At 45.4% G+C, this 142,415-nt stretch overlaps 10 protein-coding genes across 14 annotated transcripts; 6 read left to right on the top strand and 4 right to left on the bottom strand.

The window, feature by feature from the left end:
- Window positions 1–7,116: 7,116 nt before the first annotated feature.
- On the top strand, window positions 7,117–8,720 carry LOC119655405. Its single transcript, XM_038061288.1, has 3 exons — window positions 7,117–7,687; window positions 7,772–7,937; window positions 7,996–8,720. Exons 1-3 carry the CDS (start codon window positions 7,131–7,133, stop codon window positions 8,434–8,436), a joined length of 1,164 nt encoding a protein of 387 aa, XP_037917216.1. The 5' UTR covers window positions 7,117–7,130; the 3' UTR covers window positions 8,437–8,720.
- Window positions 8,721–21,330: 12,610 nt separating this feature from the next.
- LOC119654882 (thioredoxin-related transmembrane protein 1) lies at window positions 21,331–23,633 on the bottom strand. Its single transcript, XM_038060491.1, has 4 exons — window positions 23,213–23,633; window positions 22,398–22,553; window positions 22,170–22,344; window positions 21,331–22,111 (listed from the first exon to the last, which is right to left on the bottom strand). The coding sequence occupies exons 1-4, from the start codon at window positions 23,344–23,346 to the stop codon at window positions 21,686–21,688; spliced, it is 891 nt and encodes a 296-aa protein (XP_037916419.1). The 5' UTR covers window positions 23,347–23,633; the 3' UTR covers window positions 21,331–21,685.
- Window positions 23,634–30,939: 7,306 nt separating this feature from the next.
- LOC119654736 (PRADC1-like protein) lies at window positions 30,940–32,595 on the bottom strand. The gene is made up of 3 exons (XM_038060267.1): window positions 32,378–32,595; window positions 32,014–32,263; window positions 30,940–31,949 (listed from the first exon to the last, which is right to left on the bottom strand). The coding sequence occupies exons 1-3, from the start codon at window positions 32,463–32,465 to the stop codon at window positions 31,655–31,657; spliced, it is 633 nt and encodes a 210-aa protein (XP_037916195.1). The 5' UTR covers window positions 32,466–32,595; the 3' UTR covers window positions 30,940–31,654.
- Window positions 32,596–32,707: 112 nt separating this feature from the next.
- Window positions 32,708–51,176, top strand: LOC119654735 (alpha-L-iduronidase). The gene is made up of 6 exons (XM_038060266.1): window positions 32,708–32,878; window positions 48,921–49,415; window positions 49,502–49,597; window positions 49,660–49,960; window positions 50,049–50,983; window positions 51,043–51,176. Exons 1-6 carry the CDS (start codon window positions 32,860–32,862, stop codon window positions 51,114–51,116), a joined length of 1,920 nt encoding a protein of 639 aa, XP_037916194.1. The 5' UTR covers window positions 32,708–32,859; the 3' UTR covers window positions 51,117–51,176.
- Window positions 51,177–62,305: 11,129 nt separating this feature from the next.
- LOC119655775 lies at window positions 62,306–70,635 on the top strand. Of its 4 annotated transcripts, none has more exons than XM_038061836.1 (8): window positions 62,314–62,399; window positions 62,530–62,657; window positions 63,020–63,219; window positions 63,286–63,342; window positions 63,402–63,559; window positions 68,432–68,816; window positions 69,882–70,034; window positions 70,090–70,635. In XM_038061836.1, the coding sequence occupies exons 2-8, from the start codon at window positions 62,621–62,623 to the stop codon at window positions 70,555–70,557; spliced, it is 1,458 nt and encodes a 485-aa protein (XP_037917764.1). In that variant the 5' UTR covers window positions 62,314–62,399; window positions 62,530–62,620; the 3' UTR covers window positions 70,558–70,635. The 4 variants fall into 4 exon arrangements, with proteins under 4 accessions (XP_037917763.1, XP_037917764.1, XP_037917761.1 ...); XM_038061833.1 differs by having other exon boundaries at window positions 62,840–63,219; XM_038061835.1 differs by lacking the exon at window positions 63,286–63,342 and having other exon boundaries at window positions 62,306–62,399; window positions 62,840–63,219.
- A 9,444-nt stretch (window positions 70,636–80,079) lies between these two features.
- On the bottom strand, window positions 80,080–97,983 carry LOC119654329 (coiled-coil and C2 domain-containing protein 1-like). 2 transcript variants are annotated; one of them, XM_038059659.1, is made up of 8 exons: window positions 97,796–97,983; window positions 96,117–97,706; window positions 95,889–96,046; window positions 91,089–91,190; window positions 90,853–91,030; window positions 90,623–90,774; window positions 82,050–82,188; window positions 80,080–80,567 (listed from the first exon to the last, which is right to left on the bottom strand). In XM_038059659.1, the coding sequence occupies exons 1-8, from the start codon at window positions 97,853–97,855 to the stop codon at window positions 80,448–80,450; spliced, it is 2,499 nt and encodes an 832-aa protein (XP_037915587.1). In that variant the 5' UTR covers window positions 97,856–97,983; the 3' UTR covers window positions 80,080–80,447. The 2 variants fall into 2 exon arrangements, with proteins under 2 accessions (XP_037915587.1, XP_037915588.1); XM_038059660.1 differs by having other exon boundaries at window positions 82,050–82,140.
- Window positions 97,984–98,079: 96 nt separating this feature from the next.
- On the top strand, window positions 98,080–98,911 carry LOC119654330 (M-phase phosphoprotein 6). Its single transcript, XM_038059661.1, has one exon. It carries the CDS (start codon window positions 98,223–98,225, stop codon window positions 98,787–98,789), a length of 567 nt encoding a protein of 188 aa, XP_037915589.1. The 5' UTR covers window positions 98,080–98,222; the 3' UTR covers window positions 98,790–98,911.
- A 10,026-nt stretch (window positions 98,912–108,937) lies between these two features.
- On the top strand, window positions 108,938–109,824 carry LOC119654378 (coiled-coil and C2 domain-containing protein 1-like). Its single transcript, XM_038059735.1, has 2 exons — window positions 108,938–109,079; window positions 109,174–109,824. Exon 2 carries the CDS (start codon window positions 109,198–109,200, stop codon window positions 109,675–109,677), a length of 480 nt encoding a protein of 159 aa, XP_037915663.1. The 5' UTR covers window positions 108,938–109,079; window positions 109,174–109,197; the 3' UTR covers window positions 109,678–109,824.
- A 4,947-nt stretch (window positions 109,825–114,771) lies between these two features.
- Window positions 114,772–117,407, bottom strand: LOC119654557 (nucleolar complex protein 2 homolog). Its single transcript, XM_038060005.1, has 2 exons — window positions 117,269–117,407; window positions 114,772–117,123 (listed from the first exon to the last, which is right to left on the bottom strand). The coding sequence occupies exon 2, from the start codon at window positions 117,115–117,117 to the stop codon at window positions 114,790–114,792; it is 2,328 nt and encodes a 775-aa protein (XP_037915933.1). The 5' UTR covers window positions 117,118–117,123; window positions 117,269–117,407; the 3' UTR covers window positions 114,772–114,789.
- Window positions 117,408–117,424: 17 nt separating this feature from the next.
- Window positions 117,425–137,110, top strand: LOC119654558 (ubiquinone biosynthesis O-methyltransferase, mitochondrial). The gene is made up of 5 exons (XM_038060006.1): window positions 117,425–117,583; window positions 117,640–117,804; window positions 117,860–118,232; window positions 118,287–118,446; window positions 136,676–137,110. The coding sequence occupies exons 1-5, from the start codon at window positions 117,534–117,536 to the stop codon at window positions 136,810–136,812; spliced, it is 885 nt and encodes a 294-aa protein (XP_037915934.1). The 5' UTR covers window positions 117,425–117,533; the 3' UTR covers window positions 136,813–137,110.
- The last annotated feature ends 5,305 nt before the right edge of the window (window positions 137,111–142,415 follow it).

Below are 142,415 nucleotides of genomic sequence, written 5' to 3'. Positions count from 1 at the left end.
TCGCTGTTCGCCACACTACCCAATTTTCTGTATAGTACAAACAGATACGCATTTTCCCAAGTGTTCTTGCATTTTCCTTTGTCGTACCTGTGAGGGTACCCATATTTAGTGTGCCGACAGGTATTTGTGAGGTTTAAAGAAGACCAAGAACTTTTATTTGACTCTCTGTGGTAAACGCCCTATTGTTCTGCTGAGGTTTGATTTTGTTAATCATCACCCAATACGGAGTCTAGTTGGATACCCACGGAGACAATGTACGCAACTCCGAGCACTCAGGCCATTGTTGGGCCCATTGTACTATCCTTGTAAATCGCCTATTCAATGGCTTCCCGCCTAAGGCGTTCGCAGGCTTTAGCGAATCAGAGAACATTCTCTTCATTGAAGAAAACCATGCCAAGGTGTCTTCGTCTGAGATCTGAGGGGGCCGGGCAGCTGCATAAAAAATGCAGGACCGTCTCCTCCTCCTCCTCACATTGGCTGTACATAGCCGAAACTACCACGCCAATCTTTTCCATATGGTAGTTTAAGGAGCAGTGTCCCATTAAAAGCCCCACTAGGGTTTTCATGTCCCATTTCTTAAGGAACAACAAAAATGCCGCTCTAGTGACCCTAGGCTCTTTTACAAGGATTTTCGTCTGCCGGCAAGAGTTCAAATTTCTCCACTTGGGTGCGTGAACTCTTGCAATTTCACCCTTCAGAATAGACTTGACATAGATGGCCGGATTCCAAAAGCCCACCATTGTGGATCTAGACCCTCGGCGAGCCAGTCTGTCAGCCTCCTCGTTACTAGCGATGTTAGAGTGCCCCAGCACCCACATCAGGAATGTTTCGTTCAGTCGGCCAAGTTTGAGCAGCATTTGATGACAAGTCTACACTAACTGGGTTGGTATGTCGTTGTCGTTTAGTGCTGATAATGTCGCCCGACTGTCGGAACAGATTCGAATGATGCGACCCCTCCAGTTTTGTAGCAGACATTCTTCATCATTCACTTCATCATAGTAGTTGTTATCGGTTGTGATTTTCGACCCTAGATAGGAGAAATTGTCAACGGTCTCAAAGTTGTATTCTCCTATTCTTATTCTTGTTCGTGTTTGACCAGTACGGTTTGATGTTGTTGGTTGATTCGTCTTCGGTGCTGACGTTGCCACCATATATTTTGTCTTGCCTTCATTGATTTGCATCCCAAGATCTCGCCTGCTCGATCTGGATGAAGGCAGTTTGTACGTCTTGGCCAGTAGTTGCGTGGACTTGAAGAGGATCGTACCTCTTGCATTTACCTCAGCATCACGGATCACTCTCTCGAGGGCCAAGTTAAAGAGGACGCATGATAGCGGATCCCCTTGTCGTAGACCGTTGTTGATGTCGAATGGTCTTGAGAGTGATGCTTCTGCTTTTATCTGGTCTCGCACATTGGTCAGGGTCAGCCTAGTCAGTCTTATTAATTTCGTCGGGATACCGAATTCCCCCATGGCCGTGTACAGTTTTACCCTAGCTATGCTATCATACGCGGCTTTAAAGTCGATGAACAGATGATGCAACTGTTGTCCATATTCCAACAGTTTTTCAATCGCTTGCCGCAGAGAGAAAATCTGATCTGTTGCTGATTTGCCTGGAGTGAAGCATCTTTGATATGGGCCAATGATGTTCTGGGCGTAAGGGGCTGTCCGGCCTAGCAAGATAGAGGAGAATATCTTATAGATGGTACTCAGCAACGTGATACCTCTATAATTGCTACACTGTGTGATATCTCCCTTCTTATGTATGAGACAGATAATGCTTCGTTGCCAATCGTCAGGCATTGATTCGCTGTCCCATACCTTGAGCACAAGTTGATGAACCACTTGGTGTAACTGGTCGCCTCCATATTTAACCAATTCAGCTGTAATTTCATCGGCTCCTGGCGACTTATGATTTTTTAGCCGATCTGTTTCTCCTAAACTTGGTGGTGGCAGTATTTGTCCGTCGTCTTCAATTGGCGGGACCTCCAACTCGCCGATGTTCTGGTTGTTCAGTAGTTCATCAAAGTACTCAACCCATCACTATAATATGCCCATTCTGTCGGAAATCAGATTTCCCTCTTTGTCTCGGCAGGATGAGCATCGAGGTGTATAAGGCTTCATCCTGCTGACTTGTTGGTAAAACTTGCGCACCTGGTGCGGTTGCTCCCTGTACTTTTCTAGTTCACAGACTTGTTGGTTCTCCCAGGCTTCCTTTTTCCGTCTGTCAAGTCGCTTCTCCGCTCGACGGAGTTCGTGATAAGTCTCTGCGAGTGCCCGCGTTCTTTGAGAATGCAACATTACTCGGTATGCAGCATTCTTCCGTTCCGTTGCTAGCTTACATTCATCGTCAAACCAGCCGTTCCGACTCCTTTTGCGGCTGGGGCCAAGTATGTTTGTGGCCGTATCCATGATAACGTTCTTCAGGTGATTGTGAAGATCATTTGTTGATGCTTCATCTCCAGGTCCTCTGTTGACTGCGGGTATTGCGGCATTCATATCCCTCTTATAGGCGTCGCGGAAAGTTGTTTTGTGGATGGCTTCCATGTGGTACACCAATCTAACAACAGAGAAAGGACATTAGCGTGGAACAGTCTTAACTTGATTTTGATTTTGGTGTTGATATAATTGCATTTCCAGATTTAAGTTAAGGTAGGGAAATGGATCTTGCACTGCTAATGCGTCGAGTAATATCCGGTACATTGCCAATGTCGACAGAAACCACGCTTCCTAAATATACAAATTAATCAATATCTTCGGTGCTCTGCTAAATGATGCAGATAGCGTATCGGAGTTCGACTGCCTCACGCCCACCATCACTCGCAGCGTTCAACAAAGCCCTCATTCCCTTCCGATCATCGATCCGTACCAACGATTCTGCAGTTAGATCTTGTAACCCCGAGAAAAATGTAAAAAAGTATTTTTGATTGTGGTCCAATGCTCATCGATCTTCTCAAGCGAGTTGCTGAGTGTATCTGCGGTCGGATCAGCAAGATATCTCTCTCATTGTCGAGCGATAGCTGAATTATATAAGCGGTCGATGTTGAACGCAAGCTTGCGATGATTATCCCTCTCAAGGCCGATGTCAGCGTCCCTCTTGTTACTCTCTCTGCACACCCAGAAGTCAACTCCTCAATCTACTACTGATCGCAAAATGGTCAATCCGGTTGCTGATACAGTGTCGGCCAATTAAAATGCAACTGACCTTATGGCAATCTCTGTGCTCGAATAATGTGCCACCCATGCCGAAACGATGGAAACTGCAAAAATCCACGGGAGAAAGAAACAATAGAAAGTTGGCGAAATTGACCTTGAAGTTCCGCTCGCAAATATTGAAGCTCCATCGAAGTATTTCGTAGACACGCGCTTGTTTGCTCCTTTGCTAGCCAGGCTCGGGAATGTGGGGTGGGGATGCTTTAAGCACCTCGATCCCTCACGTGCCATTATACAAAACTTATCGTCAACATCCGCGTATATCACCACATATAATAAGTGGTGCTTACCATTCAAATAGTACCGATTTCTTCAGGAACTTTTCTTGAGATTTCAGAGATAAACCACGCACCTTAGCCTTTGACATTATGATTAATTTCCCTTGACGGCATCCTTGCACTTCAGGGAGTCGTGTTTCAGATCCATGTTGAACTCGGCCATCGCCGTTGCTCCGACTTCACACTCCCCTTGCACCCACCAATTAGTAATTTTCATCAGCTGAGCTATTCCCGGAATCACTGCGATCGACCGAGCGAATCAATAACTAAGGAACTCCTTCACAAACACCTTCCTTCTTCAACGGTCAAGAAGAGTGTCCTCCAATCAACCCTTCCACATTCTATTGGTCCAGCTGATCACCAGTTCACCTTCATCAGCCTGTCCAGGCCCGACAATTTTCACTCACCCAACCGCAACCTTGAACTTCCCTTTCCGTCTTCCGTCTTCCAAGTCCAATTATATAAAATTTTTCGTATTGCTAAACGCATTTACATTCTCTCCATCCAGAGGCACAACGTTAGACATTCAATCATAGTAAAAAAGTTTGCCTTAACTTTGTCCGGTCAAAGTTCAGCTTGTTAGGTATCATGGAATTATTATGTAGGGTAGGGTAGGTATCAGTGGCCGCTCCGAGGAGCCCAATTAGCGCTTTGGTGCGTCGTTTTGATGCCATAAACTCCTAAGATCGTGACTGTTGTTATGGAAGCAGGAAGGCAGAGTCCAGAGCCAGCCCGTAGCATTTACGAAAGAAAGCAGCTCTCGCACCATGCAGCTAGAAATCTCTCTGAGGTCCCCAAAGAATGGTTTACCGAGGGTCCGTAGCCTGACTCTAGCTAGAGCTGGGCACTCGCAGACAAAGTGCATGAGGGTTTCCCTTCCTTCTCCGCAGCTTCGGCAATGCGAATTGTAGGGTATGCCGAGCCTAGCGGTATGGTCCTCCATGGGCCAGTGCCCCGTACAGACCGCCATAATCTTGAATGCATTTGCACACGTCTGGCACAGGAGCTCTCGTAATCGGGCTATGTTATAAGCGGGCGAAATTCTCCTTGACTTGGCACAGCTCGTAAGCTTTCGCTATCTTAGGCCTGCGGCTGCTAGGTAGTGCGAGTAGATGCGACCCCCGACAGCCGCCAGCGGAACACCGACTGTATTCGCTGAGGGGTTGCCAAGAGCAGAGCCTTGCCTGGCCAATCGGTCAGCCCGCTCATTCCCCAATATGTTCCTATGCCAGGGAACGCAGAGGAGAGTGACCATGAGCGTGCCGTCCAGACGGTTCAGCGCGTCTCTGCACTGCCCCACCAGCCTGGAAGATGTCGTCGCTGAGTACAAGGCCTTGATGGCCGCTTGGTTGTCGGTAAGAATGGCTATGTTACGCTTGGGGCTCGAATCTCGCTCCAGCCATCGGCAGACTTCCAATATCGCCAATGCTTCCACCTGGAGTACACTGGCGAAACCTGGGAGACCATACGATTTGGATACACTGTGTGTATTCAAGAAAAACCCCGCGCGGACTTCACAGACCATCTTGATCCGTCCGTAAAAAATACTGTGCCATAATCTTGCAACACACCGCCGGTCAGCAAAGTTTCTCGTGAAGTTCAGCTTGCGTGTGGCATAGTTCGTGGGGGATGCCCAGATTTCTCGAGGCATTTCAGGCCATTGGACTTCGCTGCCCAGCATCCGGACTCACGTAGTCTGACGGCACTGCACGCTGCAACATATTTAATGTGGAGGTCTAAGGGGAGGAGATGCAGGAGTACATGCAGAGCATCTGCCGGGCAGGACTGCAGAGCCCCAGTAGCACCCGCACACGCGGTTCTCTGAATCCTATTAAGATTCGTTCTATTGTATTTTTTCTTCAAAGCCTGCCACCATACAATAGAGCCGTACGTTAAGATAGGACGCACTACAGCGGTGTACATCCAGACAACCATCCTCGGCCGGATACCCCATTTCTTTGCAAAGGTTCTCTTACAGGCATAGAAGGCTATACAGACCTTCTTAACCCTCAGTTGTATGTTCAACCTCCAATTTAGCTTAGGATCCAGGATTACACCCAGATACTTTACATTAGAGGAAAGAATCAATCTTTTTCATTCAGCCGTGGTAGATGGAATTCATGTATCCTTGTCTTGGTGGTGAATAGCATCAGTTGCGTTTTGGTTGGGTTTATGCTGAGTCCGCATCTTGCGGCCCACAGGCACACCTTTCGCAACGCTCCATCCATGATGTCGCTCATAATGGACAGAAACATCTCTGATACTAATATCACCAAGTCGTCGGCATACGCCACCACCTTCACCCCGCTGCTGTCCAATGTACGTAAAATTTTGTCCATTACTATTAACCAGAGCACCGGTGAGATGGCGCCACCCTGGTCAAGTGGTTGCCTCCCAGATCGGACTGGATTATCCTGGTACTCAGTATGGATATAATCCAATGCGTGGGTTGCCCCTCCAATCCCATACCGGTCAAGGCTTCCTTGATGGCGTTGGTACTGACGTTGTTAAAAGCTCCCTCTATATTCAAGAAGGCAGCAAGGGTATACTGCTTGTACTGCAGCGACCGCTCAACCGTACCAATTACCTCGTGGAGGGCGGTTTCTGTGGATTTTCCTTGGAGGTAGGCATGCTGGGACTTAGAGGAGGGCGTTCTCCATAATCGTCCTTAAGTGAATGTCCAGGACGCATTCTAGGGTCTTCTGCACGAAAGAGGTCAGGTTGATTGGTCGAAAGTCCTTGCAAACTCATGACCGCGCCTGCCCGCTTTCGGTATGAAAACCACTCGTGCGTGCCTCAAGGACTGCGGTACGTATCCTAAAGAGATGCAGCTCCGGTAAATCTCAACAAGCTACGGCACAACCCTTTCCTGCTGCTTCTGTAGCATGACTGGCATTATGCCATCTGGGGCTGGAGACTTGTATGCGGAGAAGCTATTTATAGCCCAGCCGATCCTATCCTCGGTAATTACCGATTTGATAGTCTCGCACAGCTGGGGTTGCCGTAAACCCTCCAAGCAAGGTTCTGACTCGCCGTCCTCCTCGCTGAAGGGAAAGTGCGTTTGAACCAGCAGCTCCAAGGTTTCGCTAGAAGATTCCGTCCAGGAGCCTTCCGACTTCATAGTACTAATGATGAAACGTAAAGATCCGTAGGTAAAAGAAGTGCGGAAATAAGTCAGGTGGTGGGTGAAAGTATTGTAAAACGACTCCGCGAGAAAAAAAGAAAAGTCCGAGCCAGCGAGAATTGAACTCCGGATCTCTCGGCCGCTGACTACACACGATATCACACGATATCTTGTAGCATTAGATGCCACGGTGGCCAAGTTGTCCACCACCAGTTTCTGACTTGTTCAAACTATTTGGGATAAACCTCAAGGAAATAGAGCTGAATCTCATTATTAACATTATCTCAACCTAACCCATATCAAGAGCTTTGCAGGAATCATATCACAGGCCTTATCGCAATCGGTAGAACTGATAGTATCCATGCATATATGAATTGCAATTATCTACAAATCAGAAGCCAACCGGACTCCTAGTTCTGTAATTGCGTTCACAGACATTAGTAGGAAGTAATCGGCAGAACGTCGAATATCAGTAAATTATCCTAAACCTTTGGCTGTAGTCTTGATATCTGTAATAGCATGAGTGGAAACAATTCCGACATTTACCAAACACACTTGGTAACTTTCTACAATAGGACAAACAACCACGTCCCAGTCAACATCATAGTGGTGTATGGATGCATAGTCCCGCTTATAGCTTCCTTCGGTTTTTTCGCGAACTGCATCAACGGAATTGTGTTAATGCGTCCTAAAATGACTCCCTCTGCGTTCACATACTTGGCGGCTTTATCCTGGCTGGACTGTGCTTCGTGTGGAATCATCTGCGTGACGAGCCTTACGCAAACCTTGTTTTATGATAATAATTTCTGGATTCAGTGTGATATCGAACTGCAGAATCCGATATTTGGACTCACCACAGGTGCTGCGAATTTGTGCTTAGTTTTTGTGACTTTGGACCGTTTAGTCTACCTGAAAAATGGACTTCCGCAAACTGTTCCGAAATTCTGCACTAAAGGGGTAGCAAGGGTGATTGTAGCTTGTGTGTTAATGGTGGCAATCTTTCTAAATGTGCCGTACTTTTTCATTTTCGAGCATAAGGATGGAAATTTCTACACGACTACGTTTTACCACTCAGAGTAAGTTTAGGCTTCATTGACTGGTGCCTACTCCACATTCCCAGAAGATCCCGAATACTACTTTCCTTTTATCCTTTTCCTCAGCTTGTATGTGATCTACAACTGGGTGAACTTTTTCGTTGTCTCTATATTCCCCGTGGTCTTCCTCATGATTGGAAACACTATAATGATTCTGGTGGTTCGGAAATGGGCGAACTCTCCTTGTATCCAAAAATCGGGGATAAGGTGCGCAGACAAAAGGAGATATAAAGTAAGTGAATCCACTCAATTCCTGTGAAATTTCCAGTAATATCCTTATCCTTTTTCAGTACCAAATGAAATTAGTCGCGACGTTGATTGCCATCATTTGCCTATTTTACATCGGAGACATCCCTGCCCACTTAGTTTCAAGGAAGAGTGCCATTGTCTTGTTATTCGCTGGAGACCTTACGAAAAACGACTCCTCTTTGATGGCAACGGTTCGAATGGTGGTGGCTGTACTCAACGCATTTCAGCTGAGTGTTAATATCATTGTTTATGCCCTAATTAATCCCATTTTTCTCCTGGAACTGGTCAATTGCATGCGGGCTACGATTCTAGCTGTACAACGAATAGTGGCTACTCGACAATGTTTGAAGTGTTTTAAGACCTCAGACCATCAAGTCGAACTTAACTTAAACGCATTGAAATTGAAAACAACGAAATGCCAGGAAAAGGAAAAGGACGCATCTGCTAATTCCACTTCGACTATATCAGACAACTTTGTGTGACAATAAAACATTATGATTGATACTACCCCTAGTACAAAGCCTACCACTATATGTACAATAAAATTACAAAAATCCAGCATAGGACAAGGACATAGAGCTAGTAGCCCACAATAAAGCTCTGTTACCGAAGATGAATAAATCCCTTAGCCATGTAATCCCTAGTTTAAGATCGTCTGCGGACAATTAGAGTAATTGAGCAATTTCAACAAAATCTTCCACGGTATCAACAGACCACTAAAAGCTTTTCCATGCAATAAACACTGGAGTGCTGATAATAGCAATTACATGATCTCTTGTTTATCTTTGATGCGATTATTGGAATTGGGCAATTCAGGTGATGTGCCGCACAAAAGGTAGGTCATACATAGATAATGAGCGGAATTGAAAACAATCCGCATAGAATTTTAATGAATCCAACGAGACAGATAAGTTTGCACTTTATTTAAACAACAATCACATATCGAATGTTTGCCTTGAATTAAATTTTGCTAATGACTATAGTTTTCTATCAGTTGAGTGCCAGAATGGCGTGGGAGTGTTATCATCATTCTTTTTTTTTGAAGGCGAAAAGCTGCAAAAGCTATCGTAGGCTCTTGCCAGACGGTTATTTGCGACTCCTTCTTCTCCTCCCACTCTCCCCGCGGGACTCACGTATGATATTGCGTCGTGGGGCTGGATCGGACTATATCTTGCACCCTGTTCACGCTCCTCGCTCGTTCCTTCTTCCGGCTGACTTCCTCCTATCTAAGCTTCCTTGGCGGTCAAAGAGAAGTATAGCTTCCAGGGCAAAACTTGGATTGGTACCCACGATGGAGCATAAAACCTGGGAAACACCTGCTGAACCAAAACCAACAGCTCTACTACCAAACCCTATCTCCAGCCCCACGTGGTGATCGCTGGGATTTCTTTCTTAATGAAAAACTGCAGACGAAGAAGGATGAAAATGAGTTTCTCGCCGTGGATGTCCAGGATGCGCTCTAGGGTCTTCAACATGAAAGCGGTAAGGCTGATTGATCAAAAGTCCTTCGCGGACTCATGGCTTGCTTTCGGTATGAAAACCAGTCGTGCTCGTCTGCAAGACTTTGGTACGATTTGATAGTCTCGCACGGCTGGGGTGGCTGCAAATCCTCCAAAAAAGGCTCTGACTTACAGTCCTCCTGGGGGTCAAGCAGTGTACTGCAGGATAGACTGATGCGGAACATAGCTCCTCGAGGCCAACCTATCTTTCTCTAAGGATGAGTTGTCTCTCCTCTGGGACGGTGTGTGCCTTTTCAGGGGCCAAGCCTCTCGTCTACCAAGACCGTTAGTGAGTGGTGATAGCCACACCCTGTACGAAGTGACCCTACTATTAACAAAACGCTACGGATCTAGACTGGGGAGTCGAAAAACACCTCCCCCAGTCCAGGGTGTCATGCGAACCGTGCCCATTGGATAGTTTGCAGTCGGGGGTAACTGACTGTATTCGAACGGAGCCTCACTGATACCTGGTCGCCTCAGTTAGTAAGTTAGATCTTACCGTGCTACGGGGGGCTATGGCACGGCGGACCTCTTAACCCCCATACTCGTGGGAATCAAATGAGTACAAAACTAGAAAAGAAAACAAAAACCAAAAAAGCGGGGCCCCGTACCGCACCAAAACTGGTTAATCAAGCGGAGGCAGGTCTCCGAATTACTGAAAGCCAGGTGACTACACCCAAGAAGGGAGAAGTTGGGACGTCAAGTCAGTGGATCCAAGGTGAGCTTTGGTATACTGCCTGGACTACAGCCAACGAACACCACTGCTCAAAGAGCAGGGACCAGCAAAAGCACGTCTGAGATAAATATAACAGACATCAGGAAGGAGACAGGTCTCAGTGGCGCCGGGGTTAAATGGTACCTGCACTATCTGAAGGAAGGCCTGAAACCAGAAGAGGCCCTTAAGAAGACTCAGGACAGACCTAAGCAATCTCTACCGGAGCCGAGAAAGCGGGGAGCAGCAGAGATCAGCCCGCATGAAGGGAATGCTCCCAAAAAACCCAGACCTGAACCCACGGGAGGAGAAAACCCGGGCAGGTCAGGAGTGAAGGCAGGACCCAGGAAGCCCGGCATTAGCTATGCTAGTGCGGTCAAGGGCATTCGACTGGCCATACTGCCAAAAAGGTTTCCCGAGCAAATACTCACTCGGGAGGAACAGGAAATCATTGAAGAACTTGTCGTCAAGCAGATGATCAAGGGTTGGACGTCGAAACTGGTGTTCACCGGGATACGCTTTCGACCAGGCCTTATACTGGTGGACTGCGCGACGGAAGGTACCGCAGAATGGGTTAGAACCATAATTCCTAGATTGCCAGGCTGGGAAGGGGTGGAACTGTCAACATGTGCTGGAGATGATATACCAGGAGCCCACATGGTGACAGTTTTTCTCCCAAAGGCCGCGGCAATAGTAACAGAAGACCTTATGAGACTCCTAATTGCTCAGAACGAAGATCTCCATACTCGACTATGGAGAGTCTTCAGAAGCAAGGTGGAGGGAAAGGGTAAACTCCTCACGATCGGGGTAGATGACCGATCCCTAGAGGCAATTAAACGTCGGAGTTGTCATATCAACTACCGATTTGGCAACATACCCGTGCATGTGCACAAGGAAAAGCCAAAGCAAGAGACCTCGGAGGAGGCATCGGGTGGAAAACTTACCGAGGTCCCTGAAGAAGTCGCGGAAGCCATAGAGGCGGAAAGAACGGGATCAACCAGGGAAATAGACTTGCTGCCCAGTGAAGAGCAGAAGCTGGACGACCTAGACCTAGGACTTCTAGGGCTCGGGATGGACAGCGACGCGCAGGAAAGCGCCATGTCGGAGGAGGAGGGTGACACTCCGACAGTGGAGAAGAGCTCCAAACAATAACGGAGCCAATGGCCAGCACAAGGATAGTCCAGATAAACCTCCACCATGCGAGAGCTGCATCTGCAGTGATTGCAAGGGCAAATTCCAAGGAGAACATTGGAATAGTGCTGGCTCAGGAGCCCTGGGTGTACCGGGCGCAGATTCGCGGTCTGCAAGGAGGAGACATGCAGGTAATTTGGGACTCCTCTTGTGAAAAACCAAGAGCTTGCATAATTCTCAAACGTAATTTAAAATACATATGTCTTTCAGAGTTCTTAACCGGGGACCTTGTGGCTATCCAAGTCTCATTGGAAGCCGGGAGGAGCACTCGAGAGGCAGTTGTAGCATCGGGATACTTCCCAGGAGACGAGAGCCGGGCTCCACCGGAACAAGTCGCAAAGCTGACGGAGTATTGCGAGGAGAGGGCGTTACCACTTCTTCTCGGCTGCGATGCCAACGCCCACCACGAAGTGTGGGGAAGCAGTGACACTAATCGTAGAGGTGAGTACCTTCTCGAATTTATTCTTAGTAATAAGCTAGAAATATACAACGTAGGGAACACTCCAACATTTGTGACCAGCACCAGACAAGAGGTACTAGATAGCTCTAGGAAATACTCTAATGAACAGGATGGTCAGGAATTGGAGGGTGTCGGATGAACCCTCAATGTCTGATCACAGGATAATCAGATTCGACATTGAGGGTAACTCCGAAATAAAAAGAATAATAAGGAATCCCAAGAGAACGGATTGGGAATCCTACACAATGCACCTGAGCTACAACATTGCCCACCTTCAAGGGGGCGGTGACATCAGGAGCGAATTAGAAACGGTGGTGGAAGACCTCAACACAATCGTCATTGACGCATATGAGGCCAGCTGTCCGGCCAAGACAGTCAAGTCATCAAGGGATGTACCATGGTGGAACAGGAACTTAACCAGAATGAGAACAGAGGTACGAAAACTCTTTAACCGGACAAAACGAACCGGGGACTGGCGGAGGTATAAAAATGCACTGACTGCGTATAGCAACGCCATCAGGGAAGCGAAACGGAACAGCTTTAGGGAATTCTGTGAAGGGATCACAGATCACAGAAGCAACCAGGCTGTACAAGGCTGTAGCCAAAGACGGGGGAATATCCTCTGTCTGCTTGAAAAAGGAAGATGGGACATTCACCGAGAATGAGGAGGACAGGGTACACCTGTTTCTCAGAACTCATTTCCCGAGGTCCTACCCCTCGGCGGCAGGCGACAATAATCTGCCTGACACCCCAACAACGAATAAAAGGGGAAGGAAAGAGAGCTGGAAACTAGCAAAAGAGGTATGCTCAGAAGTAAGGCTAAGATGGGCAGTGGGAACCTTTCAACCAATGAAATCTCCCGGAGCAGATGGCATTTTCCCAGCACTTATCCAGAGAGGCCTAGGAATTATCTTAGAGTCTCTTCTGAGGGTGGTAAGGGGGAGCATAGCACTGGGTTACATACCAAGGGCATGGAGACGGGGAAAAGTGGTCTTTATTCCGAAGGCGGGTAAAAAGGATCCTTTTCACCCTAAATCTTTCAGACCAATCTGCCTAACATCGTTCGTACTCAAAACGGTGGAGAAGGTCATAGACAACTATATTAGAACTAACGTTCTAAAGCGTAATCCCTTACATCACTGTCAACACGCTTACCGGGCAGGACGGTCAACTGAAACTGCTCTGTATCAGTTGACAGAGGTACTACGGGACGCCATAGAAACAAAAGAAATTGCAGTGTGCGCGTTTTTGGATATCGAAGGAGCATTCGACAACACATCGCACACAAAGATACAGGATGCCCTGAGCCGCAAAGGAGTGGGAAACACCCTGGCACTCTGGATGGGCAAAATGCTAGAAAGCAGACAAATAGAGGTACAAACAGGTACAAATTCTATTATCATGAACACCACTCAAGGCTGTCCACAGGGCGGGGTACTATCGCCGCTGTTGTGGAGTGTGGTAGTGGACGAACTCCTGGACGTGTTAACTAATACTGGAATACAAGTTCAGGGTTACGCGGCCGACATTGTTTTAATCTGTAGGGGCAAATATGAAGATACCGTATGTGATAGAATCCAAACTAGACTAAGGATTACGAGTGCCTGGTGCAGGAAGGTGGGACTGCGGATCAATCCAACCAAAACCACCATAGTACCATTCACTAGGAGGCGTAAGCTGGATCACCTGAGAGCCATAAGATTACATGATATGGAGGTGAAACGAGAAACAGAGGTCAAATACTTGGGAATCACGCTAGACCAAAAATTACTCTGGAAGACACATGTCGGAAACACTTGTCGGAAAGCCACGAGGGCTCTGATGACTTGCAGATCCATAACAGGAAAAAAATGGGGTTGCAGCCCGAAGATACTACTTTGGATATATACTGCAATAGTAAGACCAATGATTACATATGGAGCGGTAATCTGGGCAGGGAATTACATAAGCTCCAAAGGCTGGCTTGCGTGTGTATCAGTGGGGCAATGAGGACATGCCCAACGGCATCACTGGAGGTCCTTCTGGGATTAACCCCTCTCCATTTGCACATACAGATGCAGGCAAGGAGATCAATATTCAGGATGGCCGGTAGCATGAGTGAGGCGGAGAGCTGCCTAAATCGAAGGAAGATTGATATCCTTTCTAGGCGGTATCCCGAATTACTGATACCGAGGGACAACATAACAACGAGGTTTCACTTCGATAAGAAGTTTGAAACACGTTGGAGTAACAAGGCAAACTGGGAGAGCGTGGCTGCGACATACGGCTTAAACCAGCAACTGATTACTTGGTACACTGACGGATCCCTCACAGCAGAGGGAGCGGATGCCGGTGTCATTGGTCCAAGGAAAATGTACTTTGAGCCAATGGGCAGGTACACTAGCATATTCCAGGCGGAAATTTACGCCATAGACAAATGTGCCTCCTTTAATCTGCAAAGGAACTACAGGGGGCAGAACATAGCTATTCTCACCGATAGCCAAGCAGCGATCAAGGCACTTAGGTCCAACCAGGTGAACTCTAAACTGGTATGGGAATGCCTTGAGACACTGAATACACTCGGCTCGTCCAACAAGGTCTGGATACTTTGGGTTCCAGGCCATGCTGGGCTGGAAGGCAATGAGGCAGCGGATGAACTAGCCAAGAAGGGAGCAGGGATGCCTTTACACGGGCCAGAACCCTTCTGTGGAATCGGAAACGGTTTCATGGCTATGAATCTAAGAAACGAAGAGAAACGGTTGAGGGAACTATATTGAGGGGGCCTACCAGGGATGGAGCAGTCCAGGGTGCTTATTGGGGGATACGAACCCATGCGCACAAAGGATTGCTTAAACCTCACCAAAAAGAACCTCCGAATCATAGTGGGAATTCTCACTGGTCATTGTCGGCTGAACTACCACCTAGGGAAGCTAGGGATATCTACGGACACTGCCTGCAGGTTCTGTGAGGAGGAGGACGAAACCTCTATGCACGTCCTGGGACAGTGTCCGGTACTTGTGCAAAGTAGGTCGATACATCTGGGAGAACACTTAATACCAGATGCAAAGCTGAAACTTCTGGAAGTGGGGAACATACTAAAGTTCCTAACGGTTACAGGCCTGTTTGAGATACTATGATCAACAGGTACACTATAACCAGTAAAAGGGGCACAATAGTTCTTCAAGGACGCGGTGCGACTTTCCCTTAACAGAATAATAATACAGTCCTCCTCGTCTGAACTAGCAGCTCCAAAGTTTCACTAGAAGATCTTCAATTTTTAACAAAGGGGGGGCTCCAATGTTCCTTGGACAAAATCTTACTAAGCTTCTTCAAGCTGTTTTTGTATTGCTGTCAAAATATTGATGCATATAGCAGGTGTTGAAAATTTTCTTGGTCAGCTTCCTAAGGCTGGAGAGATCTTCGTTCCACCACGGTGGCAACGTCTTCTTGCTGTATTTAGCAGAGCACGAGACTTTGAAGGCGGTAGCAAAAGAATTTTCCAGAGCCCCGACTTTTGATTCCAGTTCGTCTGTTGTGCCAACCTTGCCAATTTGCTCACCAGAGAGTTTGTTCTTAATTACTTGACCAAACTTCCTCCAGTCGATCCTCCTGGGGTTTCTGAAGGGTTTGGAGAGTGGCGAGATCTAGACTAAAAAGTATCCAACTATGGTCTGGGAAGGATCTCTGGCCAGCCACTCTCTAGTTCTCCACCCTAAGAATCCTGTTGTCAGTTAGTAAGGTGATATCAAGCACCTCCTCCCCTCCTCTCGTCATAGTTCTATGAGCTGAGAAAATGTAAGGTTGGTGTACTGTTCCTGTTGCACACCGATAGATCTGTATTAATAATAAAATGAAAGAATGGCTCACCTCTTTCGTTGATTTTTGAGCTGCCACAAATCGTATAACTTGCATTAGCGTCGCAGCCTATCAACAGGTTGGGATTCTTTGCTGCTATGGTACTCGTCAAATGTTGTAGTTCTTCTGGCGGAGCTGATCGGTCTTGAGCTATGTAAGCCGAGGAAACATACATATTCTCTGCGCCTGTCTGCCCCAGTTTGACCACGACTAAGTCGCTGGAATTCAGGTTCGGACACAGGAAACCGTGGAGACTCTTCTTCGCGAGGATACATGCTCTATGTCTGTCCTGATCAGCGCCCCCTGTGCTATGGAGTAAATTAAGATATTTGATTTGGAGGCCTTTGATGGTTCGGTCGCCTCCGACCCAAGGCTTCTGTAAAAGTGCGATGTCGATGTCTTCCTTTAGAAGGAAGACAAGCAAAAGAACCGGACTTTTTAGGCTACCTTTTCCAGTGCCTCCAGGCACTCTCCGTTTATACGGAAAAGGTTGGCCATGGGAATCCTGGAGTTTTGAAGGCGCAGGGACTGGACGAGCTTGCCCATATCCATGCGAAGCTTTGGTAACCAGATGCGAGTCACCAGTCTTCTGGGAATCTCGTCGTAGGAGATGACTTTGAGCTTTACGCCCTCCGAGGCGTCGTTGATCTTATCGACGTACGAACCGATAAAATCCCTGGAGAATTGGTCCTCGCAAGCTATAATGTGGAACCCACGGACCACCTGAGAGGAATCAAACCAGGGGATGGGTCCTGTGTGTTCCACACCTCCGGCACTAGTTTGCCGCTAGCGGAATTGCCACCCGCCACGTCGGAGAAGAGTTTTGCAGTTTGTGGTTCGTCGGCTGGCTGTTGGTGCTTACTTTTCTCCAGTGGCTGCTTAGCGTCCTACCTGTTGCTCATTCTGCTCCGCTTGTGCTTTCGTTCGACCTCGTCTGGAGAACGATTGCACTTGAGAGCGGTGGGCTTTGTCTTCTGCCCGTCTGCTAGGCGTTTGCTGTTATTTATATTCCTTAACAATTGCCTTGTATTTCGCGAGGTCCTTCCCATCCCGCTCGTCGACAGTAACAGCCTCCTTATTCTCGGCAATATTGCGTTTGGTTTGAACACAGTGGTGCTACGGCTGGCACCATTTGTACTGCTCTCGACGGCTACTGTTTTCTAGCTGGAGGCCAGCAGCTTCGATGATGCGCCTGGCATCACCACCTCTTTTAATATTTGAGTCCGTGTTTTGCTTCCACGAGTAGTCCGGGAAGAAAATCCACCCTGACTAGCCTGGCCACCAGGGTAAGGGTATTCAAAGTTCGCATATTAAAGACCAAGCTTCCCAATGGCCACGCAGACCTCGACGTATGCTGTTCTACCTTCGTTTGGGATCTCATTAGCACCTTCTTCAGTGCAAGGAGGACGACCCCCAGGCTGTTGCTTTGGCTCATCTTCCCACCAGATCCGCTGGCCTTAACACATGAGCAGCAGGCAAGCAGATCCTCATCAGTTGGATGGGCCCACTCCCATTCCGGCCCTACACACTCATGGCCCGTCCGAAGACGGTTTCACAGTTTTACGGCTCCAAGTGCGCGGTTGACCTGTACAATGAAGCTGTGTAATGGTTGTCAAATGACCATCCTGAGTGCCTGAGACGACCTACAGTGAAAAACTAACCCAAAAACCTAAAAAAAAAAAAAAAAATTGGCGAAATTAACCGTGAAAGACCGGAAAAAATACTGAAGCTTCATCAAAACACTCGATTGACACGTTCTTGTACGTCCCTGTTCTAGCCAGGCTTGGGAATCTGCAGGGGGTTCTTGGAGGGCTTCGATCCCTCACGTGTCATTTTTACAAAATCAACGTGTTTTTTCCGATGCGTAGGTCCGCACCGGTTCTGAAAATAACCAAACGGGGGGATTTGCGTTCACCTACTCAGATCAACAGAAACGCGGGAATTCAATAAAAGTGAAAAACATATAGTCCTTAGAACAAAAAAAAACCGACATTAATTCTTTTGCTTCTTATAATTTCGCATTTCAGGAGTTCGGTTTTCAATTATCCACAGTTCGGGAACTCTGATGTTTCACTTCTGCCGATACATTTTACTTGCATCCATTTCCCCACAAGGACAGAAAATCATTCCTCGCCAGACGTTCGCAATAACTCCCCGTCTGGGCACACAAAAATTACCAGGCTAACCACTACCCCAATCTTTTCCATATGGTAGTTTAAGGGGCAGTGTCCCGTCAAAAGCCCTAATAGGGTTTTCATGTCCCACTTCTTAAGGGACAACAAAAATGACGCTCTAGTGGCCCTAGGCTCCTTCACAAGGATTTTTGCTTGCTCCACTCGGTTGCGTGAATCCTTGCAATTTCACCCTTCAGAGTCGACTTAACAATAGATGGTCGGATTCCAAGAGCTGGTTCTGGCCCCACCATTGTGGATCCAGACCCTCGGCGAGCCAGTCTGTCAGCCTCCTCATTACCGGCGATGTTAGAGTGCCCCAGCACCCTCATCAGGAATGTTTCGTTCAGTCGGCCAAGTTTCAGCAGCACCTGATGGCAACTCCATACCAACTGGCTTGATATGTTGTTGCCATTTAGCGCTGATAATGCCGCCCGACTGCCGGAACAGATTCGAATGGTGCGACCCCTCCATTTCTGTCGCAGACATTCTTCTGCTGCCAATGAAACGGCATATATATCCGCCTGGAATATGGTCGTCATTTTTCCGAGGGGTCGGGCCAGTTCTACAGGGTGCGGCAGAATAACTTCCTTTTTTAAAATGCGCGCCACTCAGTTAGTTGATGTCATAGCGGAGCGCTAGTGGTCTCGTTCAAGAGGGGATACTGTAAAGTTTTGTCCCGACAAGGTTCGGTCCACAGTTAGATACTAGACAGCTACCACACTCCCCCTCGCCCCTCAAGGGGGGAAATCAGTGCGAGTACACACGATTTCAAATTGTTTTGCCCTTGAGCATGAGCGAGATGTAACGAAAATCCGATCAGCTGTGTTTGACATACCGCCCGGACTTGCAAATGTATTGGTGAGATCGGCAAGTTTTTGCTTATGTATAAGTGAATATGTGAAACAAATTTTTGCTATATGGGTGAGCACGTCGTAGTACCAGAATAGCAAAAGCTCACCGATCTCTCTCTTACCAATACGATTTGACGAAGATTATGCCTTTTCCTTGTTTAGCGTCTCTGATGTGTCCAGATAAGCTTCTGCAAGCACATAGGCAAGTGGGGTCATTTTAGTAAGGGTACTGCCTATAGTATATCTACTGTGGTTCGGTCACCTTCATGCGTTGGAATAGTGGGGAGCGTGCCTTTGCCGTTGAGGTTTACTTTTCAAGCGGATGTTCGGTTATTGCAACACAGCGTGCATTTCGGAATCGCTTTAATTTAGCCCCGTTGGCTCCCGTCCCAGACCGCAAATCAATTGTTACATGGGTCACTACATTCAGACAAACTGCAAGTGCGACAAAAGGAAGAACTGGAGTCCCTCGGCCCATTAGATCACCTGAGAACATTGAAGCAGTGAGAGCGTCAATGTTGTGATCGCCACGGCGTTCTGCGCGCAAACACGCATCTGCCCTTGGACTATCCGATCGTTCTGTGAGAAGAATTCTTCGCGGCGATGGCGATAGTGCAAGAACTTTCAGAACGTGACTTCAATTCTCGGATGAACGCGTGTGAGCTTCTTCTTGATGTCGTTCCCGAGGGTGCTATTGTTTTTTTTAGCGATGCAGCCCATTTTCATTTGCGTGGGTCGGTTAACAAACAAAACATGCGCTACTGGGCTGACACCAACCCTGGAGATTTGCATCAAAAGCCTTTGCATTCACCCAAAGTCACAGTGTGGTGTGCAATTTCCTCAGCTGGAATTATTGGTCCCTGGTTTTTTGAGGAAAATGAGGTTACAGTTACAGTGAATTCGGACCGGTATGTAAACATGCTACAGAATTTTTTTTTCCCACGGCTAGAAAATTTGGATTTGGGGGACACTTGGTTCCAACAAGACGGTGCAACAGCACACACTTCAAGAGCATCGATGGCTGTTTTGAGGGAACACTTTCCAGAGCGCCTTATCTCAATTAGAGGCGATTTGGAATGGCCGGCACGCTCTCCCGATCTGTCCCCTTGTGATTTTTTTCCATGGGGTTTTTTGAAATCCCGTGTTTATGTGAACCGTCTAAGAACCCTACAAGATTTGAAAACCAACATCCAAGAAGAAATTGCCAACATAACACCTGCTATGCTAACAAGAGTCATGACAAACGCCAGAAATCGGTTTACGCAATGTATGGAGAATGGGGGACGCCACCTAACAGATTTGATCTTCAAAACAATGTAAATAAAAACTTTAGACATGTACCTACATTATAAAAAATAAATAAATATTTTCCGATGCATACAAAAGTTTTTGTTGAAGGAAAAGGAAGTTATGCTGCCGCACCAGTCAAACCGTCAGCGGTACCCAGGTAATCGTACGTCGGAAATCAAAAATAAAGGAATTAAAAATCCCCGTTCGCTGCACTGTCGTTTTCTGCTCTGTCCTTCGCCGAACACCAATCCTCCGTATACCCTTAATCACGACTCTATTTTCGCAGTTCTCCTTTCAAGTCCTTGATTCCTATCCACTTCACAATCTTCGAAAACTCTATTTCAGTCTCTATTCTTCCGCTTTCATCGGACCGGTTGATTCTTTTTTTGTTCTCGGAAGATTCCCACCATCCACCGCCTCGCTCGCAAAGTTGACAACTCCCTGGCCGTTAATCAGCTGGCCCCCCACGAACAGGTCCCGATGCCGCTACGATCGCCTTGAACTTCGAGAGTTCATGTTGCAAGGGACATACGCATCCGGGAGATTATTCCCCTCTGTCACGATCAATTCGCACAAATGCTTTTAATAATGTGCAATATGTGGCGAAATTTAAGGTAATTGCACACTTTAGAATGCATTATTTGATCAACTTAATCCCGAAAAAGGCAAATGAAATCTCGCTCCCGTCGCGAAACCGCGGCAAATGCAGCTGTTATTAGTTTTTACTTTGATCTTTCAGTTTTAGCTCGCGATAGGCCTGCGCGAATCCGTTTATGGATTTTGAGGATCTGGTGTGAACCCACATCATCAACGGGTATCCGGTCAAGGTCTGCCTTAGCGAGGAACTCCAGACATCCCGGTTTGGCGCCGAGGTACATCGATTTGATATCCCTAAAAGCTGTCTGGTGTCCTGACCTACGCCATCGCTGCATCTGAGGCAGGGTCTACCACGTCTTCGTGCCCATCGGTTGAAAGGACACGTGAATTTCTGTACGTGAGGAATTGAACTGCGCAGTCGAGCATCAGACAAGTTATTAAAGCCTGCACAACAGCGAAATGGATTTAGTTCCTTCCAGGAAACAAACTCAAGAAGAGCATAGTGTGTATTCTCCTGGAATGGAACCCAAATCAGGTACATTTTCGGCAAAAGCAGTTTGAATTTGTGGAAAGCAGGTGGCTAAGAACAAACCCCGCCCTCTACGAAACATGAAATCCGCTCATTTGTTAATAATACATTTATTTCATTTATGGTAAAAGCAAAATTAAAATTAATTTTTATATCCTAACATTGTTTTTAATATCCTCATGCGTTTCTGTCTGTTTGAAACTCTACACGATTCTTCTAGGCACAATTCAATCATTTTGTGTCAAACATTAAAGCTTCAAGCTGAGCTGGTATGTTTGCAGACAAAACCAAGTCATCTGCACACTTTAGCGTTAGAAGTTGTTCACGAGGAGGACGAAATCTTCAACGTGTCCTTGGGTAGGCGCAATTTGACACGTTCCACGTTCACTCGAAGGCGTGTATATTTGGTAAAGAGTTATTTTTATGCATACAGTCTCAGTGGATGTTAGATTATATTAAACTTCAGACGATTTACGTATATTACAATTTGCAACTATAACTAATTCTCGTAAAAACGTTGTGCGGCGCATCATCACTTCCAACTTGAGTTTTACACCCCGCCAATATCTTAAATCACTTCGGTTACAAGAGGTCCTAGTCAGCTTTTCGGGTTTTTCGCTTGCGCACTTGAGGACTTGACTCTTTGTCGTTGTTGTCTTCGTTGTCGCCGCTCTTTTCTGACTCCTCTTTCTCGTTGTTCTCGTCGTCGTTGTCGCTGCCAGAGTTACGTTCGCCTTCGGAAGTTGAATCGCCTTCTTCTTCCTCCTTCGCAGCATTTCCAGCTTCATCCTCCAGTTCATCGTCGGCAATGTCTTCAATGGCACCACTTCCTTCGGTTAGTTCCTTTTGTTTCACTTCCGCGAAGCTCTGACGGTGCGTTTTTGGTGGATAGAGGAAGTCAACGACGCAAACAAGCATTAGACCCAGGATAGCACCCAAGAAGATGGTAGCAATGGCGAACAGGGCGTACGAGCCCCAGGTAGGCAACCCATAATCGTCATGTAGTCGAGTGTTGATATCCTGAAATCAGAATTTTTATTTTTCTTTGCAATTGCGGGTAGGGTTTGTGCAGACGTACCTTCAGCAGATGCGACAGTTTGAAGAATTGAGAAAGCAGCGACATTTGCAGTGATGCAGGGTTCTTCCACGACGATACCGGCTCAATCGACTTCCATTTTCCGTCGACTACGAAGCGGATTAATGACTCCAAATCCCTTGGTCCACGGTACTGACGGAACTCGCCGTTCGAGACACTGAAAAACAAAAATCAGCTCCCGACAGAGGAAATGTTCGAGTAAATAATTACTGGAATATCGTTGGCAGCGCTGTCACGAAGAACCTGCCACTCAACGCCGGTGATTTGGTCACATCCACTCTGCCCACTCCCACCTTTTGCAGTTGTTGCGCATAAGACTCCCATGTCGGAGCTAACGTCTTGCAAGCCGGACACCATGGCGCAAAGCTGCGGGAAAAATATCATTTTATTGATTGTCTCTTTTACCTAAAGTGAAGGAATGTAATGTTTGGTCCTCAGGAAGGAAGAGGAAGCCCCCGAAAACCTCTTGGAGGGGGAAGTAGAAAGCTGAAGCGCTCAGGGGGAACAAAAGTTATTCACACAAATGGCCAGACAAGTCAGTGAGCTGGTTTCGACCTTGCAAGAAAAGCCACAAAAGCGATGCAGTTTCATATGATCTACTCAACCCGACATAGCGGTTGCCGGGAACCACCCCGACGCAGATCTTATCCGTGAAAAAGCACTGAACGGGGCTGAACTGTGCCTTCTAATCTGCTGCGAATCGAGTACGGTAAAAGCAATTCAATCGATTCTGCCTCATCCAATTTCCCTCGCCATCTGCCGTGGTCGTTGCCGTTAACATTTCCAATCGGGGGGAATGTTCGCGTTGGTCTACCGTCGCACCTCGCATTGCCGCCCAGGTCAGATGGCTCCGGCTCACCGGGGGAAGAGAGATTGATGTGATTGCAGATAGCATGCATTCCGGCGACTTGCAACCAGCAAGAAACCCGTGCCCCGAACGAAATGCGAAACTCCGACTCAAAGGTGACTTCCATCCAAGCGACCAACGCAAGCAAAACCCGTGCCTGAGCCAAACCCATACTCACAATTCCACCATCCACTCGCCCTCGAGCATGAGCCGCCAGTTATCCTCGTCCAGCTCCACCAGGCCATTTATCCTCTGCGACAACACACAGCTCGCGAATAATAAACACGTCGCGACTATCACAATTTTCGTCATGTTGACGGCGCCACGAACAGCAATTTCCCCAAAACACCAGGAAAGGCAACGCAATGCCGGAAAATTGATTCCGTGAACGTTTTTTGGAATTTACGAGTGATTCATTAGCACAAAATTAATTCAAATAATAATCCGAGTGCATACAAAAAACGTCACCAAAAGCTACAGCCAACGGAGAATGCGGCAGCGGCTCGGGGATAGGCAGAACAGACGACAGAACACAGAACACAGCACAGTGGGATGACTTAAGCAAGCGTAGTAAAACAATGTACAGTAATGTTCAGTAATTTTCAGTTGAAGGGGATGAGCAGCATGACTCTATCCAATTGGAAAGTGAAGTTTGACGTAATTCCAGAGCGAGGTAAATGTACGTAGAAACCGCTACTCTGTGGAGAGAATTGATTTGAATCCATAAAATGCGCTTTTCTGGAATAGACGATGACAATATTAAACTTTTCGTTTTTATTAAAATAAGAAAAAAAAAATACTGTGTTTCATGGGAGAGAAGAAATTTTTCCATTTCAGCTAGTATCATGGGCATTTTTAAAGTATCAAAGCAGAGAAGAGAAGTATTTACGAAGGCCGACTGAAAAGTTTGCGCCCTAAGATATTCAACGAAAAAAAGGGTGATGTTATGTTTTTTTCAATGTAATCATCCTCCTCAAGTAAAATGCACTTTTCGCATCGTAAATATGTCTTAATGCCACTGAAAAAATACTCCCTCCCTCTTCAAAATGATATTTTACGGCCGCCTTCATTTCGCTGTCGTTGGAAAATATTTGTCCTCGTAACTCTGTCTTTAGATTCGAAAAAAAGGAAAAAGTCCCTGAAAGCCAAGCTGATGGGTGGTCAAGTTCTGTCAATCCCGTAGCGTTTAAGGCAGCTTTTGCACCCTGACAGTGTGAACGTGAACGGGCGCGTTGTCTTGCAGAAACAACACTTCCCGCGCCAATTTGTGTATCTTCTTTGACTCACGTGCCTGACCCAGAAAATTAGCGTGGTACTGTCGTTCATTGTAGTCCCTGCAGCTGGAGTCGCGGCCTTGAGCCGGCTAATGGCGAATGTCGGGGGGCCCTATATCAACCAGGAGACGTCTCCTCATGGGAGCAACGCAGTCCATTCTTCTCTATGGTGCGGAGGTATGGGCTGATGCCCTTGACAAGGAGGTGCATCGTAAACCCTTCGCTCAAGTGCAGAGGCGGGGAGCTTTGGGAGTGGCATCTGCTTATCGCACCGTCTCCGAATTGGCCGTGATGGTGATCGCGGGAGTGATCCCCGTTGCCCTCCTTGCCAAGGAGCGCAAAGCTATCTACCGCCGTAAGGGCGAAAACTTAAAAGAAGTCGTTGTCCGTGAAGAGCGTCAACGCACCCTTAGCGAGTGGCAACTTTCTTGGCAAAATGAGCCAAGAGGCAAGTGGACTGCGCGGCTCATCGACAAATTAGACCCATGGTTGAACAGAAAGCACGGTGAGATTGATTACTTTCTTACCCAACTTCTAAGTAGACATGGAGGTGGATGGAGGTGGAAATCTTAGAAAGACACTGCCGCGCCAGGCTGCAGCAGCGTGTGGGATTCTCACCCACTAAAACCACCCCCACTTTCTCCTTTTTCCTTCCCCGCGGGACCGCCGCAAAGCATTACTTCGCGGGGTGGACTGCGCTTTACGCGACCACGCCTTCCGTTCTTCGCGTCCTCCTTGCGCGCTCCGCTCTTGCCAGTTCCTCTTGTATTCGTTTGATGGCGGTGTTCACCGCACACCAGTTTCCCTCCGATTTCAACATTTCCCCAACGATGTTCTGCGGGCTTAGAGTGGTTTTCAGGGAGTCTTCCAGACTCCTCCTTTCTGAGAGAAATCGTGGACAGTGGAACATAACATGCTCCGGGTCTTCAGGTGTGCAACCACATTCAGGACACAAGCGAGAATCATCCAGCCTGAATTGGTGCAGGTATTTCCTGTAACAGCCATGTCCTGACAGGAATTGCGTCAGATGGTAGTTAATCTCACCGTGTCGTCGCTGGATCCACTCTTCAATACGGGGAATCAAAGTGTGGGTCCAGCGACCCCTCTGCGAGTCATCCCACCGTTTCTGCCACTTCTCCAGCGACTCCCGCCTTGCCGCCTTTCGGCATTCTGCATCCTTTTCAAGAGGATTCATTTTCTTTGTCTCGTACAGGCAGCGTGTCTCACTTGCCAGAATGTCTATCGGGATCATTCCCGCAATAACACACGCTGCCTCGCCTGATATTGTTCTGAAGGCGCTGCACACCCTTAGCGCCACTAAGCGGTAAGTCATATTCACTCTCCTACGATTAATCTCACACGCTAATGCTTCCTCCCAAACTGGCGCCGCGTATAATAGTGTGGAGCGAACCACTCCGGCTACAAGTAATCTGCGACTGTACCTTGGACCTCCAATGTTAGGCATCATCCGCGCTAATGATACGCTGGTATTTGCCGCTTTCTCACAGGCATAGTCCAGATGTCCCTTGAAATTGATTTTAGCGTCAATCATCACCCCTAGGTATTTGATAACCGGCTTCGAAGTGATGACGTGACCACCAACGCGAATATTAATCGTATTCATCTTCCTACGATTGGTAATCAAGACCGCCTCCGTCTTTTTGTTCCGCAAGGTCAAGCTGAACCATCTCCAGCCACACTTTTATGGCGCTAATGGTTTCGTTAGCGTACATTTCGACGTCTTCAGGTTCTTTCGCGGCGATAACCACAGCTAGATCATCTGCGAAACCGATTATCGTGGCCTCCTTTGGCACGGGAAGGACAAGGACCCCATTGTACATGACGTTCCACAGGAGAGGACCCAACACTGAGCCCTGTGATACTCCTGCGGTAACGGTGTACTGCTTGGATCCCTCATCCGTGTCGTACCACAGTGTCCTCTCCGAAAGGTAACTGTTGAGGAGCTTAGTCAAGTAACTAGGGACAACCGTTTTAGCCAGTGAACTTTTTATCCACTCCCAGCTTGCGGAATTGAACGCATTTTTGATGTCCAACGTCACTACGGCACAGCATTTTTTAGACGACATCGCGTCTCGAGCCAGCTTCAAAACAACGTCTACGGCGTCGATCGTTGAGTGGGCTTGACGAAATCCAAATTGTCGCTCCGATAGTCCATCCTTGTATTCGATGATAGGGAGCAGTCTGTTGTAGATGACCCTTTCGAGCATCTTTCCTGCCGTGTCGATAAGGCAAATCGGTCGGTATAATGATGGGTGTCCTGGGTGTTTATTCGGCTTCGGGAGCAAAACTAGTTTTTGCCTCTTCCACCGGTCGGGGAATACTCCTTCTATCATGCATGTTTCAAACACGCTGATAAACCAGTCGGGTCTGGTCTTAACAGCGAGTTTAAGGGCTCTATTGGGAACAGCATCCAGACCGGGTGCTTTGTTATCACCAATTTGCGTAAGTTCCTCCTCAGTTAGCGCAGGTATGGTGTAGACGTCGAGTGCTCGCTTGTGTTGTTTGCGCTCCCCTTTATCCGTAGGGAAGAGCGCCGTCACAATATCGAGCAGAAGATGCGGGCAGGTCAATTGTGGTGTTCGCCCTCTCATCTTCTTCATAACTATCCTGTACGCTGTTCCCCAGGGGCTTTGGTCTGCCTCTGTGCAAAGCTCCTTGAAGCATTCTCGCTTGCTTGTCCGTATAGCCTGCTTAAGCTTACCTCGAAGGTTCACATATACTAGCCGTTTCTCGTCGAAGTCTGGTCTTGCTCTAGATCGTTGGCAGATCCTTCTAGCACGAAAACATGCATCCCGTAACACCGCGATCTCTTCGTTCCACCAATAGTTTGAGCGCCTTATTGCGAGAACTCGTCGCCTCGGCATAGCAGCGTCGCATGCTCTTGTTATGCGTCCCATCATTTGCTCTACCTTTTCCGTAGCCACACCACCGGGACTTTGACCTCCCAATAGCATCTCTATGAATGCATCCTCCTCAAGCCCTTTCACGGACCAGCCCCGGTTTCCAGCCTCACGGGAACACGTATCGACGCCTGGCCCATATTCGATCTGGAGGAAAATCGCCTGGTGGTCGCTGTGAGTATAATGCTCACTGACAAACCATGTCATTCTCCTCGCCAATGTGGTACTCACATATGTCAGATCGACTATTGAGCCCGACCCTGTCCCACGAAAAGTGGAAACGTTTCCCGTGTTGGCAAGCACCAAATCTAGCTCCGCGAAAGCCTCGAGCAGGATACGGCCCCTGGCGTTCGTAGTGCGACTGCCCCAATCAACGGCCCACGCGTTGAAATCACCAGCTATGATCTTGGGGTTTCGACTTCTTGCATCCGAGACTAGCATACCTAGCATTCCTTCGAATTCTGTTATCGTCGCGCTTGGTGGAGCATAGCAACTATATATATAGATACCAGCTATTTTTGCCCTGACGAATCCAACTTCTGGAAACTCCATCACTTCTTGAATGGCCTGATTTCCACACGCCCATATTGCCGCCTTGCCAGTTTCATCTGCAGTCCAGGCACCGCTCTTATTGTTGCGATATGGCTCGCTGATTATGGCAGCTTCGATTCCCTTCTCATAGATGGTCTGCGAGAGATGGTCTTGCGCTGCCTCGCAGTGGTTGAGGTTGATTTGTATCAACCTCATTTTTTTACTGCATTCAAGGCTCGCCTGAACACTGGGCATCTGCTGCTGCCTGCAACGTGCCGACAGTCGACGCCCTTTTTTTCCTTGCAGAGCATGCATTCAGGCTCAGCCTTGCATTCCCTGAACATATGGCCTTCTCTCCCACATTTTCTGCAACATTTTGACCTGTCACAGTCACCGGTGCATTTCGCCGCTATGTGGCCGAATTCCAGGCATCTAAAGCAGCGCTTAAGGGATACCTGCTCCCTGAGTCGGCAAACGACCCAACCTATTTTTACTTTCCCAGCTGCCAGCAGTTTGAACGCTGCTTCAGTTGGTAAGCTTATGGTTGCCGTTTGCGTGCCTCCGTATGCCTTCCTCAGGCCCCTGATTGTGGAATCTTGCAAGCCAAGTGGTCCGAACTGCTTTTCTAAGGCGTCACGGATATCCTCCTTGGTCGTGACTTCGTCAATGTCCTTACATTCTATGACAAGCTCCTGCTTTCTGACCCGTACTTGAGCTTCTTCTCCTAAGGACTTCTCCACCTTGCCGAGGAAATTTTCCACCGTTTTGCCCGGAGACTTCTTCAGCTCGAGCATCAAGTCTCCTTTCTGGGAGCGTCTGATTCGGCTGACGTTTTCTCCAAGGTCCATCAGCTCAGGATCGGATTTGACCTTCCTAAGGATATCGGCGTAAGTCATATCCCCTTTTTGGAGATGATGATTAATTCGGGCCGTAATCTTCTTTTCTGCGTCGTATTTTTCCTTCCGCCAACCTTGGTCCATGCTTCCTTGGTCCCTTTTGAAGGCTTTGTCTCCCTTGGGTCAATTGGAGCCGGCGCCGCAGTTTCCCCGGTGTTGGTAACTTTGTTTCCCTTGCCTTTTGCCGGTGAGAGGCCTTTTTGCCTTTTCGCGTCCTGTGAGGATCCGAAAGAATCGTTCGCGCACTCTTTACTTCTCTTCTCAAGTTTACCGCCTTTTGGATTTTGAGGGGGTGTCACTTGTGTTGCCTGGGTGACGCTTGATTTCTTCGAGGCGTTTTTTTTCTTCCTTGGCACCATTGTATAGTACCCGTATGGTACGGACCATGTTTTTGATGGCCTGGTGCACGTTGTGTTTGTCCTTAATAAATTCAGACAACTACTATTTTATCTCCGAGTAGGGCGAACGATGATTCTTCCGGACTCTGACATAGCTCCTCCGCTTGGTTTTCACATTGGGCGCTTACGTACTTATTAGCCTTCCGAGAGCTTCCCTGATTTCCTTCTTTCATCAAGGTTGATTTCGGAGGAGATCGCACTATCGTCGAGCTTCTCTTAAATGGATCAACCACTAAGTCCTGCGACATGTTTCGACCAGGTGTAGTTACCCCGCTATGGGCTAATAACTGACCAGTTTGTGCCCCATCTTTTCTTGGGTTTTGAACAGGCGTTCTCGGGAGTGATGTACTCCTTTTAAATGCCTCTTTCTCCAGGCTACTTGTAGTATTTGATGCAACGGTGGCCAAGTAATCCACCACCGAGGCACTGCAGTCGAGGGATATCGACGGCCGGGAGCCTGCTTGCCCACTCCCAAAAGCCGCCGGTACTGGGTTTCCGAAGCCCTGCACCGTAACTTTATTCTCCTTCTGTTCCTCCATGTTTGATTTTATTTCTGGGTATCCGTCCTATAATAATAATAATAATAATCGTTGGCGCAACAATCCATGTTGGATCAGGGCCGAAGTGTGTTAGAGCACTTCATTCAAGACCGTAACGGTACACTAGGAGGCAATGTGGTCAGCATTGCGCTCGCCCGAGATTATTACCCTGATTTGACTCAGGTACTCATTCACAGCTGAGTCGACTGGTGTCCGACGTCAAATCACGATACAAATCCCACTGCCACCAGCGAGATTTGAACCGCGATCTTCCGTACGACAGCCTTGCGCTCTAACCACTGAGCTATCCTTCCTATAGCCAATTTTTATCCACGGGCGGGCGTTTACTTCCCACCTACCCGGCCTGCGCATAAGCATGCTCATACACGCACACCTCCAAATGCGTATATGTACATATTCCTACGCATCCGCCGAGCATTCCCTTATCCGCACGAAGGGACGCGCCTGATGGGAGATTTGACAACTCCGCACAGGTCTGTCTGTCCGTCACACGCCTCCTTTGCAACGGGAAGCAAGAGCACCCCGTTATACATCACGTTTCAGAGCAGAGGGCCCAATACCGAACATTGTGATACCTCGCTTTGATGATGTTACATTAGGCCCGTTGTCCGTCCTGTACCAGAGAGCTCTGTCCGACAGGTAACTCTCGATAAATTTAGCCAAGTAACCAGGTGCATTTATTCTGGCCAATGACTCGTATGTCCGAGCAAAGTGTCGTCAGAGATTGCCTTGGCATTCACATCGCCCATCACGATCACAATGTCATCTTTAGCAAGCCTGCCCTGCCCAGTGTGTAATTGCTCGTAGAAAACATTCTTCTCCACTATATCGGAAGTCTCCGTTGGTGCAGAAACAACTCGACATCGGATTCGCGACAGCTACCACTTGGGTTTCCAGAGTGCAAAATTACATTGCCGCAATAGAGAGAGGAATATTCTCCAGAGTCCCACCATCTTACTTCGCTTAGGACCAGATTGTGCAGCTTATATCGTTGGAATTCCTGTTCACGTTGCAGAAAGTGATCATTCTGAAAACCCTTGTTACGGTTGTCGAGGAGCGTGTGCACATTTCAGAAACCAAGCATAGTCCGTTTTCGGTAGCCAGAGGTCGTAGCCGTGAGGTGAGTCTATATTCAAGGCGTTGTTGACGTTTCAGTAGCAATAAAGTTTCAAAATCTGCTGGTTGCTGGTGCATAAATTTCTACCCTTTTAGTCGCCTCTTACGACAAACAGGGAAGTGCATTTTTAAGCCCCAACTCACAGGACTAGGAGCGTTTTGTTTCACACAAAACCTTGAAAGAAAGGAAATGAATTAGAGGCAAATGCAGTGATTTACAAAAATGTTTATTGCTTTCCATAATATCCCATGAATATTTATCTTTTTAAAATAATTTATTTCTATCACAATTTTTTCATTTTGTTAAATTTAACATTAGCATCTGTAAATGGTCAATACTAATCTACAAAGTTTAGTTTTTAATGCGAATTTCAGTATCGGTTCGAGTAATTCATACAACGATGCAATTGGGTTAAATATCATGTGAACAACGAGTGCCGAATCGCATTTCAATGACTAGCGGTTTCCAATGGGAAAAATGGCTTCGAACAGTTAACAGAAGACGAGTTCTTGTTTAATATCTTATTCAAGGCATTTTGAATCATCCGAGTTTCCTGCGATAATCGCGTTCTTAGATGGAAATCGTATGATTGGTGTGGAGAGGTCTGAATAATTTTCACGCTTAAGATAAACAGGTTCATTGGAAAAATTAGAAAAGTTAGAAAACTAAATATCTACAAATGTTAGACAATTTAAAACTGTAAACTTCAAGGTAAACGCGTCGATACATGATAAGGACAGAAAAGATAAGGTGGCAATTGATTAGCTCTAATTTTGGGGCAAATTTACAAGGCTTTCTACGCGACTGCTTTTAGGAACTAAAAAAATTAACTGGAATTTCGTCTTTTACAAACTAAACACCTTTCGCTCGCTCGAGTTAATCAAGGATTTTTAAATTCATTTAAATTCGCTTGGAAGTGTCGTCTACCATCCCAACCAGGGCGGGTGGTTGATCAGGTGAGGCGGCGTGAACGTTAGGTTCACTGGCAGATTGATCACTGCATACTTCCTGTTGAGTTTCTGGAGCGTGCTGCGAATCACGCGACTGTTTTTACCCAGGAGGAAGCCGGCCGGGATGTTGGCGTCCCGGTCGCTGTTGTCATGGACCATTTCGATGTAATAGTCGTACTCAGTGGACTCGACGTTCGATTCGGTGATGATTGCCGCTCGCGCACCCGCCATTTCCGCATTGATCGTCTTGGTCAGGAACGAGCATTCGCTGGAAGCAGATTTCAAGGGAAATTAGCGAATTCTCGGAGTCATTAGTGTCCTTGTCAACTTACCCTCGTTCGATTAGAACCACATTCCCCCTTGTGTCGTAAGCGTTTTTCAATGCAGTACAGGCATCGGCCGGCTCGGCGGGCACAAGTGCCACATTCTCCACCCTAAATGAGGCATTGAAGGGCGTCCCGAAGTCTTTTGCCGGTCGCAGGCGGTACGTGTACTCGAGCTCGACGGGGTCGATAATCTCGAAGAAGACATCGCCTCCGATAATGTCTTGCGTGTAGACTTCGTAAGCAAAGATATCGTTCACTGCAGAGGAAGGATTAGAGGTAATTCGCATTGAACAAAACCGCTACGTGTTCTTTGATAAGACAATCAATTGGACGTGAATTCCTGATTGATTACGTTCCCGTTTTGACTCACCTTCACCGTTGATGCAACTCCACCGGCCAAAACAAAATGTGAGGATTATGAAGAGAATTCCGGCTGTCATGCACTGGCTTCGAAACATAACTCGAGAAAACAATTTCTTTGACTATTTGTGGAAAAGCGCAGAAAATTTACAATCATGCCGAAGTTTGTTTTGACATCTGATTTGTTTCCGACGGGGTTGACGGTAGTGAATCTATTTAGATGTCGGGAGGGTGGGCGGGGAGCGATACGGTTATCTAGAGGCGGGGAAAGGGCCGGGTCGGCCGGTGGTGCCACTAGAGATCACTCGACTTTGAAGTTTTGCTATAATTTTTTGCTCGCTCCTGCCAGTGACAGGTGGAAGATAAATTTCAGAGAAGTGCCCACAGTGCGATGGGTATCCGGTCGTGTGACGGTTAGTGGTTGATAGTTCGTTTTTGCTGCGTTGTTATCGTGGGTGCTATTGACTGTGTCATGCAGTTGGAAAAAACACAATGACCTTAGCAGCGCTTTGTATGAAATATTTTCGTTCTATTATGGTTCTTTTTGCCGATAGTGTTCTATGAATTGCAAATATTGGGTTGGGGAAAAAGTAATGTCGTATTTGTGATCGAATTTTAAATTGTTGCCATTTAGAAGGCAAGGGAAGAAATGGTAATCACTTGGTGTCAGGTCCGGACTATACGGTGGGGGCGATAAGACATCCCATCCGAGCTCCCGTAGCTTCTGGCGGGTCATCAAAGATGTGTGAGGTCGAGCGTTATTTTGGTGAAACAGAACACCATTCCTATTGACCAATCCGGGGCGATTCTGGTCAATCGCTTGCTTCAAACGGTCGAGTTGTTCACAGTAGAGCACCAAATTGAGGGTCTGGCCATAGTTGAGCAGCTCATAGTGGATGACTCCCTTCCAATCCCACCAAACGCACAGCAAAACCTTCCTGGCCCTCAATCCGGGCTTGGCGATGGTTTGGGTCGGCTCGCTGCGCTTCGACCACGATCTTTTTCGCTTGAGATTCTCGTCCGTGATTCACTTTTCATCACCAGTCACCATCCGCTTCAAAAATGGGTCGAATTCGTTCCGTTTCAGCAGTGCATCGCAGGCGTTGATTCGGTCCAAGAGATTTTATTCCGTCAACTCGTGTGGCACCCAAACATCCAGCTTTTTTTGGAATCCAGTCTTCTGCAAATGGTTCCAAATGGTTTCATGGTCCTTACCCAGTTCCTGGCCAATCGAGTGAATCCTCACATGCCGGTCTACTTGGATGATTTCGACGATTTTATCGGTTTCTACGACGATTGGCCTACCAGTACGGGGTGTATCTTCGACATCCACTACACCAGAACGAAATCGATCGAACCAACGCTGTGCTGTGCGAATCGTTACAGTATCGGACCCATGGGTAGGTAGGTAGGTATCAGTGGTCGCTCCGAGGAGCCCAATTAGCGCTTTGGTGCGCCGTTTTGATGCCACAAACTCCTAAGACCGTGACTGTTGTTATGGGAGCAGGAAGGCAGAGTCCAGCCGGCTCGGATCTTCAGAGCCAGCCCGTAGCATTCACGAAGGAAAGTAGCTCTCCAACCCTGCAGCTAGAAATCTCTCTGAGGTCCCCAAAGAATGGTTTACCCGGTGTCCGCAGCCTGACTCTAGCCAGAGCTGGGCAATCGCAGAGAAAGTGCATGAGGGTTTCCCTTCCTTCTCCGCAGCTTCGGCAATGCGAGTTGTAGGATATGCCGAGCCTAGCGGCATGGTCCCCTATGGGCCAGTGCCCCGTGCAGACCGCCGTAATCTTGGACCCATAAACTTCACAAATGTTTTTGGCCGCCTTCGTTGCATTTTTACCTCTCAGGTAGTAAAAATGTATATGACGAATTCCTTCCTTGGTGGACTCCACCTTTGACGCGCTATAACTTGAGACTGAAACGTACGACCATAAAACTGTCAAAAAGACACCTGTAGCCTAGATCGTCGTCTTCAAATCGCCGTATAGTATGAACTGAAGCGATAAGTACAACACAAAATATGTTTAAGTGTCGCCATCTATTGACAAAATACGACATTACTCTTTCCCCAACCTAATATTTGTATATAAGTTCTTATCATTTTCGGCTCTATCAGTAGATCTAAACCTTTTTCAGCCGCCATTTGAAATATCTACTACCAACTATTTACTTTTTCCTTTTGGTTCCGTCCAGTATTAGGAATAACAAGTCGGAATACCGGAACCTCGCACTTCGGGTATAAAGGTTTTGTGTTCATCTTATGTAAGAAATTTCAAGGCACATTTTTCTATCCGTATATAGATACAAACCCAACATATTCCTTCATATTTTTCCAAACTACGAGACATACGTACATATTACAGCTGTAGATATTACGCTCACCCTAAACAAACAAACTGCCTATTTCCGAATACCGTACACATATATGCACGTATATATAATAAATTGATCGTACCCATATTTCCGATTTACTTCTTATGTCTATAGGCACTACCCGCAAAGTTCATTAGCACGCATATACTATATAACTACATACACAATTGATAAAAAACTAAAACAAAATAATTCTTTGGGATCCCATTCATAAGAACTCATTTCGTTGTGGTATTGACGAATTGATATGTGATGAATAGTGCTTGAAATTCACAAAAAATGGTAAAGTTTTACCCCCTATAACTTTGTTAATAATAGTTGGATTTTCTTCAAACTTGACTAGCTTGTGCATTATATTATTCGCTATACGCATGCCATTCTACGCATGTACTTCTGAGATGAACATAAGGGGGGTTGCCGGGTAAATTTCTAAAATGTAGAAATATACTATTATTAACTTTATTTGTGCAGATATCGGAACCGGATATATTTTGAGGCCTAGATTTTGTAGGGATGCACCACTGTGATTTTTTTCAGATTTTTCGGTTGGATAGGTTCTGAGAACGAGACCTGTTACACTTTTTGGGGGTCATATTTTGAGCCCTCACTCCCCTATGTTTCACCCAATATCAAATATGGAACCAGTTTCGAAAAGTACTAATTGAGACCTTTCATTTGATACCCTAGATGGCAACATTCTATGAAAAAAAATTTGCACCCTCCATTCACATGTATGGGGAGCCCCCCCTTAAACGTAACACAAGATGGTGCCACTTACTGCATGTAAAGGGAACACTAGATTACATACTCTCACCAATTTTCGTGACAATCGGTCTAGCCGTTTCCGAATAAATCGGGTGTGACAGACAGACAGACAGACAGAAGCGGCGACTTTAACGCATGGGCAGAATAATGGGGTAGCAGAGAAACCGACGCAAGAGGACGAATATTGCTGGAGACATTCTCGCGCTTGAACGTGGTACTTGCCAACTCTGGGGGATCCAACACATTCCGGAGGTGACAATTGCAATCGGTGGTAGACCTCACCTTGTCAGTGATACTCTAATCAGAGACTTGGAGTGGCGTGTCAGCGAGAAGTACACACATAGCGATCATCAGGCTATCATCTTTCAAACCTCGCAAAGGAGTAATTTGAAGCCATTAAAACGAATAACGATGAGCTGGGTAACTAAGAAATTCGACGCAGAAATGTTCAAGGAGATACTTCTGGAAGATACATTGCTATCGGGAAGCGCACAAAACAAAGTTTCACAGGTCGTGGAAAAATTGCAGCGGGCATGCGATGCCGCTTTGCCTCGACGTAGCACTTTCCGAAGACGAAATCCTAATTTTTGGTGCAATTCCGAAATTGAGGAATGCCGGAAAAAGTGCCTCAAAGCTAGGAGACGCTCCCAGCGCAGAAGAAACCGACCTGAGTTCGAGGAGCTACACGTGCAATATAAAAATGCGAAGAAAAAATTGCAAGTAGCTATCCCAAAGAGCAAATCCGAACATTTCAAGCGGATGTGTACTGAAGCTGACTCTGACCCAGGGGGTGGCGCATATAGGTCGATGATGTCATCACTAAAAGGCGAGCGCTCCCCACCGATTACTTGCCCAGAGTTGTTGCAGAATATAGTGAACACTCTATTCCCAGTGGATCTGAATGGTACAAGTCTGCCTGCAGTACATTTAGATCCCGACGAAGTTCTGATAGTGGTAACTGAGGAGGTTCTAGACGCAGCAAAAAGATTGATTGAAAAAAAGACTCCAGGACAGGATGGAATCCCTAACATTGCCCTGAAAGTAGCCGCCAGGACAGCACCAGATATGTTTGCCCAAGTTTTCACGGCATGCCTTAGGGAAGGAGAATTCCCCGAGCAATGGAAGGTACAAAAGCTAATACTCATTCCGAAGGCAGGTAAACCATTGGGTGACCCCTCCTCATATAGGCCGATATGTCTGGTCAATACCATTGGCAAACTATTTGAACGAGTAATATAATAGACTGCTCGCTGTGGCGGAAAAGGAAGGAGGCCTTTCCCACAAACAATTCGGATTTCGTAAGGCAAAATCAACTGTCGACGCAATCAGCATGCTGACTGGCTTGGCTCAGGCTGCCATAGAAGAAGGACAATGCTGTGCAGTAATAACCCTCGACGTAAAAAATGTGTTCAATAGTGCAAAATGGAAAAAAATCATCGGGGCACTCGTCAAGATACAGGCCCCGAAGTACATTGTACGCATTGTGGTCGAGTTTCTCCTTGGGAGAAGACTTTACTGCGACTCGGACGATGGGCTAAAAATATTCCCGACAACTTGCGGAGTGCCACAGGGTTCTGTCCTGGGTCCCTTGCTGTGGTTAGTTATGTACGATGGAGTGTTGACGCTACGCCTACCGGACAACGTGACAACTATTGGCTTCGCCGATGATATCGGAATAACGGTGGTTGCAAAGCACCAAGGCGAGGTCGAGATCTATGCAAATGAGGCGATATGGGAGATCAATTCCTGGTTGAGAAATTCTGGCCTTTCACTCGCCGAGCATAAAACAGAAGTAGTTCTCATTAGCAAGAGAAGAAAGAACACAACTGTGAAAAACAATTTACTCCCAACCATCGCTTAAATACTTGGGAGTAATTATTGATAGAAGACTCAACTTCAAAAGAAGCATTGAGTACGCCGCAACTAAAGCGTCTTCCATCGCTACAACGATCTCGAGGATACTACCGAACATTGGTGGGCCAAGACAAAGTCGACGTCTTCTGCTCTCCAGGGTAGTCAGCTCCGTGCCACTCTACGCAGCTGCAGTTTGGGCAACTGCTCTGAATAACAAAGTGAACTGCCGAAAATTGGGAATTGCGTATCGGTTAAGTGCACTCCGGGTGCAGTGCATATCGGGCAACATCAGGAGAAGCAGCATGTATACTAGCAGGCATGCTCCCCATAGACATTTTGGCGAAAGAAAGTCGGCGACTCTACGACAAAATGTATGCAGCTGGAGAGTCTAGCGCATTTCGACGGCAGCTGGCACGGTGGGAATCTATCGAACGGTGGCAACAGCGATGGGACGAGTCCCAAACTGGTCGTTGGATATACCGCATCATTCCGGATATTCGGAGATGGTTTGAACGAAACCATGGGGAATTAAGCTACGAGTTAACACAATTCCTGAGTGGACATGGAGGTTATCGTGCTTATTCACATCGATTTGATCACCATGCTGCCCAAGATGTGGTAACGTGGCTGAGAATGCGGAGTATGTCATATTTGATTGCCTCAGGTTCACCGCGCACCGAACAAGAATTGAAGCGGTCGCACACAGGCGTTTAAAACCCGAAAATATTGTAGAGTTTATGCTGGAGTCAACGGATGCCTGGAACCAGGTTGTAAGGGAACTGCAAGCTATTCACCAACAGCTTAGGCAGGAAGAGCTACGACGAAAACAGGGAAGGGAGGGAACCATAATGAGCCGCAGTTAAAAGCTGATCCAGCCCCGCAACGCAATACTTGATAGGAGTTCCGTGGGGAGAGTGGAATGAGAAGGAGGTGGTTTTAGTGAGTAGAAGTCTCACATAACTGCGTGGCAGGAGCCAGCAGTAGGTTTTGAACCTTTCCACCTTCCAACGCCGAAAAAAAAATACAGACAGACAGACAGAGAGACAGACAGACGGACAGACAGACACCGTCTCGATTCTAATAAGATTTTGTTTCACACAAAACCTTAAAAATGGGGCAAAATGTGGAGATTAAGGAAATTTAAAGAAACAATAAAAACAGCCTAATCAGAACATTATTCTGTTTTAAAATCATTTTTGACTGCTCACAAATCCTTAACATATAATGCTTACAGCGTACAATTTCTTACAACGGGAACGTTAGAGGAAGGGAGGAAAGTTATTGATTTTGCCTGGTCATGACCGTTTGCTAAAAAACAGGGCGAAACCTAGATTGGTACCCACGATGGAGCATAAAACCTGGGAAACGGCTGCTGGTCCAACATCAGCAGTTTTACTACCAAACCCCTTTCTCCACCTCAACATCTTGCCCGCTGCAAGCTCTTTCTTAACGAAAAGCTGCAGGCTGAGAAGGATAAAGTCGAGTCTCCCGTGTCTAAAAACGGGACAAATTGTACCAACTGGTCCTCCAGGTTGGGGGTAGGGTAGGGCTAGAAACCCTACACCGAAAACAACTTGTTTACAAACCACAAAAGGAGCCTCGGACTGGATTGACTACACAACGGCGAACCCGGCAACGAAAACGGAATAACGATGTGCGCATTTTCTCATGGAACGTGCGCTCTCTGTACAGATCGAATGCTGCTGAGCTGATACCCTGTCTCAATATAGGGTTGACGTAAGAGCATTGCAAAAGATTCGATGGACAGGGACCGGTTTTCTGGAGAAGAGCCGCCACACTATATATTATAGAGGCCATCCAGTAAACCATTTGCTCGGAGTAGGTTTCTTAGTCAACCAAAAAATGAAACCTGTTGTTATCGGCTTTGAAAATATAAACGAAAGGCTATGTACCCTGCGTTTGCGGGACATGTTTAAAAAGATAAGCCTCATAAACGTTCAGCCTTATAGAGGCGACTACAGAGTCGGAGACCTCCTCCTCCTGCCTCCTACGAGGCGGTTGAGCGGACCCTCGAAGCCTGTCCCAAATATGATATCAAAATCATACTTGGAGATTTCAACAGCCAAGTAGAGACGGAGCTCGTATTCAGGCGATACGTCGGCTCGAATAGCTTACATAGGGATACCAATGAGAACGAACTGTAGATTATCCAGTTAGCAGTATCACACGAAATGGTTGTTGGAAGTGCCTGGTTTACGTGGAAAACGGTCCACAAACAAACGTGGGTCTCCCCAGACGGGACCACTTTCAACCAAATTGACCACGTGTTGAGTGAACGCCGCCACCTCTCAGTCTTGATGAATGTCAGAAAATATAAGGGGGCCAATATAGGCAATATAGACTCGGACCACTAGCTCGTTGGCATGGTGCTCCGAACTCGAATTACGACACCGCCTGCAATCCCCTCTGACAATCAGGTGAGAGTGAATACTGAAGCCATTCACAACAGAGCCCTCTGCAACACCTATAAGGGCGAAACGGGTACCGCAATAACCGCAGTCAACAGAAATCCTGGAGATGAAACGTCAACAAATGATCTTCACAATCACCTGAAGAACGTTATCATTGATACAGCCACAAAGATACTTGGCTTCAGTCGCAAGAGAAGTCGGAACGCCTGGTTTGACGATGATTGTAAGCTAGCTAAGGAACGGAAGAATGCCGCATACCGAGTAATGTTGCATTCTCAAAGAACGCGGGCACGCGCAGAGACTTATCACGAACTCCGGCGAGCGTAGAAGCGACTTCTCAGACGGAAAAAGAAAGCCTTGGAGAACCAAGAGGTCTGTGAACTCGAAAAGTTCAGGGAGCAACCGCACCAGGCGCGAAAATTTTACCAACAAGTCAGCAAGATGAAGTCTTACACACCTCGATGCTCATCCTGCCGAGACAAATAGTGATTTCCGACAGAATGGGCATTTTGGAGCGATGGGTTGAGTATTTGGATGAACTGCTCAACAACCAAAATACCAGCGAGTTGGGGGTCCCGCCAACTGAAGACGACGGAGAAATGCTACCACCAAGTATAGAAGAAACAGTCCGTGCAATTCATCGGCTTAAAAACCATAAGTCGCCAGGAGCCGATGAAATTACAGCCGAATTGGTTAAATATGGACCAATTACACCAAGTGGTTTATCAGCTGATGCTCAAAGTATGGGACAACGAATCTATGCCTGACGGCTGGCAACGAGGCATTATCTGTCTCATACATAAAAAGGGAGATATCACGCAGTGTAGGAATTATAGAGGTATCACGTTGCTGAGTACCATCTATAATATATTCTCCTCTGTCTTGCTTGGCGGATAGCCCCATAACATCATTGTCCTATACCAAAGAAGCTTCACTCCGGGCAAATCAGCAACAGATCAGATTGTCTCTCTGCAGCAAGCGATGGAAATACTGTTGGAATATGGCCATCAGTTGCACTATTTTTTCAACGACTTTAAAGCCGCCTATGACATCATAGCCAGAGTAAAAATGTACACGGCCATGAGAGAATTCGGTATCCCGACGAAATTAATAAGACTGACTCGGCTGACCATGACCAATGCGCGAGACCAGATAAAAGCAGCAGGATCACGCTCAAGATTATTCAACATCAACAACGGTCTACGACAAGGGGATGCCCTATCATGCGTCCTCTTTAACCTGGTCCTGGGGAAAGCGATCCGCGATGCCGATGTAAATGCGAGAGGCACCAACCTCTTCAAGTCTACCCAACCACTGGCCTACGCTGACGATATCGACATCATGGGAAGAAAAACCCGAGATGTACAGTCTACCTCCATCCAAATCGAGCAGGCGGCGTGACATCTTGAACAGCACATTGATGAAGGCAAGACGAAGTACATGGTGGCAATATTAGTGGCAAAACCAAAACCAAGAGAACGAACAACATCGAATCGCGCTGGCCAAATGGGAAGAATAAAGCTAGGAGACTACAGCTTTGAGACCGTTGATAATTTCTCCAATCTAGGGTGGAAAATCACAACCGATAACAGCTATGACAATGAAATCCGCGCACCGTTGTTGTTAGCCAACAGAGACTATTTTAGCTTACAAAAACTTTTTCATTTGAAACGTCTCACCATAGGGTCAAAGCTCTTATTGTACCAGGCAGTGATCATGCCAGTATGCCAGTATATGTATAACTCGGAGACTTGGGTTCTTAGCAAGAAAAATTGCGAATTCTTGGCCGCGTTTGAGAGAAGAATCCTCTGAAGAATTTTTGGCACACTACATGAGGATGGACGATTCCGTAGCCTACATAACGACGAAATCTATGAGCGATACCATGACCGTCCGGTTGTGGATAAAAGGCTCAATAAGTTACGGTGGGCGGGTCACTTAATCCGTATGGATGAGGATGATCCAGCCCGGAAAGTCTATAAGGGCAATATCTATGGTAGAAAAAGAAGACGAGGCAGACCCTGCCTAAGATGGAGCGATGGCGTAGGGCAGGACGCCCGTCAGCTTTTAGTGATATCGAATTGGTGGACCTCGGCGCAAAACCGGGATGTCTGGAGTTCTTTATTAAGGCAGGCCTAGACCGGATACCGGTTGTCAATATATATATATTTAAAAAAAGCCCACGGACCATCTTCCCGCCCAATCAGACCGAGGGGCGACCAACCTAAGGATGGGCTGAAGGTAACATCCAAAAGCCCGCATCACAGGGATGATGCGTTTTAACGCAAAGTGTGTGCGACCATTCGAAAATGTATTGCTACGTCTCGATTGTCGTAAACACTTCAAACAATGACGCGGTGGTTCTACACTACAGAGACATTGATCTTAAGTGGAAGACAGTACGGATCAAGACTGACACCCACTAGGTCAGAATGTTACCGGGCAGGACTCTTCGGACTATAGCACAGGTTGCAAGGATAACCGCTTTTTGCAACTCCATGTATAGTCTAGCCCTAAGATCGAGCGTATTCAGCGCTTTATTTAAGTTCTGTGGTACTAATCCCGTCGCTGAAATTACCACTGGGACTACTTCGATCTTTTGTAGTCTCCAAGTCTGCTTCACATCGTCCGCCAAGGGGCCGTAGTTCTGGATTTTTTCTTGCTCTTTTTCAACAGGGTTCTGGTCCAACGGTACGGCTACATCGATTATAAAGCACACTCCTTCTTCCTTGAAAAGAAGATCGGGTCTATTATGATTAACTCTGTGGTCGGTGACAATAGTGTGATCCCACAGTAGTTTGACCCGATAATTTTCCAAGATTCTCTGCGGGGTATACTTATAATAAGGATGGTAAGTTGCCACTAAGTTATACTTCAACGCAAGGTTTTGATGAAGAATCTTGCAGACGGAGTTATGACGATTGGTGTACTCGGTACTGCTCAACATCCTGCACGCAGATGTTATGTGCGGATTCAAAGCCAAACAGAACCACAGTGGGCTTAGAGAGTCGCTTTGGAAAACGCCATGCCTGATTGATATCTCTCCTGATGCTTGTGAGTATATCGATAGCCTCGTGCTCCAATTCTTCATTACTGTTCTGCGGAGAAGAACGACATTCGAGTTGACTTTGTACAAGCGTAACACTTGTAGTAACCACGAATGTGATATGAAGTCAAAGGCTGATTTATAATCGATGTAGGCTGTTGAGATATTTCGTTTTTGATGGATAGCCTGCTTTACAGCGACCGTATCGATTACAAGCTGTTCTTTACAACCTCAGCTATCAATTTATGAACATCAAGATGTTTTGAGATGTTCGCGTACACAAATGAAGTGAAGACCTTGTAGATGGTAGAAAGAAAAGTAATTGTTCGAAATTTTGAGGGGCAAGAGATACCCTGTTCCTTGTTGTGAAGTTGTGAATCTTATCAAATCCTGGCGCCTTCCAATTACCTGCCTTTTCAATGGCTGCTTCTGCGTGAGCTTCAGTAATATCAGGCATGGCAATTTCGGGGAGGGCCTCGCATGAACGCATAAGATGTGGGAGCCACGCCGCTTCTAAATTGCAACGGCTAGGTTTGCTCCGAACACTTATCCAGAAGCCTTTTGCCTGATCCTGATGGAGGTTATTTTCCCAACTTGAGTTGATGAGATTTTTATAAAATCCCCGTTGGTTATGAAAGAACAAGGTGTTGTCTGTCCTTCGCTGAAAGCTCTTTTGATACCTACGGTTGCGATTGGAGCATATCGCAAATTTCTGCTTCAGCACCTCGAGGATTTCTTCGATTGGCACATCATTGGAGAGATGGTAGTTTCCAATGATGTTCGCAACGCTTGCGTGACACGACCAATCTCCTTTCTCAACTTTTCGACTCTTATTGAGCCGAAATATCCAGAACCGTGAAGTCCTCCTGCGCATACTATTCTTATTCGCTCCAAGATGTTCATTATGGAGGCGAATAACCGTGCCAGCTGCGACGTAGATCAGGCCGTGAACCTCTGTAGCAGTAATTTCGTTAGCTAAACGATCCGCCAAAATTCTATCAACGGCAGCAATGATTTTAGTAGTTGCCGAAGTAAACTTTAGTTTTGGTATCTTTAGCCTAGCGTCTGTGAGAATCTCAGCATATTCTGTAAATGCGACCTGGAATGCGGTCAAAGCCTCATTATAAATTGGGTCGGCATCCCCAGTTACTAAGCTTCTCCTGACCACTGGGTTCATGGAATGCCTTACTTGTGTTGCTCCTTTGACTAGTCCGGTAATTTGATGACACAAGACTAAGCTCAAGTGAAACCTCTTGGAATATTTGTTGCCTAGTTGGTAGAACAACTCGGTTGTTATTCACTATCACCCGATACTAGTTGACGACGTTCTGTTCGGGAACATGGCTTAGTTGCGAAAATCGGGTTATGAACGCGTCATATAGTCCGTGCCAAACAGAACCACAGTGGGCTTAGAGAGTCGCTTTGGAAAACGCCATGCCTGATTGATATCTCTCCTGATGCTTGTGAGTATATCGATAGCCTCGTGCTCCAATTCTTCATTACTGTTCTGCGGAGAAGAACGACATTCGAGTTGACTTTGTACAAGCGTAACACTTGTAGTAACCACGAATGTGATATGAAGTCAAAGGCTGATTTATAATCGATGTAGGCTGTTGAGATATTTCGTTTTTGATGGATAGCCTGCTTTACAGCGACCGTATCGATTACAAGCTGTTCTTTACAACCTCAGCTATCAATTTATGAACATCAAGATGTTTTGAGATGTTCGCGCACACAAATGAAGTGAAGACCTTGTAGATGGTAGAAAGACAAGTAATTGGTCGATATTTTGAGGGGCAAGAGATACCCTGTTCCTTGTTGTGAAGTTGTGAATCTTATCAAATCCTGGCGCCTTCCAATTACCTGCCTTTTCAAGGGCTGCTTCTGCATGAGCTTCAGTAATATCAGGCATGGTCATTTCGGGGAGGGCTTCGCATGAACGCATAAGGTGTGGGAGCCACACCGCTTCTAAATTGCAACGGCTAGGTTCGCTCCGAACACTTCTCCAGAAGCCTTTTGCCTGATCCTAATGGAGGTTACTTTCCCAACTTGAGTTGATGAGATTTTTATAAAATCCCCGTTGGTTATGAAAGAACAAGGTGTTGTCTGTCCTTCGCTGAAAGCTCTTTTGATACCTACGGTTGCGATTGGAGCATATCGCAAATTTCTGCTTCAGCACCTCGAGGATTTCTTCGATTGGCACATCATTGGAGAGATGGTAGTTTCCAATGATGTTCGGAACGCTTGCGTGACACGACCAATCTCCTTTCTCAATTTTTCGACTCTTATTGAGCCGAAATACCCAGAACGGTAAAGTCCTCCTGCGCATACTATTCTTATTCGCTCCAAGATGTTGATTATGGAGGCGAATAACCGTGGCAGCTGCGACGTAGATCAGGCCGTGAACCACTGTAGCAGTAATCTCGCTAGCCAAACGATCCGCCAAAATTCTATCAACGGCAGCAATGATTTTAGTAGTTGCCGAAGTAAACTTTAGTTTTGGTATCTTTAGCCTAGCGTCTGTGAGAATCTCAGCATATTCTGTGAATGCGACCTGGAATGCGGTCAAAGCCTCATTATAAATTGGGTCGACATCCCCAGTTACTAAGCTTCTCCTGACCACTGGGTTCATGAAATGCCTTACAGGTGGAGTACTTGTGTTGCTCCTTTGACTAGGTCGGTAATTTGATGACACAAGACTAAGCTCAAGTGAAACCTCTTGGAATATTTGTTGCCTAGTTGGTAGGACAACTCGGTTGTTATTCACTATCACCCGATACTAGTTGACGACGTTCTGTTCGAGAACATGGCTTAGTTGCGAAAATCGGGTTATGAACGCGTCATATAGTCCGCGTCTGTACCCTGATGAATTCCGTTCCAAATCCGTGACACGGTAATAGGGGCGAACAATAAATTCATTGAGTTGGTTCCAAACCATATGACGCCTAGGTCTTCCGTCCCTGATGGTTGACGGCATAAAAACATCCAAGGGCGAAGAGCCGTTCTGATGTTGAGCGACTCTTAACCGTGTTGGGTCCTGTCTTCGTGTCCCTGGGATCCCCTCAAAACAATTTGAAAATCGTTGGGCGCCAACTCTGTTACGATGAGAGTCCAGCGTTGCATCACCTTGGCACCAATACGGTCACCAAGTCTGTCAACCAACCAAACTTCTCTAACAGGTTTGGTAGTCGTGAACACCGACTGCGCGAGGTAATATATGGAACCGGACGGAATGCTAGCAGTTTGCCAAAATGTGGGTCGAGGTTCTTTGATTGATGTCAGAACACAGAGATTTTATCATGTGCCTTGACTCAGGAGTCAACAAAACTAAATTCACACGGAGTAAACTACTCGTAAACGACATAAAGTCTCGAGGCGGAGTGATACCACCGAAGATTTTATTCCTAAAGCAGCAAAAATGTCAAACGGCCTAATTAGAGAGAGGACTAACTCACAAAAAATAACATAACGCGCGAGAGGAGGGGACGAGGAAGGATCAGCTCTGAGCCGATTCGAGCATCTACGCGACGAGCGGCACCCGTCTTCCTTTCTTCTTCATGATTCTGATCATTCAGATGATATGATGGCCCTACGGCAACTCACTCCAACCTTATTGTTCACCCCGTCGCTTTAAATATAATCGGAGGAACCCTAGTTAAACGGGAGGACTGACGCCTTCTTAGGGACGGTTAGAGCCAAAACAACTTAGATGCAATTCATAATTACTTTAATCATTGCTTTTTCCTAATATTCAATGTAATCTACTTTTTTTTTCGTTCAATTTATCTGCAGTTTAAAAAATATGTGAACCTAATTAAGGTTTTTAAACACTCCCTCGCCATGTTAGTACTATCATTCTTTTTGCATCTTAATCGAACATCTATTTAGTGCTAATGTTTTATGAGTGGACATATTTGACGATTATGATAGTTCCATTGATCCTATTTCATTTTCGAAAACTGAACAACTAGGCATCTTTTTCGGACCTTATTACTATGAATATTTCGGAGAGCTAAGAATTAATAAATGACTATTGCTTAGAGCTACGACTTAATAAATTAATATTGCTTAGAGCTAAGGTTTAATGAATCTGACTAAAACCCAACTGATTGCTATGATGTCCAATCATGTGCTTACAAAGCTATCACTCAAACGATCATGTCCTTATTCTAGTAACCTTAGTTTCGCACGCCACAGATGATCAAAAACACACTGAAAGCTTAGGTCGACCCGAAGCCAGAAACAAATTCGAACCGTTTTTTATTAAACGTTCATCAAGATATTTGCGGCAAATCAAAATTTTGAATCTGGAATTGGAAAGAACGGAACTACGATAATCAGATACTTGTGCGTCCCCCAATTGAAAGGACGCACTTATTGTGCAAAACGGGCAAATCCTACTCACGATTACAACCGGATATGCCGGGCACTGCGAGTATCTTTAGATATTAGAGACTTTCGCATTGAATTTCGTCCTAAATTTTCTGTTCGTCAGATGGTGGTTCGGTTAGAAACAATTTAATTCGTTTTTGTACAGTGCCTCCCCCCTGGCTTCTACGCTGTCTTAAACTTCGTCCGCCATGATTGCTCAACCTGTTGCTAATGCGCTGGTTTCCCGCTGCCCTTGTTCCGTCGTCGGTACTTAATCTTTCCACTTGTGTCGGCCGGGTTGGGACAGGTTTGTCCAGCGAAAATCCGAAATATGAGGAAATTTCAAAATTTCCAACTCTCTCCGCTCGAACCTCGGCAAGTGAGGTGAGTCAAATGCGAATGAAAAATGGCGACACTCCCTGGCTCACTGCGAAGTCCGACGAGTTAAGCCAAAAACGTTTCGTCCGAAATGGGCACTTTCACAACAGTTACGATTAGGAGATCATAATTAGCTGACTGTTAACTTGCGGTAGACTCTATTTAGTGACGGGCGCCAAAACTACCGCCTGATGCCTCCCATGCCGAACGATCCACGCCCTTTGACAAGCCGACATTTTAGGTTATGTTAGTCCAACAATAATCACAGCGGCGAATAAAGCAGTGGAAGCTCGACGCTTGACCACTTAGAGTATTGCGCAAACTTATACGTTATAAAATGCTGCCCGAGTTATTCAAAGAAAATTCACATCCACGCTAATTCAACAATCGCGACGCTCCGGTGCCACACACAATCCCGCACACCGATTGTATATATCCTTCGATGGTACCGTCTACACCGGTTTTTACAATCGTTTCATCGTCGCTCACTTAAGACGACAGACTTTCGAGCGTGGGGCGTGGATTTTGAGGAGCATTTTTGCGACGATTGCTTACCAATTCTTCCGATCGTTGGGGTAGTCTTTTTTGCGCAGTTCACCGAGCCGCACTCTTAAACGACTTGCCCCTGGTGGGCAAGTAAATAAAATACAAAGCTAGCAACGAAATTAAGATTCGGATCGCGACCTCGCGCTTAGAAATCACCTCACCACACTCTGTCCATGACTATGGTTCTCTCTCTTCTCCCTTTCTCCCAGAACCCAATTCCCTAACCAAAGCAGAGCAGGGAAGCAACAGCAATAAAGCATGAAGACTCAAATTGAAATTTCAAATTTGAATAGTCAAATCTGGAAAGCGGCCATCTTGATGCTCATCCTGCTGAGACAAGGAAGGAAATCTGATTTCAGACCGTATGGGTATGTTGGAGCGATGGGTTGAGTACTTTGATGAACTATTGAACAACCAGAACATCGGCGAGTTCGAGGTCCCCCCAATTGAAGACGACGGACAAATACTGCCACCACCAAGTATCGAAGAAGCAGTCCGTGCAATTCATCGGCTTGAAAATCATTAAATCACCGGGGGTGCCAGGAGTTACAGTCAAACTGGTTCTATATGACGACCAACTACATCAAACGGTTCATCAACTGATACTCAAGGTATGGGGCAGTGAATGAATGCCTGATAATTAGTAACGAGGCATTATCTGTAGTCGTTTGGGAGAAAAGTGCGTGTTTTACAAAATACCTTTAAAGGGAATTTCTTTTCAATTGTCGCAGCTTTTTTTTCAGTTTTACATTCTTCAGGATTCATTTTTCCTATACATTTTTTTACAGGTTGTTCCCAATATGTTAGAGTCAAGATGTTACATTTAATCTTCCTTGCTTCGATCTGCGCATATTCGGCAGCCTACGAACTAAATTTACATGTCTCTGAAGTAAATACCAGTCTCCATGAGCTTCCTCGCTTCTGGACAAATACAGGCTTCTGTCCTATGGGCCGAATTACAAATAACGACATTTCTAATTTCCTTTTGTCGAATGATGTAAAAACGAACCTGGCACTAATAGGAGCTTTACCGAACAATGGAATCTCTAGAGTCCGCATTCATTGGTTGCTGGAATTGATCAAATTTGTGCGGTTGGATTCTGGACGTGTCCCAGTTTATGATTTCTCGCAACTGGATCGATTCTTAGATACAATGGTTCAAGCAAACTTATCAGTGGGCTTTGAACTGATGGGAAACCCAAATGGCATGTTTAATTTGAAGCATATTTCGAGTGGTGCATTATGGGAGGACTTAGTATTTTCTATTGGTAGACGATATAAGAGTAAGTGAATGAAAGGGATGAAAGTGCAAATTCCCACTTTCGACTGATATTAACAACCGATGTAACTAATCATATTCACACTGCAGTTCGCTATGGAGCCAATACTTTGAAAACATGGCAATTTGAGACGTGGAATGAGCCTGACTTGAAAACATATAACTTGCTTAACTTCACGATTACAGGTATGATGTAGAATTTGTGTCTTCCGCACACTAAAAAGGATTTTAACGATGTATACTTCCAGATTATCTCGACTATATCAAAATGATTCGCAGAGGCCTGGATGCGGTTGGTAGAACTGCAAACGATACCCATTTCGAACTGTCTGGCCCAGCAGGACTTTTCAAGAATATCAGTCATCATCCATTATGTTGGGGTGTTTTGAAATACTGCAACGAAAATAACAGTTGTCCATTCGATCGAATGACATTCCATCGTAAAGGAACTGGACATAGCGCTGCTGAAATCGTGGAGGGTGGAATGGCACTGATGAAAACTATTCAAACAGAATTTCCAAAGTTGAAGGATATCAAGTTTTCAAATAAGTAAGTGAAGGTAAAAGTGATGAAAAGCAAATAAAAGTTTAGCTTAGCTTTGGAAACTTCTCGTAATCAACTATTATTCCCTTCATAGTGAAGCGGACCCAATAGCTGGTTGGTCTACCCCGCGACCGTTTCAGTCCGACGTTCGCTACGCAGCTATGTTAGTCAATACTATTTTTCAACATTGGAGCGCGAAGCTAAATACGGAAGTGTTTCGACATTTGGACTCCATCAGTCATGACAATGCATTCCTTAGCTATCATCCACATGAGTTCGACCAGCGAACACTGTTCGCGCGTTTCCAAATGAACCTGACCACACCTCCACACACCCAATTCATACAAAAGCCTGTCTATGTAGCATTGGGGCTATTAGGCAACCTTGCAGAATTTGCTAGCGACGTCACTACTGTTAAAGATTTGGATATTAGTTATCTATTCACAAGAAATCATCACAAGACTCCTCTATACTCAGCGATAGTTATCGTAGCCAATGCTAGGAAGAAACGTATTGAATTCGACTTGACCATTTCACTGCCTAAACTGGCAAAGGGTGAAAATGTGGCTTCCATCGTAGAAGTAATAGAGGCTGATATAACTGATCCGGTAAAAATTTGGAAATTTCATGGATCACCTGCATATCCAAATGCTTCACTACGCCAAATAATGCGTGATAATCAGGGTCCAATGCTCCTTAATTCTACAATCTGGAAACTAAGCAAAAATCCGGAAGAACCCCCAAATTTAAAATTACATCTTTCGCTAAAAGCACCCTCCATTGAACTACTGAGAGTCTGCAGTTCCCTTAATCCTTTACCAGCGAAACCAACGAATGTAAGAATCGAACAAGTGAATCCTTCTGAAGTTCTCATTTTTTGGAATGATTTATACCAAAGAGAAAGATGTATTAAGACCTATGAGGTGTACTTCAAGGAATGTAACGGGAGTGAGTGGATATTTGTTTCGAAAAAGCACCATGTACCTTTCCTATCTTATCATTACCAACCGGAAAATGGAAAGACTTGTGGTAATGTAATTGGAAATACAGCTTACAAAAGTAGGACTTAATTTGCTCTTTTTTCTTAGGCGATTACATGGTGCGAGGAGTTGATCTGTTCACTCGATTTGGACCATATTCCAAGGTAGCATCGATTGGATGAAAATTTGTTGCAGATAAGTTATAGTTTTTTATATGAATGGGAATAAAAAATGTTTGTTAGTCAAAATCAAATTTTGTAGGCGAACACAGAAAACAAGTTTGTGCTCAATTTTTTCTAGGAGAACTTTAACTTTAAACAAGGCTCTGCTCTTGGCAGTTCCTCGGCGGATACAGTGGGTGTTCCGCCGGCGGCTGTCGGGGGCCGAGTCTACTCGCACTACCTAGCAGCCGCAGGCTTGAGATGGCTTACAATCTGTGCCAAGTCAAGGAGAATTTGGCCCGCTTATAACATAGCCCGATCACGAGAGCACGAGAGTGCCAGATGCGTGCAAATGCATTCAAGATTACGGCGGTCTGCACGGGGCACTGGCCACATACCTTACAACTCGCATTGCCGAAGCTGCGGAGAAGGAAGGGAAACCCTCATGCACTTTCTCTGCGATTGTCCAGCTCTGGCTAGAGTCAGGCTGCGGACACTGGGTAAACCATTGGGGACCTCAGAGAGATTTCTAGCTGCACGGTGGGAGAGCTACTTTCCTTCGTGAATGCTACGAGCTGGCTCTGAAGATCCGGGCCGGCTGGACTCTGCCTCTCTGCTCCCATAACAACAGTCACGGTCTTAGAAGTTTATGGCATCAAAACGGCGCACCAAAGCGCTAACTGGGCTCCTCGGAGCGGCCACTGATACCTACCTACCTACCCCTAATTTTAAACAGCTAAAACAACGTTTTTTTTTTACAAAAATAGAAGTGGTTATGGAATTACAGCTTTGGCCGCAATGGTGCTGCACGATTGGAGATATTGAATGGTTACCAGTGAAAATTATGCTTGCTCACCTACTATGAATGAATACGAAAGCTAAGGATTTTAACTCTTCAAGTGGTAAGCAGTCACAGGCTTCGAATCCACCAGCAATCAGGCGGCCGAGGCGCGGGTTTCGGAGGCCTCACTAAACTTATGTACCCCTACGGAGAAACCTGTAGAAGGCGTGCTTTCCAACTCAATGGAGAGCTTGCATTTTGTGCCTGACTGGCTTGTCAGAAAGGAAAGTACGGCAACTCTCAAATTGGGAGAAACTGGATATCGGACTACGGCCGCCTGACTAAATTTACCCGTACGTGGAAGAAGCGAAGAATCGAACTTCTGTTACTAAGGAGGGGGTACTACAGGCTGAATCCTGCCTGTCAGAATCCTCTCCTTCACTCTTACCAGGAAAAGCGGAAGAAAGGGAAGCTGGTGACGTGGAGGCTACTGATTTAACGCCGGTATGTGAAAATAAAACTAAGTGGCTCGGACACCGGGAACCTGGGAAGGTTCCGAACTAGCAGCAGAGGAAGACACTGCAGAAGAAGGTGGAGCTCCTTGGAAATGAGCACATGGGCGTGGCTGCAGTGCCAGATGGGGTAATGCCAAGAGAAATCGTACGCAAGGAATCAGAATCCCGATGAGACTTACACTGGACGACTCACATTCTGTGGTGGGCAACGTTTTATTGTGCTCCGCGCTAGGGTCTGCATCCACGTTCAATAGGACCAATGTGCCGGGAGGTGATCAAATCAACGAGAGAGATCTTAAAGAAGCTGGTTCTTTTCATAGGAATACGGACACCAAGGCGGAAATGAAGAGGATGTATGCGCAAGCTGAAGCCTCATTTTTGACCGCTGCCTTGGGAGTTTCCTCCAAGGATGGCAAAATGTAAGAGAGAGACAATTTACCATCTTCTAAGAAGCCTAGATTCAACAATCAAGGTTTTTTCGATGGGCTCCTCCATTTGGATGAGGCTACCTCAAAGTGGCTCCAGCAGGTAACCCCACCTTTGAGTTCTGGCGGTCGGCCCAAGCTCACTATTGTGATGGATTGAAATTCAATCTCCATTTTGAGAGCGAAGAACAATGATGATATTCGACTCACGCAAGATAAAGCAATTTGCGGCATCTTCGGTGTGCTTTCCTACAATGGAGCTTCTTCTTTTTCTTCAGCCTTTGTCCCGTTCACAAGCGGGGTCGGCTCGTTGTGATCGGCTTCGCCATTTGGCTCTATCGAATGCCTGATCTGGGTGCAATCTTGAGGCTTTCAAATCCCCATTCAGCGTATCAAGCCACCGTTGCTTAGGTCTGCCTTTTGGTCGTTTACTATCGACTTCGATGTTCAGACCAATCTTTGCAAGTGAATTCTCGTTTGCACGAATTGCGTGACCATACCATCGAAGACGCCTCTCTCGCAACTTTGCCACGATCGGTGCAACCCCATAACGATCGCGGATATCCTCATTTCGGATGTGATCTAAACGTGTGACGCCACTAGTCCAACGTAGCATCTTCGTCTCCATTACCGCAAGATGCCGTTCATTGTCTTTTATGGTCGGCCAACACTCAGAACCATAGAGAGCGAATGGACGGACGACATTGCAGTAAATTTTAGATTTGAGACGTTCGTTGATACGTCGATCACAAAGGACACCAGTTGTGGGACGCCACTTCATCCAGGTTGCGTTAATGCGTGAAGCAATTTCATAACACAGTCCTCCATTGGCTGATAGCGTTGACCCGAGTTCTGGGCTGCGTGCGGAGAATAGGGTATTTAGTGGCGGAACGCCCGTATGAGTAAATCCTACCTGTTAGTAACTTTTCCTATACCATTTAGGGAACATGCGAAAGAAAGGGAAGCCAAAGACTTGAACGGAACTATCTTGATGCCAGTTTATGTGATCAGATTTATGTAAATCGGACACCGCAAACCAGTGAAGTTGTAAAGTGGAAAACAGATAAATTTTATGCGTGATTAGATAAAATCTTTCATGGATGAGGACATGGGAATCCTCAGAGAAATCAAACACGAGGGGATTGAGTCCCTAGCGGTGTGGTCTGAGGCAAATCTGGTCACACGCCGAATGTGGTATGTTTTCCACTAGAAATTAGATAAGGTTTATGTCGAAAAACATAAAGATTGGTCAAATTAACCTGCAGCAGGCCAAAGTCTCCCCCTATCTGCTGGTGGCGAGACCGACAAACCTGAATGACTGACCCTTCATTTGTCTGGTGCAAGAACCATGAGTTCAATTCAATAGAGTCAGTGGCATGAGATAAGTTAAGGGGGCTAGATCTTTTACAGTGAAAGATCCACAAGACTGAGAGCTTGTGCCCTGAAGTTAGGTCATCTTACAATACCGGATTAATGGTGAGAGGAAAAAACATCACAGTTACCTCTGCTTATTTACCCTATGAAGCTTTGTGCCATCCACCGACGTAAGAATTAAAGAATCTGGTAGCATATGCAGAATCCAGTAGTCTTGAACTCTTAATATGTTGCGATGCGAATGCTCAACATATTTTTTGGAGCAGTAGCAAATGTATTCTCAGAGGGGAGAAGCTGGTCGTAAGACTGCAAATGTACGTTGCACCCTACATTCGTGGGACCGAGAAGAAGTGAATTAATTGTCTGAAAATCTGTATTTTAAAGGTGTTAGAGTTGATTACACGCTGGCGGGGGCTAGACGAGGTATCATTGTGAGATCCCCGATACTTAGAATTCAATTTGACTATTGCAGGCGAACAGTCTGCATTACAAAGACAGAATTCTAGAAAAACGGATTTGACAAAGTTCAATAAACTTCTTGGCCATAGAGTACGGCTCCCTAGGCGACTAAGGACACCTTTGGCGTTTGAAGATGAATTGAAAACTCTAAACTACACACTTCGAGGTCAAAGCGGTAAAACGGTTCCTTGGTGGAACCAGGAATTGCAAAAACTCAGGAAATCAACCAGGCGACTTCTGAATCGTGCTAGTAAAAGCAAAAGAATGAAGATTGGTTAAACTTCCGGAACTCACAGCGTGAAAATAAGAGGCTCGTTAGGTGTTCGAAACGAGACTCCTTTAGAGCGTACTGGGAGGAACTGGAAGGCGGAAGAGAGACTTAAGGCTGCGTAGAGTCCTCTTAAAAGGGATTAGTCGACCAAGACTTAGAAAACGTGATGGCACTTTCATGAACTACAGACTGAAACCACTACAAACCCTCTTAGAAGTACCCCAACCGTGATAATTAGTAAGAGAAGTGGAAGGGGGTGAGTTGACGGTTCCTGGAATCCCTGTAACTGTTGCAAAATGAATTGGAACATCGCGAGAGCGATTGTTTCTAATGAAAAAGTGAGAACTACTATACTGTCCTTTGAATGCATGAATCGTATCTTTCCAGCAATGCTGGAATGGACGTGCGGGCACAGAGCATTGGAAGAGTTATTGGGAGAACTGAATTTAGTTTTCACAATGCCTTTTGATTCTCAGATCCCTATACATCTGTTTGGTAGAAGATATGAAGATATCTTGAAATGAAGAGACAACTGGGACAGATGCGTCTCAGAATATACTGACGTCCTCTACACCGATGGCTCAAAAACGGAGGGTTCTGGAGCAGGAGTTTTCCCATCGAATAAAAATGAGAAGTGGGCTTTTCCCTTGAGATAATACGCAACGATCCGATTCTAAGGGTGACAGCCTGGCTGATTGATGAGCGGTTGAAAGACAGGCGCAACGCAATCTGTGGCGGTAGTTGAGCTGCATGGAGAGCATTGTACTGTCCTTCGATCGCTTGAAAAATCGTTCAGGAATGTAAAAACCGATTGAAATCTGTTTCTAGATTCCCAGTCATTGTGGTATAGAGGGAAATTAAATCTCGGATGCTCAAGCAAAAGAGAGTTGAATTTCCTCCTGGCCTGGAGCGAAACCTGCAATTGGGCTGTCGGTATCGTTGGTTAATGCCACTATCAAAAACTAGGAACAAACTTCCCACAATGGAAGGTGGAAGAGCCTGCCAGAACCAAACACGCATACTGTAAAGTTTACCCTGTCGGAAGACTTGCAGAAGTATTATGGTCACTCTGATTGATCATAAATCACTAGTTGGGCATATGTTCAGAATAAGAATTCTCCAAGATGATAAATGCCCATCCTGTAATGAGGAAGCGGGACCCACAGAACATTTACTATGTGATTGACCCGCCTATGGGCGCATCAGATATCATGATCATGAAGATCTAACCATGAGCGAAGCGGCAACCCTGAGCTAATCGATGGAGAACCTGAGTCTAGAGTCAGATTCACCACTTTTTCAAGTGGGAACCAACCTTATTGGGACTCCCCCAACGGATGAGTCGAAGGAGTTCCCTTTTGTCAACATTCCTGACTGACCCTGAAGAGGGTTTCCGAGCTACCATCCGTTTAGAAAGTGCTTTTTGATGAGGAGCGTAATGGTGCTGAGGTTCTGGGACAACTTGGGAGTCCAGAAGAACCTCAACACTTCCACCTGGATACTACTAGGTAGCAAAGCAGGGAGAAGAGCCATGAGTGGGGAAATTAGGTGCTTAAACTTCCGATATGCTGACTTGCTGTATGGCAATGGAAGTAATAGACCCCGCTCCTGTGGTTTCAAAAGACCTCGAAGCTATCTGGGTTAACGACTTATGTGATGGCGACACCACACGATCACATTGATCTCTGGTAATTTCCTTTATGAGTAGACGAAGTTTCCACTGGAACGTTCATCAGAACTAATATGCCAAAAGTAAAGGCATGGGAATGATAGCAACGCCCGCCATATATGCTGGGGAAGTTGCAACATCAACGCGAGAGGATCGAGACTACTGAAGTATCTGGTAGGAACCGAATTGCAGAAGAGTAATGAACCCACCTTCTTCAACTTGGTCAGGCAAGAGGTCATCGACATCAGGGTGGCATCGCCTGATATTGCGGCTCTTGTCGGAGAGCAAAGAGTATCAAATGATATCACGCTCTCGGATCGCAGGCGCACTGATTTCGTAACGGACATGCATCCACTTCCATCTATTCCATTTCGGAATCCACGTAAGACAGATTGAGCGACGTACAAAACAGCACTGAGCGCCCGAGTTACAATCCCTGGGAGGCGCATCAAATCTATTGCTGGAGTTGAGAAAACAACTCAGATGATCACTACCAGCATGAGAGAAGCTTTCGAAGAGATCTGTCCACTCATGATGCCAAAGAAGGGCAAAATACCATGGTGGAACTCGGATTTAGACAAGGGTGCTCCTCAACGAAGCTCTAAAGTCTGATCCAGCAGCTTGTTGAATTCGGAACAAAGAAGCTCGAAAATCTCTAAAGAAAAGTAAAAGGTCGGCCAAACAATCATCATGGAGATGCTTTTCGAAGAGACCAACTCACTTCAGGCAACCTCAAAGCTAAAGCGAGTCCTTGTTAAAGAACGTAGCCAGCAGTTGGGTTATCTAAATTTATAGACCGGGTGCACACAGAAAGCGATGAGGAAACGGCAAACTATTTGTTTGAAGTGTACTTCCCAGGCAGCATCTAAAATCTCATCTCGGGTCCGACAGACACATACAGGCCTCAACCGGAAGATTGGACTCTGCCATGTAAAGTAGTTTCAGCGGAGCGAGTGAAATGGGCATTTAACTCGTTCTATAGATATAAGTCTGCAGGTCCGGATGGCATTTTTCCTGCTCTAGCAATAGAGGGAATGGGGGGGGGGGCTACACAGTCGGAATATATACCGCGCTTGCCGAGCACACGCTTATATTCCAACCAGCCGGCTAATATGAAGGGAAACCCACCTACACAGACGCAAAAAGCTTCTGGCTGATCATGGAATCGATCCACTGTGTTGGATCCTTCACATGCTGGAGTGGAGAAAGATCCACATATTGGACGGACAAAATTTGAGGCAGGGTGTCTTACGGGGTTGCCCACAGGGAGGATTTCTCTCTCCTTCTGTTATGACTCCTGGTAATGGACACATTCCTATGGGTCCTGGAGGGCACAAAAGTCTTTGCACAAACATTTACTGACAATCTGGCCCTAATGATTATCGGCAAGTTTGCGGGCACAGTATGATATGGTGCTTCCTATCTAGGATCAATACTAAAAATTCTGCAAATTGCTTTGGGGCGATAGGTAAAACCTCGGGACTTTCACTAAAACGGATTCATTGGATGTATACATCTATAATGAAACCCATTTTGATGTATGCCTGCATCGTCTGGAGCAATGGGTAGCACGTCGGCCGTGGCATTCGAAGCTATCCTGAATTTACCCCCAATCCATTTTGAGGTAAAACGGAAAGCAGCTAACGACGCATATAGGCTTCATACTATTGGCATGTGGAAAGGCGGCCAATCATATAGTTATGCGTCCATCTGGACATTTCTTGGCAAACATCAGGTGGCTCTGATGCTCGCCGATCATATGATTTCCAGATTCGTCTTCGAAAAGACATATTCTATCGTAATCATCAAATAATAGAGGAGAAGGTCTAAATGTGGCCCCCCTTTTGTTTTTCGAGCATGAAAAGAAAAATGAAGATCGGCATGTCAAGTTTCATGTGCTATGCATTTCAATATTCTCCTGGTCATTGATTCGTAAGGAAAAAACATGATAAAATTCCATATATTTTTAACAAAATCGTATATTTCGACGTATCCAAAATTTTGGTTTTGATGTAAAGTGTGGGTAATATGGCACCCAGGGGGCCATATTGGAACTATGAAAAATTCTTTAAAAAATATTCTCCAAAACTTAACAATTAAGTAAAAAAAAAAAAAAAAATAAATTACCTTCTTCTCTTAAAATTAAGTAAATCCATTAATAAAAAAATAATAATGAACATAATAAAAACGAAATCAAGATAAAATACATATAAAATAAAGTTATCGGCAAAAATCGCAAATATAATAATCGCCTTCGTTTCCCGCACAAACGCAATGAGCCCATAAATTGCATCCCTGGCATTGAATCCACTCCTTCCCTTGTTGGTCATTTGAATACCTTGCATCACAAAATAAGCATTCTGCATCTAAGCTCGTTGGTATTTTATCATTTGAAGGTCCTTCGTCGAAGCTGTCGGATTGTGTGTCTAAATGATTTTCATCTGAGACAGTGGTTTTCCCTCCACGGCTACGACTTTGGATATTGTCAGGATTCTGATTTCCATCTGAAGCACTTGATGTACCTGCCAGGTGTGTTCTATATGCAGAAGGAGTGAGTACTTTTGGTGTGGTACGTTTTCGCCCTCAATTCGAAGTTTTATTTTTAGGTTTTGGTATTGGTTGAATAATTTCTGGTGAAACTATGATGTTTAACTGATGATGCAACAACTCATCTCTTTGAGATGCAGTCAAATTTTCCTGTGTGTTGCTCCCTGGGCGGTTTTCGGAAGTGTTTTCATCGTTATAAACTTGAGCTTCTGCTAAAAAAACTGCGTCAGAAAAAATCTGCGGATTAAAGGGGTAGATTCCGGTGACGCGAAATCCATTTGCAGCGATTTCTCCTGTTGAGCTTCGTAGATAGGCTCGACCAAACAATTCGGCGATATCGTAGGGTTTAAGCAACCGATCGGAATGCAACAAGAAATTTCGGATTTCTTCACTATAATAGGTTTTTAGTGTCCCCATAAAGGTTTTATCCAGGGGCTGCAATTTATGCGTGGTGTGAGGTGGTAGAGTAACTATTGTTATATAGTTCTCATGAGCTAACTCCAGAAGTTCAATGTTACGAGTGTGGCTGTAATGCCCGTCGAGTATTAACAGTACAGGCGACTCCTTAGTTGGATTTGTTTTAGAAAGAAAATGACGAAACCAATCGGTGAATAAATTCGTTTGAATCCAGCCGGATGGGTGGACTTTGCCGATAGCACCATGCGGAGCTCCTTTCATAAGTATATCGGAATAATTTGTTCTGGGGAAAATCATCATGGGTGGTATAAAAAACCCGGAAACATTCATACAGCAAACCACGGTCATCAATGATCCTCGTTCCGCAGCAGTTAAAGCACCTATTTGTTTTTTGCCTTTCTTCCCAATTATTTGAGGAACTTTAGATTGAACGATTGTCAGCCCGGTCTCGTCAACGTTGAAAATGCAATCAGGAGGGTATCGAATTTTTTCCATTTCTGCCTTCAAAATCTCAAAAAATTCCTTTACTGCCTCACGGTTAAAGCCTTGAACACGGGCAAAAGATGTTCCTAATGGTTTCCTTAAAGAAGGTTCGTGTTTGTGTCTTCGTAGAAAAAGGTCTAACCACGAACGCCCTGCTATTTCCTTTGTAAAATTGTTGAGTTTGTTATTTTTCAAAGCTAACTGATAGGCCATTCGCCGAACATCTATTCGTGTTAGACCATAGTATTTCGCTTCCATTAGAAGAATATACTCCACGAGTTTCTTTTCTATATTAGGTGGAATACAGTTTTCCTGCCTAGCGGTTTTTCAACAATTTTTTCAGACTCTCCTAGATCGTGCACCAACCTTCTTAATGTAGTCCTCGGTACGCCAAATATTTTTACGGCTTTTTTGTAACCCATCGTCTTACTCCTGACTGCACCTATAGCTTTTTTCATTTGTTCCGGGTCCCATGTTTTCCTCTTTTTGGCTACGGTTAACATAATGCTGTTCCGGGGCATCTATAGGAAACAATACAGCAATCTTTAATACTTTTGTGTTTCAAACATCGATTATGGCCCCCGGAGGCCATAATCGAAACCGAACGGGGGGCCATATTAGACTTATGCAATCACAGAAAAAAAAAGCAAAAAATAAAACGAAAAGTAAGCCGTGCTTCAGCATTACCTTGATATGTAATACTGCTGAACCTGTAAAAACTTTTTAGCACAAAACACCATTTAAACATGCCACATTTACAGGAATACCGACAACAAATATCTTCTTGGAAGAAAGTTAGAAGAACACAAAGAACAGAAACTAGAATTTGTCTCTACCATTTGTCATTTAAATGACATATGGATACATGAAAAAACAGCTGTTAAGATTGTGGTTGTTGCACAGTGGCGTTTTTATCTGTGGCTGTTTTGTGTCGCGTAGAATCGTAGGGGGCCAAAATACCAGCAGGGGCCAAATTTAGACCTTCTCCTCTAATAATTTTCACCGACGGGTTAGTCATGAAAAACGGATCGGGTGCAGGGGTGTTCTCGGAGGCTTTTAAATCCTTATCCAGTGTGTCAAGCTACCGTTTTTCGGCCAGCTTTTTGGACGTCTACAATCGACTTCGATGTTCAGATCAATCTTGGCATGTCTGCGCATTCTCTGTCTCTAGAGATGTTCTCAGATTCGCGAAAGCCTTCGAACGCCGTTGGCGAGAGATCGATAATAGGCGATCTCCGGGGATAGTACAATGGGTCTAGCAAAGGTCTGAGTGCTTGGAATTGTGGCTCCTCCCACTATACTAAGCTAACTATTATAACTAACTCCAGTCTTGACGCTCGCCTGCTCTACTTTTTTTGAAGAAGTCATAGATTCTAGGCCCCATAAGTCTACGGTGCAGCTGGTCTTGGTGTTGAATATATCCTTCGTCCTTAAGATACCTTTGATTGCCTTAGAGAAGGTATTTTTCTAATAATCCCGATAATAGCTGATTCCCTCCAGGACTGGAGTTTTGTCGGTGCTCGACATGAATGGAAAAAGGGGATACCAAGTGAGCGCAGGTAAATTTACACCTCAGATCCGACTGTTTTCTCCCCGGAGTCAGATTTTTTCTCTACGGCCCTGGCTACTAGGTACTCATTATCTTTCAGGTAGAAGGAGAATTAGATCAATGAATACCTCAGATCTATTCTAGGTCATATCACAGACGTTAGATCGGGTGAGTGACATGTGATTGAATTTGGCACTCAACCTAGGCTGCAATATTATTCACAATCATATTTTGTAAGATATTGTTCTTGGGCGCCAATCCACAAATTGTCGTCATAATAAAAAATATAGTTTTAAAAACAAAACAATCCTTCGTTGCTAGAGCATAGCTAAGGCATGACTTTTTGTCGTGGGTCTTTGATTTCGTTTACCTTCACCCATTAATTAAACTAAACACATTCCGATAATGAGAAGAAAATCTCTAAAAAGACAAAATTCTGAGAGTAATTGAGTGTCTTCCAGAATTTTTGATAACAGCATCACTAATTGAGCAAAATACTTTGCTGTACCTCAGCGTATATTAGCCATGATAAGCGACCCAAGCCAAGCAGAAATTATACTTTATTATCAACAAATACTTGGACGCAATGATCTCTTGTATTATCATCTTTTTAGGGGAGATGGGGGCTTTTTTAGGTAGTTTCGACTGGTGTTGTGAAGGGTCATCCATGGGGGGCCAACCCCTTATTAAACTAATAGCATAGCACCCTCTGGGTCTTCAGTGGGATTCCGGAAGTTTTCAAAGGTAGAAGGCGTGGCTGATTAGAGTGGTAAAGATAAATCTTGGAATAGTGACGTTCTGGACCCAGTTGGGGGTAAGTCGCTGAGTTCTTTTTGGATCATGGTTGCCATATCAGTCCTCAAGCCAAAGCTTCCATCTTTACTCTACACAGAGTCATTGCAATATTTTTCACTAGCCTGGATTACATTGTATGTATGATTTAGCCGAGATTACAAACGGTGCAGCTGTAACGAACTCGAGGAGTGGTCAAGTGTTTGGGCTGTGGTGTGAGGAGTGGAGTGAAAACAGGCAAAAATGAGGTGTCGCTACATCGACGCGAGGAGTGACGAAGGTGAGATGTAGTGTACATGAGAGCATGCAAAAATCCAGTGCAATTTAGGGAAATGGGGAAGACGGGTGCGTCCGATCCGACATAATCAAAAAATCCATTTACTTATCTACGCTATTAATGTATAATTTATATATTTTTTTCTTTTGGTTCCTCTCTTCTTTGTGACATCGAACCTATCTAAGTTTTAATGTTTAATGCGAGAGTAACTCACCGATGCAAGTTGTTTTCGTTGTTTTCTTGGTGCTTTCCAATAACAAAAACATTGTCTGATATCGTTATGAACCATGACAACGATATACTGTACGATTCGATTGGACACAATAATGGAAATCGTGGAATATCTGTTACACCGTCTACATCAGATGATGCGGATCGTCCTTTGCAACAGCAATCTCCAAACAATTTTCATGATCGTCAACATTTATATCAACATCAGCATCCTGCACAGTCTTGCTCTTCACGTGGAAGTAGCAATAATAATGCCGAAAATTTTGGTGTATCCCGTCAAAACTTGGTATCGTCAATTCCGACGTTGGATTACGACAGTATGACCGATGTTGTGGTGAGTATAGTTTTCATAGACAAGATCCTATGCTAGCATAGTTGGTAGCCACTTGATATTCTCTAGATTGACGACATTGCTGACGAACCGACTTCTGCCATTTTGGACTATTGCAAAAGAAAGGTACCAACGATAGCTGGTCCCCCGTGAATATTGCTTCTTAATACGCTTCATATTTTCAGTTCTTGCGTCCATACGTTCAGATACTGGGATTGGTCGGCATTAGACCCATGTCCGTGGATACAACTGCCTTTCAGGCTTTCATAAGTCATCTGCAAACAGTCATCATTTTTACGTTGCTCTGCATTGGCTACTTCCTCCAATATTTTGCATCATTCCGGTAAGTACAAGATTTTGCTATGTTACCTTTTTGGGGTACTATTTTTATGCCCCTAAGATTGCTACCGTTTGAATTAAAGTTTCTTTTTTTATTAGATACAAATACTCTATTTGTTTATGTTTAGTGTGATTTCTTAAGGCTTTTGGCTTACTATACAGAATAGCATTTTCATTTTGGGGTGAACTTACACTTGTAGGGCTAGGTGGAGAGCAATTTACTCTCACATTCTTGGTCCACGGACCCCTTGTTTTGGGCATAGCACCCAAGTGCAGGGGAAAATCGGTTTACCGAGCTCGAGTCAACTGAAACCCGCGTTAACCAAAATACAATGCATGATCATCGCAATTGGAGTAGGCTGGACTTCCTGCTGTTTGTTTATAGTTCCCCCCGACTAACCATATTCCCGCCTACGTGTTCCAGTATCAAATGTTTTCCAATGGAGATTTGAGGCACTACGAAGCTTGACCATCTGCTTCAATTGCCTTAGACTAGGCCACCCGTCTTAAGAGTGTTCAGGAGGTGGAGGTGGCTCCTGTTATTGCGGCAACCAGCATCATGCGGTATTCTGCAGCACCCCATGACTGGTTCAACATTAGTCTTCCGTGCGGAAATTCTCCTCTCTCCTGCAGCAGCTGAACATTTCAAGGAGTTCATTCACGTAGAATATGCCCCGTGGATTCCGCTTCCACATTACAGAAGGGACACGCATCATCTTGAAAAAATTCTATTCTGAACATATATGTTTTCAGCTAGTGAATTATGACCTGTCACAATGCCTACAATACTCCTGCAAGGTCTCCTGTTTCCGGTAAACTTTGCGGTATGCATGTTTCGTTCTGGCTTAACAAATCACTTGCTTCAACAATTGAAACCACAAAACGACTGCCACCAATGTATGTCGACAAGTCAAAAAAATCACGTGCATTAAAGGATAGTGCGCCAAATGCTATACCAATTTTTTACAGAGCACAAAAAAGTGCATGAATGTCTTCGCAACTATCTGAAGAATGGAGTTCACTTTCCATGTGCTAATCTCATATAGCAACGCAGAAAGAACATTAGCACAAAACAATCTTAACTTGACCTTAGTGTTGAGATGACTGCATTTCCAGATTTTAGTGAAGGCAGCGAATGCGTCGAGCGACATCTAGTTTGGTGCCGCCATTGGCAGAAACCACGCTTCCTAGATATACAAATTGATCGAGGTTTTCGATGCTCTGCCCATTGATGCAGATGGGGAGAATGTGATGACCCGTCAGACTTAGAACCTTGGTTTCGTTAGCGTTTATCTTCCCTCCAACTCTACTTGCCTCTCTTTCCAAATCCAGAGCCATTTAGCCGAGGTTCATGACCCGGCGGGAGAGCAAACAAATGTTATCCGCGTAGTCGAGGTGTTTGACGAAAGATGTCATCGTCCATTGAATCTACGTCCTCCAGAGAGCCAAAAGCATCCCGCACTCCGGATCTGCTCCGTTCTTCCCCAACCTTGACAGACCCTCGTCTGTTCGTGTCTCTCAGCCTAGCCCTCTGCCCAATGCCAACTGGACCGCCCGTTTCTCACTGACCCTGTCTTTCGCCGCAGTGGCCAAGGGTCGAGCAAGATCCGAAAACCTTAGCTCTTCATCGCCTCCACATTCTTCCATTCCCAGGGGCTTCTTCATGGAAGCCACGTCCCTATTACATATGTCATTCCCCTCTCTGTGGAACATAATCTCTAACTTCTACCGCAACTATCTCCGTCTCCCCCCTGAAGGCAAACCCAAAGCGTACTTACAATTCCTCTTCAAATGGTTAGACAATCAAAATCGCGGTCAGTTTCGAAACCTTCATCCGTGGCGGTGACATCAACGCGAAGCAAGTATTTTGGGACGACTCAGTTAACAACGAAAACGGCAAAGTGCTTTTGGATTGGTTTCAGTCAAACCTATTCCTTAGCGCGGAGATTATTAACGTTGGAGTGCTCTCTGCATCTATAGCAAATACTCCCGTCACTCCAGCATCCACATAATAGCATATCCTGCAATCTTACAAACTCGGATGACCACCACTCTAATGTTGAGCTGGATGCATACATCTGGAAAGTCAACTCTGCCTTCGAAACTACAATTGACAAACACACTCCAGTTAAAGAACCTGATTACTACAAACACGGGTGCCTTTCCCTCTCAATCCTCCTCTTAGTCCGCGATAGAAACAGAGTACTGCAGCGCAGGTAACGATTATTTCACCGGTTATGGAATAGATGTAACGCTGACTACCGTTTTCTCTTCGAGATCATCAAAAACCTGTCCAGCATAATCAATGGAGCTATTCGGTCCGAACGGAATGCATCTTGTTTTCTCAATAATTAATCGATTGGCTGGAAGAAAAAATATTCTCTTAACATCAACCATTACCCGATATATATAGGTAACCTCCAGTTTCACTCCCCTGAGAAAAAAATATGCGCTTGCGTAGACTACTTCAGCCATTTATTCAGAGCCAAATCGCCAGCCCGCCACTACTATCAACGATAAACGGTTGAGCTTGGAAGGGTCTTACCTTTGCCCCTTTTCCCCCAGCTGCCCGGCTAATATAGTCAGAATAGACCCGTTCGCCTCCTTCTTTCCCTCCCTAGAAAAAGTCGAACTTGCAATCACCCGGTCGTACAATAAAAAATCTTCGAACCCGACGGCATCTCTAAGTTTGTCCTGCGGAAGTGTGTGCCTACCGTAAGTGAAAGTCTCGCCTGAACAACGGACACTTGCCGGTATGATGAAAATCAGCCCTTCTTATACCTATGCCTAAGAAGGGGCGCTCGGGCGACCTCAAAGATATGAGGCCTATCTCTCTTCTTTCCAATATTGGAGAAATCTTCGAACGTATCCTACTAAGTCATCTCAATAGACACTACTCCCCTATCATTTCACTTAATCAATTCGGCTTCGAAAACCTGAGATCCACCGAGCAGGCATTCCTGTATTTGCAAGACCATATCTTCAATCACCTGAAAAATATGCAGTGGACCGTAGCCTGCGCCTTAGACCTCGAAAAGGCATATGATTCAGTTTGGAAAGAAGGCTTGCTCTACAAACTAATTCAGTCCAATTGCTCCTCCCCTTATTCAAAATCCTCGAAGACTTCATCTCCCTTAAACTTATCCCCCACGCCAACGGCAACTCAGGCAGCCCTTTTCCCCAACGACAATACTCCTTCCGCATCAGGAGGGATCCTCTTCGCTGATGATATCATTGTATATGCTAGCGGACTCAGACCCTCGCTAGTCTCTCTCAAACTCCTAACTAATAGGGTCATCGCGTATTTCAACCGGTGGGTCCTCATCGTTAATTCCCTTAAGTCTGAAGTTATTTGCTTCAAAAACCCCTGCGGGAAGAGCCACTGGCGCACAGGGCCAGAAAGTAAAAACCTCTATTTACGCATTGCCAACCACACGCTCAAGCCAAAACCAAACATTAAATACCTGGAAATGTCTGTCAACAAAAAACTTAAATCTAATCCTCAGTCAGATCTGCTATTGCCAATGGTTCTAAGGCCTCAGCTGCCTTAAAAAATCTCCTATCCTGACCTATAGTTTCCCAATACTAGGGGTTACTAGTCATCTAATGTAGCAGAAGCCCTCCAACGCTTCGAAAGGACGATACTCAGGAAATGCATGGCCAAATACAGAATCAAACTGTCGCGCGTCAGACTGAAGAAATGGCTGTTCCACCCAAACCCACTGATAAAAAATCTTGTTACGTGCAATGCCTCGTTACGCACAGAGGTACTGCGTGTCAGAGTTGGCTCTCCTCTCGGACAGTAATTTTCCTCGCTCATTCCTATCCACCGGTGTCTAAAAACTGCCATTTTCTCGTACTATTTTGTGTTGTTTTGTGTTATGTTTGTTTAGTTCTAAGTTATAAATTATTCTTAGGTTTAAGTGTGTGGCGATCCTCGTAGGCGATCGGTTCACTATCCTTTTTTTAGAACGATATGTAGTGGAGAGGCCAATGCGCAATCAGATGGACGAGGTTTCCCCAGCTTCACCATGACCTCACAATCCTTTTTAGTAGCTTTCAAGAAGAGTGTATACAAAAGGAGCAAATCCAGGGGCAAAGGAGCACGGAATCTCATTGTGTACCTTTCGGGTAGGGCCCGTGACCCATGTAGTTAATATATCAGTGTATTGATGTCGCCTAGATGGTTTTTTTGTACGTGTCTCCCTAACCTATCGCAGCACGAAAGGGATACATCCGAAAGATTGATCCTGGATGCCTCTATTTATTTGCTCGTCACTTCCTAGGAGAGCAAACATGGATCAATTGCCCAGAACGTTGCGCGTGTTTATTTCCACCAGGTCCAATCCCTCTATAAGGGATTTTCAAGCATTATTCTCTCAGTGATTCCATTAAAATCGATTACCATTTATCCGAAATAGATCTTTAAAGAAGCTCTGCCTTTGGTTTCCGCTGGGATTTGGGAAGCCATAAACAGCTGAACAATGTCTATTGTTATGATAGATGCTGCCACCTGCTCGCAGCAATTTGCAGCCATGTGTTCACAAGCATGTGGGCGCACACCGATGCACTGCATCACATATACAGCATTAACCGCAGCCTTTATAAGAGGAATTTTTGACGCGCAACTCCCATCGCGGTCAAAAATGTGCGATGATTTTATGTCACCCTTAAATTTCAAAGAATGCGCTAGGAGTTGGATCGTGCTTTCTGCACGACGGGTAGTGAGGTGAGGTGGCGTTGATTCACAATTATCAATTGGCCGGCATTCAGGACGTGTTATCTTTCAATCATATTTCCAACACTAAATCTAAAGCTTAAACTATATTTAGGTCTTTGAATTTCGGTCATCAACAAATTTTCCTTAATTTACTAGACGTGACCGTGGCTTCAATCACAGTAGAGGAATCGAAAAAACCGTAACCATTGAACGAAGCGGATACAAAGAAGCCTACGATTGTGGCGAGCTACTTTTCGTCTATATAATTCCGGCTACATTACATGTATGTGGATTCATGTCTGCCGTCTGGGTTTTCCGTATGGCAGATAATGAGCAGTTGCAGAATTTGGTGGAGCGAGTATTCCTCATGTCGAATGCACCGAGGAAACTTTGCATAGCATTGTGGATGTTTGTTTTAGGTGGATCCGTTTGGATTGGATTCCTTTGTGCCTATGTGGTCTTATTGAGTAACGCCCAATCGAATCAAATGAACATACAATGGTATGAGAACCCGAATACTACGGTGCAAGCAGTGGTTAAGGTAAGTTTTAGTGAAGGCTTTACTTATCTACATAGTATAGCCATAAGTTCTGTCAGTCGATGCGTATAACGAGAAATGTTAGACCACCGAAACTGGTAAGACTGCATATGGACAGTACCTAACCATGCTCCACTTTCGTCAGACTTTCAGGTTCCGAAGGTCAGTAGTGCGTGAACGACAACACGATGAAGTTCGGTAACTACGAAAAAAGAATCACGACTATTGCGTTGCACCAATGTGGAAATACGTCAAAAAAGATTCATAGTAGCTGCCGGTAAATGAACGACATTAGCTCGATACCGCGAAACAGCTGATGTGGTTGACAGGACGCGGGAGGGGTGGCCGCGCTCCGTACGTCGCCCGAATGTCGTGCATGCTGTTCGTGAGCGTATTCGTCGCAATCCTCTCCGCAAGCAGAAACGAATGTCAGCGGAAATGGGCGTTTCAATTCGAAGTATGAGTCGTATTTTATGAGAAGATTTCGGCCTCGGTGAGTACCGGCGGTGCGTTAGCCATATGTTAACGCTAAAACTGAAGGAAATACGGTGAACTCGGCGTGCTGCTCTTCTGAAACGATTTTCCGGTAAAAACTATCGCAACATTCTACTTTCTGATAAACAAATTTTTACCATCGAAGAAAAATTCAACCGACAAAATGATCGAAAATATGCTGGGCCTCAGGCAGCCCACATTTGAATCCTCTGGACTACAGCTTTTGGGCTAAGTAAGAGGAGACTGCCTGCGATCGAACTTACACCGATTTGGAGAGTTTGAAGGCTTGAATTATGTGTGCAGCTCGAAAAATGCTGCTTCATACCGTGCGTGAAGCGATCGATGCATGGTCTCGTAGACTTCGGGCCTGTATTGCTGCTAGCGGCGGCCATTTTGAGTATTTATGTTATCGTTTGAAAGCTTTATGTTTCCCTTTTCTAATGGTGTACTTTTCGATTGATTTGGTTTATTACTTCGTGAGAAATGAAGATTTGTGTAACTGACAGAACTTATGGCTATACTATGTAAATGTAAAGACTGAATATGCTGTAAAGTTTTCTACCTTCTCCTTAGGTGTCGCTGATTTCGACGATTTTTGTTCACGACCTAGTCCAAATGATAATTTTAATCAGTTACTGCATTGAATGCTACCTTCTAAAGCTTCACCTGTACAATCTAAAAGACAAATTAATTCAGCACACAATCGAAACTTTGGATTGGATGAGGGTAAGTATTTGTTGTTAAATCATTTCTCCTATGACCTTTCGCCCTTGTTTGCCAGGAAGTGCTTGAGTTCCGCAAACTCCTAAGTCATTTGAATCAGAAAGTGGCAACACCGATTTGCTTCTTCACCGTCTTGAATCTTTGCTATGCTTTCGCTGGACTAATCTATCTCTTCAGGAATTACGATTTTCAAGGTCCTGTTAAGATTTTCAGTTTAAGTATCGCGAATTTAATGATGTGGCTAATCCTTGGTCTTGCACCATTTTTCGCAGCAGCATCGGTGACTCGAGCTTGTAAGGTGACGCAGGCCAGTGGACACCAGATTCGAGTTAGGCCGTTCGTTTATCATAATACACCATCCGAGGACCTGGATTCAACTTTAATGTTTGCATCATCTCTCAACATGTCAGCGAAACTGTACAGAATGCCAATTTTTATTAGTTACTTATGTTTTTCAATTTTGATTGTTTCACTTGTGATATTAACACTTGGCATGTGCATGAATGTTTCCTTGGGATTTATTTGAGGAATCAAATTATGAGATACCAAGAAGATGGAAGATGCGGAAAGGATTTTGATCAAATACAGACAAATTTCTAATATTAAAATTATGAGTATTTTGTTCTACAAATATTTATTTAGTTTGTTTTAAATGCTTCCAAATTATTTCGATATTTATTTATTGATGTGTTTAAAGAATCGATGAAAAATATTTCTTTTAAATGTGTTTTATGAAAGTATCAATAAATAACCCTCACCAAAATTGAATTCTTTCTATAGTCCACTGTCCTTACACTTGATATTGTTCAGAGTAAGAACTAAACCCAAGAGATTCGCCCGAGCGCATTGTAAAGATTGTACGACGGAAAAAAAGCATTGCGCACGATCAACAGTCTTCGGTACAGACGCGAGAAAAATTGCGGGCATAAAGTCTGGTTTTAGTGCCGTGTAAGTACTGCGGTGCATTGGTGTGCGGTTACGTGGTTGCGAGCACATGGCTGAGAGCACAGCTGTTTATGATTTGCCACATGGGATGGGGAAACACGCATAAGAAAACCATCTAGGCATCATCGACATACCAATACATAAACTACACGGGGCACGGGCCAGTTAACTACTTTGTCCTTACTCCACGAATATGCAATGACACTCCGTGCCCCCAAAATACTTGATTTGCTCCTCCTGCTGAGGAGAGACTTGCCAAAATGCAGGTTGGCGTTTTGCCTATTGATTACGGAAAAGACATCATCCACATATCTTATCCAGAATGGAGGAATTGTTCTCTCTTTTTAACGTTTTGTGTTAACACAAAACCTTATTAAAATCGGTTTACTGTCTGTCTGTCTGTCTGTCTGTCTTTTTTTTTTTTTTTTTGAGGAGGTGGAAATCTTCAAAAGACTCTGGCCTGGGCACGCCAGAGTGTGGGATTTTTACCCACTAAAACCACCCCCGACTCCCCCCCTACCCCGTGGGACCACCTTTAGGTACTATATCACGGGGCGGAATTAGCTTACTTTAGCTAGATCTCCTTCCGTCTACCCGCGGGGTTCGTAACCGCGTCTTCCTCACTTCTTCTGTTTTTCGCAGTTTTTCCTGGATTACAGCGATCATGGAATTGATCGCATCCCAGTCTTCCTGACAGGCTACCATTCTTCGGACAAAATTTTCCGGTGATAGCACTTCACCTAAAGTTTCCTCCAGGTTCTTCCTTTCTTCCACGAACCTAGGGCACTGGAAGAAAACGTGCGCCGGGTCCTCTGGGACCCCGCAGTTTGGACAATTAGGCGAGGTGTCCAATTTAAACCTGTACAGGTATTGACGGTATCCTCCATGGCCGGTGAGAAACTGGGTGAGATTATAATTGATCTCCCCATGCTTTCTCTCCAGCCACTCCCCGATGGAAGGGATCAACCTGTAAGTCCAACGACCCTTTTCTGACTGGTCCCATCGCTGTTGCCACCTGCTTATGGATCTCTCCCTTTCGGCTTTTTTCACCTGAGATAAGGGAGAGATGGACCTGGTGTTATAAATGTTCATCATTTCGGTTGCCAGGATGTCAATCGGCATCATTCCCGAGATGACGAACGCTGCATCGTCTGAGACGGTCCTGAAGGCAGAACACACCCTTAGGGATGTTCTTCTGTAGACCGCATTCAGTTTATGTGTATTGCCTAAAACCTGCAGTGCTTTTCCCCAAACTGGGACTGCATACAGCATGATAGAGCTCACCACCCTGGCTATGAGCAGCCTGCAAGTATGCCGCGAGTTTACTACGTTTGGCATCATCCTTGCCAGAGTCATACTCGTGGTGGATGCTCTTTTACAAGTATGCTTTATGTGCTGCTTAAAATTAAGTCCTCCGTCTATCATCACCCCCAAGTATTTGATGGCCGGCTTGGAAGTGATGATACGATTCCCGATTCTAATGCAGGCGTAATTTCTTTTGCGGCGCTTAGTGATGAGGACCGTTTCCGTCTTTTCCTCCGCGAGTGCCAGTCCAGCACTCTCTAACCAAGCCTTAATAACACTGATTGCTTCGCTTGAGTACAACTCAGCATCTTCGAGATGCTTTGCGACCACAACCAGTGCTATATCATCGGCGTAACCCACCGCCGTAGCCTCCTCCGGAACCGGAAGGTTGAGCACATCATTATACATGATGTTCCACAGTAGTGGGCCCAGTACAGAGCCCTGGGGGACACCCGCGGAGACAACGTACTCTTTGGATCCTCACATCTAGGGTCACCACCACGCAATATTTGCTGGTACAATCCCTTCTGTGAATTGCATTTTCGGCCAATCCAGCAACGATTTTGTTGGCATCGATGGTTGATCTGGCTTTACGGAACCCATACTGCCTATCTGAAAAGCCCCCTTGGCTCTCGGTGACTGGAAGTAATCTATTATAAATGACCCGCTCCAACATTTTCCCCATAGTGTCTAGAAGACATATGGGTCTATAGGAGGACGGTTCACCTGGAGGTTTGCCAGCCTTAGGCAACAGTACCAGCTTCTGCCGCTTCCATGGTGCAGGAAAAATACCCTCCGACATGCACGTTTCAAACAGCTCCGCGAACATATCCGGTCTACTTTTGACGGCAAGTTTGAGAGCCTTATTCGGTATGCCGTCAAGACCCGGGGCTTTACTGTCGCCTATTCGACTGCAGATCTCTAGCAGCTCGTCCCTGGTGACTGGTGGAATCGGCGTCACATTCAGGGGGCGCTGGAAGGTGTCAGCACCCCCCTCCTGCTGGGGAAATAGCCCCTGGATTATTTTCAACAAGAGCATAGGGCACATGATCTGCGGAGACGATCGGCCTCTGAATCGCCCTGTCACGATTTTATAGGCGCTACCCCACGGATTTATGTTCGCTTCCGAACAGAGCTCCTTAAAACATTCCATCTTACTCCGCTGGATGGCGAGCTTGAGGTTCTTGCGAGCTTCCCTATAAGCATGCTCCTTTTGCCCCTGATCGATCCTACCTATTGCCCTCTGAGCCGTTCGTCTGGCTCTGTGGCAAATCGATCGAAGATTGGCAAGTTCACTATTCCACCAATAATTGGGTCTTCTAGTGGGGAATGAACATCTCCTAGGCATCGACGCGTCACATGCTTTAGAGATGTTCTGTGTGACATGGAGAGCTCTATCCGTGGAGGTGCCTGCTTTGCTAGGCAAGTCTAGCCACACCTCCATGAATGTCTGCTCATCCATCGCTTTGGCAGACCATCCTGGTGTTCCTCTGGATTTCGGCTTCCGGGGTGCGGGTCTCCTGCCTTGTGGCTCCATCCTTAGTTCAAAGGTGATTGCCTGGTGGTCGCTGTACGTGAAGTCCTCACTAACTTGCCAGGACATGTCACGCGCTAACGCAGGGCTGATAAAAGTCAGATCTACAATTGACCCAGTTCCCCCTTTCCGATAAGTGTTTATATCGCCTTCGTTGGCCAGAACCACATCCAACTGGGCGAATGCTTCTAATAAGCACCGCCCCCTTGCGTTAGTCTCTTTGCTGCCCCACTCGATAGTCCACGCATTAAAGTCACCGGCTATCACCTTTGGACTCCGTCCCTTTGCATCGTGAACAAGATCGTCTAACAGTTCTTCAAACTCGGGCAGTGTGAGGCTCGGTGGGGCGTAACAGCTATATATGAATATACCGCTTATTTTTGCCCACACAAAGCCGCTAGCCGCCTGACCCATGCTATATTGTATGGCTTGACGACCGCACGCCCATATCGCCGCTCCACCAGTCGAATCTGTGAGCCATACAGCACCGTCAAGATTTCTGTACGGTTCACTAATGATAGCAATCTCCATTGCGGATTCGTAAGTGCTCTGCGCAAGCAAATCTTGTGCGACCCTGCAATGATTAAGGTTTATTTGTATTAACCTCATTTTTTCACTGCAGTTAACGCCTTCCTAAATTCTGGGCATTTCCCACTTCCGGCAATATGCCGGTTATCCCTTCCCTCCTTTTCTTCGCACAGAATGCATTTGGGGTCTCTATTGCACCCCTTGGCAATATGTCCTTTTTCCCCACATCTTCGGCATCGATCGGACCGATCGATGCCGCTAGTGTATGCCTTCGCGAAGTGTCCAAACATTAGGCATTTGAAGCACCTTTTTAAGGAGATCTGTTCCCTTAGTCGGCAAACAACCCATCCAATCCGAACCTTCCCCACGGCCAACAACTTCTGCGCTGACTCCACTGGCAGTCGCATTGTGACCGTTTGAGTACCGCCATAAGCCTTTCTTAGGCTCACGATGGATTCTTCCCTGAAATCCTCCAACTTGAATTGTTCCTTCAAGGCAGTGCAGATCTCTTCTCTAGATGTTACCTCATCGAGATCCTTGCACTGAATATAGATCTCATGTTTTTGGGAACGAACCGCGACATTCTCCCCAAGTGAGTTTAAAACTTGGTTACGAAAGTCGTCAGTTTTACCCACGCTGCATTTTTCAGCTCAAACATGAGATCACCTTTCTGGGTCCTCCGGATTTTGCTAACATTTCCGCCTAGGTCTTTTAGGTCGGGGTCACATTTCACCTTCTTCAGTATCTCCGCATATGTTAGATGTCCTCTGCTGGAGATTACAATCGCCTCCGGGCGAATTCGCACCTTTGGTTTCTTATTTCTTTTTTTATTCATGACCTTAGTCCAACCATCGTTCTTATTTTCTTTCAGTTTCGGTTCGCTAGCCGACTTTCCTACTTTTGGTACTTTGGGCCCTTCTGAACTTTTAGTTCCCTTTGTTGGACTGGTCAAGACTCCTTTTTTCCTTTTTGGGGCCTGTTGATTCGCCAAAGCTTCCCCCTCCTTGTCTCTCACTCTTTTACTTGAGCGAAGGTCGGCGACTTTGTGCTTGGGTGTCACTTGGGTCGCCTGTGACACTGTTGAGGCTGGGATGTCCGGCTTTTCCTTTGGCTTTCTTATTTCTTCCTGTGACCTATTATAAAGCACCCTGATGGCTCTCACCATGTTCTTAATGGCTTGGTGCACGTTGTGCTTGTCCTTGATGAATTCGGACAGCTCAACTATTTTAGCCCCAAGCTGCATAAAAGGTAGTTCTTCTGGGTCAGGGCTCTGTTCTCGGTGAGTCCTGACCAGACTACTCCTTTTACTGACTCCTTCACCTTTTTCAGTTGCTGAGCTCCCATGAGCTTTCTCTTTTGCCGGCTTTGATATTGGAGGAGATCGTAAAATTGATGAGATTCTCTTGAATGGATCTATTTGCTGCTGCTGGAGTACCTCTTGATCAGATCCGATGGGTGTCGAAATCGCCTTTTTTGGCCAGCTATCTCCTTTTAGCCCATCATTCTTTGCCTTCGCAATTGGTGTTCTTGGCAGAGTTGTGCTTCGCTTGAACACCTCCTTCTCCAAATCCAAAACACTTGTAGTATTAGATGCAACGGTGGCCAAGTTGTCCACCACCGAAGCACTGCGGTCGAGGGATATCGACGGCCGAGAGCCCGCTTGCTCACTCCCAAAAGCCGCCGGTACTGGGGTTCCGAGCCCCTGCACCGTAACTTTACTCCTTCTCAATTCGTCCATGTTGGTTTTATTTTCTGGGTGTCCTTCCCATAGCCATTTTGGTCCATGCACCAGAGATGAGCAAACACTAACCCATGCACAGTCAGAAAAGAAAAGTGCATGAACACATATTTACACATCAATAGGTATGCCCCTATCCGCCACCTGGGGTCGCGCCTGATGGGAGATCTGGCCACTCCTCACAAGTCTGTCTGTCTGTCTGTCTGTCCGTCACACGCATTTATCTCGGAGACGGTTATAGCGATTGGCACCAAATTTGGTGGAGAGGTGGGAACTGTGAACGCTCACGCATGCAGTGAGTTACATCCTTTTACGACGAATTTAAGGGGGGGTCCCCATACATGCAAAAAGGGGGTGTACATTTTTTTTTCATCAAATATAGTCATGTGGGGTATCAAATTAAAGGTCTCGGTTAGTACTTTTCGAAGCTGGCCTTAGTTTTGACATTTGTTGGAAAGGTGGGGAGTGCGGGGGGTTGAAAGTGATCATTCCTTTAAGGGGGCCATTCTCAGAAACTACCCAACCGAAAAATCTGAAAAAAAACAGGAGGCTGCCACTATATGGTGCCTGGGCTCCGAAATACCTTCCATAGTAATAACTGTACAAATAAAGTTAATAATAGTATATTACTAGAATTTTTAGTAATTGACTGCAAAACCCCCCTTAAGTTCATGCTAGCACGACGAAATTTCACGACAGTATAGAGTATAATATAGAGCATGATCTTACCAAGTTTGGTGGAAATCGTACTATTACTAACAAAGTTATAATACGACAAAGTTGTGGCTTCTTCGCAAATTCAAGACTATGAATGTCAATATCATCCGAAAGTGGATATTCTCACATAATATATGCATATATCACCTGCTACGTACTAAGAAATACACAAAACCTTTCGTACCTGAAGCGTCCAGCTTCCGGTTCCCCGACTTGTTTCATCTTCTTTCCCATTTTTTGTTTCATGAAAATGGGTTACTCATTGCATATCCTGAGGTTGCCTTGTAGAATCTACACCTGACAGTGAAATAAGTTTCGCTCAAACATAGAGACGTCAATTTGATGTATTTAAGTATCTTATTCTTCCACTCAGATGAACCGTCTCTCTTCAGGAGTTCTTTTTCCAGGTAGGTACCTCTTTTGCAGGGATGCTTGGGAACAGAGCTAGTTTCTAGATTGGCGAGTTTGTTGCGGCATTAACTCCTTCAGCTCGTGACTGCTTTATCGACTACTCTTTGCCCATTTTCACAATTGCATTTCCCTTGTCTGTGGTGCAAGTACAACATCGTCAAGTGGTTGATTAATGGGTGCCAGGCCCTTGGGATGACAACCAGTAAGTATTCACTGGCTAACTTTCATGAACTAGCTGAGAGGATGGGTGAAGACGAGGTGACGGTGTCGTTCGTCGTGAAGGCATTGTTTTCCAACACGCCAATGAAAGAGTCAATTTTCGAATGATGGCTGAGTCAGTTTGGATCTGATCCGGAATGGAAAAGAAAAGTTCGAATTTATGCAAACTTTGTCAGGCCCTGCATGAACGAAAGCTATTTTACGTTTCGGGATAGATTCTACAAAACCTTTTCGGGAGTAGCGATAGGCAACCTCCATTCGCCGTTACTCGCTGAGAGGTTCATGGCATCAATCGAAGTAGAAATTGATTCGAGGAGAATAATGCTTAAAGTATGGTTTAGGTATGTAAATGACGTATTTTGCGATTGTTAGAAGAGATGATATCGACAAGTTCATCTCCTCGATAAATGAGATTCACCATAAAATCGATGGAATGGTGCTCTACCCTTCCTAGACCTGAATATCATCAACCCTATCGGGAAGCGGAATTCGGAATGTACCGTAAGCCAACAGCATCGCAGAGAACGTTACCAACAGCTTCGCACCATATATTTTCCCAAAAAATGGCGGCCTATAATTGCATGATTCACCGACTGATCACATACCCTCTTTCGGAATACGGGTTCAATAAGGAAAGACAGCATATTATAGACAAGAAGAATGGGTATAATCGAGAAGCTGATCATAAGGAAATCAAGCAACGCAACAGGCATGCCCATACAACACTATTTTCGCAGCATAAGGAAGTCACTATGAGCGGGATAAGTATCCCGTATTCCTACCTATTCAACAACATCAGAAATTGAATAAAAAAGGTTTAACTGGAAATTATAGGTTCAGGTCGATCGTCCACCTTGCGGAATTCGTACTGAAGAAGGGGGTATATCGCTCCCGAAATATACATATACGACAAAACAAAAAAATTGTATATGACTTGCGGTTTCGTCCTGGGCAGAGACAACTCATCAGAGGTTGCCCTACCTCTGCCTTGGGAGCAGCGTAACCGTAGTGATTACAAGGTGGCATTTACTCCTTTATATCAATTCAAAAACACGACATGTGTATGAATTATAACGGGGACAATAACTGCCTTGTAAAATACTTTTTAACCACTTCGGTCACGGTGCTCCCAGGGCAGAGATGAGGCAGCGTCTGATGAGTTGACCTGCCCTGGACGAAACCGCAAGTCATATACTTTTTGCAGCTTGGGTGCTCGCTCAAGAATAAGGGGTCCATGGCCCAAAAAGTGGAAGTATGTTGCTTTCAAACTGGTGGAAAAAAACAGTAGAATATCTAATGAGGTGAAAGGATAGACAACTGAAGAGAGGAAGTTAGAGCACCTAAGCGTGCAGAACAGAAAAAAATTCCTATGAATTTACTCCAAGACAATGCAAAGCATTGAAAAATTAATGGCGGACACACAACTGGTGACGATACCACAAACATGAAACAGCAGGCAGGATGAGCATCGATGTGTGTAAGGCTTCATCCTGCTGATCTGTTGGTAAAATTTTCGCGCCTGGTGCGGTTGCTTCCTGTACTGTTCGAGTTTACAGACCTGTTGGTTCTTCTAGACTTCCTTTTTCCATATGTGAAGTCGCTTCTCCGTTCGCCGGAGTTGGTGATAATTGATAGATTATGAATGAATACCATACATAAATCATATCGCCTCAGTAAAGAGCTTCCCAACACACTGCAGCTATCGACAAATGGTCAAAGAAAGATCAACAAATGACTGCTAAGGACAATTCACGTATTAACCGTGCATTACGCTTAACTTCCATTTATCGATCCGCTCTTGTTCTGACTTTACACCACTCAGAGGATTGGAAGATCGATTCTCCAAATTAAATGCAGTCAGCCCGCAATCTACCTTATAAACAGCCGCATGCAAGAGACTCATCTGCTGCTTGCTGTAAATTAAGCGCGTAGCGAGTCAACTTGGCAGTGGTATTATACCGCAACGTCAACTGCTTTCAAGCTTCTGATCTCACGAAACGGGTTCACCTATTCCACAGCAGAATTTGGGTGTTTCCGTTACCGAGAACTGTCTGTCTAGATGCTCTGTTGAGGTTCATTGAGTTGTCTGAAAAAGCTCTGCTAGTTTCTTGAGAACGTTACATTTTGAACATGTCTGGAGTAACTTTCGCCATAACATCGTAACCGATTGCTCACAACAGAAAGATTTTACTTAAGTGTTTCTAGAATCTGTGCTTGGGATGTTTCAATGAAGACGACATAGTAGTGGTAGACCCAATGCATTTTATTCTCCCATCTACTTATAAAGGCCTACAAATAAGTTCTGCCGCCATCTGTGCCCCACCGACTCTTGGTCACCAATATCGGCGATCACATCAAGTCGCACGCGCTCTCTGATGACGGCCGGAATTATGTAGCTGTGACCAATGGTAGTGCGCTGCAACCTGCTGCACAATCGCGTATATATATTGGGAGTATAGAGTCGTGAACGCGTGACGAGACACATCAATGGAACTGCAGTATTTATGGACGAGCCTACACGGCCAATTTCGCCACTTCCTTGGATTTTCCAGATAGCTCAGCGCTCTTTTGGCCATCGCGCAATCACATAAGTCGTTACAATTTTGTAGAAAAATTAAGTTCGGAGTCGCATTTCGTAAGTAAAGTCCAAATCACATTTAACAACTGTTTATTTTCTTTTCTATTAAAATACAGTCATTCAATAGTAAAAGCCCGATATAAATTAACATACGAATATATAATAGCTAGCAACAAATATACATAATGGCGCCAGTAGCTTGATTCCTGTCTCCAAAAGAAAACGTGTTTAACACCTTTGCAAGATTGCTTAGTATGTACAAATTATAGTTAAATTCAGCATCATATACAGATTCATGAGGGTACATTTTGTTTGCTTATACAAAACGACTGGAAATTATTGTAGGTAGGCTTAGCTCGTAAAAAATAAAGTGTCATTCAATGGAATTTAAGGCAACTGGTTGCATTAAAGTTGATTTGTATTTGCGTCGTCTCGTTGTCTTTAGGAATCCAGTATAAGCCACTTCTCATTTATATGCTCGATTTGTTTAGCCACAATTGGATTGCGTACGCGAACTTTCAATTCCAACTTTCCGCCAACAGGTTTTCGGCCATCCATTAACTGAAATAAGGATGTTGTTTATTAATCTTCCTTGGAGAGGGTTATGTTTATGAGTTGCGCTTCTGCTTCATCGTTACATATTGCGTTGGGGAAAAAGTAATGTCGTATTTGTGATCGAATTTTAACGCTTTAACATACTTAGAATTGTCCGATTTAAGTCAAATATGCGCCGTTTTGTTCGCAAACTTGTTGCCATTTAGAAGGCAACTCCATTATCCCCCTCTTATAACCCCCCCTTATTTGCAAAAAACTCAGACAGGCAGTTTTCGCAAGCCTCTTTTGAGGCCAACTTAGTAGCACTAAGAGTGTTTTGCATGGACCGGAAGAGATGGTAATCACTTGGTGCCAGGTCCGGACTATACGGGGGGGGCGATAGGACATCCCATCCGAGCTCCCGTAGCTTCTGGCGGGTCATCAAAGATGTGTGAGGTCAAGCGTTGTCTTGGTGGAACAGAACACCATTCCTATTGACCAATCCTGGCCGCTTCTGGTCAATCGCCTGCTTCAAACGGTCGAGTTGCTCCCTACTGTGAGCATGGATCGAATCGAGGATCTGCCCATAGTTGAGCAGCTCATAGTGGATGACTCCCTTCCAATCCCACCAAACACACAGCAAAACCTTCCTGGCCGTCAATCCGAGCTTGGCGATGGTTTGGGTCGGCTCGCCGCGCTTTGAACACGATCTTTTTCACTTCAGATTTTCGTACGTGATCCACTTTTCATCACCAGTCACCATTCGCTTCAAAAATGGGTCGAATTCGTTCCGTTTCAGCAGTGCATCGCAGGCGTTGATTCGATCCAAGAGATTTTTTTCCGTCAACTCGTGTGGCACCCAAACATCCAGCTTTTTTTGGAATCCAATCTTTTGCAAATGGTTCCAAACGGTTTTATGTCCTTACCAAGTTCCTGGCCAATCGAGCGAATGCTCACATGCCGGTCTACTTGGATGATTTCGACGATTTTATCGGTTTCTACGACGATTGGCCTACCAGTACGGGGTGTATTTTCGACATCCACTACACCAGAACGAAATCGATCGAACCAATGTTGTGCTGTGCGAATCGTTACAGTATCGGACGCATAAACTTCACAAATTTTTTTGGCCGCCTTCGTTGCATTTCTACCTCTCAGGTAGTAAAAATGTAAAATATGAGGAATTTCTTCCTTGGTGGACTTCACCTTTGACGCGCTTTAACTTGAGACTGAAATGTACGATCATAAAACTGTCAAAGAGACACCTGCAGCCAAGATTGTCGTCTTCAAATCGCCGCATAGTATGACCCGATGCGATAAGTACAACACAAGATATGTTTAAGTGTCGCCATCTATTGACAAAGTACGACATTACTTTTTCCGCAACCTAATATTTATTGAAGGAACACAAGTGAGATGATGACATTTTGGAGTCTAATTTAGCAAGTTCAATTGTTGCATATGAAGCAAAAACGCGTTTCTAAATACAAAAAAAAGTGCAATACTTACATCAAACGATTCATGAATATCACATTTCGTTTCCAACGGTGCGAGCTTCACACTTACAGTCCCAATTAAAATGTCCGAACGTAGAAAACCACTAAAACAACACATTGGGAATTTCCAACAAATTCCACCTAGGCAGCATCTAGTGTTTGTATTTTCACAATACCCAAAAATACAATATTTCGAAATTTTTGTTTCGTTTTCTTCTCTTTACATTGTGTAAATTTGCATTTATTATTGTACAGTGAAATGAATGAAAAGTGCGCATGCTAAATGAACGAGCAACAGGCAACAATGAAAAAGGTAAATGAGATGATCAATAAGAAATGCACAGGACTAAAAGGGGCTAGAGTCTAAATAAGATAAGGTAGATGCATTGAGAAAGGGTCTTAGGGACAAAACAATAGGTTTCTCACTATGGTAGGGACTACACACCTGTTGAATGAGGAAATTATAGAGAAACAACTACTGATTCTAGAAGTATCCTACGTACATTCATAAACATCAAGAAATATGGAACACGAAAAAAGTTAGACAGCCAGCAACGTTTGTCTTTTGGATAAAAACCGTTTTATAAAAATAAGTAAAAACATAACCACTAAACTAAAATCATTTCCAGAATCTCTTCCACCATGTTACATTGCGCGAGGTTTCGTCAAAAAGTAAGTGGTGAATTTCATAGTCTAGCTTTTGTGTAACATGGTTGTTGGGATTCTTTTTTCAAAAATGAACGACAGTCGAAGATAATCCTCGTGTGTGCCAATCGATGTGTTGGGGAACTTGCCGAAGAACTTGAAACCTCGATTCGGTTAAGTCGCCAAATTTCGTGATCGGTTTCGCCATTTGGTTCTATCGAATGCCTGATCTGGGTGCAATCTTGAGGCTTTTAAATCCCTACCCAGCGTATCAAGCCACCGTTGTTTCGGCCGCCTTTTGGTCGTTTACCATCGACTTCGTTATTCCCGTTAGCACGAATTACATGACCATACCATCGAAGACGCCTCTCTCGCAACTTTTCCACGATCGGAGCAACCTCACAACGATCGTGGATATTCTCATTTCGGATGTGATCAAAACATGTCACGCCACTAGTCCAACGTGACATCTTCGTCTCCATTACCGCAAGACGTTGTTCATTGTCTTTTATAGTTGGCCAACACTCAGAACCATAGAGGACGACAGGACGGATGACATTGCATTTGATAGAGCCAAATGGCGAAAACGATCACGACGAGCCGACCGCGCTTGTGAACACAAAGCTGAAGGAAAAGAAGATAAGAAAAAGTTTTTCATCATGAATTTCCGCCTCAAAGGGAAACAACCAACAACCGTTTCTAGAAAGGTGTATTGTAAGATCTGTGTGAAAAATTATAAGACATTTGGATTGTGGCGGAAAAACTCATGTTGTGTCTGCACCATGGCAATGCGGCCGCTCGTTAGCAGAACAATTTAAAAACTTCAGTAAAACGTAGAGATGCAAGATAGAGCACTCACAAAGACGCAGACTATGAATACTATGTCCGGAGATACTTCAATCTAAGCGTGACCCATAGAAGTAAACAACAAATCATCGGCTCGCCGAAACGTAATTAAGAATTTTTGAATCTCTAATTATATGAATGGTCATCTACAATACATCAGATGGAAAGTCAGGAATATATCCTGGATATTTAAGAGGTCCTTGCTTGGGCGCAGAATAATCCAATAATGCGGGATACGATCCTAAATGTGAAAACAAACTGAGTCTTTAAGTTGAAATGTGATACCAACTCCTATGGCGGAGTGGCGAAATTTAGAGGAATGCCTATGAAGTGCACGATTTAAGGAGTTCTCTAATGTTGAGAACGGGCTTTTGGTGAGAAGGTCTGCGATGATTTTCCAGTTAACGCAATAGCACTGCGCCGTTGGCAGGAAATCAATGCCTGAACGAATCAATTGAACATGGTCTCTATATTGTGACACAAACGATTGCACAAATGCCTGTCCTCACGATGTTCACAGATTCACAACATTACCGTTATTATTTTTTTGAGAATGATGGGGTCCTAAGTCCGCATCAACTTAATGCTGGACCTCACCAAATGGGGAGCAACTTACTCCCTCTTTCCTGGTCCCCGGAACCCTCGCTTAGGGCTTGCACCCAAACTTTACAAAAATGTCAAGCGATGACGGCTTTACGGTTTCTTACCAAGGCAGAGGCAAATCGTCCGACGCTGCCTCATCTTTGCCCTGGGAGCAGCGTGATCGTAGCGTAGGCGAAATGAGCACCCAAAGAGGCTGTTACCAAAGTCCACAAAGAATTTGGATGACTGCAAAGTGAAGTTGATAAATATAGCTGAAACTAAGATATCAAAGGAACCTCGAGGGTATGGGGGTATGGGTACACAAAATCGTGAAAGCTCTGTTCAAAGTGGTTACCGCGCGAGCTCAAAATCGACCAAAAACAACAAGTTGACGATTCTGAGCAGTGTTTGAAACTCTTTCCCCATAAAAAACCCGAATTTATGCAAAGATATCTGACAATGAACGAAACATGGCTCCATTAATTCACGCCTGACTCGAAATGATCGTCCTCCGAGTGGACTGCACGTGTTGAACCGACTCCAAGGCGTTCAAAGACGCAACAGTTTTGGGCTGCACATGATATAATATTCCTCGAACAGCGACTATTACATAGGGTTATTGGTGCGTTTGAAGGATGAAATCGCGGAAAACGCGACCCAATTTCAAGCAAAGAAAATGCTGTTTCATCAAGACACCCCTACAATCGTTGTATCGCCCTCGAAGACAACAATATTGAATAATAAAATCAAATTTTATCAAAAAAAAAATTTTCTACGTTAGACTACGAATTTTCCAGCCCACCTGGTATATACTTTACCAAAACGCACAAAATCCGATAACAATTTCCAAGCCACAGGATCCTATTGATCTACTAAACAATCAGTGGCTTCATGGCAGTGAACTCCAAGCCAAACTAGCAGGAAGGTTTCATGGAAAGATTAGGTGCTATCGAAGTTGCTATGAACCACCTAGCTTTCAGTTGTTAGCCCAGTAATCGAGAGATCGGCAGATGTTAATAGCGTAGGGGCTCAAGACAATGCGAATCATCATACGCAAAGGGCTAGTAATGTTGCTAATACCGTGAGAAAGTTGGTACCGACGCGCGTATCAGCGGATCACTACGCATTTTCAACATTATTTTTGAAACAAGATCGACCGGCAGATGATCTTACGCCACCGATACACTAATACAAACTAACTTGTTAGCTGGCGCAGGCCCTATCGTATGTCTGTTGTATCGTTTGGGTAAAACGCTATCTCAGAAGGACTTTCATTGAAGGGTTTACTATTAGGAATGATAGGACAGTTCATAGTGGGCATGCGTATGGATGGATTTTGCACACCCGGTCTCAGTTGTCTTCTGCAAAGTATGTCATTTTACCATGAACAAGTTTTCGAAATCTTCCAAATATTCTAAAAAAAATCCAGACGTTTTTTTGCTACTCAAAGAGCAGTTCATGCAAAATATTGCCAGTCGAAACATGATGCGGTTTCGGGTATAGTTGCGTCATTAGGTCATACTTCTTGAAATTAAAGAATAAATCCCGTAACTGTGAATGGGGAGCTCTATCATTGGATGTTGATCGCTTTTTTCTCAGAATTATTATAGATTGCCACGGTCGTCGCAATAGATTTTTTGTGCGCAAAGTTCAGTGAGTCATTACTTTCGAGAAATGGCCACTCAAACTCAAGACTGTTGATGAACTTGAGCAATCATTGGCGTCATACTAAGTGATGCATCAGGTCATCGAAAATTGTTGTTGTTCTACGGATCAACCATTGCATGGTGGTCATTTCGACGTTATATTGTCTAAATCATAAATGGAAAAGTACTTATAAAAACCTGGGCATGTAAACTCGTCTGGCCATGCATACGTAAGGAGACCTACCTATACCCAACGTACTAACAACGGCAAAACGTCCATGGAACGCAATTTTTCCACGATCGGTGCAACTCCATATCGATCGCTGATATCCTCATTTTGGATGTGGTCAAAACGGGTCACTAATCCAACGTCCAAGGTCTGCCTTTTGGTCGTTTACCATCGACTTCGATGTTCAGACCAATCTTGGCAAGTGAATTCTCGTTTGCACGAACTGCGTTACCATACCATCGAAGACGCCTCTCACGCAACTTTTCCACGATCGCTGCAACCCCATAACGATCGCGGATATCCTCATTTCGGATGTGATCTAAATGTGTGACGCCACTAGTCCAACGTAGCATCTTCGTCTCCATTACCGCAACACACCATTTATTGTCTTTTATAGTCGACCAACACTCAGAACTATAGAGAGCGACAGAACGGACGACATCGCGGTAATTTTACATTTGAGACGTTCGTTGATACGTCGATCACCAAGAACACCAGTTGTGAAACGCCACTTGATCCAGGTTGCATTAATGCGTGAAGCAATTTCATAACACAGTTCTCCATTGGCTGATAGCATTGACCCGCCACTGCTATTGACAGGGATTGTGCTTGTTTCATGGGGATCGGTCGTCAAAAATTCAGTTTTATTCAGATTCAATCTGAGACCGTGTTACATGAGGCGATCTTTCCATTTTTGGACATGTTGGTTGAAATCATTTTTACCATTAGACGATAGGGAAACATCATCTGCATAAAGAAGTGTACAGGGCGCTGGACGTTGGATGACAGTGTCCATAACAAAAACAAAGAGGAGTGGTGAGAGGGCGCTTCCTTGATGAACACCAACAGAGACATGAAGCAGCTTTGATACACCCGCCACATTTGGAACTTTACTTTTCGGATCGTGGTAGAGCAATTGAACCCAGCGCACGAGTTCTTCTGGCACTAAGTGTCGCCGTAGACCATACCAGATGAGTTCGTGTAACACACGGTCAAACGCTTTTTCCAGATCCAGAAATGCAATGTTAGGAGGGCGATGCTTCTCGCGGTGTTTCTCCATGAGTAACCGCGCAGCATGTATTGCGTCAATAGGTCCGCAGTTCTCGATAAATCTGGCTTGATTCACGGTTGTTTCAACGATTTCACGAATACGGTTGTCAAGAATGCGTTCAAAAATCTTCATGGTATGGGGAAGTAACCGGACCGAACGTTAATTTGAACATTATGCTGGACTACCCTTTCTTTTTCCATATTGGAATTGTGGTATTTTCTTGCTAGATAGATGATGTTCTACTTTCCTGAATAACCTGATTAAAAATTCACTGAGCCACAGTGTTGGGTCCCAGCTTTTCGCTTTCCAGAGCTCAGATCCGATGTCGTCAGGTCCTGTTGCTTTGCCTGATTTCATCCGTTTTTTTGCTTCCTCGACTTCAGTTGCTCTGACAGTTACGTCAGGGTTTTTTACGCGGGTACCTGTCTCGTGGAATTAATTTCATAGTCTTCTTAAGACACGAATAGATTTTGTGACCACAATCGGAGCCCCGCCGCAGCAAGCTACAACGGTACGAGTCTATACCGAGTACATGACTCAGCATTCATACTGGTGGATGCAAGGGCTACCTAAATCTCTGCCGAACTAAGGAGTACGGCACCCGTGTTGAAGCGTAAAACCACGCTGAGACCCAAAGGTCTCTGCTCGCTTGAACGCAACCACAACCCACATGAAGCTCCCACTAGGGGGTCAACCGCAAACAACCGAGCTAATCGCACATACAACAGGAATTCTCCTGAAGTATGTGAATCCAGGGGCTGTACTGGTTCCCATGGTACCAGTATATCCCTGGTAAGATTTCGTGATTATTGCCACTTCAGATGAGACCCCGTGCAGACTCGGGTCTGATCGCCATAATTAGGCCTGTGGAGCATTCGTCTACTGCATCACGGCCGGGAAGCCCGGTGCCACCACTATGGAGGTTCCCCTCGGCCACTTGGTTTTGGCTCAGCCGATAGGGTTGCCGCACCATCTTCCTCCCTCTGAGCCTTGAACCTCTGGGCACAAGTTGCGCTGACAGTGAAGCCCATAGTGTTTTACGTAGGCACCTGTCGTGAGACTTAATCCTACGGTCCTCTTAAGACACGGATTGATTTTGTGACCACAATCAGAGCCCCGCTGAGACAAGCAACAACGGTACCAGTCTATACCAAGTGCATGGCTTAGCATTCATACTGGTGGATGCAAGAATTACCTAAATCTCTGCCGAACTATGGAGTACGGCACCCGTTTTGATACGCAACACCACGTCGAGCCCGGAGGTCTCTTCTCGCTTGAGCACAACCACAACCACCATGAAACTCCTACCAGGGGGGCCAACCGCAAATAACCGAGTTGTCCTCAGATACAACAGTTCACCCGAAGTATGTGAGTCCAGGGGCTTTCCCGGTTCCCATGGTACCAGTATACCCCTGGTAAGGTTTCGTGACCAATTTGCCACTTCAGATGAGTCCCCGTGCAGACTCGGGTCTGATCGCTCTGATTAGGTCTTTGGAGCATTCGCCTACTGAATCACGGCCGGCAAACCAAAGTGATTACAGCGTCTCCCGGTGCCACCACTATGGAGGTTCTCCTCGACCACTTGGTTTTGGTTTGGCCGATAGGGTTGCCGCCCCATCTTCCTCGCCGCCACCTCTGAGCACCAAGTTGCGCTGACAGGTGGAAGTGCTCCAAATGTCGACAATCATTGTGAAAATGGAGGATGAACAAATTCTTCAGATGAAATCTGCTCGAAATACTCCCGCCATCTATTCGTCGCGGCTCGACGGTCGATAAGCAAAGTACAATTCTTGCCATTAACGCAACATAAGATATCCTGTGCGTTCGTTTCGGCTTTTGGCAAGTTGATACAAATCTCACTCGCTATCCCGAGTGTCCAGTTTATCGTAAACATTTTTGTAATGGACCATTGGGGTGGCAGCGATCACTTTCTCTGCTTCCCGGTTGACCGGTTCTTATAAATTTGCCAGTTGGCCAGCGTTTTATCGTCCAGAAACTTGTGGTAGGAGCGTTTCTTTTCACGGACCTTCATTTCAACATCGTCATTCTAAAGCCAAGTATTTTGGTTGATGTACTGCTTACCTGGCTTGGTGACCCCGAGGGTTCCTGACGCCGCTTTGTGAATCGTGTCTTTAATTTGGTTTCATATTCGTAATGGTTGGTAATCGCGTGAGACCATTTCTTCTTTTTTCTCGCGGAATCGCCATCCTCATTGCGCGCTCCAAACCCTTTTCTACCATGGCATCTATTACCGTCTGCCTATTCACTCACATGACCATTAAGGTCGCCGACAATGATGAAATAGTCATCAGCAGGCACGTTGCTGGTCTTTTCATCGAGAAGTTGGCAGAAGGCATCTTTCTCGGTACCAGGTCGACCTCTCTATGGTACGTACGCGGTGAAGAGTGAATAGTGTGATCAGTTGATATAGTGGTGAGCTTCATCAGCCGATCATCAGATCTTTCGACTTCTTTAATGATATCACGGAAACCCTCTGAGATGGTAATGCCAACACCGCATTGAATGTGTGGGCTATCAAAATAGAGAAGTTTATAGCCATTTTTACTGCGTTCGCGTCCTATTTCGCAGCTTTGGCACCAGACCATCGGGTTTCTTGCAGAGCACAGATACCAATGCGTCTTTTCCGAAGAATCATTCGTATTGACGCAGTCGAAATCAATACCTCTGACGACAGAGCCAGCACGTAGCAGTATGATCTTCTCTTCCGATCTTAAGGTATTCGGTCATTGTTCATATGCACTCACTTCTGTCAGAAAGAGAAATGTGGGTCTTCTCCCCGCTATCAAAAACCAACCTCAGAGACTCAACTGTTAGATGGTTTTGAAGAATTCTTATACTTGCAGATAATTTCACCACAATATGCCGAAAACCAACTAAATTTAGTAACATGGTGTTCTGTTCTAGTTCGCCTAGTAGAAAGTCTAAAAAAAATAAATGCTGCTCTCACCTGACCTTCACATCATAAATTTTAATCGGCAAACTCTACAACTCGTTTCCATTTTTTCTAGATATTCTGCTCATGGGACCTAGTGACTAAGAACATTAAGATCTGATGCCTAGCAAGTGCTTCCCTCGTGATAGCTGAGTTGAATAATAAAGTCATATTTATAATATGCAATCACTAAAAAACTGAAATTCTAGCCAATATTACCACTACCCCCAATTTTACGTTTACAATACTTGGAACAAAATAAATGGAGTACACTTGATTTTGCATGCTGACAGTGAAGACTAATCACTACTTCATATTCGGGGAACATGACTCAAAAATTCTTTTGAAAGCAACTACTCAGTGGATACAAACTAAAATCTCCCATCTATCCGCCTCCAAACACTAATATCTACTCAGAAAAAATGAATGCCACCTCCACCATCTTATCAGCGTGACAGAAAGCTTCTTTAGTAATTTTGATCACTATCAAATCCCTCCACCGTTAAAATTTTCGAAACTGTTTCATTTCATATTAGTGGATTTCAAACACTAGATGTTGCCCTAAATAGAATCTCCTCAAGAGAATACATAGAATATACGAGCAAAGTAAACAGAACAGAAGCGAAAAGCTTACCCTCTCGAATACACTTCGAATTTCACAGCATGTCGTTTGAATACTCGCTGGCATTGGCGGTTACTTCGTTGTATTTCGACTTTGAAAGTTTGATCATAATCTGGACTGTCGGTGTTTTTAACGAGATTCGATCTGGTCTTGAATGGATCGTCCTGGGAAAGTGAAAATCGAAAGCAAATTATGATTTACTACAGAATGGAATTTCAATGCTGGTAGCACCGGTGCTTTACCTGGGGGTAAGGGAATTCAACCTTAACGTAAGTGTCAACATCCTTAGGATTAGGCACGTTGTATTGTATTCCGCGGACTAGAACTATTTCTACTTCGTTTTCACCTAAATCTGTATTACAATGGACGATATTGAAGCTTTTTTGTTCATAATGGAACCGTGGTATGGAAAGATTTTTTCTGGAAGAGAAAATGTAAATGAAATACACGGAGTGGTTTCGGATTCTGAAAAAAAAACCTTTTGGCATAGCGGAGCATATCCAAATCCTTTTGAACAGATAAAGCCAAGTTTTCAAATCGATTCATTCCAGCTACGTCGCCCATCGCTTTATGGTGATCTCTGCAAGTAAAGGAAAATTACTGAGGTTGCTCTCTGATGGAAATACGATAGCACAAAACAGAGATACAGTTGATCGGTGAATTGTCTGTTATAAATTTTAACGTCGTGTACGCCGATATAATTTTCCTGGCCGCTTTTGAGGTTCGAAAATTCCAATTTGAAATTAAACCTCGAAAGTTCAAATTTGAATCTTCGGACTTCGACCTTCGCTTTGCCGCGCTACATGGCTTGGAAATTGGTTTTCTAAAGAGGGGAAGTAGGAGAAGAGGAGGAACGGGAATGACATTAGACACGTTTGCGCAAGTGAATGGGAAAAGTAGATGATAGAATGAAAAAAAGAGATGTTTGAAAAAGACCTTGGTGAAAAATGTAGAGTTCTGAATGCCGCCTATCAAGCCCCTACCATCGTGGCACTCGCAAAAGATCTGTGCACGCAATTTTTTCCACGGAATCTACGACATTTGCTTTTTGCTTAATACGAAGTGCACAATAAAGGACCACAGTTGAATGCACACTTATTTTGTGGAGCCTTAGCCTCAAATCATTTTGTTTGATGATCTACTCGATCTTCATTCATCCCATGGACACGGTAATCAATCTTTGAATTCGTATTAGTTCTATCAAGTAGCAATGCAACACAAGGCCCGGGCATTCAAGGCGTACCACAATTAACTGGAGCGCTTCCACTAGCGGAGGCTGTTTCAAACGAGATTTAACATTTTTCGACTCTGACTTGCAGTGCAGGGTCTGGAGCGCAATGCTGTAATCCTATAGTGTACCGAAGTCTCAGACTTGTTAGCACTGATGAAGGGAACAAGTGGTTCCCGACATATCGGTATTTGCAAAGTAAAAATTTTCCACTATGCGAATAGAAAAAATAAGTTTTATTATTTCAAATATGAAAGTATTTAACTCCAGCACGTGGCGTCCAGTTCCATATATTATCTCGCACTGATGCTATTCACGACTTGCAAACCTGTTGGGTTGTTGACAGCCTTGGTGACCCTAACCCTAACAGTCGTTCCCATTGGATATTCGCAACATTCTTGAATACAATTAATATCTTAGTTTTTTTTTTTAAAAAAAAAAAGGTGGCTACGGTTTCGTCCAGGGCAGAGGCAACTCATCAAACGCTGCCTTTGCTTCTCCCCTTGGAAACAGCGTGGCCAAAGTGGTTAGTAAATGTGGTTCATTTTTATTGATTTGCAAACATGTCGTGGCCACGAATTATATCCAAGGGAAAAACCACCTAGTAATTCTTGCCAAAAGCCGGCTGAAGCTAAAACCTGAAAGTGAGAGGCCGCAAAGCTCATTTTAAACTCCATCAAATCCTAAAATCTATTTCGCCATTTGAACAAAATTTTTCGAATTCCAGGAACACTTTTTTTGATTTCTTTGAAAATCGCATCACCCGGCTATCTTCGTGCCCATGTTGATGTGCTCGCAAATGCATTTTTACCTAGCGAATCGATTCAAGGAATTGCGAAACACTTATTTATATACTGCTGCGCAATAGTTGAGCGCATACACGCTGGAGTCATTGTTGTGTGCATGCAATGGGAACTTTAGAAACTTTTTCGAGAAAAGTGCGGCTGATGCTCTGTTTTCCGATTTCGGGTGACAAGCAGAATAAAGATCAAGTGATAACGAGATAGAAGTTAAATTGGATCCGGCCTTTTTGAGCTGATTTAACCTTTTTTTTTGTTTAATTTTATTTCAATGTTCAGATTTATAATTTTTTTCATTCACGTCAATAATAAATTTGAAAAAGTGTGAATAATTCCTTGAAGACTAAATTGGATTCATATTTTGGCCCACAATTTAAAGAGACCTTGTGCATAGCTCCCTCGGATTCTTCTGAAGAAAAGTCCCAAAAAGTAAAATATGTCGAAAAACAAAGTCGCTTCGAGCAGCAGAGACAGTGATTCCGTGCAAAAGTGAAATGTCAAGAAGATGAGAAGTGTCGTAAAAAGTTTAACGGTGCAGTAGGGGGTCAGATGAATATGAAAAGGGCGCTGTTACCGATATTTGACGGATATGTTCCATAATATGGAAATGCAAGTTTCAAATTTCCTAATATCAAGCGCTCAAAGGTGGCGTTGCTGATTCAACACCGAAATGGGCATAGGAAAATCTCCGTTGGGTGGGACCGGGAAACGCTGCATTCACATAGACTTGCTGGTGAAAAGATTTGGTAGGCGGATGTCCAGAGGCCTTACACATTGGCAAACAATAGCCCGGCACAAGGCTGTTAGAATTGTTGGCGTGTTAGATAAAAAGACGCGCGCTCGAACGCGACCAAGAGTTCGCAATTTATCTAGCTAAGAAGTCTCCACGGAATACATCAAGACTGGCAAGATCATTGTCTTGTACAGTAAAGAGCTTTGGCCCTATAGTAAGACGTTTCAAGCGATACAGTTTTTGTAAGCTGAAATAGGCTCTGTTGCCTGCCAACAACCGTGCGCGGATTTCATCGTCGTAGCTGTTATCGGTTGTGATTTTCGACACTAGATAGGAGAAATTATCAAACGGTCTCAAAGTTGTAGTTTCCTATCTTTAATCTTCCAGTTTGTCCAGTGCGTTTTGATGTTGTTGGTTGGTTGGTTCTGTCTTGCCTTCATTGATGTTCTCCAGGGCCAGGTTAAAGAGGACGCATGATAGGGCATCCCCTTGTCGTAGACCGTTATTGATGTGGAATGGTCTTGAGAGTGATCCTGCTGCTAGTTAGTCTTATCAATTTCGTCGGGATACCGAATTCTCTCATGGCCGTGTACAGTTTTACCCTGGCTATGCTATCATGGGTGTCTTTAAAGACGATGAAAAGATGGTGCAATTGATGGCCTTACTCCAGCACTTTTTCCATCGCTTACCGCACAGGGAATATCTGATCTGTTGCTGATGTGGCTGGAGTGAAGCCCCTTCGATATGGGCCAATGATGTTCTGGGCGTATGGGGCTATCCGGCCTACACGGTAAACTGAAATGCGCTTCAACTTCTCCCAAGCCTTTCCGAGGCGGTTGCAGTGTTTCTTCAATGTTCTCGGCCATCTTGAGAGAGCGGGTTCAATTGCATGGCGCAGATAGCAATTGAATTGTCATCCCTTAATCTTGGTGTTGTGATAACTGCACTTCTAAATTTTAGACAAGGTAGCGAAAGCGAATTTAGCGCTGCTAATGTGTCGAGCGACATTCAGTTCGATGCCATAATCCGCAGAAACCACCCTTCCTAGATATACAAATTAATCGACCCTTTCGGTGCTCTGTACATTAATGCAGGTAGGGAGAGTGCAATGATCCGTCAGACGAAGAACGTTCATTTTGTTGGTGTTTATCTTCACTCCGACTCTATTTGCCTCTCTTTCCAAATCTAGGACCCTGCCCCTCTTGATACACTTCTTGTTCACGCTGTCGAAAGCTTTCTCGAAATAGATGAAGAGTAGGTGAAGGGAAGATCTAAATTCCTCGTACTGTTCCAAAATGATTCAAATGATGTTGATGTGGTAAATGCAGGAGGATCCACAGCAGAAAACAGCCTGCTCTCTGTCGACTAAGCCTTCGATATGTTCTTTGATCCGCTCCAGGATTATTTTAGCTATTATTTTTGCGACGGCAGGCAGCATGCAGATACACCTCTAATTGCCACGCTCAAAACGGATGCCCTTCTTTGGAATCTCAACGATCGTCCCCTTCTTCCACTCTATAGGAAGATTCTTGGATTTCCAGGATCTCTGTATGTAGAAGTAGCAGATCTACAGTAACTGCAGGTGCAACGATAAATAACCCTGCGCGAAGACTGTTGGAGCCAGTTTCAATGCACTGATGAGATGATTTCTCTTCTGCTTGGAGAAACAGTCTGTATCCGTATGTCACGGTGATTAGCGATCCCACGCCATTTCCGATGTGATACGGTTAAAAACCGCAATGTAGTGTTCCTTCCACCTTTTCAGCTGCTTGTCATCGTGGATGAAAAATCGACCAGTAATGTTCTTCACAGGACAATCGGATGGGATCGTTTGTCACATTACTTCGGGCTAGCTTCCGAACCCTCCCGCCTTGTGGAGCCTTCAAGTCAGGGAATTCCTTTCACCAACGGGAGGGGAGAGGAGGAAGGGACCTGCCAGTTCAAGAAACCCCCTGTCATCCGATTCCTGCACCGGTCGAGCTCTTATTTTCTTAGCAACGAGAAGGACTAAAACTACTCCATCTGTCAGTACTCCTCTACATCTCCTCGACAATGTTGTCTGGAGAGAGATCCCCTATGATCAAATAGAGCTGCTAACGAACCCCATCCCACCTTCCACAAGAAAAAAAGTGTGATGGACGTCATCCCCAACTCCATAGCAAAACACACAATCAGGAGATCGTGCCTTTCCAATTTTGTGCAGGTAACACTGAAAATCTCCATGCCCACTTAGGAACTGGCTAAGGAAATAGTCAGTCTGATCCTGCTTCCGATTCAGTCACGGACCTAAGTTGCCGATGAGCCGCGTAGTCCATCTGCATCTAGTTTCATTTTGCCAATAGAGTTGGCACTCGTCTAGCGTGCGTTGCCGTTCTTCGCGAGCAACCACCTCCCTTGCACTTGTATATGACATGCATGCAAGAAGGGCAACGGGGATCACTCCCGCGATCACCAACACGGCCGGTTTAGAGGCAGTGCCCAATGGCCATTGCATCTTTCATATAAAAAAGTTCTCACCTGGTATTTTTGCACATCATCAGCTGTTTAACCAACTGTTCTTCTAACCGGACCGCCAAGTCTGAATCGGAGCCTTCCTCACTGGGATCACAATCGCCTTCACTAACAAATGCAAATGAGTCTTCCAGCTTGTCCCTCTGTGACGGTGGAATGGGAAGCTGCAACCAAAAAACAGAACGAATTACAATCTATCCATATCCTTCCATCTTGCCTCAAAATAGGACATACCGTGTTCATATCGACCGGTAATCCACAACTGGCTGCATTTAGTACCGACTCGAATCCTTTGTAGATCTTCAAATATTCCTTGGCCTGTTCAATCTCGCCAGCTTTCTTCGCTTCGATGGCCGCCAGCTTGAACTCTCGTTGTCGTTGCGTCAAAATCGCCATTTGTTTTTCCTGAAGGGTAGTCCCGACTTGATTTCCTGACATGCGAGTGGTGCCTTCGTGCGAGGAGCCTGCTGGCTTGGGAGGTGGCGAAGGTTTACTTGGGGACGGTGTCGAAGGGGTAGATCTTGGAGGAGTTGCTGGTACAGAAGGAGCCGGTTTTGGTTGGGGTGCTGGAGCGGGTGTTGGAGCCGCTGGTTTAGGCGCGGGAGCATCTCCTGTGGGCAAGGGTCCAAATCCAGGTGGAGTTGGTAACTCATCGACGGGAATAGGTCTCCCAGCTTTGTGGAGCTTAATAGCGTCCTCGTATTGTTTCACGATTCGTCCGAATCGCCTGGCTTTGCCTGAATTGCCCTCTGCTTTGGCGGCCGCTTCTACAGATTTATACTTGTCCAGGCGCTGTTGTAATGCTTCCAACATCGTTCTTGGCTCTTGCATTGCTGGAGCAGGCTCTTCGGCTGCTGGAGGTGGTGGAGTAGGTTCCGGTGCTGCTGGGGCTTCGGCTGCAGCTTGCATTTTCGCGAGAAATTCTTTCAATTCATTTGGCGGTGGAGGCATATCACTCAGGTCAACTTCTTGTCCTTCTTTGGCGGCTTTGATGACCAGATCGAATTGCTTTATGATCTTGACGAACTCCATGGCAGAGGCAGTATCTCCGGACTTTTTGGCGGTCAAAGCGGCTACTTTATACTCGTGCTGGCGGGATAACAGTGCCGGAAGGTTGGGGTTCTCGGGACGCTGGATGGTAGTGGGGATTATCGGGGCAGGAGCAGCTGGTGGTGGTGATGTGGGAGGTGTAGATGGTGGTGGAGCTGGTGCAGCGCGTGCTGGAACTGGAGGGGGTTGCGGTTGGGCAGGCTCATCCCCACCACTCTCAGGCTTCTTAACAAACACTTCTGGTGGAATATCATCCTTGTTGATGCTCCGACCAGCCGATGCTTGTTTCAACATATCCTGCAAAGTTTTCAATCCTCTGTTGAACCGTCGCGCTCTGCCAGCTTCGCCTGCAGCCTTAGCATTTGCTTCTGCCGCTTGATACATGGCAATCCGGGACTTCAACAAGTCAATTGTGCTAGCCGTTGTGGTGGGCAACAAAATTTCTTCCTTTTTTTCTTGTTCGGGGCTGGCAGCAGGAGGAGGTGTTGACGCAACTTCTTCCCCAGTGATCTCCTGTAGTTCCCCCAATAAGTTTGGGTCGTCTTCATCGCCGTCCGACAATTCCTCGTCACTGCCAATATCGCGAAGGCTTTCCGCGACCATTTTGTCCAGGTCCGATTGCGGGATCACCTCCTTTTTGCGGGGCTGTGGCTTTGGCTTCGATCCGCCTCCTGAAGTAATAGCGGCCAATTCCGCCTCCAGGTCGCTATCATTTTCGTCGCCGTCCGCTCCTCCGGATGGATCGAAATCATCAGGAATTTCGAAAAGGCCAAACTAAGTATTTTGGAGAGACAAAACCGTGAGTCATAGTTGTTGCCTTGCGTGAAAGTGGAAAATTGTGTCGTCCCCGAGGGGAAACTCACCTGTGACAAGTCCCGATTTCGCTTCTTCGGCGGTTCCTGAGCCTTTTTTCGGGCAAACATTTTCTATGGATTTCGAACGTGTTTGTTGCTGAGTCCAGTTGTGCTTCTTAGTTTTTCCCTTGTCAATTGCTAACGAATTCCGTCATCGGAACGGTTTTGACATTGCTTTATTTTTCAGTTTTGAAAGCTGACAGAGACTGGTCCGGGGTGCCAGATGGGAGAAGTCATTCGAATAATTTTTGTTTCTTGAATTAATTCATTAAATTGCCTGAATTTCGGTCCGATTTGGTTCGTCCAAACTTGATACGCTCATCTTAAATGCAAACATTCAAATGACCTTTGATTTTCGTATTGTATTTCTATAGACACCGATTCGACAAACTGTTCAAATTTGCAGTGTAAAAAGACGTCTTTCAACTTTCAGCACATGTCAACATTGCAGCTTTCAACTCTTCGTGGACGTCCGGGGCAACCAAAACAAAGTTCTGTGCGTGGTACTCGTTGGTTTTTAATAATTTTTAAATTACATCCACCAAGCCACACCGAAATGTCGGCGAAACCGCAACTATCGAAGGGCGTGCTCCAGATGAAATTCATGAAACGCACAAAAGACAAAGTGGATGAAGAGCTGGCGGCGTTGGAAGGACGCACGATGTACTCAAACGAAATCACTGACCGCATGATGAATGATTCCTCGAATTTTATCATTGAACCGAGTTTCATGCGTTGTGAAGATCTAATCGACGGCAGACTGAGCTTCCGAGGGATGAACCCCGAAATCGAGAGGTTGCTGGAACTGGAGGAGCAGGAAAGACAGGCAAAGACGCGCCATGAAATGGGCAAGGATGTGACCGATCAGGAGATGGTGGATTACTATGGGAACGTTGTCCAGACAATCTCGAGGAAGTTCGACACGCATAGGAAGAGGAAAGGCAATCGGGAGGAGAGTGAATCGAAACCAATGAAGTTCTTGAAGCCGAAGGATGAGGATTAGTCTAGGAGTGAAATTAGGGGTGTAGATTTTAAGGTTCTCTAGGGAAGCAGTATGTCGACTAGTCTTTCATAAGTTGCTAGTGGATTCAGGCTAATATGTAAATATAAATTGTTACAAACGTGCGACCGAGTTTTGTGATTTATCGAGGCAAATGGAAAAAATAACACGAGTTAATGTTACTTAATTAAGTCAGGATATATCCACCCGAAAGGATACTTTTGCTACAAGTTGGGAAAGATACCTGACTATAGCATGTAAGCCCCATCACAATCGCAAATGTTCTCAACGCACGACATTATTATAGCGAGTGAGGTGCAGTTCGCCGACGTCTGACAGCGTCGATCTGAGATAAGTCATTATCATTGACAATTACCGTACTCGTTTTGTAGGGGTCGGTCGCCAAAAACTCTGTTTTCTTCAGATTTAATCATAGACGATTCTGCATGAGACGAAAACTTTAGGTGTTCGACATGTCCTTCCTCCAACCATCACGACCCATCGATCGCGTCCTCCAATTTTGAAATCCGAGCAGTGATGTGCTGTCTTTGTCAACAGAATCTGTCTAGCACTTTCGAAGTTTTCCTAGTGGTTTTCTGCCTTCTTTTCGAATAGCATTTTAGGTATTTGAATGTCATCCTTGCGCTGATCGTGGCCAGCTCATTGAAACTTCCGAAGTTTTATTAATGTGGTGCCTTCAGTGTTGTGAAATATTTGGTACAACTCATGGTTGTGTCTGATCCGACATTGGCCGCTATCTCGTTTAGCTCTTATTCTTTTCTTCATGACCCTCCGAAAGCATTGACAAATTTTTCGAAAGTTTGTGTTAGGGTCCATGTTTCACATCCCTAGCATAACACAGTTCTTATTATCGTTTTGTATACTCGGGAGTTTTGCTTTCCTGTATATGCAGCTGACTTTTAAAATTGATAGGACCGAGTAGAAGGCTCTATTTGGGAGCTGAATTTTTCGTTCTGTGACACGCGGTTCTTCAGAACGGGCAAGATTTATAGATAACTAGCTGACCCTGCGAACTTTGCTCCGCCTTAGAGGCCGCATATAATTGACAATGTGAAAAACATTGATTTTCCAGATTCAGGCCACAAACTTTCAAGGATTTACCTTGTGATTTGTTAATGGTCATGACGAATGCAAGAGAGTAATTGAAGTCTTTTAAACTCAAACGGCATATCGGTTGGGATCATCGGGATCCTCGGAATGAGAATTTCCTCACCTTCGAATTTTCCTTTGAGTATCGACGCTTAAATCACATTCTTCATCAATTTACTTACCACCAAACGCGTACCATTGCAAAGTTTTGGTGGGTTTATGTTTCGAAGCATGATTACTGCGGAGCCAACCTTTAGGCGTAAATTGTGCGGTGGCAAGCCAGGCGCATCCAAGGAGTTTAAAAATTCAATTGGAGTTGGTGGCTTCATCTTTATTTGTTACACAGTTAATGGATTAAAGAATGCATTGTTCCAATCATATCATTCTGAAATATGTAGTTAAGGTCATCTACATCTTTATTCTTAGCCACTAAAATTGCTCGCTAACTCAACGATTCATTATTTTTGTAGTTAGTAATGATGTTTGGGAATACTTTGTTAATAAGTTCGTCTTTCGATGAGACAAAGTTACAGAAATTCTGAGGAAATAAAGTCAATTCGCTCGATTCGTCGACAGGCACTGGACCATTACCGATAATCAGCAATTGCTCAGAGAAATCTTAAGCAGATGTATCATTAAGCAATGCAACGCTCATGTTTGTTGTCAGCTGGAGTTTCTTCACATAGCGCCATAGATTCGATAATTTGAGGCAAGTGTTTATTTTGTCGGCAGCCGTTGATCCTGGAATTACTGGGATTGTTTGGCGGAAATCGCCAGACGCTGAAATCATTGCGTCTCCAAAAGATCTCCAGTCGTTGCGTAGATATTTCAATGTTCGGTTAAGTGGCTTCTAATACACGTTTATGCGCCATTGCGCATTCGTCCCAGATGGTGATTTTCGATGCCGATAAAATTTTGGCCATTGCGGAGTTTTTTGAAATATTATATTTTGGTTCTTCAATAGTTTGAAGATTTAACGGCAATTTTAATGCTGAATGAACGATACGGCATCCTTCTAACAATGTGGCTGCTATTCCAGAAGAAGCAACCGCAAGCGCAATGTTGGGTCTCGCACGAACAGTTGCTAAAACTACTGACATGAGGAATGTCTTGCCAGTTCTATCAGAGGCATCCAGGAAATATAAACCACCATTTCCATCATCAATTGCCTTCATTAATGTGTCATAAACATCCTTTTGTTGAGGATTCAATAGTGGTACATTCGTTTGAACTACTAAATCTAATACCTGGTGATCATATTCACGTTCCCGTTCCAATTCTCGATTAAATGCGTCATTTATTTCACGATTTGGCGCTGGCATTCCTAACCTGACTAATAAACTACCGCACCTAAGGTAACACATGTCTTCGATCAAGAGTAAAGCCAGATTATGTATCTCCTCATTCATCTCAAGATCGGGATTTCTGGAACTGACACGTATTTGATGTCAAATATCTTCCGACATATTATCCTTGTATTTATGCCACAGGTTAGATAGGTTCGATGGAAAGCATGTCAAAATGATGATTGCAAATAATGTGCGTATCTGATTTGAAGATGCAGAGATAATGGCTTCAACGATTGTCGTATCCCAATGGGCATCGTTTTCTAGTAAATTGATTTCTTCACTTGCAACACGATATATTGGGAATATTCTATCATTAACAGTCCGTAGTCACTCAAATGACGTTGGCCCACGCACATTTACCAGCAACAACTGCATTCATCATTCTTTGGATTAACTGTATGTATCCAGGAACCGTATCGCCTTGCTTCCGTCATTGAAAATTCTTCGATGAAGCATTCCAAGTGTAATAACGTGGCACCTCCCAGTAAAGCAAAGTTCGGATCGCATTGGCAGATCGCAAAGAAACTGGTCAATGTTGCGGAGGTGGTTGCTGGAGGTGTTTCAGCACGTTGAACAACATTCGAAGCCGTGAAATATACTCGTTGACCATTCTTCAGATGCACCGCCAAATGCACAACAATAGGATGACGTTCGTGAATAGGGGATGCGAATATACGCCAAATCGCTTCATTGCAGTTCACATAACGACCAACTTGATAGCGCGCAATTTCATCGTTGGTATTGGAGGATTGGATGACAAAAATCGCCATATCGCTGTCTTTCGTGACATATTTGCAAATGTATTTTATCGACTTTACTGAATTGCAATACTCAACGTTGTAATGTGTCTTGATCGTTTTGGAAATAAGTGGCGAATATGGAACAATCCAACTGTTGTTGACAACGAAATCCATTCTTTTCACTTTCAGTTCGACCGTTATCATCGGGTGATCGACGGCGATACAGTGGATAACCATCGTTGCTAGTGACGGTCTCAGCTGTTAATTTCCGTGGTTATCGTTTGGAATACTTGCCGTCGATCATATCGAAACGCTGCTCGATTCAAATCAGCACTTGATAAATCTCTTCTTGTGCGTCGAAAATTATCTACTTGTTGATCTCTGTTATTCGCTCGACGATTTCGCATTGCCAACCGAGCTGTTTCACGGGTTGCTTCGCTTTGCTGTTGTGATTGAGATGTACGAAATTGAACCATACTAACGCAGCGCTCTTCAGGGCAATTCCTTGTGCTTCTTCAGTCACTTCATTCACAATGTTTCGTATCCTTCTTGCATTACGGCTTTGTCGGGAAAGATTCGATCGTCTTGGCCGCGGGATTGTTAATAATGATTCAAAGAGAATACAAATTACTGATGATTATATATTTCTGACAAAATTTATATTATCAAATTTTCTACTTAACCATAGACAAAATTATGTTTAGCTGTCAATTGCGTTTTGTTATTCCATGTCAGATGCGTCTTTGTTATACCACGTTTTATAAGAACTTCACGGAAACGCGGTCGAGCGGGATAAAAAGTATCCTATGTCCGTCTCCTGGTTCTAAGCTACCTGTCCACCAATTTTCAGCCAAATCGGTTCAGCCATTCTTGAGTTATAAATAGTGTAACTAACACCACTTTCTATTATATATATAGATATAGGGCGAGGTTCTTCCCCAGTAACAACCCGGCCGGCGTGTTGATACACTATAAATCTCTCGCTCTGTCTCGATATCCCAGTAAAGATCCTGGTGGTGTGCTGCTTAACTTAATGGAATATGTTTGTGCCTTTTTTTTCGACGCTCGTAATAGTTTGCAGTCGCGAAAGTGAAATTGCTGTTTCCTTTTTTGAGGACCGTCACTACCACACTGCACTCCTCGCGTTGTTGCAACGTTGGTCTAATGCACAGCGCAGTAATCAATCACAGATAAAAATAGACTACTTCCGATTTCGTTCAGGACAGAGACAGCTCATCAGACCCTGGTTCACCTCTACCCAAATTTAAGTGCCAGCCCAGAACAGAGGAGTCCGTGGATCAGCAACAGTGAAAAAAAGCCATTGTTATTTCTTCGGTTATGTGTCCCGTTTTTTCAGCTTATTTTATAATGAAAAAAAAAAACACAAATTTTATTTTTTAAATGCCGAATAGTGAGCTTTTTATTCCTCATATACCGGTATTCCGAGGACCAGTTGTCTTCTTCCTCAGTGAGTGTGGCCAATCGTAAAAATCCACGGCAGGAAATGCGGATTGTGACTTTTCTAAGACCTTTGAGTCCGTTAGTCACACGACTTTTTTTCAAACTCGCATCACTTTATATTTCCCTGTAACTCATTACATATGTAGTCCACTTCTTACCTTCCCAACCGTTTCTCAAGCGTTAATTATGATGGTTTCATATGCTGGTCCTTTTTCTCTTCATCTGGTGTACCTCAAGGATTCATTCTGAGTTCGTAGGAATCGGGCGTCCTTCTAAATGAACTGTGTACGCGGACGGACAGTTGCCAGTCCCTCCGAGATGAGGACCGAAGGCTATCTGCTCAAAGATACGCATCCCCCGAACAGGCAACGACAGGACGTCATCCAAGGACCGTCATCACTTTGGCTCAGTACCGGACCCGACACCTCACGTTCGGGCAGACCCCACTGGTAAGTGGGAAGAAGGAGTGATCACCCAGGGGAAGCCTTAAAGTACGGTAGTAGTTGGAGCTGCAGATGCTACATCTCCTCCAGGGGATCGCGTCTAGCCGAGAAGCCAATTAGCGAAGCGAGATCTCCGCGAGCCAAAGCAACGGCAGAGACAGCAAGAGGCGGAACATGGAGCGGACCGAACAGTAACAGTAGTAGGGAAGTACGAACCAAGTTACTGGTTCAGTGGAGCCGTACCTGCCGCCTGTGGATTACGATGCTAACCGTGAATTAGATATGGCAATCAAAAGTATGTTCAATTAAAAAAGAAAAATACCACAATAAATCCCAAGGCACGGCTTCCCACATAACACGAGGTTATGCCAGTGATATAATACATTACAAAAGGAGGGACACGTATCATCTTGTGCAAGCTGGTGAATTATGGTATGTCAGATTGCTTACAATGTTCCTGTTTTTCGACAGGATAAACTTTGCGGTATGCATGTTAGATTCTGACAGGAAAAGTTTGGTGTGCTTAGCAGCATTTAGGCTCTGCCAATTGTTGTTTGTTGTCGGTGTAGAAGGCTTTCACGCATTTCTCTACAAACAGTTCTCTTTACGTTTCAGGGTGAATTTACATCATCTACCAAACTACCAAGAATCGGAAGGCATTCAGTACTGCCAGTAACTCTTCCAATGCTCTGCCCCCCCATCTGTTGTTTCCCCATAACCAACATCCGACATGTTCTATCCTGCGCAATTCAGCGTTTACAATAGTGAACTTAGGCCGCCCGTTAGAACTTAAAGATTACCTGCTGAAGCCACTTTAAGGCATCCCATTCAGTGCACTCCACATGGAGGAGTCCATTGCGAAAACCTTGATTGTTAAATCTTGGCTTCGTTCCAAGCTCCAGCATTTTTGTTTACAGGCATTCTCGGAGGATGGTAAATTTTCCTTCTGATATTTTGCCATCCTTAGTGAAAACTCCTACGGCAGCGGTCATACGTCCTCTTCTTTCCCGTCTTCGTGTCCGTACCTCCCCTTCCCTGATTTGATCAAGCTTTTCATAGAGTCCGGAAAGCATGTCTTCTATAAATTTCTCCACACGACCCCGCATTTTATGAGGCCTCCGAAATTCGCACCTCGATCGCAACCTGATTGCCTAATCGAGAAGAAAAGAATGGAAAAGGATTTCTCCTTCCTGGCAGAATTCACGGTCGCATTGTCCTGCTGAAAAGTGATCGGATCATTTGCAATGATCATTAGACCGTCAGATATCTATTATTCCAACAGCTATAGGTATTTATTAGTATTCCATTATTCTTCCTTTTCTTTAGCCTTGGTCTCGTTCACAAGCGGGGTCGGCTCGTCGTGATCGGCTTCGCCATTTGGCTCTATCAAACGCCTGATCTGGGTGCAAACTCGAGGCTTTCAAATCTCCATTTAGCGTATCAAGCCACCGTTGTTTAGGTCTGCCTTTTGGTCGTTTACCATCGACTTCTTTTATAGTCGGCCAACACTCAGAGCCATAGAGAGCGACTGGACGGACGACATTGCGGTAAATTTTAGATTTGAGACGTTCGTTGATACGTCGATAACAAAGAACACCAGTTGTGGAACGCCACTTCATCCAGGTTGCGTTAATGCGTGAAGCAATTTCATAACGCAGTTCTCCATTGGCCGATAGCGTTGACCCGAGGTATTTAAATCGCTCAGTTCTGGGCAGATCACTGCCGCTGACAGTGATTGTGCCTGTTTCATGGGGATCGGTCGTTAAAAATTCAATTTTGTTTAAATTCAACCTGAGACCGTGTTGCATGAGGCGATCATTCCATTTTTGGACAAGTTGCTCGAGATCATTTTTGCTATTAGATGCTAGGAAAACATTATCTGCATAAAGCAGTGTGTAGGGCGCTGGACGTTGGATATCCCATGTGACGGTGTTCATAACAAGAACAAAGAGAAGTGGTGAGAGGGCGCTTCCTTGATGAACACCAACAGAGACACGAAACGGTTTTGATACACCCGCCTGTATTCAATTATTACATACAAATATTACAACGGACCCTCCCCCGTGTTGTGCTTGCTCCAAGTTACTCCTTTTTCTTGGTGTCTCCTGTTTCGTACTGTCCCCTGAATATCTATATTGTGATTTGACTCCTTTAAGGACGGATTTAAAGCAACCATTCGGTGGAAGGATACCTTCTACGAGGCAGTAGAACGAACCCTCGAAGCCTGTCCCAGATATGATATCAAAATCATACTTGGGGATTTTAACAGCCAAGTATGGAAGGAGCCCGTATTCAGGCGATACGTTGGCTCCCATAGCTTACACGAAAAAACAAATGATAACGGACTGCGGACTATTCAATTAGCAGGGTCACACGAAATGGTTGTTGGAAATACCTGGTTTGCGTGGAAAGCGGTGCACAAACATACGTGGGCCTCTCCAGACGGGACCACTTTCAACCAAATTGACCACGTGTTGATCGAATGCCGCCACCTCTCAACCATGATGAATGTCAGAACATATAGGGGGGCCAATATAGACTCGGATCACTATCTCGTTGGCATGGTGCTCCGAGCTCGAATAACATTACCACCTAGAATCCCCTCTGACAATCAGGTGAGAGTGAACACTGAAGCCATCCACAACACAACCCTCCGCGACACCTATAAGAGGGAAATGGATGCCGTAATAACCGCAGTCAACAGAGGACCTGGAGATGAAGCATCAACAAATGACCTTCACAATCACCTGAAGAACGTTATCATGGATACGGCCACAAACATACTTGGCGCCAGCCGCAAAAGGAGTCGGAACGGCTGGTTTGACGATGAATGTAAGCTAGCAACGGAATGGAAGAATGCCGCATACCGAGTAATGTTGCATTTTCAAAGAACGCGGGCACGCGCAGAGTCTTATCACGAACTCCGTCGAGCGGAGAAGCGACTTCACAGACCAAAAAAGGAAGCCTGGGAGAACCAACAAGTCTGTGAACTAGAAAAGTACAGGGAGCAACCGCACCAGGCGCGGAAGTTTTACCAACAAGTCAGCAGGATGAAGCCTTATGCACCTCGGTGCTCATCCTGCCGAGACAAAGAGGGAAATATGATTTCCGACAGAATGGGCATATTAGAGCGATGGGTTGAGTACTTTGATGAGCTACTGAGCAACCAGAACATCGACGAGTTGGAGGTCCCGCCAACTGAAGACGACGGACAAATACTGCTACCACCAAGTTTAGGAGAAACAGTCTGTGCAATTCATGGGCTAAAAAATTATAAGTCGCCAGGAGCCGATGGAATTACAGCCGAATTGGCTAAATATGGAGGCGACCAGTTACACCAAGTGGTTCATCAACTTGTGCTCAAGGTATAGGACAGCGAATCAATGCCTGACGATTGGCAACGAGGCATAATCGGTCTCATACATAAAAAGGGAGATATCACACAGTGCAGCAATTATAGAGGTATCACGTTGTTGAGTACCATCTATAAGATATTCTCCGCTATCTTGCTAGGCCAGATAGCCCCTTACGCCCAGAACATCATTGGCCCATACCAAAGAGGCTTCACTCCAGGCAAATCAACAACAGATCAGATTTTCTCTCTGCGGCAAGCGATGGAAAAACTGTTGGAATACGGACAACAGTTGCATCATCTATTCATCGACTTTAAAGCCGCCTTTGATAGCATAGCCAGGGTAAAACTGTACACGGCCAGGAGAGAATTCGGTATCCCGACGAAATTAATAAGACTGACTACGCTGACCCTGACCAATGTGCGAGGCCAGATAAAAGCAGCAGGATCACTCTCAAGACCGTTCGGCATCAACAACGGGCTACGACAAGGGGTTGCGCTATCATGCGTCCTCTTTAACCTGGCCCTCGAGAAAGTGATCCGTGATGCTGAGGTGAATGCAAGAGGTACGATCCTCTTCAAGTCCACCCAACTACTGGCCTATGTTGACGATATCGACATCATGGGAAGAACCACCCGAGACATACAAACTGCCTTCATCCAGATCGAGCAGGCGGCGCGAGATATTGGGCTGCACATCAATGAAGGCAAGGCAAAATATATGGTGGCAACGTCAGCACCGAAGACGAATCAACCAACAACATCAAACCGCACTGGTCAAACACGAAGAAGAATAAGGATAGGAGAATACAACTTTGAGACCGTTGACAATTTCTCCTATCTAGGGTCGAAAATCACAACCGATAACAGCTACGATGACGAAATCCGCGCACGGTTGTTGTCAGCCAACAGAGCCTATTTCAGCTTACAAAGACTGTTCCGCTCGAAACGTCTCACCATAGGGTCAAAGCTCTTACTGTACAAGACTATGATCTTGCCAGTCCTCATGTATCCCTCGGAAACTTGGGTTCTTAGCAAGAAAAATTGCGAACTCTTGGCCGCGTTCGAGAGAAGAATCCTCCGAAGAATTTTTGGCCTCCTACATGAGGATGGACGATTCCGTAGCCTACACAATGACGAAATCTATGAGCGATACCATGACCGTCCGGTTGTGGATAAAATCCGGCTCAATAGGTTACGGTGGGCGGGTCACTTAATCCGTATGGATGAAGATGATCCCACCCGGAAAGTCTATAAGGGCAATATCTATGGTAGGAAAAGAAGACGAGGCAGACCCTGCCTAAGATGGAGCGATGGCGTGGGCCAGGACGCCAGACAGCTTTTAGGGATATCGAATTGGTGGACCTCGCCGCAAAACCGGGATGTCTGGAGTTCCTTATTAAGGCAGGCGTAGACCGGATACCGGTTGTTGCGCCGTTGATGATGATGATGATTCGGTGGAATCAAAACTAATTCAAGAGGAATCCATTATGTGACATCTTTTTTACGCACCTAAAAATCATAAAATTTGTCTTTGATAAGAATCTAATTATTTTTTAGGTAGAAATGTGTATTTTAGTCTACCTGTCCAATGTAAGACTTAATTACTTCGTCCTTACAACCACAAACGATAAATTTGCGTAAATACCAAATCTACTTTAACAACATGACGTCACGCACCATCCACAAGATCCAACCATTTTTCAAGTTTTGTGTGACTCATTCGTAGAAACTTTTCCATAATCAAAAACGAATTTCATTTGACGTCTTCAGTGGCAAATTGTCAGCCCATCTTGCGTCTTTTGCGTTTATTGTCAAACAAATTTGTGGTTTCGTCGGTGAGTACGGCTAGGAGTGCACCACTTGCTGTGCCCAGTCCTTTCGTATCGAGTAACGTAGGTAAACGTTCTAATTTGTTTGTAAACATTTTAGATACTTTCTCGTGAATCATCAACTATGGAAAACGGTGTCAAGACGCCCACGGAGGAATTGGACAAAAGGATAGCCGATGTTATCCAGGACATCGACAAAGACGTGGACGATGATGTCTCTGAGGCCGATGAAAACGACCCGGAACTTCTGGCCGAATTGGCAAAAATCACGGGAGCATCCAGACCTGCCCAAAGTGGTCAATCTGCCGCTGAGCGTGACACAAGGTCGCCAGTGATCGTTCTGCCTACGACGCTTATGAGTAAGATTCAAATTTTGAAGAGCAGATTGGAAATGTACGAACTGGCCGAGAAGGCGGCCAAGGAAGCAAAGGAAGAGGGTCGCGAACGAAGGTTCGCGCGTGGCATACAAACCATTAACGAAATGCTGAAGACGGCATTGAACGGGGACGATGTTAAGGTCGAGGATATTCCTCCAGAAGTGAGCATGAAAAATGTCCCCACTGAAGCCGAGGAGACAGGGGTGGAAGCGAAGGAAAAGGCGTGAACAGCAGCTCTTAAATGAAAAGTCGAATGTGGGAATCTTTGTAGGAATCCGTGAGGTCCTTTTGCAATCTATATATATATATCTAACGCTATTTTTATATGTAAATATAAAGCATTCAAGAAGAATAAATACTAAAATTTCAGTTCTGGATATCAGATAAAAAACTTTGAATTTGTCCTGGAGGACGACGGTGGACTTCTGGATAGCTGGAGAAAATCCGCTGCTATTTATGTGCAAACATTTTTATTACTGTCCCGTACTTCATCCCCTTTTCGTTTCAGGCCGTGCAGATTTACCCGGGGCTTTTTGAGGGAGCTATGCATGGATGGAATGTGAAATTTAGAGAGTATCTGAAAAGGATACGGTCTACGTTCGATCAACGATAAGTTTTTGGGTGGATTTGCAACAGAAGAACCCTTTTGCATTTACATTTTGTTTGTTGGAGTTGGAAAGAGCAATGTTTTAGGTTTTTATACCGATTTTAGCATAGGACAGAAAAGTATTTATGAATATCTCTTTTAAGGGGAAATATACAATTAGTGGTCAAAGGGTAGTATAGGTCCCAGGGTGAATTGTGGATTGGTACCCACGATGGAGTATAAAACCTGGGAAACGCCTGCTGAACCAACACTAACAGCTCTACTACCAAACCCATTTCCACCTCCACGTGGTGATCGCTGAGAGCTCTTTCTTAACGAAAAGCTACATACGGAGAAGTATGAAGGCGAGTCTCCCGCGCCTAAAAACGAGACAAATTGTACCAACTGGTCCTTCAGGTTGGGGATTGGGTAGGGCTGACAACCCTACACGGAAAACCGAAGTTACGAAGCCACAACAGGAGCCTCGGACTGGATGGATGACAATGACGAACCCAGCAACGATAAATGAATAACGATTTACGCATTTTCTCATGGAACGTGCACTCCCTGTACAGAGATGGAGCTGCCAAGCAGCTGGCCTATACCTTGTCCCAATATAAGGCTCATGTAAGTGTTACAGGAGATGAGTTGGACAGGGACCGGTTTCCTGCAGAAGCGTCGCTACACCATATATTATAGCGGCCATCCAGTAAACCATGTGCTTGGAGTTGGTTTCTTAGTCAGCCAAAAAATGAAACCTGCTGTTATCGGCTTTGAAACATAAGCGACCGGCTATGCACTCTGCGGTTGCGAGGCAAATTTAGAAATATAAGCCTCATAAACGTTCACGCCCCTACAGAGGAGACTGCAGAGTCGGAGAAGGATACCTTCTACGAGGCAATAGAACAAACCCTCGAATCCTGTCCCAGATATGATATCAAAATCATACTTGAGGATTTTGACAGCCAATTAGGGACGGAGCCCGTATTCAGGTGATACGTTGGCTCCCATAGCTTACATCAAAATACAAATGATAACGGACTGCGGATTACTCAATTAGCAGGGTCACACGAAATGGTTATTGGAAGTACCTGGTTTGCGCGGAAAGTGGCCCACAAACATACGTGGGCCTCTCTCGACGGGACCACTTTCAACCGAATTGACCACGTGTTGATCGAACGCCGACAGCTCTCAGCTTTGATGAATGTCAGAACATATAGGGGGGCCAATATAGACTCTGAGCATATTTCGTTTGCATGGTGCTCCGAGCTTGAATAACAACACCACCCAAAATCCCCTTTGACAATCAGGTGAGAGTTAAGAGGGTCACCCCATGTGTCGGATCCGCGGAATCGAATGTTTTTTTAGCATCAGTTTTAACTAGATAAGTGAGGGCAAAGTGATTTTTTGATATTCGGAGTCGTTCGGAAATTATAGTGTTAAACACGTAATAAGTCACATGTCAGATTTATGTCGATTGCCGTAATAAAGCGCGTATTTATCGGTCCGAATGACTTCGCTAAAAGGACTAGAATTGAAGCCAAGGCTGTACATGTGTTTCTTCAAGAAACATAAGATTTATGGACTAGGCATCGCAGATTAATGGTCTGTTAAGATTTTATGGCTAAAAACCACATCCTACTTTTTCAATGCACTTTTCTCGAAACTGCATATTAAAAATCTGATGCCACCATAGCTCAAAATCCGTCAAACGAAATTCTTTGAAATTTTCATGAGTTATTCAGAACATATTTCTACAGTCCGCAAACTAGGATAATTGCGATTCATTTAGTAGTTTTTTTTTCATTCATTAAAGAAACTTCAAAAAAACACCAAAATTCACAAAAAGAAGTTTAATACGGCACCAAAAATTTAGTTTTTAATATTTTTTAATAATACTAGTTTGCGGACTGTAGTTAAGTCTGTACGTTAAAATGCCGTTTACTTTTTTTCTTTAAGATGATCGCACCGACCTCTAGCGTGGCGGCAGAAAAATACCTTTTTTGGAGATGGGTATATAAATTGCTCTGTATTTCAATACTGAACTATGTTGCCGGGCTGGAAAAATTAATACGCATGCTCAAGATATTAATAAATTTATTGTGAAAAATTCGTATTTGTATCCTTATCCGGTTCTTCACAAAAAATGTCTAAAAAAGCGAAAAAAACGGCCTTCGGTCCTTAACACTGAAACCATCCACAACACAGCCTTCCGTAACATCTATAAGTGGGAAATAGATGCCACAATAACCGCAGTCAACAGAGATCCTGGAGGTGAAGCATCAACAAATGATCTTCACAATCATCTGAAGAACGTTATCATAAATACGGCCACAAACATACTTGGCCCCAACCGCAAAAAGAGTCGGAACCGCTGGTTTGACGATGAATGTAAGCTAGCAACGGAACGGAAGAAGGCTGCATACTCCGGCGAGCGGAGAAGCGACTTCACAGACGGAAAAAGGAAGCCTGGGAGAACCAACAAGTCTGTGAACTAGAAAAATACAGGCAGCAACCGCACCCGGCGTGCAAGTTTTACCAACAAGTCATCAGGATGAACCCTTACACATCTCGATGTTTATCCTGCCGAGACAAAGAGGGAAATCTGATTTCCGACAGAATGGGCACATTGGAGTGATGGTTTGAGTAGTTTGATGAACTACTGAACAACCAGAACATCGGCGAGTTGGAGGTCCCGTCAACTGAAGACGACGGACAAATACTGCCACCACCAAGTATAGGAGAAACAGTCCGTGCAATTCATCCGCTTAAGAATCATAAGTCGACCAATTACACCAAGTGGTTCATCAACTTGTGCTCAAGATATGGCACAGCGAATCAAAGTCTGACGAGGCCTATCATGCGTCCTCTTTAACCTGGCCCTAGAGAAAGTCATCCGTGGTGCTGAGGTAAATGCGGGGGGTACGATCCTCTTTAAGTCCACCCAACTACTGGCCTATGCTGACGATATCGACATTAGGGGAAGAACGACCCGAGACGTACAAACTGTCTTCATCCAGATCGAGCAGGCAGTAATTGGCGCGAGAGCTTGGACTACACATCAATAAAGGCAAGACAAAGTATATGGTGGCAACGTCAGCACCAAAAACCAACCAACAAACAACATCAAACCGCACTGGTCAAACGGGAAGAATGAATATAGGAGGCTACAACTTTGAGACCGTTGATAATTTCTCCTATCTAGGGTCGAAAATCACAATCGATAACAGTTACGATGATGAAATCCGCGCATGGTTGTTGTCAGCCAACAGGGCCTATTTCAGCTTAGGAAAACTGTTCTGCTCGAAACGTCTCACAATAAGGCCAAAGCCAGCCTTTATGTATTCCTCGAAGAACTGGGTTCTTGGCAAAAAAAAGATTGCGAACTATTTGCCGTGTTCGAGAGAAGAACCCTTCGAAGAATTTTTGGCCCCTTACAAGAGGATGGACCATTCCGTAGCCGACATAACCACGAAATCTATAAGTGATACCACCACCGTTTGATTGTGGATAAAATCCGACTCAACAAGTTGCGGTGGGTGAGTCATCTAATCCGAATGGATGAGGATGATCCATAAGGGCAATATCTATGGTAGAAAAGGAAGACGAGGCAGACCCTGCATGAGGTGGCAAAATGGCGTACTTCAGGACGCCAGGCAGCTTTTCGAATTGGTGGACCTTGACGCTAAATCGCGATGTCTGGAATTCCTTACTAAGGCAGGCCTAGACTTGATGCCGGTTGCTGCGCCAAACAAAGAGTAATTGGTGATTGAGTGCTCCTTTGATGAACATCGGCAAAAACACGAAGCGGGTTTGATATATCTGCCACACTCTTCAGACGCTTTCTCTAGATCCAGAAATGCAATATGGAGATGGCAACTTTTTTTATGGTGTTTCCTCATGAGTGATCGTGCGAAAGTAGTTCCGACATTCTGAATTTGAACATTGTGCTGGACTGTGATATATATCGTCATCGGCAGGCACATTACAAGTTTTTGTGTCGGATAGTTGCCAGGAGGTATCTTTCTCAGCGTTAGATCGACCTGTCTGTGGTGCATATGCAATGAAGAAGTGAATCGCATGATGAGCTTCATCAATCGGTCATTATAAATCATTCGATTTCTTTAATGACATCATGGAAACAGAGGTGGCAATCTCGATAACAAAATAAAAAAAATGCGCTGTTGTCTATTGCGCAGCTTTTGACAGATATCAATGTGTTTCTAGTGACGGTACCAATATTTAGCGTACAGACATGAATTTTGTTCTGGACTAATTTGCTTGCTTCCTGACACCGTGCTTGCCCATTTCTCGACAGGACCAGGGTCCGTCTTGCCGTGTCAACTGAGGTGAAGGTCCTAGCCTGAAAAGTGTTTAATCTTGGATTTTCGAAACATTGGTTTCATCACCCAAATTATCATGGGTGTCACTTAATTGGTGTAGACAACATTGTGGTGGATGTACTCTGGAGAGTCCGTCAGTTGAAGAAGATTTGGTGTCAACATTTGCACATCAGCTGTAGGTGGTGCCAGACAGTTCATGAACTGATAGTTTGGGGCATTGAGGTCTATCCCATGCAGAGCAAGAAATAGAGTGGGGCACTTTTTTTTACTAAAAAAACAATCAAGCTAGATAGCTTTGTCTATTTCCTCCCTTATTTTTCTCTCTAATTTTACCTTCGGGATAGATTGGATCAAATTTGCAACTACCAAAGAAAAATGATTTGAAATTTGTTTTCTTAAAAATACTTTATTTACCAATCATTCAAATCTAAATCTTTTACAATATCAACATCTTCAACGTTATCGTCTTCCTCTTCGGCTTCACTTTCCGCTTCAGGTTCCGGAACCTTGGCCTTCTTCTCCTTCAACTTATTTTTGCTCTTCTTTTCCTTCTTCGCCTTTTCTGCATCGCCGTTTACCTCGCCTTCATCCTCGCTGCCAGATGGGAACAGTTCGACAGGTCCATCGTCGCCTTCGCTTTGCTTCTCGCCCTTCTTCCTCTTTATCTTGGGAATATCGAAGTCATTGATGTCATCGGTATTGGCGGCCTGTCGTTTCCGTTTCATTTCATGAGCTTTCACCCAGCTGGAGTAGTACACATCCAATGGAGTGCCTTTGTTCCTCAGTTGAGTTTCCCAAGACGTCACCAAGTTACGATCCTGCAACCCGAAATTGACTTTCTTTCGTTCCTGTTCGACGAACTTCGAGTTTTCCACGATCTTGTCCAACAATTGTTTCAGTTTTCGGGAGTAGTTGGCATTTTTGCAGATTTTCAGATATTGTTTGAGAGCGAGAACGCATGGAACAACTAGATCTGGGTAGGCCAGTGAACAGGACTCGTGTGCAAGGTACTCGAGCATGAGACCGCACACTTGCTCGACGACTTCGTCGCGGAAACCATTTTCGGCCAATTGAGGTTTATTCAGGCGGATAACGCACGCGAAAGACATCGGTTTCATAGAGACGATTGTGTGTTTCTTGTTGAATTCGTTGCTGTTCAGGACCTCCAGAATGAAGGGCAAAATAGGGATGAAGGTGTTTGAACGTTTCTGGAGCGATATCAAAGCTTGAATGCAGTGGAAGCGCAGAGGGAAATACTGCGCAGTGGGAATCAACTTGACTACTCCAGTCGTGATGCTGATGAGGGGGTAAACCAGAGGCTGCAGTTGCGGCTTGTGTGCGGTAGCCCCGAGGAGGTCGGCCCACAATCGGATTGAGTTGACGTATTGCCAATTGTAGATAGCTCGGAAGCTGTCCTTCTTCTTCAGGATCACAGCGTTTCGGAGGTAGATGGCCAACTGGCGGATGTATAAAAAGGCGTGTTGGTAAGTTGTGTTCAAATCTAAGGCGAACATCTCCACTAGCGACCGACGCATGAAATTTATGTTAGCCAATGTGTTTGGGCTCACAAACTTCGAGTTCCGTACGTAGGCAAGGTACATTGCCTTCAAAACGTTATTCAACATTGTCTTCTGTTGGTTGCGCGTTATTTTCAGGATGCACAGAAACGCTAACACGCGGACTGTCTCCTCTTCCGCTGTACTCCACAAAACGACCAAGCGCTTCAAGATCGGTTTGGTTACTTGCCAGGGGAACGACATCAACATAATGCCCACTTGATGCAGATGTTTCAGGATAACTCGCAAAATGTTGCTGCTCGAAACGTGCTCGACTATCAGCGACAATTCGATGAGGTATGTCTTTAAGGGAGCCCGAACTCTCTTAAAATTCTTGGATTTGTGGATTGGAAGTTGTGATTTCTCATGCATGCCCAAGAATCTGTGGATTGCCGGCTGGAGGTGCAGGACGCAAAGCTGGATGACGCCGTTGAATGCAGCCGCACCCTCGACTTTGTATGTGGTTTTTCCTTTCTCCCCGTCGGATACGCTTGCGAGCGCTGCGCTGAATGCTTGCATTGCATTCCGGATTGTTGCGGCTTTGACTTTGCTTCCTTGCAAGTCAGATTGCCATTGTCTGAGGAGCTTCAGGGTGACCACTTTCGATTCGGGCTTGCCGTCCTCATCATCGTCGTCATCGCTGTCGTGGAAATCACTTTCATCGCTGGCCACTTCTAGCTCTCCACTCGGTTTATGAACCATTTCTTCATCATCGTCTTTGCCTGGTTGGTCCTCGGCTTCGCCATCGCTTTCTGCTTCCTCTCCGTCGCTGTCTTCCAGGGCAAAATCAAGCAGTTTCTTGTCGTTTTGTTGCAGGAAATTGTAGAATTCAGGATCGATTTCTTTCAAGCTTTCGAGGTCTTTTTTGTGGAGTTTGGACTCACTTTTCTTGGCCGTTTTAGACTTTTTGGTCTTTGGCAGGTCCTCAGTGATTTCTGCCTCGCTTGAGTCTTTCTCGTCCTTGATCGTTGCTCCGTTTTCTTTTGGTTTAGTTTTCTTCTCCTTCTTCAACTGTTTGGCCTTTGCTTCCTTCTCAGGTTTCAAAATTTTTGGCTTCGCAGGGACGGGATCATTCACTTCCCCTTTGGAAACTCCGTTGGAAAATGGTTTTTTGGGCTTCTTTTTCATGTCGAGGCTCTTGGGCCTAGCTGCAACCACTGGACCCTTTGATTTCACCTTCATTTTTCTCTGGAAGTGTAGAAGAAATATTTTTAGAGTCAGTTTCGTGCTTGCTCCTCATGCTATGTTTAAGGCGAAGCCACTCCAACAGCAATGGCTCCTCCTTCGCTACATCCCCAAATATGAAGGATTCACGTCTTAATCTCATACTTACGCTTCAATTTACTGTCCTTTCGCTAAAACTGTAGCCAATATTCACTCAAAACAATCCACAATCCCAGGAATCACCAATAACGAGGTTACTTGCCGCCTCGTTTGACACTCAATGCAAACACGTGCGGCGTGAGCTTAGCCCGACTCGATGTTAGGTGGTGGCAATTGACAGTTGAATTGAATTCAGTTGAACGGAAAAATGGTGGTTGAAATCATCTGCTAGTCGTCAAAGTAGGAGACATTGATTCAGTACATTCCAAAGGGAAATGTTATCGCATAAAATTTGCCGGTTCGCTTTGTTGTCGCGCAATTTGAGGTGCGTAGAAATGAAGACGTGGATCTGCACTATTTACCGTGATATCTTATTTGTAGGGTCGCTATTATCTCAGCGCGCAATATAGTCACGAAGGATGCATCCACCTCAGCCAATACTTCTACAGTTGACGTCAAGGATGTGGCGAACTATAATAAAATGGCACAAAATTGGTGGGATCTGGATGGATTCATGAAGCCTTTGCACTCTCTGAATACTCTGCGGTAAGAAATGTAAACCCAAAATGTACCATTCAAAGTGCTAATTCCCACCCTCCAGAGTCCCATTCATCCGCGATGGAATACTAGCAACCCGAGAAGTATCTGCGGATAAAATAGAAACCAGTCGAGTTCTGGAAGGTATCAACATCCTAGAAGTTGGCTGTGGTGGTGGATTCCTCACTGAGAACTTGGCACGTCTGCATGCCAACGTTACAGGAATTGATGCCGGAAAAGACGTAATTCGGGCGGCAGAACGACACGTTTGCCAGCAGAGTCCAGACCTCTTGAACAGGATTCAGTATAAGGCTGACACCATTGAGAACTTCGCCAAGGACAATTTAGAACGTTACGATGCTGTTGTATTGTCGGAAGTTGTGGAACATGTAGAGAATGTTCCAAAGTTTATTTCATCGGCGGTGGACACACTCAAGGTGATCAGAGGTCAGCTAGTCATGATATTGGGATTAAAATTGTCTGTTTTACAGCCCGGTGGATCTATCTTCATCACTACCCCGAATAGGACGATTCCTATGCTTGTAACGGGCATCATTTTGGCTGAAAATGTTTTTAGGATAGTTCCTCAGGGAACTCATCAATGGAATAAGTTCATTACTCCGCTGGAGATGCAACGGATTCTGGAGAGCTGTAAGTTTCGTGTTTAATTTTTATTATTATTATTATTATTTTTTTATTATTATAAAATGGGTCCTTTCATTTTCGGAAGTTAAGAAAAGGAGGTAGCACATTGCTGAGCACCATCTATAAGATATTTGCGGCTATCTTGCTAGGCCGGATAGCCCTATACGCCCAGAACACCATTGGCCCATACCAAGGATCATTCACTCCAGGCAAATTAGCAACAGATCAGATTTTCTCTCTGCGGCAAGTAATGGAAAAGCTGTTTGAATATGGACACCAGTTGCACCATCTTTTCATCGACTTCAAGGCTATGAGAGAATTCGGTATCCCAATGAAATTGATGAGACTGACAACGCTGACCCTGGCCAATGTGCGAGGCTAGACAAACGAAGCAGGATCACTCTCGAGACCATTCAATATCAACAACGGTCTAAGACAAGGGGATGTCCTATCATGCGTCCTGTTCAATCTGGCCCTGGAAAAAGCGATCCGTGATGCTGAGAGGCGCCATCCTTTTCAAGACCAACCAATTACGATATTGCCATTATGGGAAGAACAACCCGAGATGGACAGTCTACCTGACCGACAGCCAAGCGGCCATCAAGGCCTTGTGCTCAACGACGACATCTTCCCGGTTGGTGGGGCAGTGCAGAGACACGCTCAACCATCTGGGCGGCACGCTCAAGATCACTCTCCTCTGGGTTCCCGGGCATAGGAACATAGAGGGGAATGAGCGGGCTGACGGATTGGCCAGGCAAGGCTCTGCTCTTGGCAGTCCCTCGGGGAATACAGTCGGTGTTCCGCTGGCGGCTGTCGGGGGCCGAGTCTACTCGCACTGCCTAGCAGCCGCGGGCCTGAGATGGCGAAGGCTTACAAGCTGTGCCAAATCAAGGAGAATTTGGCCCGCTTACAACATAGCCCGATCACGAGAGCTCCTGTGCCAGACGCGTGCAAATGCATTCAAGATTACGGCGGTCTGCACGGGGCACTGGCCCATAGGGGACCATGCCGCTAGGCTCGGCTTACCCTACAACTCGCATTGCCGAAGCTGCGGAGAAGGAAGGGAAACCCTCATGCACTTTCTCTGCGATTGCCCGGCTCTGGCTCGAGTCAGGCTGCGGACACTGGGTAAACCATTCTTTGGGGACCTTAGTGAGATTTCTAGCTGCAGGGTCGGAGAGCTGCTTTCCTTCGTGAATGCTACGGGCTGGCTCTGAAGATCCGAGCCAGCTGGACTCTGTTTCCCTGTCCTTATAACAACAGTTACGGTCTTAGGAGTTTGTGGCATCAAAAGTTCGCACCAAAGCGCTAATTGGGCTCCTCGGAGCGGCCACTGATACCTACCTACCTACCCTACCCTACCTGAGACTATTACAAATGAATTTGGTCAGCGCGTACGTGACGTGATCGGAAATGGTAATGGAGAAGTCGCATATTAAGTAGGGGCGACAATTGTAACGCTGGCTACGTCATGCAGTGCAGGTCACTCTCCCAAGATGGCGGACGATAGGATCGCCCAAAAGGTACTTAGCACAGAACAGTAGAGGAGGATTGCGGGCGTCTCTAGAAATCCTGGGGAAGCTAAACTGCATTTCAGGTAACTGCGAGCGATTGCGTGTAGGTGTGGTTGATCCGCAGATGGTCAAAATATAATATGATATATGCGGGTCCCATCTGCGCAGAAGCAGTAGATAATTTTTTCGGTTCTCGGCGCTTTTTATAATGAAAAAAGTCTTGAAAGCCGAAGCTGGACGCTTCAGGTATGAAAGGTTTTATGTATTTCTTTCATAAAGATATTTGAGTGTGCATTCGCCCCATTAGTACGTAGCACGTAAAATATGTATATATTATGTGACCCTTAACGGGTCACTTACGATACGGAGAGTGGAGCGGAGTCCCCAAGGTGCCTGAGCAAGTAGTTCTGACCCCTTTACATGCGTCCTAGGTAGTAGCCTCGAGAAAGTTCCTTGGTGAAGAGCGAACTGCTAATGACCGATACAGGCCGGGACACACTGTGACTTTGATGGGGTGATGTGAGCCTAGCTCTGCCAAAATGGTAGTTGTGGCTTGTATCAGGAGCTAGCCCCTTCGGAACCCCTGGCGGGTAGTGTGCATTGAACTGGTATTAGCAGACCGTGTTGCCCCGAGCGAGTGCTGTTCTGTCTTTGAGTTCCGGGATCAGCTAATCGTATGTCAGGCTTCAGGGAACTGAGGTAGTGCTTTTGTCCCCGAGGGTATACTCATTCCTGACCATTGCGGCCCGCTCCCTTGCACACGATGCGCTGGTAAAAAACTTAAATGAAGAACAAAAACAAATCAAACGAGGAGATAATGGGAATGGAGAGTGAGCTGGCTACTTTTATATGCAGCACGAAAATGCGCCGCTCGCCCCAGTGCCCAGCGAAGGATGCAACAAGAACTGAAATACCCGACGAGACATCGGGTTTCGCAGACGGAGGGGAGGACCCGCAAAGTGATGTGGCACCTGCAACAGAGACGGCAACCCAGACAGTACCACGCATAGCACTGCGGAAAGAGGCACAGTGGAAACTGCCGAAATTAACTAAATGATTTCGAATTTAAGCCGAGGGGGAGGGCTGTCGACTACTCTGGTGCAAGCTGAAGAGGAAAGACTTACTAGGAAATGCGCGGCAGTTGTGAAGCGTATGCGATCTGCGATGTTTCTCCAGAAAAACATCAGAAAAGGGATGAAAAATTGGCTAATGGAGCTGGAGGAGCTTCTGGACAGAATTTCATATTATAGGTGGACATGGGGAATAAGAGAAAATCCGCGAAAAGCAGAAACAATCGCGCCTCCCGATGAGAAAACTTTAAGTACCAAACGGATCGCAGACAGCCCATTGCAGAGCGAACTGTGGAAAAAAACGAAAGGGGGAAGGGAAATTTGAAGGAAACTTCACTCAGAAACTCTCCGGGGCTCAAAAGAAGAAGGCAAAGAGGGGCAAGAGACAAAAACACGCCGCGTCATCAGAAAAACCTCAGCTTAAAATTAAGGCGAAAACGAAGGATGGAGCATCAAAAGAAAAGGTAGGGAGACGAAAGAGGATTAGACCGCCAGCTCTGTACACCGCTGTAGTGCGTCCGATCCTGACGTACGGATCTATTGTATGGTGGCAGGCTTTGAAGAAGAAATACAATAGAACGAAGCTTAATAGGATTCAAAGAACCGCGTGTGCAGGTGCTACGGGGGCTTTGCAGTCTTGCCCGGCAGATGCTCTCAATGTACTCCTTCATCTCCTCCCCCTTGACCTCCACATCAAATATGTTGCAGCGTGCAGTGCCGTCAGACTACGTGAGTCCGGATGCTGGGCAGCAAAGTCCTACGGCCACAGCAACATTCTAGATGAAATACCTCGAGAAATCTGGGCATCCCCCACGGACTATGTCACACGCAAGCTGAACTTCACGAGAAACTTTGCTGTGGACCTTCCAACCAGGGCAAAGTGGAAGACCGGCGGCGTGTTGCAAGACTATGACACGGTATTCTTTACGGACGGATCAAAGATGGCCTATGGAGTCGGCGCGGGGGTTTTCTCGAATACACACGGTGTGTCCAAGTCGTATGGTCTCCCAGGTTTCACCAGTGTATTCCAGGCGGAAGTACTGGCGATATTGGAAGTCTGTCGATGACTGGAGCGTGATTCGAGCCCCAAGCGTAACATAGCCATTCTGACCGACAGCCAAGCGGCCATCAATGCCTTGTACTCAACGACGACATCTTCCCGGTTGGTGGGGCAGTGCAGAGACACGCTCAACCATCTGGGCGGTACGCTCAAGATAACTCTCCTCTGGGTTCCCGGGCATAGGAACATAGAAGGGAATGAGCGGGCTGACGGATTGGCCAGGCAAGGCTCTGCTCTTGGCAGTCCCTCGGGGAATACAGTCGGTGTTCCGCTGGCGGCTGTCGGGGGCCGCGTCTACTCGCACTACCTAGCAGCCGCGGACCTGAGATGGCGAAGGCTTACAAGCTGTGCCAAATTAAGGAGAATTTGGTCCGCTTATAACATAGCGCGATCACGAGAGCTCCTGTGCCAGACGCGTGCAAATGCATTCAAGATTACGGCGGTCTGCACGGGGCACTGGCCCATAGGGGACCATGCCGTTAGGCTCGGCTTACCCTACAACTCGCATTGCCGAAGCTGCGGAGAAGGAAGGGAAACTCTCATGCACTTTCTCTGCGATTGCCCAGCTCTGGCTCGAATCAGGCTGCGGACACTGGGTAAACCATTCTTTGGGGACCTCAGTGAGATTTCTAGCTGCAGGGTCGGAGAGCTGCTTTCCTTCGTGAATGCTACGGGCTGGCTCTGAAGATCCGAGCCAGCTGGACTCTGCTTCCCTGTTCCTATAACAACAGTCACGGTCTTAGGAGTTTGTGGCATCAAAACGGCGCACCAAAGCGCTAATTGGGCTCCTTGGAGCGGCCACTGATACCCACCTACCTACCCAGACCGCCAGCTCTATTTATTAAGCCGAAGCTCAGTCGAACTAGGTCCAAGGACAATCAATAGAGTTGCGTTCTGCGAACCAGTCAAGGGGCTTTTGGGAGAAAAAGCTTTGGTTTCCAGCCTGTTTCTGCGTGTTCTCTGGAAATCCGAGACCTTGACTGCCTCACAGAAAAGAACGAGGTACAAAAGGTCATCAAACGCGAATGTTTGGAGGTAACAATGCCTGGATTGGTATCACCTCTGCGAACTCCCGAGGCCAAAAACTCGCTGTGGTGGAAGTTGCAGAGCAATACGCGAGGAAGCTTCCAAACAGTGGGAAAAATTGGTTGGATAGTGTGTAGGATACGAATCCGGGCACACATCTGCAACCTGTCGGGGACCTGACAGAAGGGCAACATGCCGTCAATGTGGTCAGTCAGGTCATAAAGCGAACACCTGCAATGAAAAGGAAAGGTGCATCCGATGCGCATCTAATAAGAACGTTGCGCACACTGTGGGCTCGGGGCGGTGTCCACTCTTCAGAGCAGAATTGGAAAGAGCTAGGACGCGGTCAACATGATTCGCATCCTACAAATCAATATGCACCGGAGTGCAACCTCTCATGAGTTGCTGGCGCAGTTCGCTGCGGAGACCAAAGCTGATTTAGCACTTATCAGTGAGCAGTACCGAACCAAGGACTCAGCTTCATGGGATCCTTACATATCAGGTACCGCTGCCATATGGGTTCGGGGCTTCTTAGGGTTCTTATCCAAGGGTGAGGGGACGACTTTGTCTGGATTCGGTGTTCAGGGATAACGCTTTCCATTGTTTATCTCCAGAGGGAAACGAATTCTCAAAATGGCGGCGAGAACAGGACTGGTAGTTCTAAACATTGGATCCACCCCAACGTTCCGGCGACCAGGCTGTGAGGGAAGCATTCCAGACGTAACCTTCGCGTCGGCATTACTGGTGTCGTTGGTGGACGGATGGGGGGTTCTCGAAGATTTCTCGGCAAGTGACTATCAATACATTTGTGGCGCGGCAGGATCTGCAGCATTCGAAATTTATTTCGAATGTTGCGGATGCGGACGGATAGATGGCGCGGAACTCTCCACTCACTCATTTTGGAACGCACCAAGGGAGTGGAGAATTAGCGGTGGAAAAATGCCGTTGGTTGGGACAGTAAGGACCGCATGGAAATAAGCCGGTCTCTTCTGTTTCCAACCGCGGCGGCGTTCACATTAATTGCAATACCGATCTTTGTTCTGTTTTGTATCGCCTTCATTAGTGAATTAAAATTTAAATATTCAGAATAGATTTGAAAATCTTCATTACTTGAAGGATAGAAACATCATAAGTTGGCAACGTGCCAAAGTGGTGACCCCGAATTCGCACCAGCGCCGCCGCCGAGCAGAACCCCAAGGCCATCAAGTCTGGTGATTCCGCCATCGTCATCCTCGTGGTTTTGCCTTTGTGTGGTTTTATTAAGTTGGAAAATTTGTGAATACGGAAGCATACAAAATCCCATCGAAGTGCTACGAAAACATCAGTGCTACGAGCCGACGACGTAAACAACGCCGCATCGCAACCCATCAGCACTCTACAACGGGCACAGGCAGGCACTTCGCATAAACTTTCTTCGTTTCAATTTTCGTCCAAGGCGCATAAATCTCCGTCCGTCTACGGGTCCAGTCAGCTCGGCTTGAAAGTAGCACACGCAAGGACAACTAGTTATATCCGATAAAAAAATATATAATTGCTTCCCTCGCAAGGAGTTTCGCAGGAAAGGAGACGGCCATCAACTTCATTCCAATAAGATAGCAACTGGCAAGCAATCTTCAAATTTAATTGTTATCATTAGTTTTGCAATATTCGCACTAATTGTTAATTATATTATGAAAAGTTAAAATTGTGATAATAATAATTGAAAATCGCTGCAAGAGACGGCGTTAGGTGTTTCACATCGCGGGTTCTCCGTTTCCTTGGTGGTGTTTTCGGTCTGCGCTGGAGAGCGTCCGCTTCGGTCGTCATTTCTCTGTTCGTGCGTGCATTTGTGGGTGCGGCCTGCCGTGTCGGAGCAAAATTCACCGCGTTTCATTATAAACTCACCGCGTGTGCATTACAAACTCGTACTTTTCGTTAAACAAAATGTCGTTTGACAGCAAAGACGCGGCAGGCCCATCGGACCCGCAAGTGACCGCCCTCGCCGTACGCGTTCCTCCGTTTTGGAGGCGGAACCCGGAGCTGTGGTTCGTGCATTTGGAAGCGCAGTTCCAAATATCCGGCATCACATCGGACGCGACCCGCTTCAACTACGCGGTGGTCGGCCTGGACGAAGAGTCCATTCTTATGGTGTCGGACGTAGTGAAGTCGGCATCATACACGCAGCTCAAGAGTGAGTTGATCAGGCGCCTGTCGGCAAGCGAGTCGGCGAAATTAGACCACTTGCTGGCGGGTTTAACGTTGGGTGATCGAACTCCCAGCCAATTGCTTCGCGAAATGAGGCAATTGGGTGGGAGCAAGATTGGCGACGACCTGATCAAGTCGCTCTGGCTGCGACGGCTTCCGGGGGGCACCCAGGCGATCCTAGCTTGCGTTTCCGGTTCCTTGGAGGAACTGGCAGCGACGGCCGACCAGGTACAGGAGGTGTACGTTCGCCCAACCATAGCGGCCGTTCAACCACAGCCGGATGAGGTGAGCGACTTAAGGCGCGAGATAGCTGCTTTAACGCCCAGCGTGGCCGAGATGCGGGCGACGTTGGACGCTCAGCGTTCGAGTGCCACACTCGCTCACACGAAAAGGGCGTTCGGGTAGCAGGTCGTCAAGACAGCCTGCGGACAAAGGTATTTGCTGGTACCATCTGAGATTCGGTGATAAAGCGACAAGATGTACGCTACCTTGTAAATTCACGCCTACCGCAAAAAACTAGGTCCGCGGGGGGTCTTGGCGACGGCCACCCAGAGCGCAGCGCCACGTCGCCTAACTATTTTCGACCCCCTCAGCAGGCGCAACTACCTCGTCGACACGGGTGCGGAGGTTTCGGTTCTTCCCGTACCCCGGCATCATCGACTATATCCACAACCCCTCAAACTGGCGGCAGCAAATTCCTCCCGCATCAGTACATACGGGTACAGGCAAGTGGACGTGAGTCTTGGCTTGCGTAGGACGTTTTCGTGGCGTTTCATCTTGGCGGATGTCAGCTTCCCCATATTAGGCGCAGACTTCTTGTGTCACTATGGGTTGCTGGTGGACTTGCAAAATAAGTCCCTTATAGACCCCACAACCAACCTTAATTCGTCGGGCCAAATAGTATCTCACGCTGACAATAACCTTTCCGTTCTTTTGGAAGACATCACCGACTCTCGTGTTCGGACACTCCTCCAAAAGTTCAGCCAGATTACTACCGAGTGTAGTCTCTCGAAACCAGTGAAGCACAATGTGCAGCACCACATAAATACTACTGGTTCCCCGATTTTCTCGAAGGTGCGTCCTCTACCACCCCAGAAACTGTCTATCGCGCGGAAAGAATTTGAGCAACTTGTTTAACAGGGTATCTACAGACCCTCAAACAGCTGTTGGTCTTCCCCTTTACATATGGTCCCTAAGCCAAATGGCGAATGGCGTCCCTGTGGGGATTACAGAAGGCTAAACTCACAGACTGTTCCTGACCGATATCCGATTCCACTCATCCACCACTTTGCGCATCACCTCGCGAATTGCCGCATATTTTCGACCTTGAACTTAGCCAAGGCATACCACCAAATCCCAGTAGCTCCTGAAGACATTTCAAAGACGCCAATATGCGCACCTTTTGGACTCTTCGAGTTCACCCGAATGACTTTCGGATTGTGCAATGCGGCGCAAACCTTTCAAAGGTTCATTCACTCAGTCCTGCGAAACCTCGATTTCTGTTTCGTCTATTTGGATGATGTTTTGGTCGCTTCTTCCACTGAGTCTGAGCACTTAGCCCATCTCGAGTGCATTTTTCAATGTCTCCTTGAGGCTGGTTTAGTCCTACACGTTGAGAAATGCAAATTCCTTCAACAACAGGTGAGATTCCTCGGCCACTCCATTTCCTCTGAAGGAATACAGCCCGACCCAGATAAGGTGCAAGCAATCACAAGCTTCCCGCGTCCAAAAACAGTGAGGGAGTTGAGGAGGTTCTTGGGCATGCTAAACTTTTACCGTCGTTTCCTGCCCAAGGCCGCCCATCACCAGTCCGTTTTGAACGCGTACTTGTCTGGCCCCAAAACAAAAGACACACGAGAGATTGTGTGGTCTGAAGAGGCTGTCCGCGCGTTCAATAAATCCCGACAGCAACTGGCCGATGCTACACTTTTGGCATTTCCTCAGCAAGATGCACCCCTAGCCGTTTTTGTTGATGCCTCTGACATCGCAGTAGGTGCTGCCCTTCACCAAAAGGTGGATCAAGTTTGGCAGCCGTTGAGCTTCTTCTTGAAACAGTTGAATCCCGCTCAACGGAACTACAGTACCTACGATCGCAAACTGCTCGCCGCGTACTTGTCCATCAAATACTTCCGTTTCTCCCTAGAAGGCAGGCCGTTCACAGTGTTCACGGACCATAAGCCTCTCACGTATGCTTTGAAACAAAAGCCCGACAAAGCGTCCCCTCGTCAGCTTCGACACCTGAGCTTCATAAGCCAGTTTACGTCAGACATCCAGCACGTGTCCGGCAAGGACAACATAGTTGCTGACGCTTTGTCTCGTGTCTCCGAGGTTAACATCCCCGCCTCACTCGATTTCTCGGCTATTGCCAAGGCGCAGGAGGATGACGCAGCACTTCAGAGCCTCAAGTCCAACCCCAAATACAAATTTCGGGAGTTGCCCATCTTCGGCTCAAACCTCTCGCTCTGCTGCGAAGACTCGGAAAAGGGACCTCGGCCATACATTCCGGCCAGATTTCACAAGGAAGTATTCCACGCAGTTCACGACTTGGCGCACCCCGGCATCAGGACAACAAACCGGTTAGTCACCGGCAAATACTTCTGGCCCTCCATGAACAAGGATATCAATTCCTGGGCCAGAGAGTGCATCGTATGCCAAAAGTGTAAAGTCTCCAGGCATGTAAGGAAAGAAGTGGGCTCATTCCCCCGCACTACCAAGCGTTTCCACACGATACACCTCGACATAATAGGGCCTTTGCGAGACTCGCAGGGCTACAAGTATTGCCTCACAATCATCGACAGGTTCACGCGGTGGCCTGAGGCATTACCTCTGAAAGACATTACGGCGCAATCTTGTGCCGAAGCCCTCTGCCGAGAGTGGATACCACGCTTTGGCGTCCCTGCAGTGGTCATCACTGACCAGGGAATGCAATTTGAATCCACCCTTTTCTCGGAGTTAGGCAAACTCCTGGGTTTTAAACGCCAGCGGACTACTGCATACCACCCGCAATCTAATGGGATGATAGAACGTTGGCACCGGACGCTGAAAGCCGCCATTATGGCACGCGACGACCCGTCCTGGACTCAAGTCTTGCCTCTCGTCCTACTCGGCCTTCGTACAACCCGCCGAGAGGAATTTGCTGCCAGCCCCGCGGAGCTGGTATACGGGGAGAACCCAAGACTCCCAAGCGATCCGGTCTTCGACAAGAGATCGGGTCTCACAGAGTCGGGGTTGGTGCGTCTGCTGAGGGACAATCTCCGACGCATCAAAGCGCCACCACCCACTCGACACTCGTCCATACCTGCTTGTTCGCCCAAGGAACTGGACACATGCACGCACGTGCTGATCAGGACGGATGCCGTCCGGAAGCCGCTGCAGCCTCCATATGAGGGCCCGTACCGCGTTCTCGAGAGGGGAGAACATTTCTTCCAGCTCGAGATCGGTGGACACAAGAAGGCGGTCTCTTTGTCCGGGCTGAAACCCGTGTGCGCCCCGAAGCAGCGTCGTGTCCGCTTTGTGGATTAACGGGGAACGAAGTTCCGGGATCCGTTGCCGAAACCCCCTAGGTTTCGTCTGGGGGCGGAGTGATGTGGCACGGCAGGATCTGCAGCACTCGAAATTTATTTCGAATGTTGCGAATGCGGACGGATAGATGGCGCGGAACTCTCCACTCACTCATTTTGGAACGCACCAAGGGAGTGGAGAATTAGCGGTGGAAAAATGCCGTTGGTTGGGACAGTAAGGACCGCATGGAAATAAGCCGGTCTCTTCTGTTTCCAACCGCGGCGGCGTTCACATTAATTGCAATACCGATCTTTGTTCTGTTTTGTATCGCCTTCATTAGTGAATTAAAATTTAAATATTCAGAATAGATTTGAAAATCTTCATTACTTGAAGGATAGAAACATCATAAGTTGGCAACGTGCCAAACATTGCTTTCGAAATGGTGGACACAAAGTAGCGGGGTGCGCCACCCCGGCGCTCAGAAAGTCTATAAGGGCAATATCTATGGCAGAAAAAGAAGACGTGGCAGACTCTGCCTCAGATGGAGCGACGGTGTTGCAAAACTGGTATGTCTGGAGTTCTTTACTAAGGCACGGCTAGACTGGATACCGGTTGTTGTGTCTTTGATGATGAATCAGAAGTTCATAATAATTTCATAAAAACGAAAGGCATTGGAGATCGGCACTAAAAACGTCCCAAGCAAGGATACGCGACTAACTCCTGGGACTGCTAGTATCGAATTGAATTGCAAGCAAATATCTCGCGCAGGACCAATGCTTGCTTGCTCCAACAGTGAAGGGCGTGACTATGTGACTTTTCTCTTGGGGGCGGGCCGATGGAGCCAGCTGTAGATCCGAAGGCTGCAGATTAATAAGCAGTGGTTGTGGTGGCTCCCGAGAGCCTGGAAAAGAGGTTAGAACAAAATTGTTGTTGTGTAATTTCTGCAAGCCGCACGACAAACTGGCCGCACACAAATGGAATTTTCGCTCTATGACCCTATAAACGATGGTCTCAAATTCTAATATCCAAGGGCATGTCCTGGATGCTCAAGTCAAACGATGTCCTAAAAATCGTAATGCCTAGGTGTCTTCAAATTTATGGGAAACATTTCTGCTGATAATCTCGATCTTTAGCAGGAAACTGAATCAAAAACTCCCACCACTGTTGTTCGAGGTTGGTTCCAAAGTATTCAAGACAACACGGAACATCTATCGCATAACGTAGTGTGGACTTGGGCCTCGTATCATTGCATAAAGCTTACTTATTTTGCCAGGAGATCGGGGTTGGAAATCAAGAGTCACTAGACGTACTGGATTTGACGTAAAGCTACCTACCAAGTGTTGCTCATGTCTGGCACCTCAATCAGGAACGGGATCTGGGTGTCATAGATATCATTTTTGGTGCGGAAATGAGTGTCGGCGAAGATGCGAGTGCAGTGTAATGCCCTTCAGACGATCAGCAAAGGAAAGTTTACTTTTAAGCTAAGGATGTCTATATGAAGTCTTTTGTCGTTAAAATGAGAGGCCAATATTTGTAATGAAGCTGTAGTAGCTTTAGTCAATCCAGCTAAATCGAGTCGCCTTTGCTCACCAAATTGCTTGGTAAGAAATCCGAGATCTAGAATATTCCTCAGATGTATGATAATGATGACGCTGCCTGTAGATGCTGCGAATGTTGTATCTGCCGGTTTGAATCCTTGTACATGCAACTGCTGAGATTTGTCGACCGACATTGCCGAGGACTCGGAAGGAAAAGTGGAATGAGCAACTGCTTTCAGGTGAATGTAGAGTGTGGTGACCCCAGAGTAAAGGATACTATACCAAATTACCAGTCGAGTCAAAGTTCTCTGCAGTTGGTGCCACCGAGCCGTTTGCAGGGTAATGAATGAATAAAGTTCACCTTGGATCGTGTGTAGCAAGCAATTTCGGCCAAATATTCTTTTTCAGAAATGCAAGAGGCATCTCAAGTAAGCAAGAGGCGTCTAAAGTAAGCGCACCGCTAGCGAAACAGTACCTTTACATTGGAGACATTTTTGATAGAAGCGTGCTTGCGGAATGATTTTGTTGCCAAACAGAGTTAGGGAGTTGGACCAGATCGCCATGGACCGCAATTTCGAAAACCACTCGAAGGGCATCCCTTGGAGAGGTATCTTGGGCTGGAGGTAGCTATCGATTAAGGTTCTTCTATATGTGAAGCCAGGCTGCACCCTTTCAGACTTGGGGATCCCGTATGGCTGTCTCGACCATGCCGCTACATTGGAACAGTCAGTGCGCCTCATTGCTTGATTGGGAGGTTCATGACTTACTTTTATGTTTAGGAACCTCGTGGTCGTAATACCGGTTTAACAACTTTGATATTGTGATAGCCACCCGTTAAGAGCCTGCCCACCTGAGATGCAGTTTTTATCTCGCTGGTTTGATGCAACCTCAATTTGTATGGCCCAGGGTAATCCTGATTGTGGACGAAGGCAAAAAATAGCCAATTATGTGGGACCCCGACAATAATGGAAGTAATGAATATGTCTAGCTCGTGACGCCTAGAGGGAAAGGGAATGATAAAAATCACTTTCCGCAGTTAGTGAAAACCTAGGAAATAGGTCAAAGTTTAGGGGTATTAACCTTGCTATCACAATTACCCAATCTGAACGTTGAGCACGAAAGACATCGATCTTTTTTCAGCCTGCTCCGACCTTACTTGAAACGTCCATTTAATTCCGCTCAATTCTCCTTCTCAAGTTAACATTTAACTGATGCGTGGGGCACTGAAACTTGAAATACAACAAAAAGCAAATACCATGCGAACATATAGGAAAATACAACGCAATATCAGCTGTTTTCGCAGCAATCTTTATATACCATAAACTCGTTGCAATTGTGCGAGACAAGTGCAAGAAATGCACAGTATGATCAGGGTCGAGCCATGCATTGCGTGGTGAAAACAACAGCAAATAGAAAACGATAATGATCAGTTTTGAAGATTCGAAAATTTTTACAGTAGAATTGAAAATAATAATTTGGCAATTAATATTTCAAAATAAGTGAATGTTTTGGGTGTAACTTGATGTTGGGATGGGAAGTAGGGATTTGAAAGGAGGTAGTAAAGGATCATCATCAACGGCGCAACAACCGGTATCCGGTTTAGGCCTGCCTTAATAAGGAACTCCAGACATCCCGGTTTTGCGCCGAGGTCCACCAATTCGATATCCCTAAAAGCTGTCTGGCGTCCTGGCCCACGCCATCGCTCCATCTTAGGCAGGGTCTGCCTCGTCTTCTTTTCCTACCATAGATATTGCCCTTATAGACTTTCCGGGTGGGATCATCTTCATCCATACGGATTAAGTGATCCGCCCACCATAACCTATTGAGCCGGATTTTATCCACAACCGGACGGTCATGGTATCGCTCATAGATTTCGTCGTTATGTAGGCTACGGAATCGTCCATCCTCATGTAGGGGGCCAAAAATTATTCTGAGGATTCTTCTCTCGAACGCGGCCAAAAGTTCGCAATTCTTCTTGCTAAGAACCCAAGTCTCCGAGGAATACATGAGGACTGGCAAGATCATAGTCTTGTACAGTAAGAGCTTTGACCCTATGGTGAGACGTTTTGAGCGGAGCAGTTTTTGTAAGCTGAAATAGTCTCTGTTGGCTGACAACAACCGTGCGCGGATTTCATCATCGTAGCTGTTATCGGTTGTGATTTTCGACCCTGGCTAGGAGAAATTGTCCTAGATTAGTTACCCCTAATTTCGCGAAAACGAAAGATATTGGAGATCGGTGCTGAAAAACGTGAAACCATAGCGAAAGGGTACGCAACTAACTCTTAGGACCGCTAGGATTGAATTGAATTGCAAGCAAAAATTTTACTTGCTTGCGCCAAGAGCGCTAAGCTGGCGGCAAGATTGTTGGCAGTTCCACAGTTATTCCCTCCCAACGACCAACAATGACGCCTTTTCACTCGGGGTTGGATCGTCAGTTTTATTCGGGGAAAGCAAGTCGATCTCGGCAGAGGCCCTTTTTACTAAGGCAAGGCTAGTTGGAACTAGGGGTTGCCTGGTATCCAGAGTTTACCGTTCACGGTGGCATCTTAATCCTTGTGATCATTCAGCCCTCAGCACGGTGCTATTTTCCTCTTGGGGGCGGCCAGGAGGTCCTCATTAACGTTTATGACGAATGTGCGGGCGTCAAATCATTTTATCACTCGATGCGGCGGAAAACGTATTCGCAGGTGGTCAAGTCCTTGCAGACAAAAAGATAGTGGTCTTGATGCCTAGACGCTGGCACCGGGCGAATAGCTCTGAAGAGGCTGCACAGGTCGGTGACGAAGTCCTTGGTTTTGGTGGTTGGTTTATCCTCGGCAGAAATAATTTCGGCGAAAGCTATTTCTGACAGAAAAACTTGCAGATCCTTCTTGGTTCTTTAAAACGCACGTAAATACTGCTGGATAAACTGCTTCCGACGCATTACAAAATCCATGAACTTGTATACGGGCTGAATTGTCGTAGTGGAACCACCTTGGAATTGAAATCTCATGCAGAACTTGTATTTGTGACCGGAATGTTCGCAATGAGTTTCTTTTCTATTGGTTCATCCCAATTCGTTCGTTGTAGCCACAATTGCTGGATCAATATTTTGACTACGACGATGTATGGTTACAACCATCCCATTGAATTCAATAACTTGGCGATCTCAGAAAGAAGCTAACGTTTTGTTAGCACACTATCGGTGATTTCTTACAGTTTGACTTTGAACAGGAAGAATCCTTTGCTGGATACCATCGTAAACCTAATATATTGATGAGGTTGTCCTCATCGATTTTTAATGGTACCTTTGTTTCCTGATCAGAGGCAGAAATGGATTCCAGCAGATTGTTGTGATTTGCTATCCATTTTCGCAAGTTACAAACTCCTTTTAGTAACATTTTTATGAGGTCCTGCTGAAGTGCCTGCGCTTCCTTGAGGGAATTTCTGCCGACCAGGACATCATTCACTTAGAAATCCTCCTTCAGAACTCGACAAGCTTCATGGATGGTACAGTTTTTCGTCGTCTGCCAGTTGATGGAGAGTTGGGATTGCCAAGTTAGTACCATACGTCCCTGTGGTTAATTTGAACTGCTTAAGGGGTTCCGAAATTAGCTGGAAATCTTGATCCTGGAGGTGTACCATTATTTGGCGGTACATACTATCTATATCAGCTGCCATCATGTACCGATATGTTCTTCACATCATCAGTATCCGCACGTTAATGTTCTGGATACTTGGACCAATGACTCCAGTTAACCCGTTGGGGAGTTCCGTCCCCACGTACTCGAGGAGGGTGATCAGACCTGAGTCTGCAAGGAACTCATCTGAAGTGGCTCTGCCACGAAGCCTCACCGGAGGTTATCTGGTACCATAGGAACCGGGATGGCCCTCTGAGAGTATATGCTCCGGGAGAATTCCTGGAGGATGTGTTCTCGGCCCGGTTATTTGCGGTTGGCCCCCTAGTGGGAGTTTCATGGTGGTTGTGGTTATGCCTACATCGCAGGCAGAGCTCCTCGGAGCTCAAGCGTGGAGTTGCGCTGTACAACTCGGGCGCCGTACCCCTTAGTTGCGGCAGAGGTGTTAGATAGGCCTCGCATCCACTGGTATGAATGCTGAGCCTGCACTCAGTATAAACCAGGACCGCTGTGCTTGCATGGCGGGGCTCTGATTGTGGTCACAAAATCAATCCGCGTCCGAAGAGGACCGTGGGATTAAGCCTTAACGGCAGGTACTCACGTTAAACCCCCAGGACTTTCGTGGATCAATGACTTGTCGTTGAGCGATTTAACTTAGATGCATTGAAGACGGTTCGTGATTTTCGCAATTTTGTTGTTGTACTATCTTCCTTGCACCTAGTGTGGCAGATAATAAGTACGGCTCGAGCATCTATTTTCTTTTGGTACTTCTACAATGTGACCGAATATGCGCCTCCTGAATGGAATTGCAGACGGTTTTCACGGGCTCAGTATCTTGCTTCAATGGAAGTGGGACAATGTCTGCTTTCTCGCCGGCCATTGCGGCTTGCTTCATTGATTTCCCAAAAATTTTGAACCAATTGATCAATATGGTAATGTCTTCCGTGGCAATTAATGAATGTATGTGTGGCTGTGTAGTCTGCGAAGAAGTCTGACCAAGCAAAATTCATCCAAATTTGACATTGATTATGGAGTCCTTGCTCTTCGCTTTTATTGTTAACTCCACAATGCCTTTAGTTCCCACACCGCATATCTGAACTGAGCAGCTGCCTCTGTAATGAAACTCTGTTGCAACCCGGAATCTATCAGAGCTCTAAGCGTTATCCACTCGCTTGAAAGGTTTTCCACCCTCACTCGCTGAGGCTGGGTTCCATCCTCTGCCAACAATGATTGGGGTCCTTGGGACGAATGGCTCGGCGTCGGATGTCAACTTTTTTGAGTTGCTCGTAGTTCCATCACTGTGTAGCAAAGAATGGTGCTTCTTTGTATATATACGACACCTGCCGTGCATTGGGTACCGATTGATGCCATGTCCTTTTTTCAAACAGTTTTAGCATAAGTTCTACTTTTTCGCTACGTTTCTCCGTTCCTGCGAATCAATTTCCTTGAATTTTTCGGGGTGTGCCAAATAGTATTCTTTTCCGAGTATGTTGGACTGTTAGTGCTTCAACTTTAATTGGTTTCCGAGAAATATGCAATGCTTCTAATATCCTGAACCGACCCGTCAGGACCTCCATAAAAGACTTTAAATTGGGTAAACGATGTTTATCCACAATCGTCGAGATTGTTGGTCTAATTTCTGGCTTGTTGAGTAGATGATCAACAAGTTCCAATGATCCATGTTGACACCGATGCTGTTCATGTTGGTAATGAACTCTGCAGTGACATCCATCATTTGATGGAGGAACCGCACTCTTCTTTTGCCACTGGCAGTCTGTGGAATTCATGCGGGTAATTCCATGGCATTGCCCTCTTGTTGTCAAATCGCTTTTGCAAGGTGCTTTTTGCTACTGCATAATTCTCATTGCTTACGTCCAGGTGTTAAGCACTCTCGCAGCCTCACCTTGCAGATGCGTCTTTGACTACTGGAGCTTTTCAACCGCAGATAACACTTCGTTGCGGTGAATCAATGACGTGAACATTGGTTGAACATGCACCACCCGCTGTACTCTCTATCAAACCTCGGGTTCGACAATCGCTCCAATTGAACCCGGTTATTGACAGATCACTGCTGTCTGTATTGTGCCTGATGGATCCATGCTTCATTCCCGTTTTGAATCGTGTGAGTAGGTCAAAGTATGTTAGGCGATGACGGCTTTACGGTTTCTTACCAGGGCAGAGGCAAATCGTCATCGTCGTTACCATCTGCGAGCCACTTCAGTCACGCTGCTCCCAGGGCAGAGGTGAGGCAGCGTCTGACGATTTGTCTCCGCCTTGGTAAGAAACCGTAAAGCCGTCATCGTCTGATATTTTTTTAAAGTTTGGGTGCTAAGCCCTAAACGAGGGGTCCGTGGACCAAAAAAGAGGGAGTAAGTTGCTCCCCATTTGGTCCGGTCCGGCATTAAGTTGATGCGAACTTAGGACTCCACAATTGTCAAAAAATAGGTCAAAGTATGTTTGCTAGGCGTCCTCATATTCCTCCGAGTATGTCTTCCTCTTGCTGGAATCTGAAGACAAGTCGTCCAGACCGCCCCATGATGTTCCTGGCAAACCTGTCAGAGGTCTTCCAAATTACTGCGGGTTAACATTATACTCTAGATAAAGATGTAACATATGTTTTTCGATAAAAATGAGTTGTATTTTGTATGCTAAAGACTTATTCTGATTACATTCTAAACAAGTGGTATCTTTCCTTTTGTTTTAAATTTTTCATTTCATTTACTAGTGAATTGTACAACGGTTCTTCTGAACGGATTCTTCTACGAATTTTGGCGAAATACGTGGCGCTGGGTGCCAGTGAATGATTTCTGCTATGCACTACAGGCTGTAAAGCGAACAGACGATTCACCGGAGAAAGTTTGATCACGTACGAGTTTGGGAGTGAATGGGACGTAACATATTTCCAAATTTTCGAAAATACTATTTTATTATTTCTCCATTCGGGACGTTTCGAATTACTCTGGAATTTCATTTGAGTAAGAGTCTAGATTGGGCGGAAAAATGGAGTAATGTTTTCAGATTTATTTTTTCGAAATAAAAGAGATAGTGCGAAGTCTCTTATCAAGTCAAGATAACGTAAATTAAGGGGTGATATCGACCTTGGAACGTTTTGTGAATTATCTTTGTAAAATATGGGGTAATAAAGAAATTTTGGGATAAATTGTAATGTTTCCTTTAAATTTTCTGTCTTAGATACCCTGGAACGAGTTTATGATGTACTGCCTGTCTCCCGACATAAAAATAGTGCCAGGGGACGAGAGGATTCTCATCGAGGAGCAACTGGAACGCACAGCCTCCATGAAAACACGAATTACAGTGGGCAGCGTCTTATTGATTTCGTTAGCAGTAAAATCATGACGGTAAGCTCTACCTATTTCTCACATCACGGCATTCAGAAAAGGACATAGGCAGCGCCAGATGGTCGCACATTCAATCACATTGACCATGTTCTTATTGAAAGAAGGGCTGTAACCAGCATTAAGGATGTAAGGTCACTACTTGGGGCCAATCGTGATTGTGACCACATGTTAGTAAGGACGAGGTTTCGATGTCGACTAAAGAAAACATATCACATGAAGTAGGGCAGGTCTCAGAAATTCGACGTTGATAATTTTAGAGACAGGTGAATACTCTACAGAGCTATTCATTGCTAGCCAAACTCTACGTCGAAGAAACGTGGTCAAAGCTAAAAAATGGAATACAAACATCCGCAACAAAGAAAATCGACTTCCAAACCAAACGCACACGTAATGATTGGTTCGAAGAGGAATGTCGGGATACAATCAACAAAAAGAACGAAGCTTACCGTAAATACATAAAACGACCCACACGGCCGGTCAATATGAAGGGTATTTCGGAGCCTAGGCACCATATAGTGGCAGCCTCCTGTTTTTTTTTCAGATTTTTCGGTTGGGTGTTTTCCAAGAATGGGCCCGTGAAACAAATGATCACTTTCGACCTCCGCACTCCCCACCTTTCCAACAAATGTCAAAACTTACATCGAATTCGAAAAGTACTAAGCGAGACCTTTCATTTGATGTCCCACATGACTATATTTGGTGAAAAACATTTACACCCCCCTTTAGCATGTATTGGACCCCCTTCCCCTTAAATTCGCCGTAGGAGGATGTAATTCACTATATGCGTGAGCGTTTACATTTCCCAACTTTTGACCAAATTTGGTGTTAATCGCCATAACCATTTCTGATAAAAATGCGTGTTACAGACAGACAGACAACGGACACCAAGCCATTAAGGACATGGTGGGGGTCATCAGGGTGCTTTATAATAGGCCACAAGAAGAAGAAAGAAAATCTAAGGAAAATCCGAACACCCCTGCACCAACAGTATTACAGGCGACCCGGGTGACACCAAAGCAAAAGTCATCGTCCTTCGATCAAGTAAGAGAGTGCGAGACAGAGAAGGGGAAAAAGGCATCTTGACCAGTCCAACAAACGGAACTAAAGGTTCAGAAGGGGGAAAACACGTGCCCAAATGGTTAGTCGTTGTTGGCTGTGGTGAAGGTTCGGGGATAAGTTGTTTGCCGACTAAGGGAACAAATCCCACTAAAGAGGTGTTTCAAATGCTTGATGTTTAGACACGTCGGGAAGGCATGCATTAGACGTATCGATCACTCTGATCGATGTCGAAGGCATGGTGGAAAAGGATATACTGCTAAGGAGTGCAATAGGAACAACAAATGCATTTTGTGCGAAGGGAAGGTGGCACGACATAACCGGCATATTGCCGGAAGTGGTAAATGCCCGGAATGCAGGAAGGCGTAAACTGCAGTGAAAAAAAAAGATGTTAATACAAATAAAGCACAATCATTGCAGGGTCGCGTAGTATTTGCTTGCGCAAACCACTTGCGAATCCGTGATGGAGATTGCTAGCATTAGTGAACGGTACAGAAAACTTGACGGTGGTGAATGGGTCACAGATTCGAATAGTGGTGTGGCGACATGGGCGTGCGATCGCCAAGCCATACAATATAGCATAATCAGGCGGCTAGTGGCTTTGTGTGGGCAAAAATAAGCGGTATATTCGTATGTAACTGCTACGCCCCACCGAGCATCAGACTGCCTGAGTTTGAAGACCTGTTAGATGATCTTGTTCGCGACGCAAGGGGACGAGGTCCAAAGGTGATAGCCATCGAGTGGGGCAGCAAAGAGACTAACGCAAGGGGGTTGTTCTTATTAGAAGCATTCGCCCAGTTGGATATAGATCTGGCTTAGCAAGGACTTCATGTACAGTGATCACCAGGCAATCACCATTGAACTAAGGGCGGGACAATCGCACCCCGAAAGCCGAAATCCAAAAGAACACCAGGATGGTCTACAAAAGCGATGGATGAGCAAACATTCACAGAAGTGTCGCTAGGCTTGTCTAGCAAAGCACCTCCACGGAGAGAGCTTTTCATGCTATGCATCCATGCATTTTTAAAGCATGTGACGCATCGATGGCTTGGAGATGCTCATTCCCCCATTAGAAGACCCAACTATTGGTGGAATAATGAACTTGCCAGTCTTTGATCGATTTCCCACCGAGCCAGATGAAAGGCTCAGGGAGAAACAGGAGCATGCCTATAGAGAAGCCCGCAAGGACCTCAAGTTCATCATCCAGCGGAGTAAGAAGCCTATACGACGATTCAAAGGTCGTTCATCTCCGCAGATCGCATGCCCTATCCTCTTGTTAAAAATAATCGAGGGGTCTCCAGCAAGAGATGGCCACTGACACCTTCCAGCGGCCCCTGAATGTGACGCCGATTCTACCAGTCACCAGAGAGGAGCTGCTGGAGATCTGCAGTCAAATAGGCTTAGCTGAAAATGCAAACCACAGAAGGGGTTGTACCAGCAAATATTGTGTGGTGGTGATCCTAGACGTGAGGAGTGCATTCAAATCGGCCAATTGGAAGTTTGTATGAAAGTCTTTGGCGATGATTGGTGTTCTCACCTACCTTGCTCTTATTGTCGACAGTTATTTGCAAGAGCGGACGCTCTGGTATAGCATCGATGATGGAACCAAGTGATTATATCTTTTCGAAGTATAACAGCAAAGACTACATACTGCCGATTGCATCACTACTAACTTCTTTGAGAATATATTTGAAAGGAATTTCCGATAAAATCTTTTTGATTTGGGGATTCCCTTTCCCATCTCCTCTTTAGCCCCGAAAAAACTCTCCTTATATAGAGGCATCTTCCAATATGATGGCCTGAGGATGCAAATGTAGGACAGGAAATTCGAAGGCGACGCCTCAAATATAGATTGAGGATGCGATTCATCGTGGATTTTCCTTTTCGGTCGTGGCACTCGGGTCCGGAATTTTACGGATTCACCGGCGCATGATTTTTCTTTTTATTTTCATCTTTCAGTTTCGGCTCACATGTTGATCTTTGAATAGGTTCGCGTGAATCCTCCTGTGTGTTGGATTTTCAGGATCCGGTGTGGATCCACGCATGACACGTGAGGGATCGAATGGTTCTGAATGTTGGCCAACTATAAAAGACAATGAACGACGTCTAGCGGTAATGGAGACGAAGATGTTGCCTTGGAATAGTGACGTAATATGCTCTGACCACATCCCAAATGAAGATATCCGCAATCGATATGGGGTTATACCAATCGTGGAAAAATTGCGGTCCAGCATAAGTATGAGGAAAAGGAATGGACGAATGCAATGCTATTCCTTTCTAACCAAGTTAGAGCACGAGGACGTGTTTGAATTTTACTGGAAAAACTGAAGCTTTTAATAGCAGGGCCTATTTCTCATGTTTTGTTGCCCTTCCCTTTCATCCACTCCACATTGCATGGTATTTCATTTGCAATTATTTATTCATTCCATTTAGAATTATTGTACAGTTAGTTGGAGATCGGTTCAAGGAGAAAGGCAGATTTTGTTCGATCCCCAAGGTTAAGCGTTGTTGAGAGTAGTTAGTACTTTGATGGAGCACCATTTGGGTACAGTTTACCATTACTTAATGTTAAGTGATAAACCTATAGCAATGGGACTAAACGAAGATGAATACAAATATCTATGATGAACTGGGATTCGAACTCGGGGTAATAAGATCGAAAGTCTTAAACCATCACATCGTCAATATATGCAGAAATATCCGGTATTAAATATTCCATTTCAGCTAGTTTCCACCATAATTTACTGCCGATTTTAAAATTAACTACTTTCATAAGATTTGAATATCCTTTTAACCCAACAAATATAATTCGAGATGTCCCATTTCACTTAAAAAGTCTGAAGACCCATCACCTTTCGCTATTAAATTCATTACCACGTGCAGCTCATAAACGTTAACAAGGGAGTCATAAAGAAGTCAGGGTGGTGGTCTTCCTGTGAGCATACGTACGAGAATACACAGCTTCCACCACAGCTCGTACTCGCACAATAAGCTTTTGAAATTACTTTCAACAACTCCTCTTTAATAAAATTACGTTCACATGAGCAAGCGGGAGAAGCCATGTCGAGACAGCTTACACTTGTTTCACGGGGGTGTGAATAACTCCATACCATGGCGATTTCTGCTATTGGAGCTTTGGTCTTTAGGAAGCAGGGATGAACCGGAACCATGCGGTGACAATACGATTATCATAAAATTTCATTCGAAGGAATGTAACGTTTAATTTAAGAATAACAATGTCGCGTTTCCCGTTCTGAAATATGTGTATAACCGGATTGTAGATAGACGAAGGCTAGTTAGAATTTTAACACAACATGGAGTTTGGGTTTCGGGTGGTTGAATTAAAGGAATATGTTTTATAAGCTAAGAGGATACTTAGATTCCAAAGAAATTTAGGGCCGAACTGAATGCTCAGTTCGGTTTTATTGAGGCCGGTCACCGACGCCTGTCTTTTCACAAAATCGAAATTATCTTTTCGCATCAAGGCCAGCCGAGAGAACAGATTCGTAACTAATAGTCGTAATGGGCACTCGATCATCGCCTCGGCCCCATATACTAGGAAATACACGTCATATATCAATCAGTAGCCGACATACATTACTAAGCGATAATCAATTACTTAAACCCAAGAATTTACATCCCCATATCCACATACACCCGAAATCTAACTCTTTTTCCAATCTAATCCAAAGAATTCCAAAGGCAGCCCAAAGCAAAGCCAAAAGAACAGACAATCATAACTACAATAGATCTGCCAGCCATACTTTGCGTCGGTATCGGTTCGTCATGCGACAGCAACGCCGCCACTTGTACTACGAAGGACGATGATATTAGGTGATGTTTGGTAATATAATATCACATTACGAAATATTATTTATCATAGAAGATGTCACTATCACTTTTGTCATGCGGTGATGTTAGGTAATGTGGCGATGTTAAGTAATGCGGCGATGTTAGGTAATGTGGTGGTGTTGTAATGTTTGGATCGCGCTCGGTGATGGTACTGTGATATCATTTTTGTGATATTACATGCATCACTTACCCATCTCT

Source organism: Hermetia illucens, chromosome 4 (genome assembly GCF_905115235.1).
Source record: "Hermetia illucens chromosome 4, iHerIll2.2.curated.20191125, whole genome shotgun sequence".
Lineage (NCBI taxonomy): Eukaryota > Metazoa > Arthropoda > Insecta > Diptera > Stratiomyidae > Hermetia > Hermetia illucens.
Note: the sequence above shows the minus strand (reverse complement) of the source record. Positions and strands in the feature narration are given on the sequence as shown.

Bases quoted from the DNA above. Each gene is read 5' to 3' on its own strand.
- LOC119655405 (XM_038061288.1), top strand. From the start codon at position 7,131: ATGAGTGGAAACAATTCCGACATTTACCAAACACACTTGGTAACTTTC. The intron at 7,688-7,771 runs GTAAGTTTAGGC...CCTTTTCCTCAG, and splicing joins ACTACGTTTTACCACTCAGA to CTTGTATGTGATCTACAACT. The intron at 7,938-7,995 runs GTAAGTGAATCC...ATCCTTTTTCAG, and splicing joins CAGACAAAAGGAGATATAAA to TACCAAATGAAATTAGTCGC.
- LOC119654882 (XM_038060491.1), bottom strand. From the start codon at position 23,346: ATGACGAAAATTGTGATAGTCGCGACGTGTTTATTATTCGCGAGCTGT. The intron at 22,554-23,212 runs GTGAGTATGGGT...TTTTTCCCGCAG, and splicing joins GGCGAGTGGATGGTGGAATT to CTTTGCGCCATGGTGTCCGG. The intron at 22,345-22,397 runs GTAATTATTTAC...TTTGTTTTTCAG, and splicing joins GCGCTGCCAACGATATTCCA to TGTCTCGAACGGCGAGTTCC.
- LOC119654736 (XM_038060267.1), bottom strand. From the start codon at position 32,465: ATGTTTCGAAGCCAGTGCATGACAGCCGGAATTCTCTTCATAATCCTC. The intron at 32,264-32,377 runs GTGAGTCAAAAC...CTTCCTCTGCAG, and splicing joins GAGTTGCATCAACGGTGAAG to TGAACGATATCTTTGCTTAC. The intron at 31,950-32,013 runs GTAAGTTGACAA...ATCTGCTTCCAG, and splicing joins GTGGTTCTAATCGAACGAGG to CGAATGCTCGTTCCTGACCA.
- LOC119654735 (XM_038060266.1), top strand. The intron at 49,416-49,501 runs GTAAGTGAATGA...TTCACACTGCAG, and splicing joins TATTGGTAGACGATATAAGA to TTCGCTATGGAGCCAATACT. The intron at 50,984-51,042 runs GTAATGTAATTG...CTTTTTTCTTAG, and splicing joins GGAAAATGGAAAGACTTGTG to GCGATTACATGGTGCGAGGA.
- LOC119655775 (XM_038061833.1), top strand. From the start codon at position 62,621: ATGAGGTGTCGCTACATCGACGCGAGGAGTGACGAAG. The intron at 63,220-63,285 runs GTGAGTATAGTT...GATATTCTCTAG, and splicing joins ACAGTATGACCGATGTTGTG to ATTGACGACATTGCTGACGA. The intron at 63,343-63,401 runs GTACCAACGATA...TCATATTTTCAG, and splicing joins TGGACTATTGCAAAAGAAAG to TTCTTGCGTCCATACGTTCA.
- LOC119654329 (XM_038059659.1), bottom strand. From the start codon at position 97,855: ATGTTTGCCCGAAAAAAGGCTCAGGAACCGCCGAAGAAGCGAAATCGG. The intron at 91,031-91,088 runs GTTTTTTTTTCA...TTTCTCTTCCAG, and splicing joins ATGCTCCGCTATGCCAAAAG to AAAAAATCTTTCCATACCAC. The intron at 82,189-90,622 runs GTAAGCTTTTCG...TACAAACACTAG, and splicing joins TTCGAAGTGTATTCGAGAGG to ATGCTGCCTAGGTGGAATTT.
- LOC119654330 (XM_038059661.1), top strand. From the start codon at position 98,223: ATGTCAACATTGCAGCTTTCAACTCTTCGTGGACGTCCGGGGCAACCA.
- LOC119654378 (XM_038059735.1), top strand. From the start codon at position 109,198: ATGGAAAACGGTGTCAAGACGCCCACGGAGGAATTGGACAAAAGGATA.
- LOC119654557 (XM_038060005.1), bottom strand. From the start codon at position 117,117: ATGAAGGTGAAATCAAAGGGTCCAGTGGTTGCAGCTAGGCCCAAGAGC.
- LOC119654558 (XM_038060006.1), top strand. From the start codon at position 117,534: ATGTTATCGCATAAAATTTGCCGGTTCGCTTTGTTGTCGCGCAATTTG. The intron at 117,805-117,859 runs GTAAGAAATGTA...CCCACCCTCCAG, and splicing joins CACTCTCTGAATACTCTGCG to AGTCCCATTCATCCGCGATG. The intron at 118,447-136,675 runs GTAAGTTTCGTG...TTCATTTACTAG, and splicing joins GCAACGGATTCTGGAGAGCT to TGAATTGTACAACGGTTCTT.